The sequence below is a fragment of the Papaver somniferum genome, chromosome 7 (assembly GCF_003573695.1).
Source record: "Papaver somniferum cultivar HN1 chromosome 7, ASM357369v1, whole genome shotgun sequence".
NCBI lineage: Eukaryota > Viridiplantae > Streptophyta > Magnoliopsida > Ranunculales > Papaveraceae > Papaver > Papaver somniferum.
The window spans coordinates 20,724,343-20,868,521 of record NC_039364.1 but is presented as its reverse complement, the minus strand read 5'-3'; the positions used below and the strand labels follow the sequence as shown (position 1 = coordinate 20,868,521).

Sequence of the window (144,179 nt, the reverse complement as noted above, 5' to 3'; positions counted from 1 at the left end):
AAGTAAGGTAATTTTGTAAGTATTAAGAGCACTTCCTATGCTTATTTTCAAACTCAAATTTTTGTTGAGCCACGTGGATCCTCAAACAGGTTTCTCCATTATGATAAAGCAGGGCAAAATGAACAGATTTGATTTTCTAGGGTCCCCACTAGTAATTATTTTTAATATAAAATGCTTTGTAGGATAAAGTTAAAATATAAAATATAATATGTTGGTGAGATAAAATAGGATAAAAGTGAGATCAAATAGGATAAAGTGAGATAAATATTAATAAAATAACAGAAAAATAAACTTCAAAATGAACAAACTCTGAGAGAGTTTTTTTTCTGTAAATAAGGCATTGCATTGAAAGATTAGGACTCTGAAAGAGTCATGGTTACAGAAGAAGTAGAGCCATCTAATATGAGGTTTATGGGACTCCCAATATTAGATTTATCTACTAAGAGTTGTTTTTTACTACAAATAGGTGGGATCATTTCCCATTCAAAAGAGTTTGTTATATTTTTAGCAAATTTGGCTATACTATCAGCCACTTGATTTCCTGATCTAGGCACAAAGACAAAACCCAAAAAGTTGTTGCAAAGATTAGCTAGTCTGTGAGCTTCTTGCATATAAGCTTTAGCTCTCCAAGAAACGTCTGCATTCTGACCATTAATGTAGTTAAAAAGACTTTCAAAATCACCCTCAATACTGAAGTTCTTTATCTGCTTCTTGTTGGCCCAAACTGTTGTTTGCCATACTCCTATAGCTTCTGCTTCTTGTGGGTTGAGACCTGCTGCAAGTCCTGCCTTCCCTCTTTCACAGTCTCCTGATTCATTTCTCATAATAAAAGCATAAGTAGAAGAGAAAGATTCAGAAATCCAAGTAGCATCAACATTAAATTTTAGGCTTCCCATACTAGGTGCTTTCCATTTAAAGTTGGTTTTCTTTTTCTGTGCGGGTCTCAAGGACTTGCCTTTTTTTGTGGACCAAAACTCAAAATGTCTAAGTATTTCTAAGTTTAAAACAGAGTTGTCTTTACTTTTAGCTTCAAAGATTCTATCACATCTCTCCTTCCAAATGAACCACATTTTTGTGAGTAAAGTTTCCAAGGGGATATCTTTCCTAGGGTTTTCAACCAAGTTTTACAAAGATCCAAAGTTGTGTTAGACTGATCTAAGTTCAAAGAAACAGGATTAGGGGAAGAATTCCAAATAGAAGTAGCATAGTGACAGTGAAAGAGAATATGTTCAGTGGTTTCAATATCATTATTACACATAGTACAAAGAAGAGAAATATCTTTAACTTTACCATAAAGTTTAGAATTAGTGGGCAGGGCATCCTGTAAGCATTTCCAAAGAAATATTTTTATTCTCTCAGAGACATTAAGACTCCAAAGAGATTTCCAGAAGGATTCGGGAAGATATAGATTAGTAATATCCACACCGTTTTCGTTTAGCTTTTCATACATTGACTTAACTGTAAATTCTCTTGATTTAGTTAGAGTCCATCTTAATTGGTCTTTCCTAAGGGTATGAGAAGAGTCTCTAAAGAGATGTATTTTCTTAATTTTATTAGTAATGTTACTAGGGAATAAAGAACAGAGAAGAGTACCTTTCCAAGTAGCAGTTTCAGTGTGAATAAGATCAGAAACTTTAACAAGATAATTATTACTAGAATTTTTGAGATGCAGTCTAGTGTGGTTTAATCCAGAAATCCAGTTATCTTCCCAAATATTGATATCTTGGCCATTATCTATTTCCCAAATACTGTTTTTATGCACTAAGTCTAGACCTTGCTTTATGCATTTCCAAGTCCAAGAACTTCTAGACTTAACTTTATTCCTAAAGGGGGATTTACTCCTAAAGTATTTTGGTCCTATAGTTTTGATCCATAAGGCATTAGGTTCTTTTAGTAACCTCCAAACTACTTTTGTAATCGTTGCTAGATTAAATTTTCTTTTTCGGTGCATTCATGTTTGTTCATTCCATAGTGGGAGCAAAATGAACAAACTTTGAATTTGTTCATTCCATAGGAACTGCTCTAACAGTAGTCACATGGAGAGACCTGGATCCCACATATCCATGTTGTGGCCGTGAGAGGCCAGTGCTCAAATCTCATAATCCCAACAACCACACGTTCTTTTTTTCTCAATTGATTTAGGCTTTTATCGCAAAAGGAATAGAACAACAACAAAATCAACCTACATGAAAAAGCTACTCTGACAGATATGTTGGAATGATCATAAAAAGAGCCAGTACTCCAGTTGAAAACTCAAACTGAGGACTGAAGAGGAAAATAGAAATGCCGCTCGAAATTTGCCGAATATTTACAAATTGGAACAAAGATGATATTTTAATGTTTGATTAAACCAATATAATTTAAATCATTGGTAATGCATGATGGATATATCAACCCACGCATTATGCTTGTGAGTATACATCAAAATAAAAATAAAAAAGTGCTTGTGAGTAATACATATGCAGGAAGATCTAATGATAAAAAAAAACCGGATGCATTCCTAAACCGTTTTTCTGTGCTTTGTTCTCTCAATGTGCATATAAATGAGGCTTCTTCATTCGTTTTCTTTATTCATTTCATTAATCTTATCAAAGAAAATAATAGTCACATATCACCTGTGTATATTTTAAACTTCAAATATTCTTGAACTTGAATCTTGCTTTGAAGATACACATAATAATGAGAAACTCACCAACCACAAGGTACTTTGAAAGTTTGAGGATGGATACTCGGAAAGTTATTCTTGTTTTTTTGTCGGTATTCCTATTGAACCCCTAATAGAAATTATCCTGCAGTGTTGTATTCTTGTTTTTTTGTTGGTATTTCTATTGAACCCCTAAGTATTTCTTTATGCAATCAGGGATATGAACTACTCCTCTCATCCCAATTATCCTGCAATGTTGTATTCTATATACTTAATTTTGACCATGTCCTGACTGTTTTCAGCACTATGACTATTAGATGTTCCAATGAAATAAAGGCCTAACCATGTTGATAGAAAACAGTCAAACCCAAATCTCAACGTCCAGTTATTTTATTGCCAAATTATCCTGTTCCCGGGTTAAACTGAAAGACTCGATAAAAGATCGCCAAAATAAAAGGTTCACGTTTGTTAGAAAAATTGCCGAGCTTTTAGAGCAAGGGTTATGGGATTGAGAGTCTCTTTCAAAATGAAAGAGTTCATCAGATTTGATCAAATTAGGTTCTATTATGGGTAGAGAGAAACCCCTTTCATCCAAAACTCAATCACCCTCTCTTTTCCGAAGGAGTGAGCGAAAGTCTTCCCTATACGGGTAACGATTTCCCGTTTGAAATAAATATTGGAAAAACGACACACTGTTAGCCGTTAGGTAATTATAGGAGTTCATACGGCATACTTTCAGCCGTATGAGCTATAATTTCGTTTAAAATTCGGTTACAAATTTGTTTCCCAAAAAAAAGAGGTATTAAGATGTGTTAATATACAACTAAGCCTATTATATAATATTTGTGTGACATTTCCTAACCCTAAACATTTTATATGAGCTAATCGTGTCCATTCATTCCATACTAAACACAACATACGTATACATGAATTAACACAGTAGTATAGCTTGTAAAATCTCATTTAGCAAACGGACAATTTTGTGCCGTGTAGTGAGTGATTTTCCTCTATCCCATGGTGAAATTTTCACTCAATCACATAGTCTTTCGTTGGTTTTGAAAGGGATGGAGTGTTTTACACTCTATCCCATAGTCCTTGTTTTTAGTAGATTTTTATTGTTTTTAAGCTGGGAGAATACAAGCTAAGCTAGCATAAACCAAAGATTATTAGCTAGCGAAAGGTGTGGTGCTGTCAACTGCTTGTGAATTATACTGTGACCGATCGACCTCCAGCACTCTATGACATCTATGCACTCAACATTTCAAAAGATTTGTGGTATTAATTTGATCACACTCGTGCATCAAACACACTGCAGATTTCTCCATGGTATAGTTGTTGACATTCGACCCCTTAGCAGTCAGCACATAATTTTTCATAGACTACATAGGTGTTGCTGTGGAGAGTGCGTTACATGCATACAATTAAATTGGGAATGAATTTGTATTAATAATTAATATGGTAAAGCGATCATGCATGCATGTAGGTGGGCAGATTATTTATCGGTATAGTTGCAGGAAATCCTACAACTACACCCTAATGATAAATAATCTAAGAAACCATGATGAAATACTCAAGATCTTTTATTAAAAACTTAGAACAAATACAAAAGAGATATGAAGAAATCCTAGCTTGGAAAACAAATAATACTCTCTCCCCTAAAATTATATCCTTAGCTCACCAAAAAGATCTCTCCCTTTTACAATGGTGGTTGGTCCCTTATATAGGAGTTTACATAGTGGAAGACAGCTAATAAAACCCCTATTTTCGGATCTGACGTGTGTCAAAGTCGTTTGGACATTTATATTGCCGCACGGATTCTTTGATAACGCATAGATCTTCACACTTTTATTGTGACTTAGTGACATCATCAAATTCGTCATCTTGGATATAAATGTATGTTCGTCTTCGCATAGTGTTTGTACCTTATTAAAATAGCGTACGTGCGTATCACATGAGACTTATAATGGAAACCTAAATCCGGTTTATTATGGAAACCGGTGGGTTTGTTATGGAAACCCACAAGGCTTATTATGCAAGCCTGGGGTTGGTTTATTATGGAAACCGATGGGTTTGTTTTGGAAACCCACAAGGCTTATTATGGAAGCCTGGATTTGGTTTATTATGAAAACCGGTGGGTTTGTTATGGAAACCCACAAGGCTTATTATGGAAGCCTGGATTTGGTTTATTACGGAAACCCATGGGTTAAAAGATCTTAATAAAAGAGGTTAAGATTTTCATGGAATAGTTATTATAGATAATTATTAAATATTGTTTAAGATAAATCCTGATAAAAGATGATATTTATCTTAAGTAGTTATAATTATTATTCAAGATAATAATTATTTGGGATAAGTGAAGATTACGATAAATATTACAATTTATCATGAATCTGGTTGTTATTTGGGATTTATACAGATGAGGGAGGTTATTTGGATAACTATTAAAACCCTAAAGCTATATCTATTTTCTGCCTATATATAGAGGCAAAATCTCAAATCAAAAGGTACAAAATTTTATTCTTTTCACCATAATACACTTGCATAGAACATCCGCTGATTTTAGCATCGGAGTGTTTTTGCAGGTATCCCCACCTCTTTTGATCAATTCTTTGGAGATTTTTCATCAACGGTAGCGATTGGATCAACTTTCCCGCATCTCGAAGATTGTTGGAGTGATCATTTTTGCACCAACATCTTTTGGCGCCGACTAAGGGGATATGAAGAAAAGATCGTGCTCCCCATTTGATAGAAGCCGTTCTCAAACGATTTTCGAAACCAGGGTTTCAAAATCATTGTGAACAAAAAGTTCCTGAGAGTTTCTGAACTTTTTCAGAAAGTTGTAAAAGGTTTCTGAACTCTTTCAAAAGGTTGCAGTAAGTTTCTGAACTCTTTTCAGAAAGTTGCAGAAGATCCAACAAAGTCGCAGGAAGATTCTGAACACTTCCAGAAAGTTGTAGAAGATCCAGAAAAGTCGTAGAAAGTCTCTGAACACTTTCAGAAAGTTGCAGAAGAACCAGAAAGTTGCAGAAAGTGTCTGAACTCTTTCATAAAGTTGCAGAAAGTGTCTGAGCGTTTTCAGAAAGTTGCAGAAGGTGTAAACGTTTTCAGAAAGTTGCGTAAAGATCCAAGAAGTCTCTGAACGTTTTCAGAAAGTTGCAGAAGGTTTCTGAACGTCTTCAGAAAGTTGTGGAAAGATCCAGGAAGTCTCTGAACTCTTTCACAAAGTTGCAGAAAGTTTTTGAACGTTTTTCAGAGTTGTAGAAGATCTGAAAAAGTTGTTGATAGCAAAGTTAATAAAGAAAGAGTAACTTATGAATTCTTCAGGAGCAAATCAACTTGAGATGGACGTTGATGCACCTACCAGAAATCCTTCAGGTCAACATGCCAACAATCGAACTTTAAGGAGCGCTTTCGTCCATACTCATCAAGACGAAAGGGACGAAATGGAAACATCGCTCTCATCAACAGCATCAGCCGCTCGTTCTGTGAGATCCACTCCAAGTCTCAGGGGAAACAATGTTCTCTTACGTAGATCACCTCCCCGGACGATTAGCGAAAACCTCAATCGTCAAAGAGGGACTCAAGGTTAACACCCAAGCATCCAGCAGCTTCGTGAGGAGGACATCGCTAATAAAGGAGTACGGGCTAACCAACAGCCTGCGCAAGCTAACAACCCACCAGCTGCACAAGTTAACAATTCGCGGGTGACTCCTATCGACTTGACGTTACGTGAGCGTTTCCAGGAATTGGAAAGGGAAAACAAGCGACTCAAGGTTGCATTGGAGAAAAGAAAGGAGCTTGAAGAAGAAGCTATTCCACATTCCGAAATTAATAGGTCAAACCGTCGTGCTATCCGAGAACGATACGACCCACGCAGAGGGGACGAAGTCCTTAACGATCGTCGGCTCAGTCAAAATGATGCAAGAAGAAGCGAGGATGTCAGGAACGTTTATCAAAGTCGCGATCACCATGATGACGATTATTATGATCGTTATGTGCAATATGATGATCATTATTACACGGCCGAGCAAGATAGGCGAACCAGATCAAGTCGCAAGAAACATAGACAAAGGGATGATCATATCAATGATGATCACTCGAAGAGGTCTAGACGTGATAAAGACCTTTCTAAAAGGAGAAAGGAGTCTGACAAGAATGAGCGGATTCGCAGAGAAACTGAGGGAGACTCGGTGAGAGGGAAGAACTCAACAAAAGAAGGCTTAGTGAAATGATTGGTGAGCTGTTAGCCCAAAAGCAATCCAAAGATGAAGAGAAACAAATTTTATCAATGAAAAAATCGATGGACTCCCCATTTGTTGAAAAGATAAGGCGCTACCGCCCACCGTCGAATTTAAACCAGCCTCAATTCAAGGAGTTTTCCGACGGACGCAATGGAAATCCAGTGGAGCACGTCCAACGATTTCAAGCCTCAATGAGTTTGTGGATCTTCAGCGACGAGCTACTCTGTGGAACCTTTCCAATGACCTTGACGGGTAAGGCTCTAACTTGGTTCTCACAATTAGAGTCAAATTCAATTAGGAGTTTCAGGATTCTTTCAGATGTGTTTTTTGAAAAATACAAGATTAACCTCGGAATCAAAAAAGAGAGCAGTCATTTATTCCTCTTGCACAGAGAGCCTGGCGAAAGTCTTTTTGATTTTAATAGGAGATTTCGTCAAGAATTTAATGAATTTGGAAAGGTGGACGAGGGATTCGTAATAGAGGCATATAAAAATGCAATGGATTACGATGAGTTTGGAATTTACAACTCGTTAGAAGTTCAACCAGTAAAAAACCTCAAAGAGTTGTATGACAGGGGTGATAGGTACGCCAAAGACAAGAAGGAAAAGAAAGCAAAGTTGTCACGAACAACAAAAAGGTTCGGAACCGAGGGACACGCCACACCACGACAACATTTTCAGGCGATTTTAAAGGGAAAATCACGATGAACCCCGAAATAAGATGGCAATGGAAAAGATACCATAAGCCCAGATCCATCTAGAAAGTGAGGAGCGGATATCATAGATCTAGTTCCTGCTTCACAAGGGGGGTCTTTTCTATTCGAGAATATCTCTTCAGATATTGGGGGCGGCTAAAGTGACGCCTAGCATGCAATCAAAACCAACTTGTTTAAAGAAGTCGAATAACAGAAGACATCTTTTTCAGTATCGTAGCAAGTACTGGGGGCGAATAAGATGGAAAGAACGAACGCCCGAGGAGGTATGTCCTCACTAGTTGTTACATTATAAAAGAGAATTCATAATCACAAATGAGAACTTTTTGCATGTATTTATTAAAGAAATACGTGCAATGTTTTTCTAATAAAGAGGAAGACAAGGGCGAGATATTTTAGTTATCAAAGGTGAAGTATTTTAATTATGAAGGAAATACTTGCAATGTCTTTATATAAAAGAGAAAGACAAATGCGAAGTATTTTGGTTATGAAGGAAATTTTTGCGATGTCTTTCTAGTAAAGAGAAAGGCGAAAACAAAGTATTATAATATAATTAAGCTGAAGCTATAATGGAGCGAAAGGAGCAAAGGAAATTTTTTGAAGAACACATGCGTAGGAAATGCTTGCAATGTTTTTCTAATAAAGAGAAAAACAAAGTGTTTTGCTTATTAAGGAAATGCTCGCAATGTTTTTCTAATAAAGATAAAAACAAAGTGTTTTGCTTATCAAGGAAATAACTGCAATGTCTTTCTAATAAAGAGAAAAATAAAAAGAAAAGCGTTTAGTAAAGGAGGTGGAGCGAAAGAAAGGAAATGTACGATGAAAAGCTAGAGACAGTCAACCCGTAGACCAGATATTGTCGTATATTATTCACGGACACACGAGCATTGAGTCGTCAAGTTCTAGGCCAGTACGGGAACAAGTGGGAAACCAATGTGCCTAGAAAATTACGGGAGCAACCTGCATTCAAGTGAGGTATGTTCTCAAAGTCGAAATTGAATTATTAATTTGATCCTGATAATTTTTTTATTAAAGAGATAAATTGGAGCGTTTTTCTATCAAGAGAAAAACCAAGGAAATGCTTCATTCACCATAAGGGTGGAGATGAGATTAGAGAAGATTTACAAGACCAACACTTAGGTCATATGTTAGCTAATGGAAGAGCAAAAGAACATAACATGCTGATCTGTTTGGTGTTTGGGTAATACTATATGGAGTTTTAAGTACGTTGTTGGTACTTTGAACGTGTTTGGTGATTAAAGAACAATGGCTTATGAGATGATTGAGTACATTTTTGGTGCTTCGAATTATTAAGCCAACTTTGGGGAAAATCCACACAACAAGCTGGCCAAGGCCACGAAAGGTTATCGAATAAACATCATATGACGAATTTGAACAAGCCGCGAAGGTTAGTTCTTCTTTTGATTTTGTTAATCCGCAGAACAAGCTGGCCAAGGCCACGAAGGGTTATCGGATAAACAACATATAGCGAGCCGCGAAGGTTAGTTCTTCTTTTGGTTTTATTAATCCATCAACAAGTTGAGAATTAAGAGGGGGCGATGTTTGTACCTTATTAAAATAGCGTACGTGCGTATCACATGAGGCTTATAATGGAAGCCTAAATCCGGTTTATTATGGAAACCGGTGGGTTTGTTATGGAAACCCACAAGGCTTATTATGGAAGCCTGGGTTTGGTTTATTATGGAAATCGTTGGATTTGTTATGGAAACCCACAAGGCTTATTATGGAAGCCTGGATTTGGTTTATTATAAAAACCGGTGGGTTTTTTATGGAAACCCACAAGGCTTATTATGGAAGCCTGGATTTGGTTTATTACAGAAACCGGTGGGTTTGTTATGGAAACCCACAACTCCATGGGTTAAAAGATCTTAATAAAAGAGGTTAAGATTTTCATGGAATAGTTATTATAGATAATTATTAAATATTATTTAAGATAAATCCTGATAAAAGAGGATATTTATCTTAAGTAGTTATAATTATTATTCAAGATAATAATTATTTGGGATAAGTGAAGATTATGATAAATATTAGAATTTATCATGAATCTGGTTGTTATTTGGGATTTATACAGATGAGGGAGGTTATTTGGATAACTATCAAAACCCTAAAGCTACATCTATTTTCTGCCTATATATATAGGCAAAATCTCAAATCAAAAGGTACTGAATTCTATTTTTTTCACCATAATACACTTGCATAGAACATCCGCTGATTTTAGCATCGGAGTGTTTTTGCAGGTACCCCCACCTCTTTTGATCAATTCTTTGGAGATTTTTCATCAATGGTAGCGATTTTGGATCAACTTTCCCGCATCTCGAAGATTGTTGGAGTGATCATTTTTGTACCAACACATAGCATAAATATATTAATTCGCGTAACTAATAAGTGTGCGGTATTTTGCACCCACATTTTTCCTCTTCTCTTATCGTACATTCAAAGATGGAGCGATGAGAGAAGCTTTAACTTTCTTCTTGCCGCACCTATTCATCTTTTCGTATTCCTTTCAACCGACATTCTTCCGAGTTTTTGGCATGACTATTCCCACATGATGACTTCACCTCTTATCATTCGACACGTCTCTGTAGGATCTGACAATCGTCGCTTCGTATCTATCTCATCCGTAAAAGAGATATCTCGGGAAGAGGAAATATAATCCTTTATATACTCCAGTACGTTCTCTTCTTTATCTTTTTACTCTTCCCCCCCTTGTTTCTTTTCTGTTCTCTACAACTTTTCTTGTTTGCTTGTTCTTCAATTCTTGATTAATCATCATACTCTATTTCGTGTTTTCTTTCTATCTTCTTCTTACTTTTTCTCGGTTGTGAACTCCATTCTTCATCATCATCATTTTTTTGATCATCTTGATCCTGATCATCTTGATTAAATTTATTTCATCTCTCATTCTAAAAATGCCAATTAAACCCGGTTGGAAGAATGTTAAAGAATTCAAGAGATTAAAGGCTGAATTCAAGCATAGAGATTTTACATTATCCATCCCTCCTGGGTCAGAACCTACTTCTTCTCCTGAACCTGAATGGTTTTCGTTTGATCAGTGGAATGATCAGAAAATCATTATTTTGCTCGGGAAACTGCTTGTGGGCCTTCCCATTCCTCTTTACAATCCTCAGATTCCATTATTCTATGAGCTCTTACGTGATGCGAGGTTTTCGTGCGGCATATTCCAACTTAATGGTGATTGCATCAGGAAAATGGTTGAATACGCCCGTCGTGCGGTTGGGTTAGAATCTCTTTATCCAGAAGGTGTAAGGAATCTGAAATATGTACATAAAGAAATCATCCCAACAGAATATACTGTTGAGAATTTCTTCCTCAACTATGAGATTGGTATCATGAAGAATGAATCAACTCGCTGGGGCATTCTTTTGAAGAGAAAGGATGGCCTCGCGGAAGACCAGAGGATCATGCGGGATGTTGACTTCCATGACACCTCCAATAACACCGCGCGAAAATCAAAGGACATTCGTTGGGTAGATGACCCTATCATTTTGGAAGGCTCTTACATCTCTGGAATGGGTGCTGATGGTTCAACTCTTCCACTCCCTGCGAATCTTACCGCCTACAAACCTTGGGAGTTTAAATGGCATGAGGAAAATGATGTGGTGTGTTTATCGTTAACTTTATCTTTCCGCTTATCTTCAATGCTTTCTCTTATTATTCTCTCTGTGTTCAGATTGGTAAACAAAATAAGAAGGATAACAAGAAGGCATCACAGGCGTCAACTTAGCACGACAATGAAGTAAGAGATACTCATTTAATTTTTTAACAATATTGTTGCCTCTGTTTCTTATCTTTCATTGTGTGCGTATGTGGAGACTGGAGATGCCGAGGGTCTCAATGATGATGTTCCTCTCCCTAAAGGAGGTAGCGTTTCTTCAAAAATAAAAGACAAGGGGAAAAATCCTACTTCTAAAAAGAAAAAGTTATCTTCTCAGTTTTCCCAAGTACCAGCTCCCATAATGACGCGCTTCCTCTTTCTGATAATTCCTCATCATCATCTTCTATGGAGCAATTGTCAAGTATCTTTTCCAACTCATTAGCTTATGTTGGTGATACTGGACTAACTCGCATGTGTGATGCGGTTGCTAAGATTTGTGATGCTCCCTCTTTGATTCATGAGTCTTTGCATGGGATTGCCTCTGCTTTAACTCCAAATTTCCAATTCGCGCTTGGGTCTTTGGTAAGCTTTCTTCTTGTGCGTCGGCCTTCGTTAAAGTTTCATATTTCACTCATTTTTTCTCCTTCTACTCGTTGATATAGAGTGCTCGTGTGTCCTATGCGGTCACCAATGATTTTTATAGGAAGATTCGCATCTTGAAACGGAGAATCAGAAAGTCAGTAATGAGCTTTCCACTTATAAGGACAGGGTGGTTTGATCTTCGTGAGATAAAGAATCAACTTGTGGGTATGTATTTTTCACTCCTCCTCATTTTGATATCTTCACATTGTTTTCGTCTTCTTTTAATTGCTTATGTTCGCAGAAATCTACAATTTATCTGATGAAGCATCTAACCTCCCTGATGATGATGAGACTCTTCTTGAGCATCTTAAATCTTCCTTGAACAATTTCCCCAATAATGGATTATATAACATTAGCTTGGATGATCTTCGTTCGAAATATAAAACCCTTAATAGAGAACATAGGTCAATGCTATCTGTGAATAATGGTTTTAAACGCCGCCTCCATGAAAATAAGGAGGATATCAATAGGCTTGAGGCGAGAAAGAACGCACTAATTACAGAAAAGGATCAGGCAATTCTTAAGGGTGCTAAAGCTTTGAAGGAATTTCATGAATTTCAGCTCCAGTTTCAGATGGAGAGGGATCAAGCTATAAGTGAAAAGAATGCCCTTCTCGCCCGTGAAAATGAGATTCTCTCTCGTATTCTTATAGAGAATGATGATGAGTTTAAATGGTCTGCAAGGGTTATTAATAATGCTAGGACTGGTTTAACCACAAATGTTAGTTTAGAAGATGACCATATGACATTGGTTAGGACTATCCTTTCTGAGAAAGAAGGTTGCTTATAATCCTTACCATAGTGTCTCCATTTTGTGTTGCCTTCTGAATTTTGTTTGCATGCGATTTTAACCTTCTTATTTCCTTTTGTAGATACTGAAAAGAAACATCTTAAGGAGATTGAGGATCTGAAAGAGAAGCTTTCCGCCAGAAATGACAAATGTCGCAAACTTAAGAGAAAGTTGGTAGTTACTGTTTCCAACTTGAATAAGGACGCGCTCCGTGTCCGTGATGCGACTGTCAAAGAGAGTGCAGTGGAGATCTGTACTAATCATAATATTCCTGTACCAGATTATGATTTTGCTGAGGTTTCCGCTAATGAAGAGGATTCCGAAATCTCTGATAGTGAAGATGATTATGAAGAATATGAAGTAACTGATGAAGAGAACATCGACTTAGAGGTTGAGAAAGATGGTGAAGACGATATGGGAGGGAAGTAACTGCGCTTTTTATATATCCTCCTCCTCTTCGCGCTTGTGAATTCTTTATCAGTCCCTTGTATTATATTCTTCTTTTCCCTCTCTTGTATACTGGATGCTCCTGGTTTTTGGGATCTTTTCTTTAATGTGTACTCCTTAGCGTTTGAGGCTTTTAATCAAGAATACAAAGCAAAATACCTTTCTTTCTAACTGTTAGAATTAATTCAATGATAATAACATATTGCATAAGTGCATGAGTGTATCATATGAATGCGAATAACATTTCATACTGACATGTGCATTCTCATTCCTGCCTCTCTGTTATTCGCGTTTATGTGATCAATATTTGATGTGTGCGTAACCATTCACAAGCATATATGTGTGTACGATACGATATAATTATGCATGCGCCATTATCCGCATTAACTATATTACGAGTTCTAGATTGTACCTGAATGTTTGTATCTTACCCTTTTATACCTTTTCCTGTGTTTGTAATGATTTCTTCCTCAGTTCTTGCCTCTTTTATTGATTGGCTTTTCCCCTCAATGTTTCCTAAGTTTCTCTTCCTCATTATCATTTTCGCACTTTAACGTTTTCCTTTTCTCCTTGCTCTTGCTTGTTATCATTGTGTGTTAATTTCGCTTCTATTTTATGTTGCATCTTTATAAGTGCTTGTTTCCCTGCAAAATAATGTTAGTTGCATATATTGGTCAATTTGTGTTTGTTATGAGGTCTTATTGATCCTCTCTAAGCAGAGGTCTTATTATTCCTCCCCTTGTTGATAGGTCTTATTTTTCCCCAAGGTATTGTTTTTGGTCGGGAAACAAAATCGCAGGCGTTCTTTACACTTTCATGCAATGACTCATTGATTTTGCCTTATCATCTTTCGTATTATTGCCTCTGCAGGATATATTGTAGCGCCAATACAACAGTCATATACTCTCCCTTGAATCATAGCCCCATGACATTAACGTCTTTTGACACAATTCAGCTCCCTAATGGAGGGTGTCGCTCTTATATATCCCCCCTGACTGCCCCTTCAAGGAAACTTACCCCTACCGGGTTAAGGTGGGCTATTCCCATCCAGTTATGCCGACCATCAACTGTTTTCGTGATCTCGTACGAGATCACACCCTAGTGGGGTTTCTTTGGGGCCGAGTGCATCATAGTCAGGACTTGTCAAGGATGTCCAGGTACGCTCCAGATGCCCCAGGGACCCTTAACTCAACCGTGTACCGTGGCTCCATGATCGAGTTTCTGCACTCCTTATGAGAGAACTTAGTACCTTAATATTTCGACTAAGGAGTCTCTGCTGGATAGGCTTTCGTTTCGCCCCAATTATCCATGACTCAGGTCCCAGAGATGGTATGGATTTCGCCCGAGTCATGCATTCTAGGTTTTCCCCAATTATGACGCGCGTTAGGTCTTATTGTTGCCTCTTGAAAATATGCGAACTAGAGTGCACGCCACAATTGGATGCCTAGCCTCCCTAATTAGAGGTTTTAATTTTTACTGCCCCCTATTGAGGTCTTATTTATGAGGTCCTATTGTTGCCTCGTTTTTCTACTTGTATCTTTTTATGAAATATTCAATTTTGAAGAAGTAACATTTTTCATTATCATTCATATCTTCAATTCATACATTGTTGATTTCTTCATTCTTCATTTATTCACCTACATAATAACTACTACCTAACATAACTCAGATTCTGCAACTTGACATTTCTTATCTACTACTGCTTTGCTGAAATGTTTTTCATTGCCGCATCTCCTAATCACAATACTTCTTCAAGTGTTTTTGGTTCCAAAGCTGATCGAGCATTTCCCCTATGCTTTTTCCATCTTTATCCATCAATTCATACATTCCCATTCCAGCGTCCTTCTTTATAGAATAAGGTTCATCCCAAGCTGATAGGTATAGAGTACACCTCGATTTACTATCTAATGGTTATGCTTTCTTTGCTATTTTTCTTGTAAATTATGCATTTTACGCGTGTTTTGAGTTCTATAGGTACTTTGGAGTCATGCGGACAAAAAGAAGAACAAATCACCCAATTTGAGAAAAAGGGGCAAAGCCGTTTCATTGGCGAACACTATCTGGAGCCCAGTCAAGGTTAAGGGGCAACTCTATTTGGAGGAGCACTAGGCACAGACCAGCTGAGGATAAGGGGTTGTCAATAAGTGGGGTGGTCCCTATCTCTGGGGTGTAATCATCCACCCCAATTATTTCCAACCATAAAATCGAGAGTTTCTTTCTCTCATTCATTAACAATTCCTACCTGAGAGAGAAGAAAAAGCGGTGACTGCTGCTATATGAAATCGAGAAATTGAGGGGAGAAATCAAGGTAAAGAGATGATTCGAGAGAAATGGAAGGAGATTGTGCTGGTAATAGAGAAAATTAGTTCGTAGAAGATGAATCTGGTGGCTGTAATTGTTGAAGATCGACTGTCTGTGGATGGGTTTTGAGTGATTCTTGATGGATGTGGTCGAGATTGGGAAACGCTGTTAACAGAGAGATTGGGTTTGATTTGAAGTTAAACCAGCATAGAAGAGAATGAATGAGTAAACTGGAATTAGGGTTTCAAATGAAAAAACTCAAGGAAAAATAAGGTGTAAGAGATGGGTTTCGTTTGATTGTGATGATTAATGAGAGAATTTGATGAACTCAGAAGCTAGGGTTTGCTGTTGCCATTAAATTACAGTGATGATTCGAGAAGGTGATACAGAGATTTAGTCAAGTCGATTGTGGTTGCAGTTAGTGATATTATAGACAAGAAGGAAGAATGGGTTTGTATTGATTCGTTAAAGCAGTGAAGAAATGTTGTGTTGCTGTCAAATTGCCGAGAAGAACAAGATTGTGTTGTTGTCGATGGAAAAGAAGACGGTGGTGCAGCTCTGCTGCTGAAAATAAATGGGAGTAATTGAGTCATTTTCTGAATGGAAGGATTGTTAGAAATTTTGAATAGAAATTATGTTAGTTATAATTGAAGGGTTGTTTCCAAGAGATATGACCGTCCATGAATGGATTCTTTCCAAGAGGTGTGACTCTCCATGAAAGGAATCTTACAAGATATGTGACTCTTTGCGAAGAGACACTATGTCCTTTCCTGAGAGACACCAATCAAGTATATAAACCCTACTCATCTTTCATTCTAAACACAAGAAAAGCACACACCAAAAATATGATTTTCACTTGCATTCATTATTGTCTAGTATTGAGAGATAAACACCAAATAAAATCAAACACGAAACAAACAACGTTATGGCTGAGTCGCGGACTAGGTCGCTATCTTTAAGACATTTCGCGGCTCTACCCAAGATTGTGCAAGCAGTTCTTCAATGGCGCGTCGTCCCCAGGATAAAACAGTTGAGATTAATCTCTTATACAATCGCTCTTGCACGGTGAGAGGATGTGAAACTTCTACACTTCATTCTTGCTCAGAAAATCATATAGAAAAATAAGAGATGTTCACACACTTATTTTTCTTTCTTTAAAAATCTTTTATTTTGTAAACCGATGTCATAAAAGAAAACTCTCACAACAAAAAGGATTTCAACAACTCTCCAAGTTCTTTTTAACACGAAAACATAAAAGAAAAAACTCTCTCTTCTTATTTTTCCAACCAAAATTCTGATTTATGGTCAAGAGTTTCAAAACAATTAAATGTTCATGAAAATGTTATTATGGTTGAGTTAACACCATTAAAAAGCAAAAAATGAAACTCTCAAAGTTATAATGGTGTAGTTAACACCATTAAAACTAAAAATATGAAATAATCAAATTAATTATAACAAAAATTAATTTCTTTCAATAAAGGCTATAAAAAAAATATTGATTGGGAATAAATTTATGTTTTGAAAATACATTCCCAACAATCCCCCACTTATATTTTTAAAACATTGAGCAAGAACGTACAGAGTTGTGCATAAGCAAAGGTGTCTCGCGATTTGAACCTTTACGTAGTGTTAATAAGCTCTCTTAAAATCTGACCATAGAGTGAACATAAGTCTTGAACTCTAGGAGATAAAAAAGATTACTCAACACACACGACTATACTAGTGTAAAGTCTAAAGGAAGCACATTACGGCCCTGCGCTTGTATCCCAGTTTAATGAATGATCTAGAGAACTGCCCATATTCTCATAGAAAACGGCCACACTTTCACATTCATATAGGTGAGTCTATCAAGAGTACTCCTAAATGTACCCCACTCTAAATAGAGATATAAACATCATTAAGAGTTTAAATTTTTAAAATTAAAAATTAAACTTAACCTTTACTCGTTTCAGGATGTCATGTCGTGGGATGAATTCTTCAAAAGCATGATTCTCGCATCTCCATATCACCTATGACTTCGTATAGTCCCTTTGAACTTATTTATAGGTTGGGTATCCATCATAGATGACTCAATATCAATGGGAATCAACCTCATCCCTAAGATGTATTCACATCTTCTTATCAATCCTTTCGTCAAAGGACTAATGGAAACTCATTTCAGACACTATATAATCCATATTCTCATAAAATTAACTCTTATAGTTGTCGTTACATTCTCAATTAATGAAATAACCGCGGTACTATCACATTGGATTAATATGTCTGTTCCTCTATCTATTAGAGGATCGAATCGCTCCATCCCTTAAAGCATTCAACTGAAAGGATGTCCAATCAGCTTCGCAATATCCTTAAAGGATTGCAGTAACCATTTAGATAGTGTATTTCTAGGCGTATGATGTGTTTGAAACACCTCATAACCTTCTCAATATTTTACCAATTTTCCATGCTAGGATTGGAAAATCTGAATATAAAACCCCCACTATGGAGGCAATATATTACACCCCCACTATAAAAAAATACTTATATATATAGTCAATCACGTAGCAAAGAAGCATACTGAGTTACCATACTCATGTCTAGTGCAATCACACACAATCTCAAAAGCATTAGCACTAAACAAAATGAGTGAAAACTTGTTTACAGTCAGACTATATGTATTTCTGTTTCTTTTAAAAAAATCTATTTTCATTGAAATGAAAATGATCCAAAGAAAGAAAAAAATCATTTCAAAAACATACACCATATTTACTCAAGTCTTTCATGTCAAATAACAAACTAAGCATGTTCTCAATTTCATTTTCATCCTATAAGTTAGAATAAAAATTAAAAAAATCACTTATGCATACAAAACAAAGAGTATTGTGCATTTCACTTTCATCAATTCTGAAATCATTCGAATGAATCAAGTAAACAATTTTTATTTTATAAATTGTTTTAAAGTTGTTTTTCAGAATATAAAGGATAACTTATCTAACTTATATAATTTCTTTTATTGTTGAAACTACACAGTTTTCCATGCTTGGTTTACATAGATTCTCATCCTTAACTTACACAAAAGTATATATTTCTACTTATGACTATAACAAATCATACATTGTAGAAACAACATCAACAAAACAAGCATGTAAGTTATTTAGCGACATGAATACAAGAGTCAACAATTTTCTGTTTGCTTGTCAAAAACAATAGGCTCATAAAATTTTTTTGCCAAACATTTAATAGTTTGAAGAACAAAGTTACTCTTTATAAGAAGTTATTTTCCAGCAACAAAATATTCATGACTAACTTTTAGTCTCACTGTAGTTATGCATTTCTAGGTTCATTCTTAATGAATTACTTGTCACCTTCATTTTTCTAGTTCCTCTGATTTAAATCAACGTTGGTAAATCATAGGGTATGGACCCCCAATATTTTTTGACTCAAACAAGAATTTCAAAACAATATCCAAAGACTCCAAAAAATGTGAAAAACTAATGAACCAATGATCTAGACCCAAAACGTTTTACACAATATAGAGAATAAAAAATTCAACTAATTTTCATGATAATAACATTTTCTAATTCACTAATCAATAGGTCATATTTGATATCAAAACAAGTTACTCTAAGCATCTTTATAAAATTCTATAATATTTTATTTCATCCAAAACCATTGCAAGTTGCGTAAGATTTAGAAGTGTACATGCTTTTATGAGTTAGGTAAGATTACATACATATTACTCACAATTCATCAAGTTTATAAGAAACTATAACATGCTCTCATTCGTTACTAACTCATTCATTTCTTGAAAGCATGACAAAATCTCATATTTCAAATATTCAAAATTCAATTCATGTTATGATAAAATTGTAATATTATATTCAGACATTTTATCCATAACCTATCATTTGTAGTAGTGCAATGATCAATTTCAACAAATTTCTAATATGAATCTTGTTAATAACAAGATAGGCGGAAACTAGAATTCTTTCTCATTTCACAAGTATGAACATTTTTTAATAAAACTGTTCTATCCAAAGTAAACTTTGAGATCGTACCAATATCGTAAATCCTAGTGATGTGAGTATATCTCAACACCACTTTCTTTCAAAATGATTAGGTTCAACTTTTGAACCATAACCTATCAAAACAAACATAGTGTAAAACACGAATATATACCAACTTATCACCGTATCCACAATTCACATTAACTTGGATTGAAAAGCGTTGTTAATAACATTTGATATCCTTACATTTCCGTGTAATAATAGCAAATAAATTCATAATCAATATTATGTTCATTTCTTGGTGAGAGTTGATATTCACATTAGTTTTGACTAGGTTTCTAATTATTTCGGTTTTGAGTTCGTATAAAATTTCACCTCATAAGTTCCAAACTTATATGAGTCACATGTTTATTGTCATACACAATAATTCTCAATATCTTATTTACCTAGTATTTATTCCAAGATTGAACAATCAATTTATTCAATTTAGAATGCCATTATTTGATCAGTACAATAACTACAAATAGTTCATCAAACATACCTCCATTGCTTTTAAAGCTCAATTGGTTATAAACCATTTTCCATTCTTTGCACACCAACAAAGAAATCATCAACCCCATTGCTCCACACATCGATTAATCTCCCTCAATTTTATTTCATTGGAAAATAAAATTTTGCTCAAGTAAATGAATTTTCATCTGTCACAATCATGTACATGTGAGCATTTAAAACCAAAAAATAAGTAAGGTATGCACTTACATAATTACTTAAAAATAAATCAAAATATAGTACTCTTTGTTTCTCTTGAATGTCAAATAAAGATTCAAAATTATATAGTTATAACATCATATATTTATAACTTTCTATCAAGCATTTTATCAAACATATGTGGTGCACTAGTTTGATTGCTAACAATAATATTCCTTTTCATTACCAAAACAAGAGTAAGAATCAAAACATGATTTTTGAAGTAATTTCTTACATCTCTAATCTCTAATCTCAAGTATCATATACGTCTTATATGTTGGAAAAACATACACAACGATTTTAAAATCACTACGTCTCTCAAACTAAAAATCCAAATGGAAAATGTCAAAATGGATTTTGAAGATAAGTTCCTTATCTACAGGTTTCATATTATACACAAATACAAAATATCAACACTAAGATCATAAAAGCGAATTCAACAAGGACTAAATTTCTGCTCGTCAGAAATTTTCAGCAACGTTGTGCAGTTTTCTAAAATACTTTAAAAATAGTTTTAGGACTCCAAAAATTCTGAAATTTCGCATGGATGACCCTCATGATGTATAATATATCAAATTAAAATTTCAAGACCCAATTCGTTTCCATATAGGAGATAAAAATACATCTCTACAACATGTTAAAAAACATTCGTTTCACATCAACAAAATTTTTCTATGTTAGATATTCATGATAAAAATATTATCCATGTTGCAAACCTAGTCCATCAAAATCAGACATAAAATTTAACTCTAGGTATTAGGTTACCTAAAATTTCAAGCATCATTTTCAATTGTCAAAGAAAAATTATACAGATTATAATTCTATAAAATGAGAATAAAACATGATACTTATCGCGTTTAAGCAATTGTTTTCTTTTTAATATCCATGGCAGAATAAAACGTCTTAAAATTGTTGGAACAATTGCCGAATTATGCCTGCACAACAAATAAAATCAAACACGAAACAAACAACGTTATGGCTGAGTCGCAGACTAGGTCGTTATCTTTAAGACGTTTCGCGGCTCTGCCCAAGATTGTGCAAGCAGTTCTTCAATGGCGCGTCGTCCCTAGGATAACATAGCCGAGATTAATCTCTTACACAATCGCTCTTGCACGGTGAGAGGATGTGAAACTTCTACACTTCATTCTTGCTTAGAAACTCATTTAGAAAAATAAGAGATGTTCACACACTTATTTTTCTTTCTCTAAAAATCTTTTCTTTTGTAATCCGAAGTCATAAAAGAAAACTCTCACAACAAAAAGGATTTCAACAACTCTCCAAGTTCTTTTTAACACCAAAACATAAAAAAAAAAACTCTCTCTTCTTATTTTTCCAACCAAAATTCTGATTTATAGTCAAGAGTTTCAAAACAATTAAGTGTTCATGAAAATGTTATCATGTTGAGTTAACACCATTAAAAACCACAAAATAAAACTCTCAAAATTATAATGGTGTAGTTAACACCATTGAAACTAAAAATATGAAACAGTCAAATTAATTATGACAAAAATTAATTTCTTTCAATAAAGGCTATAAAAAAAATATTGATTGAGAATAAATTTATGTTTTAAAAATATATTCCCAACAGTTTGGTTCGCCGTTTCCTTAAGTTTGGAGTGCTTCTACTCGAGGAAGAAAGATCGTTGTATCCTGGGAGACGTTTCGCAAGTAAGAACCCATTAACACCGGAATGGGACGAATTTCGTCTTAAGGACAGAGTATCTAATACTCGACTCGATCTATACATAGGTTCTAGTCTTCTAATCTCTGATTTTCTTTTGTTATATTTTGGTTCTCGCATTAGGGATCAACATCAGCCGCATATAAGGAAAAGATATCCAACAATCTTAAGACGAAACTTTTCTTTTATCTTCTTCTTTTCTTCTGCACGCTGTATGTCTGTACGTATTAGGAGACGGGCAGTTACAATTGGAAAATCTACTGTTTTTTGTTCAAGGAAAAAGACAAGAACAAGTGCTCAACATTTAATGATCCATTCAATAGTGATTACGCATTACTTATTTGATCGGTAGCATTCAGTGGAAACTTGGAATTGAGAACCAAAAGGAAGATTGGAATAATCAAACTAATTGGCGGTTTGGGTTTGGTTTAAAAACCAAAGAGACACAAACCGAACGTTAATGGAGGATAACGTTTCAGTTGCCGCAAAGAATGAAACTACAGAAAACAACCAAGTGTGCGTTACGGTTTCGGAAGTGAATATGATCAGCAATTCCAGCGAGAGGTTTGTCGACACTGGTGCGACATGCCATGTCTGTTCTGATAAGAGTGTATTTTCACATTATCAGAAGAAAAAAACCCATGGAGAAAGTATATTCATGGGAAATTCAGCAATGTCAAGGGTTGAAGGACAAGGAAAAGTGATATTAAAAATGGCATCCGGTAAAGAACTCACACTTAACAATGTGTTTCATGTTCCGGACATCCGTAAAAATTTAATTTCTGGATCCTTGTTGATTAAACATGGTTTCAAACTAGTTTTTGAATCAGATATGTTTGTGCTTTCCAAGAATGAGATATTTGTTGGAAAGGGGTACCTTAATAACGGTTTATTCATGATGAATACGCTGCCTATTGATCGTGAAATCAATGCAGTAAATAACTCTGTCTACGCCGTCGAGTCATTTGATTTATGGCACGAAAGGTTAGGTCATGCTAATTACGATTCTTTAAGAAGATTAATTAACATGAATTTAATGCCTAACTTTCGCATAAATCCAACTCACAAATGTAAAATTTGTGTTGAGGAAAAAATGACGAAAACTCATTTTTCCCATTCAATTGAAAGAACTACGGAACCTCTTGAATTGGTTCATACCGACATCTGTGATTTAAAGATGGTAGAGAGCAGTGGTGGGAAAAAATATTTCATAACCTTCATCGATGACAGTACACGATATTGTCATGTATACATACTAAGAAATAAAGATGAAGCCGTTGTAGCGTTTGAACATTACAAAAACCAAGTTGAGAATCAACTTGATAAGAAGATCAAAATTCTTAGAAGTGACAGAGGTGGAGAATATGAATGTCTACTTATTGAACCATGTTCAAGATATGGCATTATTCATCAAACCACTGCGCCATACTCACCGCAACAAAACGGGATTGCTGAACGGAAAAATAGGACTCTTAAGGAAATGATGAATTCCTTATTGTTGAATTCAGGAGCACCACAAAATTTGTGGGGGGAAGATTTGCTTACGACAAATTATGTCATAAACAAATTATCCCATAAAAGGAAGGATAAAACTCCATACTAATTATGAAAAGGAAGGAAACCTTCCTATAAACACCTTAAAGTGTGGGGGTGTTTGGCTAAAGTGGAAGTGCCACTTCCTAAAAAGGTTAAGATCAGACCTAAAACGATTGATTGCATTTTCTTAGAATATGCAGAAAATAGTTGTGCTTACAGATCCTTAGTGCACAAGTCTGAAATTTCTGATATACATGTGAATACCATTATGGAGTCAAGAAATGCCACACTTTTTGAAAATGTATTTCCATGTAAGAAAATTCAAAATTATGGTTCTACTAAGAGAACTCATGACGATATGGAAAGCACTAATCTTCAAATTAAAGAATCTCGAAGAGGTAAGCGAATAAAATTTTCTAAGTCTTTCGGTTCAGATTTTCTAACATATATGATAGAAAAGGAGCCTCAAACTTTTAAAGAAGCAATGTCTACCCCCGAAGCTCCTTTTTGGAAATAAGCGTCTAATAGTGAAGTTGATTTTATTTTACAGAATCATACATGGGAAATGGTAGATCTTCCACCTGGTTGTAAAGCACTTGGTTCCAAATGAGTTTTCAAAAGAAAAATGAAACCAGACGGAACTATTGACAAGTACAAGGCTAGACTTGTCGTTAAAGGTTATAAACAGAAAGAAGGATTTGATTATTTTGAAACTTATTCTCCTGTTACGAGAATAACATCAATTAGGATGTTAATCGCAATTGCGGCCTTATATAACCTTGAAATCCATCAAATGGATGTGAAAGCCGCTTTCTTGAACGGTGATTTGGATGAAGAAATCTATATGGAACAAGCAGAAGGTTTTTTCATTCCGGGTCAAGAAAATAAAGTTTGCAAGTTGGTGAAATCGCTTTATGGATTAAAGCAAGCACCAAAACAATGGCACGAGAAATTCGACAAAGCCATCTTGTCAAATGGTTTTAGGATTAACGAATGCGACAAGTGTGTATATTCCAAGAATACAGAAAATGGGTATGTAATACTTTGTTTGTACGTGGATGACATGCTAATCATGGGCAGTAGTATTGAAGCCATCAAAACTACTAAGAAAATGTTATCTAGACAATTTGACATGAAAGATTTGGGTGTTGCAGATGTTATTTTGGGAATAAAAATCTATAGAACACCGAGTGGATTAGTAATGACTCAATCCCATTATGTTGAGAAGATTCTTGATAAATTTAACAAGAATGATGACAACATAGCAAAGACTCTTGTTGATTTGACTCTCCATTTCAGGAAAAATACTGGACCGAGTATTAATCAAACGGAATATGCTTGAATCATAGGAAGTCTAATGTACATTAAGAATTGTACACGACCCGATATATCACACTCATTAAATAAATTGAGTAGGTATACTAGTAATCCTGGAAAGGATCATTGGAGGGCCATAACTAGAGTACTTATATATCTAAGGTACACTAAGAATTATGGGTTGCATTATACTAGATATCATGCTGTACTTGAGGGATATACTGATGCCAATTGGATTTCTTCGAGTGAATCAAAATCCACAAGTGGGTACGTATTTACAATTGGTGGTGGAGTCGTGTCTTGATAATCCTCATAACAAAGATGCATAGCCATATCGACTATGGAATATGAATTTATTGCTTTAGATAAAGCGGGGGAGGAAGAAGAATGGCTTCGTAATTTCTTAGAGGATATTCCAATATGGCCAAAACCTGTGCCCGCAATTAATGTACATTGCGATAGTCAATAAGCAATAGGAAGGGCACGAAGTAGCATGTATAACGGAAAGTCTAAGCATATCCGTCGAAGACATGATACGGTGAAACAATTCCTCTCTAATGGAATAATATCGATCGATTATGTAAAGTCTAAAGAAAACCTAGCGGATCCATTTACTAAAGGTTTGACTAAAGAGCAAGTGTATAAATCATCGAGGGGAATGGGTTTAAAATCCTACAATTAAGAGCGACATAATGGTAACCAAACCTAGTTGACTGGAGATCCCAAGATCTAGGTTCAAAAGGGACAACTAAGTTATGTATAACTCGTAGTAAACACTGTGGAGATAAAACTCCATCCTATTCCTATGATGAGACATTGTGTTTCCTGAAATGTGTTAGGATAAGCTATGCTTTTAATGGTGCCTATATCTTGTATTTACAAGTGGGATACTACAGGGTATTCTTAATGGGACATCACCTATGTGAGTGTAGAATTGTGGCCGATTCTATGGAAATTTTATAAGGCTTTAATTTCCTCGAGCACTCGTGAATCCGGGATTTGTTCAGGGCCGAAATGAACACAACCGTAGAACCATATCAGTGAGAAAAGGCATTGTGTGATAACTATTATCTTGGTTTACATTAAAAACTGAACAGTTCAAGACATCGCGTTCACTGGTTAGTGAGTAAATCCGATAGTTATTCACTAAGGAAGGTTCAAAGCCAAAAGCTATCTATCCCCATGCAATGACTTTTCGCTTTGTCTCTCTTTAGTGTTTGCATTTTTAGAAGTTCTATTCAAATGTGGGGGACTGTTAGAAATTTTGAATAGAAATTATGTTAGTTATAATTGAAGGGTTGTTTCCAAGAGATATGACCCTCCATGAATGGATTCTTTCCAAGAGGTGTGACTCTCCATGAAAGGACTCTTACAAGAGATGTGAGTCTTTGCGAAGACACACTATGTCCTTTCCTAAGAGACACCAATCAAGTATATAAACCCCACTCATCTTTCATTCTATACACAAGAAAAGCACACACCAAAAATATGATTTTCACTTGCATTCATTATTGTCTAGTATTGAGATATAAACACCAAGTTTGGTTCACCGTTTCCTTGAGTTTGGAGTGCTTCTACTCGAGGAAGAAATATCGTTGTATCCTGGGAGACGTTTCGCAAGTAAGAACCCATTAGCACCGGACTGGGGCGAATTTCGTCTTAAGGACAGAGTATTTAATACTCGACTCGATCTATACATAGGTTCTAGTCTTCTAATCTCTGATTTTTTTTGTTATTCTTTGGTTCTAGCATTACGGATCAACATCAGCCGCATATAAGGATAATATGTCCAACAAGAATTATGTTGATTGAATGCATTAGATGTATGTTAGGTTCTTAACAGGTATGAAGCAGAGAAAAATGTCCTGAGAATTGTCGTAAAAACAGAGGAAACTCTGTCCATTTCTCTGCTCAGGCGAGTCGACCCGGTGACGGCGATGACCGTTCCAGACGAGTTCGATGACCGATCCATGTGACTCAGTTGAGTAAGACGATTCAGACCAGTCAGATATCTAACTTACTCGGCTGAATCCTCTTATTTGACACATTGACTAGCAGAAGACCGTTAGTCTGACCGTTACCTTTAACAGAATCTTGACGGAATATTCTGTCGTCAACGACAAAACTCAGGGGGGCGGCGGTGATGTTTCAGGCCGGATTTCGGTGATCCCGAGAACTTTTTCAGGCGAACAAAAGTGCAGATATTTGTGAAGAATTCTCTAGACTCATCTAGACTCATGGGTTTGAGGAATTGGGCTTGAATTTGGAAGGAGAAGGTGGAAGAATTTTACAAAGACAAGGATTTGGAATGTGGATTTATTAGCGGAAAAGGAGTCTATTCCTAAGAGGATTGCAAGCAAATTGAAGCCTATAAATAGAGAAGTTATCTAACACACTTCTACACCTCTACACACACAACACTTCTCTTTTCTTTATTCTTTGTGCGAACTCTTTAACATGAGTAGCTAATTTTCTATTGATGGAGGATGAATTCCTACTTCTTGACATGATTTGAGTTTTTATTTTAAAATCTACCTTGAGGTTTTTCACATGATTATCTTTTGTTTTTACTAATAGGAATGTTTATACATTCATGGTTGTTTGATAGATTATTTAGAGTGCACGCTGAATTGATTTGTTAACTCAACCTAAATCTAGTAGAAGTTAGGGAATACATAATCGTTCTCGACACTTTACACAAGTAGAAAACACGAGACCTTGCAGAGGGATTCTGTGGAGCAATTGTGTGTGAAAACAACGCTAGATAGTGAACCATGCGAACCGAGTTTAACTACTAGTACTAAACCTAAATTCATAAATTTTAATGCGTTCGGGGAATTACATCTTGTAAGCGAACCTCAAGGTGGTTCTTTTGAATAGAATCTGATAACTAAGCGGACCTGTTACTCAGTGAAACGAGGAATTTTGGGGTTAGCTAAGTGAACCTGCTATCCTACGATTGGTGATAATCTGTGACTAATAACATGTGGATGAAAAATATAACTTGAATCATTGTTTTGCAACAAAGAAGGAATCCTTGATCTTGTCTCTCTTATTGATTTCAACTTTATCTTTGAATTGCTTTGTTTATTTTCTTTTGCTTTATAAAACAAAACCCCCTTTTTTGTGACAATTAAACAACTAAAACCTCTTGATCCTCGTGGGAACGAACTTAACTACCACCATATTACTTGTTAATTGAGTGGAAAAATATTCACTAATTTGTTGTGGTTATGACACGCATCACAAACATTCTTTTCTTTTCCAATTCCACCTTACTTGTAGTGCGGTAATAGTCGCAGTACTAGTTCTCCTGGTTGGAATTTACCTCGTCTTAATGCGGATGTTGTCGCTTCAGCGTAGATCTGGTTTGCCACATCTTTACTTTTCTATGCATCTTTGCCTCTTATCATCGTTGTTTCAGCATAACTATTATTCATTTCTTCTCTCCTGGTCACTACATCAACCATCAATCTGTCTCTGCGTTTCTCCTCCTTTGCTGCATTTTTCCAGTTTCTTCTATTATTCTCACGTTCTTCACTCTTCTCAACATCAGTTCCATTAAAAACTTTTGCTTCCGCGGTATCTCCTCTGATTACTCCTACTCCTTGGGGTAGTGGAAATTTGATGCACTGATAATATGTAGATGCTACCCCCAGGATATTATACAACTATGGCCTGCCTATCAAGGCATTATATGGAGATTCAACGTCGACGATATAGAAAGTTATTTCAGTGGACATAGTCTTGAGTGGAATCTGCATGGTGACTTCTCCTTTTGGCTTATTAGCTGATCCATTGAACCCGTAGATTTTGTAAGTTGAAGGTATTAGCTCTTCATATTTGCCACCCATGGTCTTGTACGCATAATAAAATAGTATATCTACCGAGCTACCAGAATCAATCAGTATCCTATTTATTGCCCATGCGTCTGTGTCATTTTCTTCTTCTCCTTCCATTTTTGATTTGGGTATAATTTCCAACTTAACCACCAATGGTCTTTCATGTAATTCTCTTCTCCCTGTTACTTCTTCCGCACTGAATGTGATTGGTTTCTTTTGACAATCCTTTAGTTTTGACACCTTTGTCAGGTTGAATATCTCCTTTCCTTCATCATCTCTAGCATAGACACGGCTTAATACATTATCGTGAAAATCCTCAATACTTTTATATGAATGAATGATTGAATTGTAGTATAAGTTTTTTTGCGTTCGCTCCAACTTCTATCACATACATTTTCTTCCCTGCCTCCATTCCTGATGCCTGGCCTTGTGGTGGTGGTGGTAGGTTTTTTGGTTGTGAGGATAAGAAATGATTTAGTTTTCCTTGATCAATCATTTTTAGTATGATTCTTTGAATATTTCGACAGTTATTAGTATTGTGACCGTGGAAGAGATGATACGCACAAAATTCTATACTTCTTCTTCCTGATGGTGGCTCTTGTCCTAGATTTGGTGGTGGAGGTATTTCTTCCATTAAGATTATCGCCTCCCAAATATTATCTACTGTTGTATTCAGGTGCGGCATTTTGATTTCTTCATAAACTCTGTTGTTTCCACCTGGTCCTTGGTTATAATATTTTTTTCGTCCTCCATATCCATCTGCTTGGTTGTCATACCTGGGAATCCTGTTATTACTTGTTTGATTGTTATACTGTCTTTTTCTATATTTTGTTTCATACATTTCTTGATCTCTACTTCTCATTGATGTGATTTGTAGATAGTGGTAAAAGTGGTTCGATTCTCAGACTTGCGAAGGATAAAATATAGACTTAAATTCTAAAACTAAAATAGAAAATAAACTAAAAATTGTTACAAATTCAACCAAAGATGATATCAATATTAAAAGAACACTGAGACTAAGATTCCACTATTTTCCAAGTTCAAAGTGATTTAATCTCAATATTTATATTTATGCAATTTTCTCGTTCAAGTTGATTCTAACTATTGCAACAAGTAGATTCTCAAAATAACAAGTGTAAATCCGAAGCATAGAACATCAAAAACCTAGGTCCAAGTATGCTCTATCAAAAGAAATAACAATTGCTTAACAAAAATCATTCAAACAATTTTCAACCAAGGCAAATAATCATAAAATAATTGCAAATAAATAAATAAAATATAATATACCACTTCTTGTTGGAAAAATAGCTTCCTCTATCGCCTCAGCAATGGAGTTTAGCTCCTCATATTAATCACTTGCTCAAAATATTTGTTTATGGTTCAAAAGTTGATTAAAAGATGAAAAACTATAACACTGATTATTTGCAACGATGTAACGGCGTTGCAAAACAAAGGACTGACTGTTACAAAGAAGTCACTGTAGCAGCATTACAAATTTGAGACGTTGTTCTTATTTGCAACGTTTGTTCTTCAGCAGCAGCAGCAGAAACACGGGTTTTCCTGCAACTTGATCAATTCAGCTCTGTAGTGCTACAAACTCCTCTACGACTGCTCCAATAACTTCGTAACCTTCCCTGGAACTCGAACACACCTTTTATACTGCTCAGAAACCTAAAAATAACGATTAATTCTCTCTTTTTCTTTTCGTGCAAGCCACGACAATAATCTTCTTTGCCAACTTCGTTACGCGTTTCTAAGACTTCCAAATCATCCGAAACTCTTCCTTAGATAAAATCTCACCTTAGGAAACAATATCACGCCTTTAGTCTCCCTGAAATTCCTAAAATAATTCCACACAGTTTCCGTATACAACTCAACCTCTGTTTCCTTTTTCCGGATTATCCAGCCCAATTTGATCGATTCCAGCGCACATATCAAGCTTGTTATGCTCAATCACGTTCAGCCCAACAAATTCCAGCGATTGAATCTCTCTAAAACACCCTAGAAATCCAACCCAAAGTCTGGTATGCAACCTGGTTCTTTTTCCCGCCTTTTTGATTTTTTGAAATGTTGAAGATGACCTCCCCTATCATGTGCTGGTCTCCCTTTAGCAGCTGCCTGGAAATGGATGCCCCTTAGTAATTGGTTACCCCTTATCCATTTGAGGGGTACGAATAGCAAGTGTCCTCCAGGGGTGCCCCGCGCAACTTTTCGAGCAGATTTTTCCAAAAATGTTTATTGGCCAAAAATACCTACACACACACATAAAACACCATAATAGGTACAAAAATGAGCACTATCAATATATAGAATCGAGATAAATTAGACACAAAAATGTGTCTATCAAATACCCCCAAACCTATTATTTGCTAGTTCTCGAGCAAAATAAAATAAAATAAAATCCTAACTCACTGACGCAGGCATCGTCGATTGCATTTAGCGTATGCAATAAGCCTTTAAACCACTAGGTGGTTCTAGTGTCCGAGTTATAGTCTCGGGAGGGCTTACTAGAGGTATACCAACAAAACCTTTATACTCCATACCCTAGCTATCTACGCAGAACCTTGGAAAGCACTAAATAATCTCCTTGGTTGGCATACTTATTGACTACAGGAAGAAATACCCTGATGCGAAATTCCAATTGTTGTACACGAGTTTGCACTCAAGCATACTAAAATTCATATAAAGTGACAGAGCTCTACTCAGATAGTTGCACTATGGACATCAATATTCAGAGTCAAACCAATCACATGGATAGATTAAGAGATGGATATAGAAAAACGTAGATGATTTTGATGTTTACTAAGTGAACGGTGTTTCCCATATCTGTCTGAAGGCCTCCGCCAAAAATGAACCTATCCTAATGGACTGAGATACTAGTCTGATTAATATCAACACAACTGGCATATACAAGGGAACCAGTGATTGATAATCCTAACTCTAGGTCAACACAGCTGGCATATACAAGGGTACCAGTGGTCGACTTTATTGAATTTATTCCTTTTGGTCAAATGGTCTGGTCTCAATTTTTTTTTTCAACTTTTTTTTTTCATGGTATCTCAATCACTCTAATTCACCCTAGCATTGGTAACAACTTGAATCGTGAGCCCCACCAAATCACTTAAAAACATATTTAAAAAGAAAAATAAAAACAGAAGTGAAAAGGACTCAACGAGATATGGTGAAACTATCATGTTATTTCTAACACCTGAGCTCTGTGCTTTTATGAATAGACTCTTCTAGATGTTTCCATCTAATCAGATTGATTCCTCAACTCCTACAACCAAAATGCTTCCATCCACTTAGGTTGGTTAGTGATATCCTTAATATGCATAAATTTCTAGGCTCTGGAGTTTATTTATTAAAACAAAAAGTTTCTACCCCACCCCCAAACTTAAATCTAACATTGTCCTCAATGTTTCGAATAAAATAACAGTACCAAAAATATAAGTAACATGAGGAAATAGTAAAGAGGGAGTTCGGAAAGATAGTACCTGGGTGAAGTGAAACAAAAAACTCACAAATATATTATACAACATACAAATCGCCTCGATGGTCTATCAAGGGTAAACAGGGTCCTCCAGAGGGACCTCCTCAACATCACCTGTAGGAAAAGGCTCTAAAAAGGGCTTCAATCTCTGACCGTTAACCTTTGAAGAACTAGTACCATCTGATGTCTCAATCTCAATAGCGCCATGAGGAAAAACAGTACGGACCACAAAAGGACCGGTCCACCGAGAGCGCAGTTTCCCAGGGAATAGATGCAAACGAGTGTCATACATAAGAACTTTTTGACCTGGAGAAAATGACTTCCGTAAAATATTCTTATCATGCACAAGTTTCATTTTGTTCTTATACTCCTTAGCACTATCGTATGCATCTCTACGAATCTCGTCCAACTCATTGAGCTGGAGCTTTCTGTGAGCTCCTGCCATGTCAAGTGAAAAGTGTAACTGCTTAATAGCCCAATAGGATCTATGCTCTAACTAAACAGGAAAGTGACATGCCTTGCCAAATACTAAACGGTAGGGTGACATTCCAATGGGTGTCTTAAACGCAGTACGGTAAGCCCATAAGGCATCAGTAAGCCTCGACGACCAGTCTTTCCTATTGGAATTAACTGTTTTCTCTAAAATACGCTTAATTTCCCTATTGGAAACCTCTACCTGACCACTAGTCTGTGGGTGATACGGGTAGCTACTTTGTGGGTAATACCATATTGTTTCATTAACAGAGCAAACGGTCTATTACAAAAGTGTGAACCCCTATCACTAATTATAGCTCGCGGTGTACCAAAACGTGTAAGTATATTCTCTTTCAAAAACTAAATTACGACCCTATGGTCATTTGTTTTACACGGAACCGCCTCAACCCACTTAGACACATAGTCTACAACGACAAGTATGTAAAGATAACCCAAAGAATTAGGAAATGGACCCATAAAATCAATGCCCCACACATCAAAGACCTCAATCACTAAAATAGGGTTCAATGGCATCATATTTCTACGGGAAATGGTTCCTAACCTCTGGCAACGATCACAAGAAACACAATGACTATGGGAGTCTTTAAACAATGAAGGCCAGTAAAATCCACACTGTAATATTTTTGTACCAGTCTTCTTAGAACTAAAATGACCCCCACAAGCATGTTCATGACAAAAGGAGAGAATACTGGCTGGTCACTCTCAGGTACACATCTCCTAATAATCTGGTCTGGATAATACTTAAACAAATAAGGATCGTCCCAAAAGAAATGCTTAACCTCGGCTAAAAACCTAGAACGATCTTGTTTACCCCAATGTTGAGGGGTTCGCCAGTAACAAGATAATTCACTATATTTGCATACCAAGGTGATTGGGAAACAGAGAACAATTGTTCATCAGGAAAGCTATCCCTTATAGGAAGGGAATCACTAGGGGAACTAACAACTAACCTGGATAAGTGGTCTGCTACTACATTTTCAGCACCCTTTTTGTCTCTAATGTCTGGAGAAAATTCTTGTAACAATAGGATCCACCTAATCAATCTAGGTTTGGTCCTTCTTAGACAAAAGGTATTTCAAAGCAGCATGATCAGTATAGATTACGATCTTAGAACCTAATAGGTAGGATCTAAACTTATCCAAGGCAAACACGATGGCTACAGTTCCTTCTCGGTAGTTGTATAGTTCAATTGGGCATCATTCAGAGTTTTGCTAGCATAGTAAATCACATGAAGTAATTTGTCTACTCGTTGACCTAACACAACGCCTATAGCATAATCTGAAGCATCACACATAATCTCAAAGGGTAGGTTCCAGTTGGGTGCCTGGACTATGGGAGCGGTAGTGAGTAAATTTTTAAGCTTCTCAAAAGCCTCTAAACAAGCATCATCAAAGACAAACTTAACATCTTTTGCAAGCAAATTGCAAAGAGGTCTAGAAATCAAGCTAAAATCCTTAATGAATCGACGGTAAAAACCTGCATGCCCTAGGAATGACCTAATGTCTTTTACGGTTTTTGGGACCTGTAAAGTCTTAATAAGGTCAACTTTGGCTTTGTCTACCTCTATACCCTTTGAAGAAATGATGTGCCCTAAAACAATTCCTGATTTAACCATGAAATGCATTTTTCCCAATTAAGCACTAAATTCTTTTCCTTACACCTAGTCAACACTAATGTCAAATGATGCAAGCACTCATCAAAAGATGAACCAAACACTGAAAAATCATCCATAAAGACCTCTAAAAACCGTTCTACCATATCAGAAAATATGCTCATCATACAACGCTGAAAAGTCGCAGGGGCATTACACAGCCCGAAAGGCATGCGTCTATACGCGAAGGTACCAAAGGGACAGGTAAAAGTGGTTTTCTCTTGGTCTTCTGGGGCAATAACGATCTGATTATATCCGGAAAAGCCATCTAAAAAGCAATAGAAACTATATCCAGCTAATCTCTCTAGCATTTGGTCGATAAAAGGAAGGGGAAAGTGATCCTTCCTTGTGACCTTGTTCAATTTCCTATAGTCGATACAGACACGCCATCCCGTGGTCACTCGGGTTGGGATTAACTCATTATCCTCATTCTGGACTACAGTGATACCTGATTTCTTGGGAACAACCTGAACGGGGCTGACCCACTTACTGTCTGAAATTGGGTAGATAATACCCGCATCTAACAACTTAAGCACCTCTTTTCGAACTACTTCTTTCATGTTAGGGTTCAGTCGACGTTGCATCTCCCTAAGGTTTGGAGTCTTCCTCTAAATGAATCTGATGCATACAAACGGTAGGACTAATACCCTTAATGTCTGCTATAGACCACCCTAAAGCTTCCTTATTATCTTGAAGTACTTTTACTAGCCTACTTTCCTGATCACTATCCAAGTCGGCAGCAATAATCACAGGTAAAGTCTCAGATGGGCCTAAGAACACATACTTCAGGTTATCTGGTAGTGGTTTGAGGTCCAACTTAGGGGGCTCTTCTAAGGAAGGAACTGAGGTAGTCTCAGAAGCTGGTAATGGTTCGAACCTAGCTTTCCATCTATCAGTGTCTAACACAGGGGTAGAATCTAATAGAGCATTCACTTGTTCAATGGTACTATCATCGTCAAAATCTAAACCAAAATGGGATAGACAACTCTCTAATGGGTCTTCAGACAAGATGTTTGGTAATGACTCCTGAACTAAGGATTCTATCATATTCACCTCTTCAACACATGTGTCATCTAGCTCATAAGGTAGCTTACTGACATTAAAAATGTTCATTTCGATAGTCATATTACCAAAGGATAAATTCATCACACCATTTCGACATTTATGATCGCATTAGACGTAGCTAAGAATGGGCGACCTAAAATCACAGGTATCTGGTTCTCTGGGTCAGGGACAGGTTGGGTATCTAGGACCACGAAATCCACTGGATAAATAAACTTGTCGACCTCAATAAGAACATCCTCGATAACACCTCGAGGAATTTTGACAGACCTATCAGCTAACTGCAGTGTTATCTGAGTAGGTTTCATTTCACCAAGTCCTAGCTGTAAGTACACATGGTACGGCAGTAAGTTCACACTGGCTCCTAAGTCAAGTAAAGCTTTTTCTACCCGGTGTTTACCTATTGTACAAGCAATGGTTGGGGAACCTGGGTCTTTGTACTTTGGAGTGGTAGTGTTCTGAATGATTGAACTTACATGACTAGCTAAAAAGGCTTTCTTATGGACGCTAAGTTTTCGCTTTCGCGTACACATATCCTTAAGGAACTTGGCATAAGCAGGAATTTGCCTAATTGCATCTAATAAAGGAAGGTTTATGGTAACTTGCTTAAAAACCTCCAATATGTCATTAAAGTTCGATTCCTTCTTTGTTGTGCTAATAGCTGGGGAAATGGGGCTCTAGGCACAGAATCAGACCTCTCAGGAACCGAATTGGCATCATCGGAAATTTTATCAGTCCCCTCAGTTAGTGGTCCTGAGGGATGAGATCCTGAGGGGTGAACTACAGTATGTTCACTATCGGGCATGGTTACCTGATTGTCTACTACTCTACCACTCCTAAGGGTTCTAATAGCATTCAATTGATTCGATGGTTTTGCACCTACTTCATGAACTCCTCTAGGTTGGGGTAGTCTGACTAGGGAGCCTTCCGTTATCTCTCTCACTTAAGGTCTTAGCTATTTGGCCGACTTGAAGTTCTAGCTTAGCAAGGCTCTGAGCATTAGTTTGAAAGTTCTGCTTGGTTTCCTGTTGAAAACTAATTTGGCTCTGTGCTAACATATCCTGAGTTTTTGCTAACATCTTAATAGATTCCTCTAAGCTAGTCGTTTTGTTTTCTGGGCCTGATGAATTCTTAGTGTAACCAAAACCTGGGGGAGCATTAGAATTACTAAACTGACCTTGACTCTGGCCCTTAGACCATGAAAGGTTCGGATGGTTTCTCCAACCAGGATTATAGGTTTCTGAATATGGGTCAAACTTCTGACGGTTATCATACCTAGTGTTATTATAGAGAGCATTGGCTTGCTCTTCATTATTCTGGCCTTCCCAAAAAGGCTCCAATCTACCACTAGTGTGACCCACTTCTAAAGCTTCTAACCTTTTCGCTATAGCAGCAATTTTGGCATCTGATTCAAAGCTTCCTTCTACCCTATTAACGTTTCCTCTGCCTAGAAGAATTGTTTTCTGGGGTACCCTATTGCTTTCCCATTGTTGGGTCTTTTCGGCGATTTCATGCAAATATGTCATCGCATCATCAACTGTTTGGTTTTCAAACCCACCTGTACACATCGACTCTACTGTAGTTGTGGTGGGATAATCTAAACCCTCATAAAGGATCTGAACTAACCTAACCTTTTCTAAACCATGATGAGGACATTGGGCTAATAAATCATTGAACCTTTCCAAATACCTATACAAAGATCTCCCTCTTGTTGAAAACGTGCAGATTTGCGTCCTAATAGACGATGTTTTGTGCCTAGGGAAAAACTTGTTCAAAAAGGCAGATGTAAGTTGTTCATATGTTTCAATTGATTCGGAAGCCAAACTATATAGCCACGACTTGGCTTTATCTTTTAAGGAAAAGGGGAATAACCTGAGTTTAAAGCATCATCATCAAGGTTTCTAATTTTCAGGGTACTACAAATTTCCTCAAAGTCCCTAACATGGAAATAGGGGTTTTCATTTTCTTTCCCTAAAAAGATTGGGAGTAACTGTAAGGTTCCAGGATTAAGTTCATAATTTTCTTCAGTTTCAGGTAACTTGATACACGAGGGACGAGTAGTCCTAGTAGGGTTCAACAAAGCTTTCAAAGTTGCCATTTCTGGCGCTATTGGACTATCAGGGATTCTCTCCTCAAATGGACGTTCAAAAACGGAATCTTCACGAATCGGACTTTCTAAATTGAGGTAATCAAGACACTTAGAACTACTAGGTTTCTCTTTAACAAATATACCTAGGGCGTCTCTTTTACGTTCAGGCATGCAACAGAATAAGGTAGGGAATTCTATGCAATCAAAAAACAAGGCTGACTCAACCAAATCAAACCTAAATTTCTAGCAAACAAAAAGCATGATGGCTCCACTTAGATTGTTTGTAGACCAGCTTCTATTCTTTCGAAAAGGAATTCGTTACAATCTGAGCAAACCCCTTTGGAATCAATCCGAGTCAAAGTAAGTTGAATCGAGGCGAGGGAAGCTCAGTGGAGCTTTGATACCCAAGGCCTCACCGGTTACAAGGCGGCGCAGTCACGCATTCAACTCACAGAAATCATCAAGAACTTTGAAATATGCTCAAAAGAGTAACCAATATTTTTTGAACGACTTTCCTATTAAGATCGTTACCTTATAAGTCTCGTTCTAGTCAAAAATTTAGGCTTAGTTCTTGCCCTTTACTAGGAAATTCAAGCAGCCGTTTTCAAGTCCTCGGCATATATGCAAACGAAGTAATACAGTAAACCCGCTGACAGGGGATTCGCGGGTGTTTCGAAAAACTTACCTCTCGTACCAGACGGGCGAAGAACCGCTGAAGTCGACTCGGGCCACGACTCCTATGTCATGTACGAACCCGAGGGGCCGAGGTGATATCGTAATCACCGTCCTTCCCTGCACACAGTTTGTATTTAAACTAACCCTTCCTTAGGGTTTAAAAATAATAATGTCCAAAGTTTAATGTCCAAGTGTCCAAAAAGAAAAGAAGAATTACAAAAATAGCAAACCCTAATACAGTTCTCTCTTTTTTTTTTAATAAAGAAAAATAAACAAAACCCTAAAAATATATATATATATATATCTAAAAAGAAATTGTCTTCTTTTCCGTTCTTTTCGCTTTAATCTTTCGCTCCAAGTCTTTATGCTTTAAGATCCAGTCTTTACGAAATCACCAAACTCCTTGGCTCAATTCTCTTTATGATCCAAAACCTGTAGACAAAAGATAAATACCCAAAAACGTAAAAAAGAACAAAAATAATAAAAACCTAAAAAATAAAAGAAAAATAAGTCTAAAACTCTAAAAGCAAATCCGCGTCGGCGGCGCCAAAAATTGATGTGATTTGTAGATAGTGGTAAAAGTGGTTCTATTCTCAGATTTGCGAAGGATAAAATATAGACTTAAATTCTAAAACTAAAATAGAAAACAAACTAAAAATTGTCACAAACTCAACCAAAGATGATATCAATATTAAAAGAACACTGAGGCTAAGATTCCACTATTTTCCAAGTTCAAAGTGATTTAATCCCGATATTTATATTTATGCAATTTTCTCGTTCAAGTTGATTCTAACTATTGCAACAAGTAGATTCTCAAAATAACAAGTGTAAATCCGAAGCATAGAACATCAAAAACCTAGGTCCAAGTATGCTCTATCAAAAGAAATAACAATTGCTTAACAAAAATCATTCAAACAATTTTCAACCAAGGGAAATAATCATAAAATAATTGCAAATAAATAAATAAAATAAAATATACCACTTCTTGAAGGAAAAATAGCTTCCTCTATCGCCTCAGCAATGGGGTTTAGCTCCTCATATTAATCACTTGCTCAAAATATTTGTTTATGGTTCAAAAGTTGATTAAAAGATGAAAAACTATAACACTGATTATTTGCAACGATGTAACGGCGTTGCAAAACAAAGGACTGACTGTTACAAAGAAGTCACTGTAGCAGCGTTACAAATTTGAGACGTTGTTCTTATTTGCAACGTTTGTTCTTCAGCAGCAGCAGCAGAAACACGGGTTTTCCTGCAACTTGATCAATTCAGCTCTATAGTGCTACAAACTCCTCTGCGACTGCTCCAATAACTTCGTAACCTTCCCTGGAACTCGAACACACCTTTTATACTGCTCAGAAACCTAAAAATAGCGATTAATTCTCTCTTTTTCTTTTCGTGCAAGCCACGACAATAATCTTCTCTGCCAACTTCCTTACGCGTTTCTAAGACTTCCAAATCATCCGAAACTCTTCCTTAGATAGAATCTCATCTTAGGAAACAATATCACGCCTTTAGTCTCCCTGAAATTCCTAAAATAATTTCACACAGTTTCCGTATACAACTCAACCTTTGTTTCCTTTTTCCGGATTATCCAGCCCCATTTGATCGATTCCAGCGCACATACCAAGCCTTTTATGCTCAATCACGTTCATCCTAACAAATTCCAGCGATTCAATCTCTCTAAAACACCCTAGAAATCCAACCCAAAGTCTGGTATGCAACCTGGTTCTTTTTCCCGCCTTTTTGATTTTTTGAAATGTTGAAGATGACCTCCCCCTATCCTGTGCTGGCCTCCTATTAGCAGCTGCCTGGAAATGGATGCCCCTTAGTAATTGGTTACCCCTTATCCATTTGAGGGGTCCGAATAGCAAGTGTCCTCCGGGGGTGCCCTGCGCAACTTTTCGAGCAGATTTTTCCAAAAATGTTTATTGGCCAAAAATACCTACACACACATAAAACACCATAATAAGTAAAAAAATGAGCACTATCAATATATAGAATCGAGATAAATTAGACACAAAAATGTGTCTATCACTCATTCCTACCTGCTTTTGCTTATCCTCCATCACTGTCTTTTCTTGACTCCCTTGGGATATCCTTGCGACCGTATTTGTTGTTCTTGGTAGTAGGCTTTCATTCCCTTCATTGGTATTTGTAACCGCAACTGGATAAGATTCCATGTCTCTTTGCTTTTCTTCAAGAGCAATGTACTCTTCTTGGAACTCGCGCAGCTCTGTCGTAGTAATCGTATCTTCCATTCTGAATATCTGTGTATACAACAAATCTGTTGGAAAGAGTGTGTTAATGAAATCCAAGATGAAATTTCTCTTATCCACCCTTCCAGTCATCTCACTGCACATGGTCCTCCAACGTGTGGTTAGGTTACGCAAGCCTTCATTGGTTCTTCTCCTTAAGCTGAATATCTTTTCAATTCCTGGTCGTAGCATGTTGTTACTGATGTATGCTCCTAAGAATATGCTTTGAAAATGATTGAATGATCTGATTGTTCCCATAGGTAGCCCTTCGAACCTTTATAACGCCTCTCCTGTTTAACTTGCGGGAAAATATTTACATAGGACCACATCGTTATCTTCCCATTTCAATAAAGATATGTTGTACGCCTTTATATGTTGCACTACACATGTGGTTCCATCAAAAACATTAGTAAAGACAGGTAAAGTGCATTTAGATGGAACTACTTCCATTTGTATCTGCCTTGCGAATGGTATTTTTCCTGCTTCTTCTATGACTTCATCCAATTGCCGCCTTCCTTCGTCTCTTTGTGCTGTCATCATCGCTCTTACTTCTGCTAATTCTCTTAAAATTGTTTCGTTCATGATCTGATCTTGTTGCATGGGTCTCTTCAATCTTGCTTGTCTTACTCTGTTGTCATGCCTACTTTGAAGCAGCGCCTCTTGTAGTTCTTGTTCTTCCGCCTCCTCTCTTCTTCGCCTGTGTCTATATCTTTCGTTACTTTTATTTCTTGCATTTCGACGCGCTTCCCTGCGTCTTTCATCTTCTTCTGCCTGGTCGCGTTGATTTCGCAATATTTCTCTGCCTTGTAATATCATCCTTCCCTGTTCTTCATCACTTTCATCCTCCTGATCATAGTATGTGCGGTCATTTTCGCCCTGTTGTGCATGTTGATTGCCCCTATGATCTCCTTGTATGCAATGATACTCACATTCTTGTATGTATCGATCCCCCACCGGTTGGTGTTCCATGCGATTACGATCGCGCCCTTCCTGTATATTATCTCCTACCTGAAAATTCCCAACAGTGTTATCTAGTGGTTGCTCTTGTAAATCATCTCTGCGGTTAGATCTGCTATGTCCTGACGTGCTCCTGCTTGTCCTTGATCTTGAGCTTGCACGTGTTGTCCTTCATGTGGTTTGTGACCTCCGCTCTAGCAATCTGTTATTTTCTTCTCTTAGTTGATCGTTCTGACGCGTCAAATTCGCACTTCTTCTTCTTCTCTTCTCTTTTCCTCAACTAATCTTTGTCGAAGCTCTTCAATCATCATATTCTCCTTGTTTTCTCCTACTAGTCCTTCTTCTCCTGTTCTTTGCTCGTTTTCGTCTGATGTATCTGTATCAGTAGTATGAACACATACCTCATCATAATTCATGCGGTTGTTTTGCTCTTCTACCTGATGGATCTAAATTTGAACCTGTATATTCTGGTTGTTTCTTTCGCCCATCCTTGATGCTTCTACATGTTCGCCTCTCCTTCTTCCTGCAATTCTCCTGCTCCTTCTCACTGGCGTTGCGTTTTCTCCCGTGAACGTTTGTCTCACCATATGCTATTCTGTAACAATATCTTCTCTTGACAAAAGAAAAAGTACTCTATAAAGAACTAATGAAAATTATTTTTCTGAGATGAAAACTTTTGGTTACATTTTTCAGATCTAAACTTCTAAAACACTCAAAGATGGATGATGAAACAATGAAAAACTAGAAATACTTTTACACACTTTTTTTAATGAAAATCACCAACAGGCTGTATCATCCAAGCTGTATTCTAGCGCCAAAATGTAGTTGCAGAAAATCCCACAACTACACCCTAATGATATAATATGGAATAATCTAAGAAACCATGATGAAATACTCAAGATCTTTTGTTAAAAACTTAGAACAAATACAAAAGAGATATGAAGAAACCCTAACTTGGGAAACAAATAACACTCTCTCCCCTAAAATTCTATCCTTAGCTCACCAAAAATATCTCTCCCTTTTACAATGGTGGTTGGTCCCTTATATAGGAGTTTACATAGTGGAAGACAGCTAATAAAGCCCCTATTTTCGAATCTGACGTGCGTCAAAGTCACCCAGACATTTATATTGCCGCACGGATTCTTTGATAACGCATAGATCTTCACACTTTTATCGTGACTTAGTGTCATCATCAAATTCGTCATCTTGGATATAAATGTACGTTCGTCTTCGCATACCGCTAAATATATTAATTTGTGTAACTAATAAGTGTGCTGTATTTTGCACCCACAATCGGGGTTACGGAAGTTGAAACGAATGGGTGCATGACTGCATGGAATTATAAGTGAGGATCAACATCTTGATTAACTAGTGGACATAGTGTTAAACGCTTTAAATTGCAATTCTAACGGATGGAGTATTTAAAAAGAACCAACTTTGCAAGCACATGGGCCTCGACTATAGCATCAATGTTAATTGTGACATAAATTTGAAGCTAATGATGATGAGCTACATGTTAGAATTAGGGCTGAGCAGAAAAACCGTAACCGCGGATTTCATCCGTATCCGTCCGCAAATTTGCGGGTAAAAACCAATCCGCAAGAGATATGGACCGGACACGGGTGCATTTTCAAATCCGCATGCGGTGCGGTTACGGTTGCGGTTGGGCTTTGATAACCGCGGATTACCCGCACCGTAGGAAAATTAGGGAATTTAGTGAAAGTATTAAGGATAATATGGGGAGTTGGAGTTTTATATATAAGGATCTTTATTTTCTAAACCCTAATAGTTTTTTTTTCATTCGAGAGGAACAACTGCGATTCTTCTTCGAACAGATGCGATTCTTCTTCGATTGCGTGTTAGCTTCAGCAATTTCAGTATTAACTTCAGCAATATCTTTATCGATTTGCAGAGAAGTAAGTAACGATTAACTTCAGTTTTGATTCCAGAGAAATTTAGTTTTTGATTTTTTTCCCCCAAATCGATTTCATGTTAGGGGTATCAATTTCTTCTTCATTGGTTCTTCGGTATTAACTTTCAGTGTCTCTTTTATGTTGCACAGATTTAGTTTCAGAAAATGGTGAAGTGAAGAATGGGTTGAAACGAGATTTAGTTGTAGTTGATAAACAAGTGAGTTAATGAAACAAAACCCTTGTATTTACTAATGGGTTGAAAATTCAGTTTTTGTTTACTAATTTTTTGGTTTGAAAATGAATTTTGTTATTTGAATGAAGATATTTCCAAATCCTGAAGTTACTGAATGATTTTTAGCTAAGTTATTTGAATGAATTTTTAGCTAAGTTTGTTGTTTATGCACACATATTTCCAAATCCTGAGCGTGTATTATTAACTGGAATGTGCCCTTATTCTCAGAAGTAGAAAGTTTGGATTATCATAATACACCATGAATTCCAATTTCAATTTCATCTTCTTATCTTACAGGTTTATTATGACAGTCTAGCATCCATTGCTTAACAGGTTTATTTTGAAGCACTCCTAGAAAAAGGACAGTAGAGAAAGGTATGATCATATCCTTTAAACATTAACTCCATTACTCCTTATCTAGCTATCCTAGTGAATCTAGAAAATCTTTTAAGTTGTTGGAATCATATCCTTTAAACATTTGTAGGCAATAGACTTATAAAGAGATTGGGTACTGAACATACCATTGATAGCTGGATTATTTAGATACCTTCTAAGAATATCGATCATGTTCATATTAATTTGAATCTCAGTAATAACAAGCATTGTGTTAGTGTCAAAGGTTGAAGAAATTAGAGTACCCATGAATTAATTTCACATCCTTGTTAGAACGAAAGATGTTATACAAGATTTGTGCATTGAGTTAGCAAGACAAACATTATTGGGTTTACTTTAGTATATAGGTGCAATCTGGGGTGTAAACTTGAAGTAGTTGCTTTGCTGTTCTTTATTGCTTGGTTCAATTCACAGAATACAGTTTCTTTATCATGTAAGAATGTTGTGACATATCTATTCCGTACGCAGTTAAATTTTGAGACAACCATGGACATTAATGTAACTTACGGTTGACCGGTTTTAGAGAATTCTTGGGGAACTAATTTGATGCTTTTTCTATTTTGTTTTGTGATCAGAAATTATTTTAATGTTGATGCCTGATAGTTATAGTGTTAAGGATGTTTGACTGTAACAAATGATAGGTTTCATCAAATTTGTTACTGAACATGCTTAGAGATTGTCAATATTATGCTTAAGTGAAACTGCGCCACATCTATTGCTTGAGAATTGCTTATTTTTGCTCCCCTTAAGATTGCTGCTGTTTGTGACATTGGTTCCTCATTTTACAGATGCGGCAGAAATCTTGCAGGAAATTCCAGACATATCTATCATGGATTGATTAAACTAGTACTCAAATCCAAGGACTCTTTTTTCAGTTTTTGGCATCATAGATTCAGATGGCTTGGCACCAAACTTGTTGCATTTGAATTAGTACTTTTTTGTGTTAACTGTTAACTATCTTCTATCTTTTGTTGCTTTTGAATTACTGAATTAGTACTCTTTTGTGTTAAGAATCGCATGTACTCTCCATTAGAAATTCTAGTTTCTAACTTTCTGTACTTATTTTTTTTTTGATGATTTTTTGAGATTAAACCGCGGTTATCCGCAACCGGCCCGCAAAATCCGCTGATCCGCAGAGGACAAATCCGCGGGTGATTGGGCCGGTCACGGTTCCATTTTCAAAATCCGCAACTTTGACGGTTCGGTTGCGGGTGACCCCTAATCCGCATCCGTCCGTCCGTTGCTCACCCCTAGTTAGAATAAAGCACTGTTAACTAATAAAACCACTATCAAAGCCCAACGGAGAAGATATTGACCATGTAAGACCATAACTATGTAAGACCATATCAGTTGTTTTTGCCAAGTACTAACATCAACATGGCTTTACTCTAGTTTAACGGTAAGAATTCCACGTTGTGGCAATTGAGAGACCAATTATTTTATTTTATTTTTCCAGAGATGCTCCAAAATTAGAAAGTAAAGTAATGCATTCCAAAACCATGTCTAGTTTTGTGCTTTATTCCCATGTTATCACAATTATCTATTTTTTTTTTTTAGAGATGCTTCAAAATTAGCTGTTCCAAACCTGCATTTTTTATGTTGAATTAAAATGATATCATTGGTAATGCATGGAGATACCATTTGTCCACTATTATACTTGTGAGCGGTATACGATAGAAGGAAGAGAAAAAAAAAAAGGTAAAACAATGTATTCCTAAACCATGTTTTGTGCTTTGTTCCCACATTATGCATATAGAAAATGATTTCTTCTTTCACTTTCTCCATTGGACAAAATAATTTTTTATTTTTATTTTCTTCATTCATTTCACTAATGGAAATTATTGGATAGAGCAATCGTCACCCAACGTAGACATGTTAAACTTGAGACATGTCCATACTTGACGTGAGATGGTGGCAGAAACTAAAAATAGGTTTAGGTGATGAAGGAAACTTGAATATTACTTTGAAGATATATATAATAATGAAAAACTATCAGGTAGTTTCAACTATGGATTCCTGGCGCTGAGTCTGGTTTTTTATAAGGGATTTCTAAGATTTTCCTTTTTCTTTTTTGTCTTTGTTTTTATTCTTCTTATCTTGTTTGTATTTTACCTTAACTGGTGCTTTGTGTTATATTTCGCTTTAATTCATGATTGTAAATCTTTTGCGTAATTTTTGCAAGGTTTATTTATTTAGATCAAACTAAGCTTACATTTTTTGGGAAATCAGTGGGTTAAATCTCTCGGTACTTGTACTCTGATTACTTATGGTGGTTTTGATTTAAATTCTATCCCTCCAATAGTTGATAAGAAATACTCCTACTTTATTGTGTGGGCTCCTGATTTAAAAGGTGGTTTTTCAGTGAAGTCTGCCAAAGAGCTGTTGCTTACTAAATCTGCGACTGACCGTGGAGCAAAATAATTTGGAGATAAGTTGTTCATCCTTCTTTAAAATACGAATTTACCTCTGCATAAGCTGCCTCTTGGAGTCTTGGTACATGATGCTTTGAGAAAGAGACACGGCTAATTCTTCAATCGATGTGACGCTGATGTCAAGCCCTTCAAAGCACCTCAATCTTTCAATTCCTCTAGGTAACGCCTTAAGATTGGGACATGAGTGCAATGTCAACCTCTCCAATTCATAGAGACAATAGACAGAATTAGGTATACTTGCGAGTAATATGCACATATAATGAAAAATGAAAAGCAATGCATTGCACATTCCTAAACCATGTTTTCTGGCTTTGTTTCTCTGGGTATGCATATATGATAGTATAAAAGATGGCTTCTTCTTTTATTTTCAGTCATTTCATTAACTTTATCGAACAAAACAAAACAGTAGTTAGAACTTACAAAACTGTAGATGGTGGATTTTTGACAAGGGCTAAAATCGTAAACCCATAACTGTATATGCTCCTGATTCAGCAACCAGACGAGTATTGAGGCTCATGTCTCTTATCGAAAGCGTGAAAGCTCACGCCACGAGAATCTCTGACTGAGAATATTGTCTCTCAGAGTATATGTAGATGTGTAGTCTCTCAACTGAGGCAACGGCATATTTCATGAATACTGAGCAATTTCAGTGGTCACTTTTATATAGAATTGCAAGATTAGACGGCTCCTAGACAGCTTGCCTGCTAGTATAGAGCAATAACGTCTTCAAGATATAACAGTGTTTTCCCTGACTATATAAAAGATATATGACGCTTCAACAAGCTCATATCACTCAATTCCTGAATAATTAATGCTCCTAGACGATCTTACTAGTATAGAGCCATCAATTAATTATTTTTAAATCATTAGATTCGTTAACTGAATCCCTGGAAAATATTCAATCTTTTCATAATATTTCGTTACTTCAATTTATGGTTCTTCTCAGCAAAACTCCATGGGTTAGTAATAAATATTCAACACACGGGCATCTGAGCACTATCGAATAAGCCCCGACCAAAATGGTGCAAGTGTATTCAACAATAATGAGCACCTGAACACACGAATGAGTATTTCAAAATACGACAAGACGATGAACCTATGCAAAATAGAAAAGAAATAATAAAATATTAACCAAGGCGTTGGGGACTGGGCCCGCCGGTTGTCCGGTCGTGCCGTGACCAGTCCCACGCCCAGTTTTATATTTTATCATATTTTTTTTATTCTCCTTGATCTTATGAAAATCCTTTCACTTGAACAAATATCCTTCGTTTTAAGGAAATTCCTCAGTTCAATGGTGTTTCCTTCGCATCAAGGAAATAATATAAAATTGGGAAAAATATCATGGGACCGTGTTTACTAGCTAACCGGCTATGCCTTGATCTTGTCCGGTCCCACGCCTCATGATTCCTCATTATTTTATTATTATTTCCCTAATCTCATGAAAACTCCTTAATTTCATGGTATTTCCTTCAAACCATGAAAAATAATAAAAATTAGGGAAACTCATGGGACCGGGCCCCAGCCGGCCGGTCATGCCCTAGCCGGTCCCACGCGCTCCTTATTTTATTATTATTATTTTTATGTTTCCTTGATCCCATGAAATTCCTTGATTTCATGATATTTCTTTCAAATTATGAAAATTCCTTCAAATCATGGAAATAATACATAAAATTAGGGAAAACTCACGGGACCGGGCCCTAACCGGCCGACCATGCCCAAGCCGGTCCCACACCTTATTTAATTAGTATTTGTTTCCCTCATCTCATGGAAACTCCTTCACTTCAAGGAAACTCCTTGATTTCAACGAAACTCCTTAGTTTCAACAAACTCCTTGATTTCATGGTATTCTCATAAAATCATGAAAAATATAATAAAATTAGGAAAAATGCTATGGGACGGGCTTATTGGCCGTTCGACCATGCCTTGGCCATAGCCTGTCCCACACTTCATGATTCCTTCATTTTATTATTAGTTTCCTTCATCTCATGAAGTTTCCTCAGTTCCAGCAAAAATCTCTGATTTCTTCATATTTTTCCAAATGATTGCTCAAACGCACATCAGAAAATATCAAAATTCTCAGGACTGAGGCACGAACACTTTGGTGACGCGAGCATACTACCTTGACCGACCAAGGTTGGATCTTTGGCTTGCAAGAGGACGGTCCCATGCATTTTCATCATTTTAACCTAATTTGTTCATATTAGGTTCAAACTCTTCCAAACAACTTGGAATTCCATGAAACGATCGTCAGTTGATACCGTTACCACCCAGGGCCGGTTTCATGACCCCTTGGTCGGTCCCTCATCTCTTAACAATTAATTAGGTTTTATCACCTAAGGCTCAGACGAGCATTATTTAATAATAAATGATTAAACCAACATTTAATCATCCTTTCATCAACAAATCAACAAGTCTTCAAGAGACCTTGATATTTGCTCACTTGAGCATCTGGCGCGCTACATGGTCGACCCATGACCCCATGTAGCCGGTCCTTCCTTCACTTTGTGGTTAATTTTCAATAAACCATCAATTGATATAATTAGGGTTTTGAGTCCAAGGTTCATAATTCCAGATTCAAATGCTAATAATTTTACGATGATCTCATGGTCAACATTTTATTAATTATACTTGGTTCAGTTGCCAGAATTTAAATTAATATTTTATTTAGTCATGCTACCAAATAATTCATCAAATGAGCAACATTCGCTCAGATGAGCAATATTTACTCAAACCAAGGAATATTGGTTCAATTATCAATATTCAACAATTCATCGAGCAATATTTGCTCACGTTAACCATCGATGTTTATTCATACATTATACCTCTGTCTCAACAGACATGTTCAATTCATGAGTCTCAGAACATTTTCAAATCATGTTCGACTCAACAATACAAGGACTCATCGTCCCATGAAGTCATGAAGTCAGCAACTAACTAACTAATCACGAGACATCAATCGTGTCACACGGGGGATATTAACTAGGGTTTTGGTCTGGCGATCTACGGCATGTGTGTTCATACACACGATGAGAATGTGAGCAAGTCGTGCAATCAGTTGAAGGAGTTAACAAAGTAGTGGATGAAAAATAGACCAAGTCTCCGCACGTTGAGCAACTGATTTCCATTTCTCCACTCTTTGATTCCATCAACTTTCACACTTCATGGGATCATGATGTTTACAATTCTAGCAATATAAATAAGTCTCTGAATCATGATTGAAAAAGAGGACAATCTTACGTCAAACAGACAACACGAGATCAACAACTCAACGTCTGAGCAATTACTCTCAACAGAGCAAAATTCAATCATTTGGAACTTATCTTATTTTCAGAATACACAACATACCTACAATCTTCGATTACCATTGATCTCACACATTTTTCAGCTTCTCTCCTACAGATCGGTCCATCCTCTCTTGTGACCGTATTTATTCTGGAACGACCATTGTCTTGGTTTAGGACGGAGTACTACAGATTGATCTCTCGAATTCAAAGAAATCGCTTCCTGCAGTGCATATGTGTGAGGTTTAACAGTTCGCTCGATTTAAGGAGCTTCCTCCGCACGGACGTCTCCTCAATTCCGTAAAAACCAGCAATTCGTTTTTCACCTGCTACAGATTAGCGACCAAAGTGGGAGACCATTCTCTCGGTTGCAATCTCACTTCTCACAAATATGGTCGGTCTTAGGTCTGGTTCAGTTACCAACCTGGATTCAACACCCAGTTCTAATATTGCATGCTCTAGTGGTACTGCCAACACCACTCCTCCAGCGCAACCTACCACTACCACTCCTCTGGCGCAACCTGCCACTACCACTCCTCCGGTGCAACCTTTCACTACCACTCCTCCGGCGCAACCTGCCACTACTACCCCTCCAAGCACTGGTTCTCCGGTGATCACCCTTACAAGTGACGACACTGGTACCATCAACAATCCCCTCTTTGGTCGGTCTCCTGAAGAAATCATAGAAAATCCACCTAACATAGGTGATCACATGAAGGTGCAAGAAACTGTTGCCACTAATCAGACTGACATGGCTGCTACTCAGAATGAACTGTTCAACTATCTCAAGACTCTCACATACAAGGTGTCAGAGAAAACTCAGGAGAAAGGAAAATCTAAATAAACATCTTCTGATGCTGATCCCGAGGTCACTCCGATTCACGTAGTAGACGATGAGGAAGTTCCTAAGAATGCATATAATCCACCAGTGAAAGAGCCATCCAGTTTTATCACTCGTGAAGACCTGGAAAGTCTTTTCGAGGATCGTGGAAAAGACAAAACGCCATCTGTACATCGCCACCAACCTCCATACCCCACTGCTATGCAAAGGATTCCTCTTCCAGAAGGTTACACCTCTCCAACCTTCACACTTTATGATGAAACAAGAAATGCTCGAGAATATGTTTCTCGATTTCAGGAAACACTGGATGAACATGAACACAACCATACTGTCCGTCTGAAGGAGTTCTCAAAGTCCCTGAAAGGCATGACATATACCTGGTACAACAACATCGCACCAGGAAGTATCAAAAGTTGGGGAGATATGGTTAATGCTTTCTACAGAAAATATTTCTTCGTTTCAGAGAAAATCACCCTCTCTGATCTCGGAAGGATGTGGAGCAACGAATATCCTAACGATTATGTGAAAAGGTTCAGAGTTCAAGCTTTGGACTGACATGGTCCAAATGTTACAGAGAAACAACTCGTGGACTTGTGCATCAATGGAATGATTCCAGTCTACATAGCCTTATTGGAGAATCTCAGGTTTCAGACGTTGTCAGAACTTCATGAAGCGGCCAAGAGATCAGCAACTACTGCACCTGCTTTATTGGAGAGAGCTAAGACTACAAAAGTTGAAGATCCAAGAGAAACTCGAGGAAGCACACATTTAATCAATAAAAAATACAACCTCCAACTTCCAACCTTCCACAAATTCTGTTGCAGAATGGAGCAAACAAAAAACCGAGCCACGGCGCAAACATACTTCCTCAATTCCTTCAAAGGCGCAAAAGAAGGATAATGCACAAGTTCCTGCTCAACACACAGAAACTGATCCAGAGGCACCTGATTTCCCCTACTCCACTGAAGAAGTTATTGAACTTCTAGATGCCTGGATTCAAGACGGTCCAATCAAACTGCCATATGTCAAGAAAGAACCAACTGAAGAGGCCATGGCAAATCCTCGTTATTGTCGCTTTCATAGGTTCGTCAACCATCCCAAAAGTGATTGTAGAACTTTGAAGCGCATATTCAAAGAAAAGATAGAATCAGGAGAACTCAACTTGGGGACTGAAGGAGTACACAGAGATCCTCTCCCAGTCAGAACCTTCACTGTTTCTGAACCGCCTGTCAAGGAAGCAGTTCAATCCTTAATCGAGCATGTCTGCGAATTGCTGTACTTATCAAAGTCTCAAAGGGTAGATATGTTTGCTGCACTGAATCACATCGTATCAGGGAAGCATTTGTCGATTCAAGAGATATTTCCTGAGCCGCCTTCAACAGACGAAGAAATATACGACTGGGGACTTCTCACCACAGTCCATCTCAAGGGAAACGCGTTCAAACGAGCATTAATTGATGTTGGCACTGCTGTCAACGTTATCCCTCTGAAAACTCCCAGAGCCGCTGGTATCACACGATAAGAAGCCATTCATGCTTCAGTAACAATCACAGATCATGAAGGAACACCCAGAGACGCTTATGGCCACATTACTCTCAAGGTGGACATAAACTCATCTTGGACGGAAACAAAATTTTACATAATCTGAGAAGATCCAGGATATGATATGATTCTTGGACGCACATGGATTCATGATGGAAAGGTAACGCAACACCTTCAATTGAACATTTTTCTGTTGAAGAAACCTCTGATTCGGAAGAAGAAAAAGAAAATATTTCACCGTTCGAGTATCTGGAGGAAGTCAAATCCCTGACAAAGCTAACACAAAAACCTGAAGAAGATGCAAATGCTTTCATCAAAAGGTTTCGTACTCAAGCAAGTCTCATTCCTCCTCATATGTCCATATCATTAGTTTTCAAATATGCTTATTTGATCCGAGGGTTTCACTCCACCAACGACTTAGCCATTGCAAAATGCTATGAGTGGATAATATCGCCTCAACAATATTTCACCAAGTGGCTGGACGCAGAACCTCTCCTAATCGAACACCTCACTAACACAGTCATTGTTGAAATAATGGCCGAGTTCGATAAACAGTATCCCAAATATTCTCCTTTGCACGAATGTCCACATGTGACGCAAAGTTGGAAGACTTCAACAACATGGAATTCTACTGCGCGAGGAATTCCGAATCAGCAGAAGATATTCAAGGCGCGGATGACCAGACTTAACAAATTCAAGGAAGGAGATTTAGTTCTTAAATCAACTAAGCGTGATCTCCATTCTGCAAGGAGCTCCAATCGGGAAGGACCTTTCATGATTGCAATATCTATAACTGGAGGCTACTACAAACTTATCAACACAGATAGCAGGACCATGCCGGTGATCCATGAGAATTGGCTTAAGGCATTTGACGCCTGCAATTATTGGGCGTTTGAGGTACTGGGCGTTTGAGCATTCATGACGTCTGGGTTTTGGCATTTAGGATTTTCCTTCATTGTATTTCAATTTCTCCAAAACGTTTGCAATACTTTCATTCGGTATTTGAATTCAACAATTTATCAAAAATCAGTTTACTTAAATAAAATCTCTATCAAACCCAAAGAAACTTCTCAATCATCTACTTATCCAAAACCAATCAAAACTAAAAATAAAACCTCACATCTCTCAGAAGTTCAGAAGTTCAAGAGATTATGAAAAGTAATCAAAGAAAATCAGCAAAGAAAGATTTTTGCTCCTCTGCATCCTTCAAGACTTGTAAAGCTGCCTTCTCCATGTTCATCTCTTCAGTCATCCTGGCAATTTTTTTCTCCTTATCCATCACAGCATCATTAGAAAAGGGTATGTTATTCTCACATGAGTCCTTAATAGCATTTATCTTCTTACGAAGCCACTTCACGTTGAAGCCAAGTCTCTCAGAATTCTCCAAGTTGAACTCCCAATCAAAGAGTACATCTGGAGTCACAGTATTTCTGTCCCTAGTGCATATATCACTTACAACACGCAAGATAACACTTACTTGCATTGTTAAAGAATAAGCACGCTTTGGGTCTCTAGCAACGATGATGTGACCAAATTTCTTCCATATTTTCTCGTACAAGCCGGCATATCCAATGGGAACACTAAATCCACCAACTAGTTTGTGATATGGGAGTGATGTATCAAATGGAGGATCAAAGACAATACCTGCACTTGGGTATTCATGCACCACTATACGATTCTCAATCATCGGAGCCACTTCTACAGCCATAGCAACAGTTTCTTTAGCTTCTTTAATGCGCGGTTCAGTTTCTTCCGTCACTGAAGCAACAACAATTGAAGTCTCGGTATCTTCAACGACATCAACAACAACTCCCTCATGACTTTGAAGTGCATAGATGCTTGTTCCTTCATCAATAACCTCTGTGTTGCTCAAGCCATCATTATTAGCTCCTTCATTCTCAACTTCGGTATTTATTTATTTTTTACTCAGAAAGGGCAAAGTTTATTGATAGAAACATCATGAAATCCACAAAGCAGTGGAGATAATTAGAAAAGGTTACAAAATGCTGCTGGAGTGAACATCACAAAAGTGAAAAGAAAATAGCCTTAAGCTAACATTACAGGCTTGACAAAAACCAATGCATCTAAGTAATGCCTAACACCCCATTCCAATTGAATAACAAACTGTTAATAGAAATGTTTTCAAAAATCTTTGTACCTAGAGACCAATTGTAAAGAAGGAATTTTACTTGAATCAAAAGATGATTGTAATTCTTATACTTTCCTTGAAACAATCTGTTCTTATGTTTCGGTATTAGACACCTAATAACGAAGATTACATGATATTAGGATCATCCAAGCATGAAACCAAAAGAAATCATAAATTACAGCATACAAGTGGTCTAACATCATCAAATTCATTCATTCTACATGCTAGATGTCTACAAATAACGTGAAAGTCACAAAAACACGTTTTACAACAAGCTCGCCTGAGAAGATTTTACGCTGCCCTGTACAAAACGATGAACTGGGAGTAAATGGTGAATAATCAATGGTTGGGTTGGATACCATTCTCTTCATATGGATGTTACCTACAACATGTATAAATTTCATAGCAATCGGATGAACGAGCAAAAAGATGTGGTCGAAACATTGGACTACATGACAGCTGAAAATTTCCTGAAAGTCTCCTGGATGTTTACTGTTTCGTCAATTTAGACCCCTAAACATGCTCAAAACTTAAAAATATCCTTTACAAAAGCTTGGAAATTTCCTGGGCTTAAAGTTACATATGTGGATCACGAAAATCTGACATCGTATGAAGATTCTACAACATTTTTGCTAAAAGGTTGAGTTCTGAAATTTTTGGTGACGTATTGCGACGAAACATTTCGTATATTCACATGAATTCTCATTCATTCATTCATAAATCAAGAAATTTATGATAATTTGGGTGAAATGCAAGAAAAGTACTCACTTGGGTGGTCTCCGAAGTGTTCAAGGACCCTGGATTGCCCGTATCAACATCAAGAGCACTATTGCTTTCATTCGGTTTTGAATCCTGGCAATTTTCTTTATCACCATTTTTCAGAGGATGAGCGAACATCACCAGCACTCTACATCTCCATGGCGACATCCTCCTGGATATATTGTTAACAATTATTGTTTTATCTATAAAGCATCACGGTTGGTTACTCAAAGAAATACTTACAGGTTCTTCTTCGTCACTCAAGTCAGAAATTGTTTGCCCAGCAGCAGAGAACCGAAGACCGTCAATACTTGATGGAGTAAAATTATGCAACGGAATAACAAATATTGGTTTTCTAATTCTGATAATACAGATGAGAAGGAGTCATAGTAAAAGAAGTACCGACAACTCACCAAAGAAACCACTGGGGACTTTATGGTATTGGGTAACAACTTATAATTTTTGCTTCTGCCTTCTCCGCCATGGATAATCGCTTCAGTCTCTGAGAAGTCTACATGGATTCGGGATCTCACGTTACGACCATCCTGTAGAATTAGATGCAATGATTAGAATACAATTATCATAATTCCATGAAGGTTATACAAAATACATACCTGAGAACATCTCGGGGATAATTTTCGCTTATCACCAGAGAGATGCTTCAATCTTGGTCGAGTAGAAATCATCCCAGCAGAAGGAGGTTCTTTCGCCTGAGGCTGACCAATCATCACAAAGTCATGTAACCGCTCAAGTTGCTGATCCCAAAATTCTACATAACCTGGAGTTACGTATGCAATTATCTCAGAGCAAGGGAACCAGTATTCACTTCCTTCCACATGCGTACGGTGTAAATGGGTCCTAAGTTTCTCGACCGATGGTTTCCTCCTTCGGAAAGTTGGAACACACTGATCCATACCCATTTGCCGAGCCGCACTGTCAATGTTATATTCCTCCACCGAAAGTTCTCCATATATCGCTGACAACAAGTGACCAGGGGTGCAACTCAACATTAAACATCTCTCGCCATCACTCAGACCTTCACCAGATTCTAAAGCCATACTCTTTCCAGTATTGAAAGTGGTCAGCTGGGAAATATAAGGAGGAGTCGACACCCATGGGCGAAAGTCGAACTCAAATTCATCATCTAACGCATCAATGAGACGAACCTTAATTTGTGGTTGCTTCGTAGACCAGCGCATGATTCTGGCATTATTCTTCTCAGAGAAAATATGTCGGGCATCAGCATTTAGTCCTTGCAAGACAGTGCGTGGAATAGGTGCATAATTCTTAAAATTCTCCCACATCAAGGCTTGAAGAAACATTGTGTTGGCATAACATTCGATCTTCATAAAGCCATTCGATACATTGGAGTTTATAATCAAGGAATCTAAGTTAGAGTACAAAGAACCCAAGAATAGGCTACCTATTGGAAGTTGCTCACCTTGAGCCATTTTGATAGCAAAGGGGACCACGAAAGGCTTCAACAAATTACCACTATCTTCGAATACGTCTCTAAACAACCATAAACACAAGAAAGCAGCAATGGGTAACATACCGCCGATGGAACTATCAGAAACCTCGTCTTTTAGCCACCAGTGTGTTAACCAGTGAGCGTAACAACCTTTGCTGCCGGATGCCTTATTAATTTCCTCCATTGCAGCGGTCAAGATATTGGAAATTGCGGTCTCCTCAGCTGAAAGACTTTCAGGGAGATTGCCCGTGACTGGGAGATGCAACAAGGAAATAACATCCTCCAAGGTGATGGTAAATTCTCTCCATATACATATGAAGGTATGGGTTGGAATGCACCAACGGGCAAGTAGAGCCACAATACCTCGCACATCATGAAAAATGAACAAGTCTCCAGATGTTTGAATGGCCCTTGTTACTTGTGCTCGATCGAGCATAGCCCTGACGTGGGGGAAACCCAACATATGTCTTTCCCATCCAGAGAATTTTTCTAAAGGTCGACGAGAAAGCTTGAACTTTATGATCGATGCAAGGAAAAGTCCTCGTTCAAGAAAAAATCGAATCGCTGCCTTAGGAGTCACCAACTTTTTCTGAGAAACACTTCTGGGATTTATCGGAAGACGATAAGCTGGGGATCTGAGATGTTTTTCGGTTTCCTGAACCTCAAAAAACACATCATCTATATTCAGGACATTCTTGATTCCAGGTGTTTCATCTTCCTCCTCGCCAACAGAAGTCTCATCCATACATGTATCATCCCTGGAGGCATCATTGTCTACATATGTATCATCTCTTGAAGCATCATTAGCTTGGGAATCAGACATCTTTGCGGAGTAGCTGTAAAATTCACATAACATTCTACTTCAGTACATCATCCAAATACAAACTTCGACAAGATGATGGAATCATGCAAATATCAAAATGCTCAACTAGCATCTACCAAAATGGTAATTCTCAACTCTTACCTTTTACGATTCCACTAACAGTAGTGACTATAATATGAGAGTTAACACCTCAAAATCTGCTCGTTTCTTCGAATCTACAAAAGACGGGCAAAACTCAGATTTTTATAAAGTCGTGAGCATTTCCACTATGCGAACATTCACCATAGAATCGTGAAAACCAAAAAAATATTTCATCATAAATAATTTTTTACTTTTAAACACAATTCAAAATTCAAGTTTTGATTTTTTAAATATATATATTCATATATAATATATGAGTAAAACGTGATTACTCACGTAAATAAGAAAAAAAGCATTTTGACATGAGCAAGGCTCACGTAAATAAAATTTGCGGATATTCCACGGTCTCAAAAGAAATCCATGAATAGGCCATGGTTTTATAAAAAAAAAAAACTTTTTCCTTCGTACTGTCGTCTGTCTTTGAAACGAGGGTTTATTTCGGTTTTATGAGAAATCCATGTCTTTTCAAAATAAAGTTTGATTTCCATGAAAACTCATAAACAAAATTTTGTCACTGGACACAAGGGTTTTTCAACAAAACTAATGATCGAACGAACGTACATTTTCAAAAACAAGGGTTTTTCAACAAAACTCACACTCATATATGCACATGTATATAATTTTAGCACGATCAAGACATGAACAACTCATGAAACTCATGAACTTCAGCACACACAAAAAATACCTGATCGGTGGCCGGAATATGGCCGGACGGCGACGATCGGCGACGGTCGGCGGCAAGTTTCGGCGAAAACTTTTCCTCCTGTTGCTGACGTGAAGGAGATGAAGAGGTTATGAAGGTGGTGGCCGGTTGTTGTAGGTGAAATAAAAAAAAATTAAATTCCTTTTATATTAAATTTTATTTCCAAAACCTAATCTCACAAGGATTTTCTTATTGAGCCCAGCCCGTGAATCCTAAAACGACCAAGGTCCCACCATTAAAATTAGCGGTTCAACACCAATTCATGATCATTAAGCGATGCTCTATCATACCACTGGAATCTTCGTTCAAGTCGAATTTGCTAGGACTATCAAAATCCGGTAAGGTCTTATCTTATGACTAAATTCAATTGCTTACATTGTTTATAACCGGAAAATCACCATTCAGTGCTGACTGAGGAACATAACTGTTCCTCACTAAGCAGGGGACTTAATGTAGATGGTGGATTTTTGACAAGGGCTAAAATCGTAAACCCATAACTGTATATGCTCCTGATTCAGCAATCAGACGAGTATTGAGGCTCATGTCTCTTATCGAAAGCGTGAAAGATCACGCCACGATAATCTCTGACTGAGAATACTGTCTCTCAGAATATATGTAGATGTGTAGTCTCCCAACTGAGACAACGGCATATCTCATGAATACTGAGCAATTTCAGTGATCACTTTTATATAGAATTGCAACATTAGACGGCTCCTAGATAGCTTGCCTGCTAGTATAGAGCAATAACGTCTTCAAGATGTAACAATGTTTTCCCTGACTATATAAAAGATATATGACGCTTCAACAAGCTCATATAACTCAATTCCTGAATAATTAATGCTCCTAGACGATCGTACTGGTATAGAGCCATCAATTAATTATTCTTAAATCATTAGATTCGTTAACTGAATCCCTAGAAAATATTTAATGTTTTCATAATATTTCTTTACTTCAATTTATGGTTCTTCTCAGCAGAACTCCATGGGTTAGTAATAAATATTCAACACACGGGAATTTGAGCACTATCGAATAAGCCCCGGCCAAAATGGTGCAAGTGTTTTCAACAATAATGAGCACCTGAACACACGAATAAGTATTTCAAATACGACGAGACGATGAACCTATGCAAAATAGGAAAGAAAATAATAAATAATAAAATATCAACCAAGGCGCTGGGGACTGGGCCCACCGGCCGGCCGGTCGTGCCGTGACCAGTCCAACGCCCAGTTTTATATTTTACCATATTTTTGTTATTCTCCTTGATCTTATGAAAATCCTTTCACTTGAACAAATATCCTTCGTTTTAAGGAAATTCCTCAGTTTCATGGTGTTTCCTTTGCATCAAGGAAATAATATAAAATTGGGAAAATATGATGGGACCGTGTTTACTAGCCAACCGACTATGCCTTGATCCTGGACGGTCCCACACCTCATGATTCCTCATTATTTTATTATTATTTCCTTAATCTCATGAAAACTCCTTAATTTCATGGTATTATCTTCAAACCATGAAAAATAATAAAAATTAGGGAAACTCGTGGGACCGGGCCCCAACCGGCCGGTCATGCCCTAACCGGTCCCACACGCCCCTTATTTTATTATTATTATTTTTATGTTTCCTTGATCCCATGGAATTCCTTGATTTCATGATATTTCCTTCAAATTATGAAAATTCCTTCAAATCATGGAAATAATACATAAAATTAGGGAAAACTCACGGGACCGGGCCCTAGCCGGCCGACCATGCCCAATCCGGTCCCACTCTCTTATTTCATTATTATTTGTTTTCCTCATCTCATGGAAACTCCTTCACTTCAAGGAAACTCCTTGATTTCAACGTAACTCCTTAGTTTCAACAAACTCCTTGATTTCATGGTATTCTCATAAAATCATGAAAAATATAATAAAATTAGGAAAAATGCTACGGGACGGGCTTATTGGCCGGCCGGCCATGCCTTGGCCATATCCGGTCCCACACTTCATGATTTCTTCATTTTATTATTATTTTCCTTCATCTCATGAAGTTTCCTCAGTTCCAGCAAAAATCTCTGATTTCTTCATATTTTTCCAAATGATTGCTCAAACGCACATCAGAAAATATCGAAATTCTCGGGACTGAGGCACGAACACTTTGGTGACGCGATCATACCACCTTGACCGAACAAGGTTGGCTCTTTCGCTTGCAAGAGGCCGGTCCCATGTATTTTCATCATTTTAACCTAATTTGTTCATATTAGGTTCAAACTCTTCCAAACAACTTGGAATTCCATGAAACGATCGTCAGTCGATCCTCTGACCACCCAGGGACGGTTTCATGACCCCTTGGTCGGTCCCTCATCTCTTCACAATTAATTAGGTTTTATCACCTAAGGCTCAGACGAGCATTATTTAATAATAAATGATTAAACCAACATTTAATCATCCTTTCATCAACAAATGAACAAGTCTTCAAGAGACCTTGGTATTTGCTCACTTGAACATCTGGGCGCTACATGGTCGACCCATGACCCCATGTAGCCGGTCCTTCCTTCACTTCGTGGTTAATTTTCAATAAACCATCAATTGATCAAATTAGGGTTTTGAGTCCAAGGTTCATAATTCCAGATTCAAACGCTAATAATTTTACGATGATCTCATGGTCAACATTTTATTAATTATACTTGGTTCAGTTGCCACAATTTAAATTAATATTTTATTTGGTCATGCTACCAATAATTCATCAAATGAGCAACGTTCGCTCAGATGAGCAATATTTGCTCAAACCAAGGAATATTGGTTCAACTATCAATATTCAACAATTCATCGAGCAATATTTGCTCACGTTAACTATCGACGTTTATTCATACATTATACCTATGTATCAACAGAAATGTTCAATTCATGAGTCTCAGAACATTTTCAAATCATGTTCGACTCAACAGTACAAGGACTCATCGTCCCATGAAGTCATAAAGTCAGAAACTCACTAACTAATCACGAGACATCAATCGTGTCACATGGGGGATATTAACTAGGGTTTTGGTCTGGCGGTCTATGGCACGTGTTTTCATACACACGATGAGAATGTGAGCAAGTCGTGCAATCAGTTGAAGGAGTTAACAAAGTAAAAATCGACCAAGTCTCTGCACGTTGAGCAACTGGTTTTAACACGATTTCCATTTCTCCACTCTTTGATTCCATCAACTGTCACACTTCATGGGATCATGGTGTTTACAATTATAGCAATATAAATAAGTCTTTGAATCATGATTGAAAAAGAGGACAATCTTACGTCAAACAGACAACACGAGATCAACAACTCAACGTCTGAGCAATTACTCTCAACATAGCAAAATTCAATCATTCGGAACTTATCTCATTTTTAGAATACACAACCCACCTACAATCTTCGATTACCATTGATCTCACACATTTTTCAGCTTCCCTCTTACAAATCGACCCATCCTCTCTTGTGGGCGAATTTACTATGGAATGGCCATTGTCTTGGTTTAGGCCGGAGTACTACATATTGATCTCTCGAATTCAAAGCACTCCCTTATTGCAGTGCATCTATATGAGGTTTAACAGTTCGCTCGGTTCAAGGAGTTTCCTCCGCACGGTCGTCTCCTCAATTCCGTAAAAACCAGCAATTCGTTTTGCCCCTTCTACAAAAACATACTTTGATGTGATCAATGTTGGTTCCTAAAAAACTATTTATTTTCCTCTTTTAGAGACGGAGGGAGTAATATATTTTGGTTTGAAAACTACAAATTTTTTAATTGCAGTTCAATAAAGCAAGTAAAACTTGGTATACATTACATAGAAAGGTTGGATACGCTAAGTGAAAAAGCGGGGTCTAACAACACCACCCAATATTTTGCTTAGCAATCTGTATGGACTAACTCCGAAATACTTTGCTAGAGAATAAACTAGACAGTCAGACTCAATCTAGATAACAGTATCTCAAGGAGTTAATATCTCTCTCTTGATTTGATTTTTACTCAAGCTAAAAACAATAGCGAGTCTTTATCAAATACAAGGAATAACTTGGACGGTACCAAAGACCAATGTCCAAGTGTTAATCAATGAAATCAACAACCACAAGGTCGGATCTCTAATCGATTAAACTTTAACGCACAACCTGTATTATTTCAATTATAAAGATAAACAATATAATGCGGAAAATGAAATAACACAGAAACCAGAAATTTTGTTAACGAGGAAACCGCAAATGCAGAAAAATCTCGGGACCTAGTCCATATTTAATACACAATGTATTAAGCCGCTACAGACACTAGCCTACTCCAAGCTAACTTCGGACTGGAATATAGTTGAACCCCAACCAGTCTCCCACTAATTCAAGGTACAGTTGTACTCCTACGCCTCTGATCCCAGCAGGATACTGCGCACTTGATTCCCTTAGCTGATCTCACCCACAACCAAGAGTTGCTGCAACCCAAAATCGTAGACTTGATAAAAAAAAAACAAATCTGTCTCACACATAAAAGTCTACCAAAGGATAAATCTGTCTCCCACAAAAAAAACCCTAGGTTTTTGTTCCGTCTTAAGATATGAAATCAAGGTGAATAGGAACCAATTGATAATCCGGTCTTATATTCCTGAAGAACAGCCTAGATTAATCAATCACCTCTCAACCGTCTTACTTGAATACACAAGAGGACGTCGAGGAATCACAAACAGTGAGACGAAGATATTTGTGACTTCTTTATCTTGCCTATCGGAGAACTCTCACGATCTCAAGCCAATCAAAGATTGTATTCGTACGATAGAAGATGCAAGATCAGATCACACAACTACGATAAAGGTAGTATCGGTCTGCCTTCACAATCCCAATGAAGTCTTTAAGTCATTAACCTGGTTTTAGAGAAGAAAATCAAAGATTAGAGGAGAATCGACTCTAGCGAGCGCACTAGTATCACACAGACGTGTGGGGATTAGTTTTTCCCAAGGCTAGATGTCTCCTATATATAGTCTTCAAATCAGGGTTTTGCCTTAGTTACAAAGCAATCAATATTCACAGTTAGATAAAAACCTGATTTAGATTCAAGCTAATATTTCTCAACCGTTAGATCGAAAACTTAGATTGTCACACACACTTGAGATATACGTTTACTGGGTTTGTGAGAACCGTGCCCAAACGTGTACGTGTATGTTGGTTCAACATAGTAACCTAAAAGGTCAACCATATGAGCATTTCATATTAACCTTGTTCTTCTTCACCATAACTAGTTCAATTAACTCAAATGAACTAGTTAGAGAGTTGTTCAATTTCTATGAGATCTTATGTAACTACACAAGACACAATTGAAACAAACATGATTCGATTCGATTGGATCGGCTCATGAACTTTATAGCCATGATAGACACATTTATATGTCTAATATGTCTCAATTGTATGTATTGTTAGTACTCGATTTTCTATTTATTTTGTTATTTTATGTCTTTATAGGTATTTTTAGAGAAATAAGCTCTTGCGGCAAAAATTGGCTCAAAAAGTGGTGTTTTACACCCTAGGATAAAGTACTAAAGACACTCTAGAAATGCGCCGGAAGAACCCCAGAAATGTCTCGGAGGAACCCCAGAAAAATTACTGTTTCAGCCCCAAAAAAAACTATTTCCGCCCCAATTGCTAAAGGGACCCCAGGAATGGATTAGGGGGAGGTCACTTTCTTCCCAGAATTCGAAAATATTTTTGGCGGGAAAATTATTTCATACACTGGCAGATTTTACGGGCATGATTTGAAAGGGTTATGAGTAGACTAAAGAGCTGAAATTCAAGGGATAGACTCCTTATGGGTATATGAATATATTTTTGAGTGTTGGAATGGCCTGAGTTGGGCCCAATCGCCGGATATTTTTCACAACAGTTAAAAAAGGAAAATAGGGTTTCAAGTTGATTTATGAAAATTAAAGGAGACTAAAGGCAAGAAAAATAATTCTGAGGATTCATATACATATTTAGAAGATATTGGAATGATCGAAACATCTCAGAAACGCGTGGAGAAAGAAAATATAGAAATTATTGCCCGTGGAAAATATTTGTGTTCAATGAAGATTATATGGAGTTATGACGAGATTCAATGCGTGATATGGGTATAAATAGTCTATTAGGGTGATGTAGAAGCGGTGTAGAGAGTTGGGAGGAGAATAGAGGAAGCTGCAGGGGAAGAATCACAAATTCTCTCTGCTGTTGCTGCTGTTCGTGATGAAGATGAAGAACATGAAGAACGGACCTGCACCAGCAGTCGTTTATCAACAGTGAAACAGACTCACAGCCGTGGGTCGTAGGTGTGGGTCTTAGAGCTACAGTAACAATAGCACTTCTTCTTTGTCGTTCATTTTGGACGCTTTCTGTGGGTCGCACATTCACTGCTTTATTATTTCATCTCCATTTTCATCCTTGTAAACACCCTTTGAGCAATAAATAAATATTTTGAGCGTGTTTTTATCATGATGAGCTAAACCCAACACTGGGACGACGGAGGAGGTCGAATTTCATCCATGTGGTAATTTCATTAATTCTTTTATTTACTTTTTGCACTAATTTTAATTGAATTAAGATTTTAAATTAATTACTTGTGATTTCATTTGATGGAGTATGCTTAGTCCTAGGGATTTTTGATATGCCATGCTTAAGAAATACAAGTAATAGTTTATAAAATCTATCTTGGTAATAAACTAGAGTTAATATTTGTTTTGTTTTGAACTATAATCGCCTAGAATTAAATTCTGAACCACTTGAAAATGAAAAATGGCCGAATCTTTAGTCCCAGTTTCTCGCACCATGGTTAATATTTTTATTGTATATATTTATCTTTTTTATTAAGTTTAAAAAATTATCCTTCACAAGTCCGAGAGTTTGAACCTCATTACTACAACCCCATAAAAAACATAATCATTTTGGCGCCGCCGACGCGGATTTGTGCTTAGGTAGAATTTTTAGGTTTTTATTATTTTTTGTTTACTATTATTTGTTCCTTTTTACGTTTCTTTTTGTGTCTTTGATTTACAGGTTCGAAGTGGAATACTAAGGACTTGGGAACAAAAATCTTAAAGCTAAAAGCTAAAAGCTAAAAGAGAAGAAAAAAAAAAGACATATTTTTTTTTTTTTAGGATTTGAAAATAGGCTTTATTTTTCATAATTTTTGTAATTTTTGGACTTTTTATTTGGACTTTATTCTGGACAATTGGACTTTATTCTGTTTTTTAACCCTACGGAAGGGTATTAATAAAAAAAAAAATTTTTATATAAACTGTGTGCAGGGAAGGACGACGATTACTATATCATCTCGGCCCCTCGGGTTCGTACATGACATAGGAGTCGTGGCCCGAGTCGACTTCAACGGTTCATCCCCCGTCTGGTACGGGAGGTAAGTCCATCGAAACACTCGCGAATCTCCTGTCAGCGGGTTTACTGTATTTCTTAAGGTGATTCATTGATTGAGGACGAATTTAGACTGTTTTTAAATTCCTAGTAAAGGGCAAGGCCTGGCCAATACAAGATAAGGGTTCGGATTTCATCACCGCTCCCTTCTTGCCCGCCTTAGGAAAACGAAACCTAACGCGAACCCAAGATTTAAAATTTGGAATAGAACGAGACCGATAGGGTAACGAGCTTAATAGGAAACTCGTTCGAAAAATATTGGTTGCTCTTTAAGCACACTTCAAAGTTCATGATGGTTTCTGTGAGTTTAATGCATGATTGCGCCGCCTTCTAATGCGGTGAGGCCTTGGGTATCAAATCTCTACTAATCTTTCCTCGCCTCGATTCAACTTACATTAGATCGGATTGATTCCAGAGGGGTTTGCTCAAATTGCAACGAATTCCCTTTCGAAAGATAGAAGCTGGTCTAGAAACAATCTAAGTGGAGCCATCATGCTTTTTGTTTGCTAGATTTTATAGGTTTGATTTAGTCGAGTCAGCCTAGTTTGTGATTGTGTAGAATTCCCTTGCAATTAAGAATGTCGAACTGGTATGATAGAAGCCAATACAATGAGTATCGACCTGAATTTGAATATGGACATCATCCTTTTTATGACCATGTTGGGAATAGTGGCTGGGAACGCCATCTTTTGGAAGGATATGGGCCATTCCCTGGTGATCCCAATTACTATCCATGCATCAGTCTTACGAGCAAGAAGATTATAGTACGAGTTCTTCGTCTCTAGAGGATACAATCAAACTATTGAAAAGTAGTAGTTTTTATGATCCCTCAGTTCCTATTCCTCCTTTAGAAGAGTCCCTCAGGAAGTTAGCTGAGTCGAGGCGTAAGTTAGCTGAGATGAATAGTATAATTATAGACGAAAGAACTACAATAATGAGTGAACCTTCTTTAGAAGACCACCTCAAGCGGATAGCTGAGACGAACGAAATAATTGCTCGAAATTACTTGAATTGCCAATATAGTGTATCCAATAATACCCTTGAGAATGAAGATAGTTATTCACATAATCAAGATAACGAGGTTATAATTGGTAACACTACTTGTTTTGATGAGGTTCGACCTTTTTCATGTTATTATAATGAGGATTGTGATGAGGATAGTATTGATGAAGAATCTGAAATATGTAGGCATAGTGATCAGGAGTCTAGTAATCCAATTGAGCTGTATAGTGATTATATTATTTCTAATTCAAATCCAAATAATTTTTATGATTATTCACCTATTCAAAAGGACGAGGATTTGATTAGGGATACCACCGTTTTAGACGATGTAGATTTTCCTTTTGATTACGAAGCCGATAGTGATTTAGAGGAACGGGTTCATTTCGAAAATACTGTTTTAGAGTCTAGCGACTTAGAAACAATAGTCTTGGAAGAAGAAGATAGACCCGTAGAGATGAGTAAAGATGCACTACCTGATAATAACTTAGAAGAATCTCTTGAATATTTTAAGGACTCTGAAGATACGGAAATTCAAGAAATAATTAGAGGTCTATCTAGAGACACTGAAAACTCTAAGTTTGGGGGTGATTATCACTTCCCTAGTGCCTTACCTTTAACTCTCAGAAAGTCCCCACACTTAGGACTTGATAATCAAGCTGCTATTCATATTTCTGAGAATCCAGCTTTTCACGAAAGGACTAAACATATTGAACTAGATTGTTATTTCGTCCGTGAAAAACTACTTTCTGGCCTCATCAAGCCTACTTATATGTCATCAGCATTACAATTAGCTGATCTTTTCACAAAACCACTGGGAGTGGATCATTTTCGCCGACTTACAAGCAAGTTGGGTCTTCGTTCAGATAATCCTCAGGCTCCAACTTGGGAGGAGGGGGGGGGTATTAGACGTACATATCTTACACACTTGGAGTGTGCGGACACAACACACGACACCAGAACATAAAGGCAAGTCTTAGTCCGTTGGTACATACATGTTGTATTCTGTTGTAGAGTCCTAGTCCTTTGTTGTAACTAAGTCATATCTTCCTAGTCTTCTGTTGTAAATTGCCCTATAAAAACTCGTACGTCGTTGTCAGATTCAATTGATTTCTTCTCATGTAAACTGTATAAATACTTAATGAAAGATAACTAGTCTACACAGTTGTGAGACAGTAAAAACCCATAACCTAGAATCTTTGACTAGGTAGACGAATTCAATGCATCAAAATGGGCACAAAACCATGAGGTAAATATAATCATATTCCTCAACCATGAAGAAATAGAAAACTGGAATATAATGTACAAGGACTTGTACCGATATTAAGACCCACGGGGCTGAGCTTAATCTCACTTGGAAACCCCACTAACACTAGTGTGCCGTTCGTTTTGATAAGTGACATGTATGGATCGAATGGGTGATCTCCTGCTACAGAATCAATAATGAAGTCAAGTGATTTTGCACAGTCCTGCAATGAAAAAAGCTTATTATAATGAAGTGAATAATGGAAGAAAAAGCTTAGTATAATGAAGTGAATAATGGAAGAAAAAGCACTTCCAAACCAGAAAGTGTATAATATAATCCAACTTTTGGTATTACCTTCATTTGTTGTTGGTTGGATGATATCACAAACTTATCTGCTTTAAGGAGATTCAAGGCTTCCTCTTTCTTAGACATACTTGTGCTAAGAGCAAATCTTATGGTGGAATCCAACCTATTTCAAGTGTGGAAAATTCATGGAATGCCAAGTCTAGTGGCTTTCAAGTTGGGGTTTTCCACACAAAATCCAAACAGGGTTTCATGGTTTGGTGGAAGGGTCTGCGGAATCCATCTGAACGCCAATAAGAATAGCGTTGAACGCCAATAAAATTGGCACAGTAGAAGATAAGAAACGCCAATATGACTGGCGCTGAACGCTAATCAAAATAGCGTAAGTCAAGCGCTACAAAGAATGACGTTCAACGCTATTAACAACAGCGTTCTAGTAGCGCCATTAACAATAGCGTTAAGCGCTATTCACAATAGCGTTACGTGTTATTTATTTTTCTTACACTCTTCTCACATCACTCATGCTTCTTTACCTATAAATTGAAAATAAAAAAGCTTTAAAAGTACAAAACAAAATTTATAAATTTGAAATTGAATATTTAAATTAGCTAATTTCCATTTCATAGATTAAGTTACATGGATTAAGAAAACTAAAAGAGACATTGCATGGATTGAAATAACTAATATTTAGAATTCAACATGATCCGATTTTCATTTTCAAGCTTCATCATTTCTCAAAGTTCACTTCATCATCGGTAAGATCACGATATTTAATTTCCGAAAGCGGGATGGTTCTTAAGAATTTGGTACACATGATCATATGCGAAATCTTTGTTATTAAGTTGAGAATAAAGAGTTTTAGCATGTGCCTCGTACAAAATAAATAAACATAATCTTGTTGTAGGGCCTATAGCCCATAGATGAGCGGCCCAACTAGGTAATTAGGGTTTTCCCATGGTTGTATATAAAGCATACTTCAGCTATGTAATATGGCTGCTGCCTATCAATAGAATCCCTCTTGCCGTCTCTCATATACTTGGTCTTCTCTCTGTTTTTCCCTGAAAGACGTTATCATGCACGAGCTCTTCCCTGTTAATTTTCTTTTTGCCAATCAGCTCGAGGGTGATCTCTTGAATTTTGATTCTTGGTTATGTTCATTGTCGTCAAATCAACAATCACGACGGCAGATCTCCATATTTGTCACTTTGTTTTTGAATCTGGAGAATCGATAAATTTTGTTGTGAATAGAAAAAGCTATTGCTGATCGGCACCTCAAGGAAAAGCTACAGTTCTTATCAAATTGTTAAAATAAAGAAGATCAATTTTTATTGGTTCATTAATCAATCACTCGCACAAACATCAAGGTATACCTAAGTCTTTCATATTTTTTTTAATTCATTCTTTTCTCTGTAACGGAAGAAAAAAAATATAGGGTGCCTTCATGTATGTATATGATTGATTGCATTTGTGTCTGCCATGCTTTGATTTTATTTATTTTTGATCATTTGGTGCCTTCTATTTGACTATGGTTTCATCATTGCTATTTAAAAATTAACTTTCTATCAAATGCTTTTATTGTAAATATATTATTATATTTTAATCTATGATTGATTGTGACGTAGAACTATTGTATTCTATGTGTAAAAGAAAATTATTATATTATTTATTTAGTTTATATATATATATTTCTTTTTCTACCCGGATGATTTTTGTCTTATTTTTGAAAAATAAAAATAGAATACTGATTCGTCTTTAGTACCATGCAAAAATCGATGAAGTGGGTGTCAGTTGATGTTTGTAATTTGTAACGTAGTAAGGATTTTATTTACATTTACTAGTATTATGTCTGTAACGTAAAAGTTAAATGCACATTTTGACAGATTTTAAAAAGTAATAATATGAGAAATGCTTTTTTTTTAGTTTTGGTAGTACTTTTGAAACGCATGAAATCTGTTATATTTGTTTATAGATGCTTTTTAAATCTTTTAATTTGGATTATATTGCCAATAACGATCTTTTATGTCTTTGGTTCTCTGTTGTCAACCAATATGCCATGAAGAGTAACATATATACTTTTGATAAATAATATAAACTTTTTTGTCTGTTTGTGACATGTATATGTGGGGTCTCCATCCCTGGGCCTGTCAATATTTGTCCGATATCCGGTATCCGTTTCCGAGTATTCGAGATCCTATAGGATTTTATCCGTTTTATCGGATATCGGATATCAGATCGGATATTTTATCGGATATTTCTTCCTTAACATATCGAAAACGGATTAGACCCCATCCGAAATGTTAATATCCGATATCCGATAGTATATGAACTTATTTGTAATTTATCCTAATTTCGAGTCTAGTATCGGATATTATCGGATATTGTCGGATAAATATCCGATAAGTGTCAATTATGAAAATGTTTTACAAAGGTTTTTAAGCTTTTTTGTTATAACCGGATATTATCGGATATTTATCGGATATCCGACAGATTAGTCTATCGGAATCGATATCTGATTTTGATATCCTATAGGATATTATCGGATATCGAATATCCGGTAGTGCTTAACATGTCGGATATCGGATTTCTAAATATCCGACGGATATTCTACCATTGACATGCCTATCCATCCCTTCCCGTGTTCACAATTTGGGAATATGTGGAGGGAATCTTTATTCCTCACGATGTTGTCTGTTCACGATGAATTGAAAAAAAATCTCGCATCCTGCCCGTTCCAATCCAGCCTGGTCTAGCCTGTTCTGGCACTGTATCTTGTTCTGATCCGGTTTTGGGTCGTACGCGACTAAAGTGGTTCTGATTTTGTGTATGTACAACGGGAACTAAAATGTGAGGTATGTAACTAATGTTAATGTGCGTTTTAATATTGAATGTTTGTTGGGCTTATTTATTTATTTTAAGAAATGCCTAGTTCTGTTTCCTTTTTTTTTATTAAGATAAGTCCATAAGCGGTCAATTTAAATTATGATTGCTGATCTCGATCATTAAGAATTTTGGTCTTAATGCTATCTTGTTCTCTTGAATATGATATTGGCTATAGTTGAATGGTGTCTTTTGTACAATTGGTTGTACCAACTTGATTCAAATGTATGTATTTGAGGTTTAGAAGTACTTGAACACCATTATTGCATATTTGATATTTTCTCCCCAAATTTGAATGTTCCGTGGAATGTAATCCACTTGCTCGACTATTAATCTGTAGTAGTTTCAAAGATACGTTCAAATAAATCACATGTATTCCAATTTTTGTGAAAAACTCACAAAAGGCGATATGAGTCAGAAAATTTCAATTTCTCTACTTCATCCATGATACTAACGAACTAGTATATATTGAAGTATAATAACAAGAGAACTATCTTTAGTAATATATTCAACCTAAAGTATGTGGTTGACATCTATAGTGAGATTCTCTTGGCATGTTGAGATAATGAATATTCTCAAATCAAGCTAAATGTAGCAAAATTGAAAATGAAAAGAACCCTGAAGTAATGAGGGTTAGACGTAATGACTCATATAAAGCATGTGAAGAGGGACATATATATCATGAGGCGAAGATGTATTTTCCCCAATAGTAATGACACCAAAGTACAAGTATCAGCTGAATATGGGATGAAGCTAAGATGTAATTATAACTCCCATCATAGATGGAAGAGTTGGAAATGCACCTGGTTATAGGGGTTGATATATACAATGTAATGTGTGTATCATAGTAGCAACCAATTTTCACATCAACTTTAATGGCAACAAGAAATTTGCCGGGCTAATTGACTATCTTATTCAGTTGAACTAGATCCAATATATGCACCTATGGAATGAAAACACGAGACATACATTCTCTAAAGGACTTGAGATATATTGGGTGAAACGTAATATATATTCATTCTAAAGTACTTGAGTTGACTCCCACTTTTATTACGTAATAAGGCCACACCACTTATTAAAACTCTCAAGACCCAAGTGTCGAACTCATAATTTTTTTTATTCCACTAGCTTAAGAAATTTAAACTAGTTGTTGAACTATTTCCTTATAATGTGACTACAAGGATTGGATCATCGAGCGCAACGCTGCTCAAAAACATAAAACAAAGACGTCACAAAATCTCTATATGTACCGAGAGATAATCACACCTTGTTAAATTCCAAAGAAACCCACGCAAATGGATATCATGTGGAACCTGACTGTGATGATAATGCAATTGATTGCATCTTGTATAGTCACTAATGTATTTGGAAGTAAACATACTTTAAAGAGACTAATGAGTCAATTTAGTGAAATGTAAATCACTATAGTATTAATTTGGATTATTGAATCCATATTGACTCCGACGATGAAATGTTGGAAATTGACTCATACAGACTTTGACATAATCATAAAGGCACTTTGGTTGTGACATGATGTTTCGTTTTGCAAGGACTCATACGTATATCGTTGTGTTTGAGTGGATGAGACAACGGAAAAAAGATTTACAGAATGCAAAGTAATGCCATATCTCTCAATAAGTGTTTTCTAAAGTACCAAATGCACAACCCTCTCCTCCCTCCCATTATTCTTTTAAGTAAGAGAGCATATCACTCATTTTACAAAGTTTTCAGTAAAACAGGATCGAGACTATCCTAAGATGCAAATGGTAAACAATCCATGTTACAAAGATAACAAGGTGAAATTTAGAAAAATATTCATGCAGAATGCGGACCATTAAAGTGACTTATGGCTCTGGTGAATGTTTTGAAATTTTAGACTAGTTATAGTTCCCAAGAAATTTGCATTTAAAAACTCCTAGCACATATTACACAATTCAAAGTGCAAAGGCTCACCACCCTTATTAATTCTAGAGAATTTACATCAAAAGGACTTGATGAATATTGCATGTTTAATAGGATCAATATAGATCATCTTATACCCAATGGTCTCGCAGAGGCTACCATCAAAGGTTACAGATGGTGCCTAAGGAATAGGTTATGTGTACCAACCTATCTTTTATTGCTTTGGGGATATGCAATATTACACGCATCTTACTTAATTCGTTTTTAGGATCCAATATTAGTCAACACTTTATGCGTACCAGTTGATAACTGGATTTAATCCTGACATTCGTGTTTTTACGCATTTTTGGTTGCACTATATATGTGCCATTACGACTCCACATCGTACTATGATGGGTCTTCAAAACTGTTAAGTAGTTATGTTCTTCAAAACTGTTAAGTAGTTATGTTGTAAATGAGTTCCCAACAATTATCCGCATTTTAAAACTTTTGGAAGGAGATCTCTTACCGCTAGGTTTGCGGGTTATCACTTTAAAGAGATAGTCTTCCCGTCGTTAGGGGGAGATAAGAAAAAGTATTTTCTAAGGGAACGACAGGAATTGTCGTGGTGTGTTCCCACTGTGTCTCATATTGATTATTGTACTCCACAAATGTAAATGTGAAGTGATAAAGAATATTTGATTTTTAGAATGTACATTGATGTTGCTAAAGTGATGAGATCACACATACCAGCTGCAAACCTACCTGCAAAGTTACAAATCCTCAATACGGGATATACACCATAGAATAAGGTTTTGCAACTACACTTAGTGGAAGTGTAGTTGAGGTCGTGGCTCCATAAAGGAAGTTGGAGTAACCACTTGGTTCGATCAATCCTCACCAAGAAAGGAAGTAGGTGAGTAAGGCACAACTTATTTAGATCATCTGAAATCATCTCATAAGATTGTCTCTGAATATGTCCATGAATCAAACTGGAGGACGCTCCGAAGTTTCAAACGATTCAAGAGAACAATGAAATCCTGACGGATTATGAGAATGCATATGAGTCAATGGAAGGATCATGCGTGCACAATGATGATATAATCCATAAATAATTGCTCTAGAAGTAGAGCACAATGAGATCGAACCATGTTTTATTTTGATTAATTTCAAATAAATAGCATATTTGGCCTACGCAATCCAGGTAGAACTTAGTTCTTTGACAAATATACAGGTATTTGGTGTGGTAGTGCTAACCAACCTAGTGTAAATCCTGTGGGACATATGTGATTATTGTCACAAAGTGTAGTGAGAAGAATGAGGTCTTAAAGTATAGAGAATCACCTTGTGGCGCGAGGTTTCTCACAAACCCCTGGATCGCTTACTCTTTTGAACATCATAATGTTCAGTTAATTAGTTTGCTTGGTAGTTTCAAAAGAACTTGAAACATAGTAGATGTGGTTATATCTCTGGAGATTTAGACTCAAAGATATTTGAAAAAGTGCATGATGGCATTTTGCTTCCCAAGTCGAATGACTCTAAACCATGGAGTGTGTTTGCAGTTACACTGGGACATTCACTTATTGATTTAAACAATCAGGCGGATGTGGTATACCCATCTAAGTGACTATGTGATTGGGAAGGGATAAACAAGTAAGGCTTCGTGCCATGCGTATTAAATAAATTCCTGATTCAGAATTATAGCTATCTATGTCGACGGTATGGACATGATAAGTACTCTTAATGGAATAAGAGATCTTACAAACTATTTAAAATATGAATTTGAGATGAAAATCCTAGGAAATCTCGATCTTATCTATGTTCTATACTAGAAGACCGAGATTTTGGTATATTATTCCACCAGTTTGCATATGTCCATTGTCAGGCAATTTAACAAGGATGTACATGCTGCTAGCACTCCCATGATTAGTCAAGTTTCAAATGTACATAAATGACCAATTCGTCCAAAGGAAGATGACGAAGTTGGGTCGGGAGATGAACTTTCCTTATCTAAGTATAATAGATGCATTATTGTACTTAGCATAATGTACTCGACCAAATGTTACATCCTCAATGAACTTGTTAGCTAGATAGAACTCAGTGCCAACGCAACGCCATTGGAATGGTATAGTGAAGGTAATCATGTGCTTAAAAGTAACCATTGAAATAAATTTGTTTATCCATGATGAAGACATAAAAAGGAATGCTAACGAAAGTGCAATCCAAAGGCTGTTGATTATAAAGGAACAATAACTCTTCTCCAACGAAAGTAATCAGGGGGAGATACGGTAGATTATTTTCTAGGTCACTACCGATATTCGGTTTCGAATAGTAAATGACTAAAGGAATAGTCTGGAACAACTCTGAAAGTAATCAGGGGGAGATGCCGACATCAGGGGGAGGATCCAAGGATATGATGTCGACATAATTTACTTCGAAATTGAAGCTGTGTTGTACTCTTTTTCCCTTCGATCGAGAATAGTTTTTCCCAAAAGGTTTTGTTACTTGACAAGGTTTTTAGCGAGACAATACTAAAAGCATCAAGTATATCTGAATCAAAGAAATGAAACACGATAGTCTGTTAAGTAACGTAACTTCCAGAATCAACAACATGGTTCTATAAACATCCAAGTCACCAAAGTAAAGTGTGATAAACTCCTTTTGACTGCATTAGACTAATGAAAATTGTCTGACATCAGGGGGAGCATCTAATGGTGTGTTGAACTCTTTTCCTTGACCGAGGTTACTTTTTCCCACAGGGTTTTGTTGCTTGGCAAGGTTTTTAATGAGACAACAACAAACACCGGGAAGTAATTTCAAACTAAGGCTATTGTCTTTCCCACAAGTATTTTCTGCCTAAGGAGTTGTGAAGCAACTAATCAACTTCAACGGAACAAAGTGATCATCTGCAACATATCACCTTTACTTACATCCGTCACGTTGTACTCTTTTCCCTTCGTCAAGATTTTATCCCACCGGGTTTTCCTTGTCAAGGTTTTAATGAGGCAACATATTCGAGTCCAACTATGTTCTAAGTTTTCTTAATATTGTAATCGTTTTTCTTTAGTTCAGGTTTTGTCCCTCTGGGTTTCCCTGATGACGTTTTAACAAGGCAATTAACTTAGACTCATCGATCTGTGAAGATCGTATTGCATGTGATGAACTACATGTAAAGTAAGAGACAACATGTGACGTACTACATGTAAAGAGTTGTACCAAGGTTTTATCCCATTGGCTTTTTCCTTGTCAAAGTTTTAATGAGGCAATTGATTTCGGCACAAGTCATCAAGGAGAGGACGACATTTGAAGAATTATATTCGAAGCACTATATGTGAAGCACTGCGTATGAAGTTATATTGGACCGCACAAGGGGGAGTGTTGTAGGGCCTATGGCACATAGATGTGCGGACCAACTAGGTAGTTAGGGTTTTCCCATGGTTGTACATAAAACATACTCTGCTATGTAATATGGTTGTTGCCTATCAATAGAATCCCTCTTGCCGTCTCTCATATTCTTGGTCTTTTCTCTCTTTTTCCCTCAAAGAAATCTCTCATATTTAGAAAATTATTTATTTAAAATATGTAGATAATTGAAAATATGAGGTTCCATTGAATAACACTTACAACTTCTTCTAACGTCCATCCTCCCCTGGGCATATTTGCATAAATTGAATGTATAATACCCATGTAAACTTTGGTTTGCTTTTTTATCACCGCCCACCTATTTTCAATACTTTGCCTTGTTCTTCCGTTTTCATTACCACCCTCTTCTACAAAGGCTTGAAACATCCTTTCCCAATAGTTGTTGACTCCTTGATTTTGTCCAACAATCGGTTGGAGACTAATTCTCACCCAAGCTCTTGTAATTGCCAAATCTTCATTTGTAGTGTATGCCATACTTGAACTTAATCGAGAAAAGGTTCGAAATTAAAAATAAAAATCAGTAGAGATAGGAAGCAAAGAAAATCTTGAGATTTTGGGATGGTTTGATTTGTGTTCAAGAAGCCAATTTATAGAACAATTTTAATTTCAAAAATCTGACCATTGGAACACTATTCATATCAGCATTAAGTGTCATTCTTAATGGCGTTTTTTCTGAGTCGTTGATTAGAAGGAGCCGTTGAGAACCCCAATGGTCCAGAATGAAACGCTATTGAGAATAGCTTTCAGCGCCATTCTTATTGGCACCTAACGCCAATTTTAATAGCGCTCATCACAAAAACATCCAGGAGCCACTCGACTTCCCCTTTCCTATTCTTAGTTTTTTCTCTACTCTCTCATTTTTTTCCTCTTGAACAAACTAGTTTTTTGGTTTCGTATATTGAATCAAATCAAATAAAAAGGAAGATAAAATTGAAAGACATTGAAACTTGATTGATACTAAAAATACTTCAACTACATTGATTCCACTATATCAAATTGAAAAAAAAAACGACACAATTGAAGCTACATAGTTCCATAAGCTACATGGTTTCATATATTGAAATGACGAACATTGCTAGTGCTAGGATAACCACAGTTTGCACCAAGTTTTCTAGGAGGATAACCATGTTTTTCCAAAATCCAATTTTGTTTATCCAACATAAATTGCTGCTTCCATTCCGGCAAGGTCTCAACCTCCACATCCAACACTTCGAGTTCATGTTTCTCCAAAGCTAAATCCACGAATTTCTTGTTTGTCTCTGCAATAGCTAATAAATATTCTTCTTGACCATCCAATCTTTCCATCTTCTTTGCATTCTCTTCACTAAAATGTTTCAAAATACAGTCGGTTCCGTCGTTGATGGCCGATAGCTCCGAAGCTTCCCTTTGTTGAGCCCTTTTGCCCGGTGGTCGACGAGCCATCTTGGGTCGCTTCTTGCCGGAGTACTACTTTTTGAAGCATTAACACTAGGAGCCTCCGATTCATCTTCCTCATTTTGGGTACAATCAAATTCTTCGGGATTGAATCCGGGAACATGGGCTTTGAAAAGTCGGTACACCTCTTCATTTCTAAAAGGTTTTCCCTTGTTAACCTTACTATATTCCAATATAGATTTTCTCTCCTACAAAAAACAAACAAAAACCCAAGTTAGAAATCCTTCAATAAAAACTCTTGGAAATTCAGGTGAAGCTTGTGAGACGTTGTCATACTTATACCGTGATGGATATATTGCGGGGACCTGATTCACAAGAAATGTCGGATCTTGAGTACTTGCAGCTCCAACTTCATCTCTGTTTTCTTGACGATATATTTCTAGGAGCAAAAATCTAATAGATTGTTGCTTCCACCACCACACATACATGCTCTGATCAACATGCTTATAGTCTTGTCCTTCAACCACATTAATAGGATCATGGGGGTTAGCAAGGTCTTCCAAACGTTCACGTGGACTTCTTGGAATTGTTATAAATCCCCTTGTTTGCCTTAAAAACCGTTCACCAAGATACATGATACTAGTATCGCTTTCCGGATTATAGAAAGCCACTCTTTTCTTGGAGATTTCACGAGCATGCACTATATCAGGATGATCTCTATACCTACTAGTAGACCGTGATTGCCATTCCGTTCCAACAATTGTCCTCAACTCAATTTGTTGGCGAGTTGTATTAAGAGAGTGTTTGGAAGTACCCCTTTGAAACTTCACTAGACTATCTTTCTTAAATATCATGATTGCAGGCCATACATCAGTCGGTACACCTTCTTTGAGAAAAGGCGTCAAAGTATGAAAATATATGTAAAACCAATATTCTAAAACCATCGCCATTCCACCCATGTTTTTTCCACCTCTAGCAACCGCACTCATGCTACTATACAAGTGACTAAAACAAGCCGAACCCCAATCATAATTACCAATCGCATTCAAATCACGCAAGGAAGCGATCCAACCTTTGCTTGCTCTTGTAGTGGTACGTGCCAATAAAATTTTTGAAATCACCCATAATAAGAAGTATCGAGTCAGAATCTCCCAATTTTCATCATTAATTGGATTGTCCTTGATATAGTTTGCGAGGCAACTAATAGGAAAATCAGGTGACTGCTTTGTAGTGTGCATACCCATGCATAGGTCTAAAGTAGGTATCCTCTAGTTGTTGATTTTCTCTACTTTTCCATCTACTTGTAGCGGCATGTTCCAATCTTCTACGACCATTTCCAATAGGAATTCCGGATAAGTGAACAAAATCTAAAGGGGTGAAACCAATTTCAAAGTTTGGGAAATGAAACGAATTGGTGATATACCACCACCTCTCTATGATTGCATAAGATAGTTGTTGATCAGCTCTCTTAATTCTATTTCAAAAAATCTAGCAAGCCCGGAATTTTGAAGAACTTGACTAGCTCTTTCATGAACCACCACACGATTTTATAAATCTTGAAGGTCTTCTAGATTACTTTTAAACGTGATATCATATTGTGTATCAAGTGGGTCTATACTTGTAGCAATATGTTTCTCATCCCACTCATTTGAACTCAACGTCATAAACACATCCATATCCCAAATCTATACAAAATCATCAAATAAAAACAATATAGTCACACAATGCACTTAAATTGTTTACATAATGTAACTAAAACATGTTAATTCATTATCTCATGGCAATTTCACAATGTTCATCATCTAAAACCCTAAATTACACAATGTTCATCATCTAAAACCCTAAATTACATGTCAAATTTGTCATTGTTAGAATCAAAATTGTTATCATTCATCATACAATCGAGTATCATGCATACAATCAACAATAATATCATCTAAAGCCCTAACATTTCATCAAACCATAAAATAAACTCAAATTATAATTCAACTAACCTCTCTTTGGATTCTCAATCAAATTGAGAAATTGAAGTATGCTTAGATTCCTTAAGACGCAAAGAACAAACCCTTTGAAGCAATTTTATTGATTTGAAGCATGCTTTGAGAATTAAACAAGGGGGGTTTTAGGTTTTGGTTTTTCTTTTTTTCACTCGAGTAGAAGATGAAGTGGGGAAGAAGAAGAAGGGTCAATGGTTTTACTGGATAAAAGAATCAAAAAGCGCTATTAACAATAGCGTTACCTAAGCGCTATTCACAATAGCTTTTGGCGCTATTAAGAATAACGTTTTGACCGTTGACTTGGGTCAAGCGCTATTCTTAATAGCATTTTTTTTGCGCTGTTATCATTAGCGTTCTACGCTATTCTTATTAGCGTTTCTTGTATTCCACCATTACACTTGCGCTTCCATCCACAATTCCAAGTGCTGAGTTGGCGTGGAAGATGGAAGATGGATGGATTCTACCATAAGACTTGCTCTAAGAACTGTCACGTTTTATCCAAAAGCCTTACCGAACTTGACAGCCATATGACCAAGACCACCTAGTCCAATATACACCAAGGGATTTTCCAGGTTGATTCATCTTATGGCGAATCATTGGTGAGTAAACTATAATTCCAGCACATAATAACGGTGCCGCTGAAGATAAAGGATAGTTGTCGGGAATTTTGTAGCAGTACGTGTTCTTTAACGATCGCCATGAATATAAGTGACGAAGAAAACTATATATTATACTACAGAAATGTTAAGAGCGCGCGCACAGAAACAACAGTGTCATTAAACTTGCCTTTCATGAACAACAATATAACTAGAGTATCCTCCTTTTGTGATTGTCCCATCCACATCAACACCATTGAAGGTATACACTTTACCCTCTGAGCAATGATTTTCAAACCCATCATCACAATACTCACAATTTCAACACGTACTTAAAATCGTTCCTACACCAGCATGATCACCAACTTTGAATCGATGGTTGTTGGGTCCAACCTCTGTTACAATTTGATGAGAAGCCGAAGCTTACAATGAAAAGAAATTGAAATTGATAACTTCAAAAATGATAAATAATCAACCAATTTAGTTTCTTCTACCCTTTGAATAAAGGAAGAACCTAAAAATGGAGATTCTTCTCAAATAACTTACAATTTCTACCCAATTAAATTGGAAACTATAAGATTATGAGAGGCATTTAGTTGATATTCTAAAATTAGATGATCTAATTCCCTCTCTCGTCCTCACACAATATTCTAAAACTCCAAAAACTCCTCCTTTAACCTTATCTCTTCTACTTTATATTAGCACCAAGGGCATACTTGGCATATTCAAAGTAATTTTAGGATGGATTATAAATGGTGCTTCAATATCGATATGGGACATCCATAATACATCACAATTCCAGCAATCTCATGCCTATTAGAAGATATCAATGTAACAAACGGCAATAAATTCAAAACGGATAATTAAAGGACATACCCAGGTACCACTGGATATTGAGAATCTCCATGTTTATTCTTTGTCCATATAACATCAGCATATATAACAAACTCCACAGTGTGTAATTTTAATTGAAATATCATCAGCTCCAACTATCCTGCAGTATAAATCAGTGAAACAAGATAATTGTCATTTTTGCCACCAACTTGCATTGGCGATAGAGATACACCATAATAAACAGTAACAAGCTGCACAACACCTTCTTTTTAGTATTGGTATATAGAAAGAGAACTATATACTGTACTGTATGTGATATATAAAGCTTGAAGCAAGAAATTACAAGAATCAAATCCAAGGAAACGAAACATATACCTGCGGTTGAATTTGTAAGGAGATAGAAGACCAGTTGGATCTCTTGCTGCCCATCCTAAGCAGTTACACTCCTCAGTATTCATTATGGGAAGGCACAACAAAACCAAGCTGCTAGATAATAACCTTTTAGAGATATAATGAGTAAGAGAGAGATCCAGAATCAGCCTGCAGGGTGCGTAGTCAACGATTCATTACAGTTCCAACCTACACCGAAAAAGTACAAACTTTGAGGTGTGGGAGTAGGGGTGCACATATCTTACCCATACCCGCCAATCTTACCCTACTCGTCAGTTTTTTAACCGTATCCTACCCTATCCATTATTTGGCGGGTAGGGTGGCGGATAAAGATTTTCTTAACCGCCAGTAAACGGGTAGGGTGGCGGGTATAGTCCATATCCTACCCATCCTACCTAGGGGTGCACATACCCTACTCATACCCGTCAACCCTATTCTACCCGCCGTTTTTTTAACCGTATCCTACCCTATCCATTATTTGACGGGTAGGGTGGTGGGTAAAGATTTTCTTAACCGCCAATAAACGGGTAGGGTGGCGGGTATAGGTCATATCCTACCCACCCTACCCGTTGTGCAGCCCTAATTGGGAGTCAGACTACCTACGTACTTTTCATTTGGTTGGTGGTAAACACATGGCACCAATGAAGGCTAATAAGGGACGGTAACATCTGGTTAGTAATGATTCTGAACACCTCAGCCTCATGTACGCATGACGTAGGCCCAGGATGGCGGTAGATTTGAACAAAGTCCAGACTCCAGATAAGACTTTTTCATCTTTGTACACAAATGAGTGGTTAAGAAATTCAGATGTAGATACTAACCAAGTAAAGGGTGCGCGTGAATAATTATATTGAGTTGATCCTTTTGAGTTTTATGCATAAAAGAGAGCTTGGTCGAGTGGCTCTGGTCCGGAAGGGCATTGTAGGATCGAGCAAGAGAGAGGAGAGCACACGCGCAAACAAATAAACGATTACATTGATAATCAGTTCTGGTGTACATTAACTCATGGCTTAACAACCTATTTATAGTCTCACAAACTTGATGATCACTCAAAGTACTTACCTAATAAAATCAAATTCTAAATAAAGCACACTTCTAGAAACACAAAGAAACTCTAAACATAGTAAAACTCTAAAACAAACAACCAACACAACTTTCTCTTCTAGTTAACCCGAACTTCCAAATATCGCACAGTGTGTCAACAGCGTGTGTTGATCCAACTTGACTGCGTCAACTGCAGCAGTTGATCCATTCGGACTGGATCAACATATGATGTTGATCCACAAACCAAATCCATATCTTGGTTTAACTTCCAAGATCCTCCCTTAAACCAAGATATCATTCAACGATAATTCTGTAACCCTTTTCTTCCATTGATAAACGTTTGCACGTCCATGTCTTTTATCATTTTCCATTCCTCTTCTTCCATTGATAATCGTTATCACGTTCTTGTCTTTTCTCATACCAGAATTTCGTCATCATTATCAAACTCAATTCACAAACCAATCTTCTTCACATCAATCATCAAACCACTCACTTCACATTCTTCTTCATCACAGCGGAACACAAACCTTAACAAGCTAGAAACACCTCATTGTCCTCTATACAACTTGCTAACCAAACACAAAACCAAATTCCACCCTGGAATTTCTTCACTTCTCTAGCCAAATCCCCAATGGGATTGCTTCACTTCTCACGATCACAACCTTGTGACGTATCTTCTATTCACGCTTTCATCACCACATGGTGATTAACTTATCTTTTCTTCACATTCTTCCCTTGTTCCAGTCACGTTATTGTTGCGAAACCTTCACACTTCTTTGTTCTTCAAGATTCTCTCACAATCTTTTTCTTTTTTATGCTTCTGCCACAAGAAATAACTAATACAAAGTCTGCCACACTTTGTAAGACTTCCAAGTTTCTGCCACAAACTCTTCAATCTCCATGTTTGAGTTTAATACGATACCATCCTCCCTTAAGCTCAAACTTAACCATCCAATCATTCCTTGTCATTCTAAGCTTCTGAATTCGATCACCTTAATCAAACTGTATTAGTCCTGACTGCAATACCAACTTTGATCCATCAAACTGTACCAGCCCTCCTGACTGCAATACCAGCTTTGATCCTCTATCAAACTGTACCAATCATTTGACTACAATACCAACTTTGATCCTTTCGTCTTTTTCAAATGCATGACTTAACCCTTCGAATCAACCACTTACCCAAAAACTTCTTACCTCAACAAAAATCAAATCTGCTATCTGCAACGTCTATGACAGAACACATCACACGTTTTTATTGTCATATGCTGTCACAAACTGTGACCATTCTTTTGTCACGCTTCTGTTAATCTGTTACAACTCCACTGTAACAACTTCTTCTGCAACAACTCTTTTGTAACAATTCTTCTGTCACACTTATGTAACAATTAGTTTCTGTGATTGTTCTTTGTAACACATCACATACTGTAACAAACCTTCAATAACACTTTTTTTTACGGCAACATAATCTACTTCATCTCTCCGTCAATGGAAGCAGCAGTGAAACCATCTTCTGTTTCCTAAACTTGAACAACGACAAACATCACAGATCAAGATTTTCTCCATTAACAACTTCTCTTCCATCGAGTTTTTTTTTTCCGTCACCAGCTCCAACTCTTTCTCAGTCATCATCACGAACCTTCTCTGCAATATCAATGGAAAACAACGACGCCATATCTGCCATCACCTGTTCTTATCAAACCCTAATTCAGCCATGCACCCTTGAATTTCATCTTAACCAAACTATCTGAGCTGCAGGTTCTTCTTGTAGCAACATGCGAACCTTGGCCTCCTAAAACTCCAGCACACCCACGAAACCTAGAGCAGCAGTATCAGCATCCTCGACCTTCATCAAACCTCTCACCTTTTTTTTTTTGCTGAAGTTCTCCTCCATCTATCATCTTCATCGTGCTAGCAGCAACCAACGATCAACAACAACAACTATCTCACGACAATAGCTCAGCAGTTTTAACAAAACTGAAACACCACCGTAACTCTTCCCTGAACTTCGGAAATTAACCACTCGAACCTCAGCAACAGTCACCACCAGATCGCGACAATAACAATCAGATTCATCTTCATGCGATAACCCTAACCCTAGGCAATAAGTCAGGCAACGAACCATCAATCTTTTCCATCTTCTTTCAGATACATACACAGCCACCAGTGTCATCACTTGCTTGCAATAATATCTTCAAACCTGGTTTGATTCCTTCTCTGTTAGGATTCGAGACCAAAACGATAAAAAAAAGATAGAAATCCTTTGAATTGGGGATTAGCCAAGGATTTAAGCAAAGCTTATTAATTATATTGATTTGATTGATATCATAAACCCTAGAACAAACTATGAATTTATATAGAAAACCTAGATTGAATTCTAAGCAAATAACAAATAAGGAAACACATACTCATTCCTAAAATAACTAATATTCCTAATCGGTGTTGGTATCCCAACATTCTCCAACACCGTCATCAACTTCCAGTAATATCAGCAAGCCAATAACTTTCTCGTTCATTCACAGCTTCATAATGGCAGTACTAGCTCGACAATCACAGTAACAAACGAACCCTACAACTCGAACAGATTTCTTCACGGAAGCAATCATCTTATTTGTTTGCACCGAACCCTGCCCAAACTTCAAACTCAGCTCAAGATTAAGCCTTAATCTTTGTTCTTCTTCACATAAACTTTTATTATCAACACAACTTTGCGCAGCAACTTCTCTTTCTTTAACGAAGACAATTCTCTAACTCTTTTTCCTTCTCCTCTCCCTTCCTCTCACCTTGCTCTGATACCAAATGTAGGATCGAGCAAGAGAGAGGAGAGCACACGCGGAAGCATATAAACGATTACATTGATAATCAGTTTTGGTGTACATTAACTCATGGCTTAACAACCTACTTATAGTCTCACAAACTTGATGATCACTCAAAGTATTTACCTAATAAAATCAAACTCTAAATAAAGCACACTTCTAGAAACACAAAGAAACTCTGAACATAGTAAAACTCTAAAACAAGCAACCGACACAACTTTCTCTTCTATTTAACCCGAACTTCCAAATATCGCACAGTGTGTCAACAACGTGTGTTGATCCAACTTGACTGCGTCAACTGCAGCAGTTGATCCATTCGGACTGGATCAACATCATATGTTGATCCACGAACCAAATCCATATCTTGGTTTAACTTCCAACAGGCATGCTCGTGGTTACAATCCCACAGATCTTTCCCGGTAAAGCAACAAAACTTTTTCTTTCTTTCTTTTTTCCAATAAACTAATGCAACAAACTTCATTTTTATTTCCCGATAAAGTAATGCACACAAATCTGCCCATTTAAGAAACCATATTCCAGTCTCACGAAAACATAGGATTACTGGTAAAAGTTCAAAAGGAACTCAAATTATTATAATGCAACACTTGCAACATCCGGACCCTAAAACATTAAGCACTTGGTAAATCACAGAGTGAGGACTGAGGAAGAAAATAGAGATGCAGATGCTGCTTCAAAATTAGCTGAATATGTACAGAAATGGATCAAAGACGCCATTTTAATGTTTAATTAAACGGAAATTGGGTCAATTGTCCAAATATGTTTAAAACATGGTTCAAATGGACGAGTAAAAACTAGTATGGGTGAAATGGACACCAAAAAAATAGTAAGAATGAAACTGGATTCATCCTGACTTAAACTTAAAAAATACCGAGGATGAAACTGGATGCATTCTGATGTAAATTAAAAATAAGAAAAAATATTTTTAAATGGGTAGGATGAAATTGTTTACATCCGGACTATTTTTACATTCTCGTCCATTTAAGCAGTATCAAATTTTACATGTCTTTTTCATCCAAGAATTATTGATTTTGGTCTATTTAACCAATTTTGTGTTAATTAAACCAATATTATTCAAGTCATTGGTAATGCATGATGGAGATATAAACCCACGCATTATGCTTGTGAGTAATATACGCATGAATGTCTAATGAAAAAAAAACGATGTATTCTAAAACGCTTTTCCCATGCTTTGTTTTCAGTCAGTGTGTATATAAAGAGGCTTCTTCATTTGTTTTATTCATTCATTTCATAAATGTTATCAAACAAAACCTTCTTCATTTGTTTTATTCATTCATTTCATAAATGTTATCAAACAAAACAATAATCACGCAACGTGTGTATATATGTTAAACCTCAAATATTTTCGTACTTGACATGAGATGGTGGCGAAAACTAAAAACTAGAAACATGTTCGTGTGACGATTTGAAGTTGAATCTTACTTTGAAGATACGCATAATAGTGAAGAACTCGCTAACCAAGAGGTACTTCGAAAGTAGGAAGTATGGATTGCCTAGAAATTATTCTTGTTATTCCGGATTCTCCATACTTAATTTTGTCCATGTCTGACTGTTTTTGTCAACAGTATGACCATTGGTCAAACAAATTAAATGTTCACTGAAATAAAGGCGTAAGTTGTAACTATATATTGATTGATAGAAAATCTTCAAACCCAAATATTGACGTCCGGTTATTTTATTGTCGAATTATCATGCTCCCGAGTTGATCCAAGAAGGATCCATAAAAAAAATCACAAAATTGCCAAAATAAAAATCAGGTTTGCCTGAAAATTTGCGAGTTTAAGTAGAATATAACCTTGCATATACCACAAAGCATTAGCAAGCAAAAGCGTGGTGCTGTCAACTGTTTGTGTGACCGATCAACCCCGGGTACTCTATGGCATTGGCATCTAATATTTGATCACTCGTGCATCAAACACACTGCAGATTTCTCCATGGTATAATTGGTGACGTTTAACCTCCATGACAACTTTATCATACTGCACTTTCCTAATTTGCTCAATTTTCTCTCTTACAAGTTCTCCATGGTAGGCTAAAAATTAGTTCATTTTAAAGAAATTTTCCAGCGTACTAATTTCATATACTTCATAATAATCAGAAATCCCTTTCGATATGATTTGATCTAACGAAACTTTTCCTTTTAGCATCTTTTTTCCTATAAATTTATGCACATACTGCCATTTAAGAAACCATATTCCAATCACACCAAAACGGAACGGAGGTTACTAGTAAAAGTTCAAAAAGAACTCAAATTATTATAATGCAACATTAGCAACATCCAGATACTACAGTCTAAACATAACATAAAGTAAATAGTAAATAAGATAGTGGTTTGATTAATCAGGGTTTCAAATCGTTCTTCACGAGAGGAACCATAGAAGGAGGTGATGGTGGGGCTGGTACAACATCGGCAGTGGCATCGCAATATCCTCGAAGTATATTACCTTCCGCTTCAGTGAACCCCAGTGACCCAAGCATAGCAGGCCAACAGCTGTGCTGGATTATATGAATTGCTTGACAGCAATTCCGACCTAAATGCGTTTCACCATTGAGGAAGAATAGGATAACCTCACCAGTACATGCTTGAAGCTCCATTAATGAGTCCCAACATTCAGAATATGACCCATCTGATTGCAAACGAGCAGCTAAGGATATGGGCGTCGCGATCTGAACATTCGACAAAGGTCTTCCTAGTACACCAGTAGTACCAATCTTGTTGGAATCCATTGTGCTCAGAGTTATTGCAATCAACATTGTATATAGCAGCTTTGAAGAAGATGAATAAGCTGCAGCCATAGTCTGCGTGTTCTTGAGAGAGACAGAGAGAAGAGGGCGTAGAGAGATTGTAATGAAGGAATGAGTGGGTTTGGAACTATTTATAGATTATAGAGGTCTAGACTCTAAGCTGTGGAGAGTGCCGAGTGCGTTACATGCATGAACTTAATTTGGGAATGAATTTGTTAATGAACAACATGATAATGAGATCATGGATATAATTTGCATAGATGAGCGCGTTGTTTATCAGGGGTTACGGAAGTTGAAACGAATGGGTGTGAAATTATAAGTGAAGATCAACATCGTCATTAAAGCTGACACAGTGTTAAATGGTTTAAACAGTAATTCTAAATGTTCATCAAAAAAAAAAAAAAAAAATCATCTAACGGATGTACTTAAGTTCAACTATGAAGTAGAAGATGAAAAGAATCAGTCTTGCAAGCATGGGCCTTGACTCCTTGACTGTATTTTGTCTAGACTACTACTTTCTAACCCACATTATTTTGTAGCTTTAATGTATGAAAATGGAATTTTTGCAAGCATTGGCAGCAATGTTAATTGTAGCATACAACTAGTAAATACGAGCACATGCAGAAATATTCGTTTTGTCAAAGTCCAAGGGGAAAAAAAAGGAGGCACTGCAGGCGCAGGTGATGGACTGCGTAGTTGAGGATTACTTTCTGTTGTAAGCAACACAGATGTGGCTGTAGTTTAGTGGTAAGAATTCCACGTTGTGGCCGTGGAGACCTGGGCTCGAATCCCAGCAGCCACACATTTCTTTTTAATTTTTTCTTCACAAATTTTGGGACTTCATCACATGAAAGGCAATGCTCTGGTGCAGTCCAAGTAGCTTAGCTCTTTCCTGCGGTTTAATATGGAAAGAAAATTTGGCACGATTAACTCCAACTTTGATGAAGAGAAGATTCGAAAACCTTTTTTGCCAATTGATTTGCAGCCTGGTTACCGTCTCTTAGTGTGTAGATAAATTCTAAAAAATTATCACAGCCAGATAAAAGAAGCATAGCTTCTTTGAGAATCGATTCATTCTGCCATATATCCTACACAATTTTCGTACTTGACGTGAGATGGTGGCGAAAGCTAAAAATAGGTTGTTGTGAATAAATAAACAACAATACTGATTTGAAGATATACAGTACATAATAATAAAAAACTAGGAGATATTATTATAATATTTTCTTGTTTTACAATGAAAAGTGCCTCATGACACTTCTTCCTCCATACCACTCCCTTTAAACAGGTCTAAAACTCTTCGTACTTGAGTGTTGGCCATGTTCGACTGTGTTGTCTACGCCTATGAACAATCCAAATGTAAGTTAATTGAGTAATGGAATTTATGTTGAAACTATATGTTCAATGAATCAGAATTCCAACAAGAAATTTGGAAGAAAATCTTCAAACCCAAATGTTAGAGCCCAGTTGTTATGGCCTTTTCTTTAGCTTAACCTAGAAGGCTCTGCAAACAATTGCGAAACTTGAAGGTGCTGGTTTCCCGAAAAACTGCCGAGCTATAATTAGATTTTTCTTGAATACCTAGCATCGACCATAGAGTATTAGCTGCTTTGAAAAAAGAACAACAAAGAAACAAAGTATTAACTGGCAAAAGGCACGGTGCTATCAACCCTTGCACCCATTGGTATATGCACTCAAATTTCAAAAGATGTCTTTGTTGATCACTCGTGCGTCAAATACGCTGCAGATAATTGCTTTTAAATCGAACCAACATTTAACTACCTTCGATTACAGTATACACTCAACTGAGTGAATACTACTCCCTCCGTTCCATTTTAATAGACTGGTTTCTATAAATAAATGTTTCAAGAAAAATAGGTTGGTTTCCTAATTGGGAATGTCAATTGTTACTTTAATTTTTTGGGATCACTTTTTTCTTAATTTCTTTTGATGACAAGTGTCATGTGGACCATTTCATTTTACTTCTTTTGATGACAAGTGTCATTGGGACCATTTCACTTCATTTCTTTTATTGACAAGTGCCATGAGGACCACTTTCAATGATTAGCTCTTTTAATTTCCTTAAATTTCTCTAAAAACAAAACCAGTCTATTAAAAAGGAACAGAGGGAGTAGTAATCACTGTGATGAATAATGAGGAAATAATGAAATTGTCGTGCATCACAACTTTCAAACCCCGAAAAGGTGAAGCTCATCACGGCCTAAATATCACAAAATCCAAAACCCAACTTTTTATAAAATAAAACATCCGAGCAGATCCTATGTTGATTTACAAGTCATTCGGAAATAAAAATTGAAGGAAAAGGTACAAAAGGACACTCGAATTGATCAATGATTTGTTGAAATAAATGATATCAAGTTGAATGCATAAACTTGTGTTATTGTATAGTAGTAGACAACTACGACGACGATTTTTACGTTTTTGTGTGGGAAGAACACGAAATGAACCTGGTATTGCAGTACTCTATATTTTAACATTCATGTGGGGCATGTACGTGTATGCTATCATATTGATGAGAGCAGTTCTTATGACAATCGCCAAACTCGAACTTTTGTTGAGCCACGTAGATAAACAAACATGTTTCTCCACTATGGTAAATCAGAGTAAAATAAACAGATTTAGTTTTCTAGGGTCATCTATCATTATTTTTGAATATAAAATATTTTTTAGAATAAAGTTAAAATATAAAATAATACATTTGGTGAGAGAAAAAAATAATAAAGTGAGATAAAATAGGATAAAGGGAGTAAAAAAGTAGTAAAATATTTTTTGGGAATCAGGAATTGCAGTTGGAGGAAGAGTCGCGGGCGTTTGAGGAAGAGACGCCAACGTTTTTCTTCAACCGCGCGTTGCTGCCACGATTGCCCGTCCTTCCCTCAAGCGCGCGCTGGGTTGTCCATCTCGATGTTCAAATCAACAGATTTGTTGATTTGAACATCCATTTTTCATATTTGATCATTTCATAGTGGGAGCAAAATGAACAAACTCCAAATTTGTTCATTCCATAGGAACTGCTCTGAGTATTACACACGAAAATATAATGCAACAAAAAAAATGCATTCACCATTCCTAAGCCTTGTTTGTGCCTAGCTAGCGAATAGTTACTTTTTGTATACATAAACGACGGGTTATGAGGTATCAGATTCCGTGGGCTTTCTATTTTCTTAGCTAGTAAAACTCTAGCCAGTAGCTACACATAACGTACATACGTTGAATTTAAAAAATTTCATACTTACTGTGAGATGGTGGCGAAAACTAAAATTAGTTTTCAAGTGATTATATTTACTCAGAAAATGATTCCGAGAGGTACCCAATTGATTGTGTATTCTTTAGTTACTTCCCGAAAAGACTTCGGCATGGGTATTCCTTGATCAACTTCGGTAACAAGAGGATATCACTGGTGTATTTAGAGCGAGAGAAATTGCAAAAATAAATCAATAAAAAAGTATAATTTTTTTTAATAAGAAAGATACTAGTAATTTTGTTAAGCTAAAAAGGCTTACAGACATGTGTCTTTTTGTAGACGTAATTCTAGCCAAGAAGGGATTGCCTCAATCCATTCTCATCAATATTTGAGTTTCTTGCATATTTTGTTATTGAGTCTGCCACATGATTAATGTCTCTATGGACATGGGTTCTTAAAAAAGTATCAAAATATTGTAAAAACAACACCAATTTAAGGGGTTTTTGGCGGGGTGAATAGAATAGCGCTTGTAGATGAAATGGTCAGATGTGGCCTTGCCACAAAAATTAGGTGGTTTAAACATTAGGAGAACTGAATTTTGAAACCAAGCACTCCTTGTAAAACCTCATCGGAGAATGATTGACCAACATGATGCTCCTCGGGCTAGAATTCTTAGAGGCTAAGTATTTTGATGACAAAGATCCTTTGATTAATGTTATGCCAGTATGGATCTTGAATTTTGATGGAATCTGTATAGGTATTAGATATTATTAGGAAAAACTATGTTATGGAAAATAATAGTACTGGTGAGTCCATTCAGGAAGACTCATTTGGACGCGAATGAACAGTTAGAGTGGGACATGTTAATGAGGGACCTGAGGTCAATTCTTGAGTTGATAGAAGACGAAGATGAAGTCGATCTTCTGCAAAACTTTAGCACCAAAATATGCTTTCAACTGTTGTCAGAAGAAGCACAAAATTGCAATTTTGCTAGTTACCTTTAGAGAAAAGAGATACCAAACAGGGTAAGTTTTATTCTGTTGGCATTCCTCCTAGGGTCATGTTGTGACACAAGAATTAATGTTGCCACTGAAGAATGTCATCTCTGCAATTTAGAAAATGAGATTGCAGACCACTTAACCTTGCATTGTACTTACTCCTTCTCACTGTGAGACTACTTTATTAAGGCATTGTATATATTATGGCCTCTGCCAGGGACGGTGCTTAAACTCTTTGATGCTTAGGAAGGTAACGTTCTAACTAGAAGATGCAAGAGGGTTTGGAGTATCATCCATTATGCCATCATTTGGAATTATAGAAGGAAAAAATAATGGGTATTTGGTTCTAGAGCTAAAAGCATGGAGGAGGTCACAATATTGGTTAAACAAAGTGTTGTTTTTTGGAGTTGTGAACTGGATACCTGTAAGTATATTCCCTCTAGTAAGATATTTCATAATTGGGAGATGTTCGTTTGTACCTTGACCTTTGCACTTTTTCCTCTTCAATATAAGCTTTCTTTTTTCAAAAGAAAAATATTTTTTGTTCTCTTGCACTCTAGGTTTTTTCTTTTTTTCTATTTATTGGAGGTTTAAGTCATATGGAAATTTTTTATTATCAATAAAAAAAAAAGATTTATTATTAGCGTGTTTTTTTCTTTTTTTTAGTTTGTCTTTTATCTTTCTATTTTATCTCTGTACTTGTCATTTACTATATATAAATAAGGGTAGATCCGTTGACATGGTTATATTGACATAATCAGTTGACATGGTTATAGTTTTTTACTGATCCCAACCGGTAATGAATTTGAAGCTAATTTTTTGGCGACATGTTCTTCTTATAAATCTCTACATTCCAGCCAAAAATGAGAGCATTCCGAGATGTATAAAACCACCATGTACGATTTTGAATATTAACCGTTGGAGATTAACGGTTGAAATTAAAATTTGTGGATGATGAAGTTTCGTATTTCGGAATATGCTCATTTTTGGTAGGAATGTAGAGTTTTACACGAGGAACATGTCACCAAAAAATTATTTTCAAATTCATTGCCGGTTGGGATGAGTAGAAAAAAATGACGCCAAAATGTGAAGATTATGTCAATATAACCATGCCAACCGATCACACCCCTATAAATAAAACTTTCTTTTCCAATCAAAAAATTAAAATAAATTTTTCTTTTGAACTTCTGCGTCCGGCAAATACTAAGAATTTATCACGAAATATTTACCTACTTCATTCCCTACACAAGTGAAGGCAATTGGGAAATGTCGTATTTCCTTGGCATTTTTCCCGACAAGCGTTGTTGTCTTTTCCCGGGTATGCGGAAAAGAAGGGTGGAACCCCTTTCACACAGTGCTTGCTCTTAGAGGCTGTTTTCAGTAGTTTCTGACAACAACAAAGTAAAAAAAATGGTATTTACAATCCACACAGTAGGTTCAAGCAGTCAAAAGCTGTTTTAAAAAGATTTGCACAAAAAAATCATGCAGCATAAGCATAACTCCATGCTTAAAGTGAACTGGATCTAAGTTGTTGCCAATAACTATTGTATGTTCATCAAATCCCATGAATCAAAACATCCAAAAGCCAAACAAAAACCGTTTCTGCCTAGGTGGCAAGCATAAGTCAAAAAAGTCAGCTCCCACGTTAAAAAAAAACATCCAAACAGCCCCCATTATAGCTCGAAAAACCTCAATTAGGCCTCTTGGTATATCCGAACTCCGTCGGATCCCATAAGCGAAAACTACAGTGAGACCCATTCTCACACATTTTTCTACTGAAAAACCCACCAACAGAAAACTGAAGGCGCGCACCCATTTTTTGGGGAAAAATTATTCTCAAACCCATAATTATGAAATTTTGTTTTCTCTCTTCGTTCTTCTTATCTTCTTCTTCTTCTGTTCTTACTCCGCCGAATTCAGTTCATAGAATTGAGTTAAATCTTGTGAGCTGTTCTTAGGAAGCTTGTTAAATTGATTAGTTGGAGACGAAGGTGATGGTGTTGTGTTTGTTTGAGTTCCAGGAGAAGAAGAAGATGATGTTGATGTTTGTGATGAATCTCTCAAGGTTTGATTTCATGAACTTATTATCTCAAGGTTTTTATATCTCATACTTTTCTTGTGATTTGACGAGTTTTTTTTTGTTTTTAGCTTTCTAGATCTGGGAACTTCGGTTCCAGATATCACACAAAATTCAACGGAAACAGTCGATCTGGTGTTGTGTTTGATTGAAGAAGATGTTAGAAGGCATGAGAACGAATGGGTACTTCATTGACGGAATTTAACAGCAACAACAATGGATTTGTGGTGATGATTGGACGCATCATGTCGGCTGAATTGATTTGTTGTGCTATGAATTTGAGGATTAGTGGCCGGAATTTTGAAGGATCGGGAAATTGGTGTTGTAGATATAAATGAAGATAGTAGCAGGTAATGATTGCATAGTATTTGAGATGGGTTCTGTAATATAATGGCGTTATGGGAAATTTCAATTGAGTCAGTGGTGTTGGTTGGGATTCCGGCCAATTGCTTCAATTGTTCTTGACAAGAGCGATTGAAATGGGGGTTTTTGGTTTGTATTGAACTGGAGTTTCCAGATCCAGTTCAAGGCTGCCGACGATGGTGGGAATAGTTTGTGTTGGCTGCAATCGATGGCAGCGACTTTTCATTTTTGCAACTTGTTTACTGAAGCACGTAGAAAGATTTGTGCTAGCAAAGGGATCAGAAAGAGCTAGATCTTATGTAATTCCAATAATATTGCACAAATTCAAGTTCCGTCACCAATAGTTTTGCTGTACCAGGTTTGCCTTGGACTTCTGTGAATCTTTGGGAATGGTTAGCACAGGGTTGAGTTTGAGAACAACACGAAATTATTGGTGTGAGTAACATATACAGTTTTGGGTTATATTGTGACCGGAAAATATTAAATTTTCTATAATTATGGTTGTTGTCATGATTGAGCTACGAACAAATGGATGAATGGATCATTAAAGTGAGTTAGGAATGGTGGTGTTGATGTTATGCAACAACTATTCAGTCGAGAAACTGTCTGCATAACATGTTATGCATTCGTGAAAATGGATGCATAACCTGTTATGCATCTACAAAATTTGTTGCATAACTTGTTATGCAGTCCAGAAAACCTGCATAACCTGTTATGCAGGTTTAATTGCAGATGATGGTGTAAATACATGAAAGAAGATGATGGTGTAAATACATGATTTTGACCAAGAGCCCCCGAATAACTGAAAGATAATGGTTTGCGTGGGAGTTAATGAAACATGAAAGAAGATGATGATGTGGTTATGACTGCATAACATGTCATTCAGTCGAGAAACTGTCTGCATAACATGTTATGCATTCGTGAAAATGGATGCATAACCTGTTATGCATCTACAAAATTTGTTGCATAACTTGTTATGCAGTCCAGAAAACCTGCATAACCTGTTATGCGTCCGAAAATATGGCTACATAATGCATTATGCATCGAGAAAATAGATGCATAACCTGATATGCATCCGTAAATATGGATGCATACTGCATTATGCATCAATTTTTTATATGTACGGCTAAAATCAACCAAAACAATGGTTACATAACTTGTTATAGATGCATAATTTGTTATGCAGTCGAGAAAATGATTGCATAATTCGTTATGCGTCTGCATAATGCGTTATGCATCCTTTTTGGTGGCTGCATAATGGTTATGTATCAAGTTTTCGAAAATTTTGCCTAAAACGGTGATCACCTCCGATTTTTTCATGAAAAACAAAAATTTGATATTGTTGTTTGTACTCGTTGCGTAGCTCTCTTTAAAAGATTTCCATCCATATAAAATTTGTAAATTTCTAAGGTGCGGATTTTTAGATATGTTATGTCCAAGTTGAGTTGCCAATTATACCCCTAATACATCACTCAGTCATGGAGATGCATAATCCGTCATGCAGAAGTTTTTAATAATTTCATATAATTATGGGTGTCGGAAATAATTATGGGTGCCACAGTACCCAAAATTAATTGTGTACCTGAAAATGAGAATATTTTTTTTTTTTTTTGGATTTCCCCTTAATTTCCCCATCCCATAATGTTTTTCAAAATCAATTTTGAAATTCTAAACATAGTAAGAAACTAGTATAAATACATGATCCTTGGACACTCAAAACCTAAGTACTAAAAACATCTCTTTGACACAGAAACAGAGTAAAGTTGCAGAGCCAAGTGCGAAAATGTCGAAAGGCAAAACCCTAGCTTATCAAAATCGCGATGAAGATGAAGACGATGAAGAAGAGGAGTACGATGAAGAAGTAGAAGAACTGGAGGAGGAGGATGAGGAAGAAGATGAGGAGTTTGATGTAGAGGCTTATGAATCAAGAGGTTATAGTAAAAGTGGTAAAGGGGGCGGCGGCGGAAAAAGTAATGGCGGTGGGAAAAGTCGTGGTGGTGGTGGTTCGAGTAAAAAACGAAGGCGGTATGATGATGATGATGATGATGATGATGACGATGATGAGGAGGATGGGAAAAATTCGAGACACAAAAAGAGAGTTAGGGACGCTTTCTTTGATGATCAAGCAGAGGTTGATGATGAGGATGAATATGAATCAACAGATGGAGAAGAAGATGAAGGTAAGATAGGAAAAAAAAAAACTTTTGCTAGGTTTAGGTTTTGCATAATGTTCAATTTCAATTCATTGTCTTTTAAATTGGGGATTGTGGTGATGCCTCTCAATCAATTTTAGCAGTTTTAGGGTTTCTGGTCACTTTGAGGGATAGATTTTAGTAGAATTTTGAACTGGAATTAGTGGAACTTTGTTTTGAGCGTAAATTCGTATGCAAGTTCTAAGAAATTGTAGACTCTCTCCTAAGAATTGCTATATCTTTAACTAGTACTCAGGGTATTGTTTATATGGATGATGGGTTGTGAACAATTTGGTTGCAGGTGAACCATTTATAGATCATAGTGATGAAATACCTCAAGAAAGAGGTGTTGGCAGAAGGATGGAACACCCTCATTGGTTAGACAGAGGGGATGAGGAAATTGATGTCGCGGAATGTGAGAGAATAGTTCAAGAGTGGTACCAACGCTACGAAGATAATTCCGGAGATTATGCTGAAGATACCAATGATGTCGAACAACAAGCACTTCTGCCATCAGTTAAGGATCCCAAGTTGTGGATAGTGAAATGTGCGGTAAGAACTGTATATTTTTTTCTATGTTTGTGTTGCTTCATCTTCTGCCTGATAGTATTTGCCTAACGATGTTGTGTTTTCCCCAACTAGATTGGTCGTGAGCGAGAGGCAGCGTTTTGCCTCATGCAAAAGTGTATTGATCAAGGTCATGGGATGAATATAAAATCTGCTATTGCTCTCGATTATCTCAAGAATTATGTATACATTGAGGCTGATAAGGAGGCCCATGTTAAAGAGGTATACAATATTGCACACTCTTGCAGGTTGTGTTCTTCTGTGAAATTTGGATTGCTACTGATTGTGTTTCTTTGACAGGCTTGCAAAGGTCTCAAAATGTTGAATTCTACAAAAGTAATGCTTGTTCCGATTAAAGAAATGAGTGACGTGCTTACAGTAAAAGGCAAAACCATGGATATCGTAAAAGATATGTGGGTACGAGTGAAAATTGGGATATATAAAGGGGATCTTGCAAAGGTACTCCTCCTAGGCCACTTTTCATGGTTTACTTTGTCTTGATCTTCTATCTAACCTCCTGACTTGTTTTTCATCAGGTCGTTAATGTGTTAGATATGCGTCAAAGGGTTATGGTCAAGCTAGTTCCAAGGGTTGATTTACAAGCCATTGCTGATAAATTGGTATGTTAACATTTATCTTTTAATTGATTGCCAAAAATAAGCCACAGGAAGGCTCTTGATAATATGTCTGTGCATCTCATAGGCAGTAACCCATGTTCGTGTTTGTGGATATGTTTGTCCTTGTGGGAAAACATATTGTCAATTTTTAGGCACGCAGACCTTTTAGGATCTTCAGTGCTACAAGCATTTTTTTTTCTTTACGAGAACTAATATAACCAGACCACCAGTGGACTTATCATATGTGGGACTGAAATTAGATATATTCATCAACCTACTTTTAACTTGTTGATTTATAGAATTCTCTGCTTTGAGCTAGGAGATTGTAGATGTGATGCCTCGCGAGCATTTTCAATCATTTCTTTACCTATTCTTCCAGCCTTACCTCGACCCTCTGTTCCCAATATGTTTTTTGACGAATTACTTCCTTACTTGGGGTCCTGTTTGTCAGTTTATTGTCCTTGCTACATATTTTTGTCTCCATTGCTATTCTATTTGACAACTTGGAGAATGTCTGTTTGGTTATCGTTATTCAATTTTTACTTACAATTCAGGAAGGTAGAAGAGTCACGAAGAAAGCAATTGTCCCCACTCCACGTCTCATAAACATAGATGAAGCGAGGTAATATCTATATTTCATCAGTTGAGAGGGTGTCTCAATTTCACGTGCTTTGGACTTGTTTATTATTTTATCACGTAGAGCTTACTTGTTTGTTCTGACTGTAGGAAGCTTAATATACCAGTAGACACCAGAAGGGGACGAAGCACTAGAATGCACTTCGATGTGTTTGATGGGAAGATGTTTAGCGAAGGTTTCCTATATAAAACACTATCCATGAAATCAATAAGTTATCAGAATATTCAACCATCTTTTGATGAGCTTCAGAAGTTTTCTGAGCCTGGACAAGGAGTTGGGGGGATTATGTCCATGTCCACTTCAGTTGCAAATGGGAGAAAATGCCCCTTCATGAAGGGTGATGCTGTTATTGTTGTCAATGGAGATCTGATGAATCTGATGGGATGGGTTGAAAAAGTTGATGAAGATAATGTCCATATCAGACCAAAACGGAAGGACTTGCATGTAAACACTTATCCCTGTTTATTCTATTTGTTTATCTGCATGAAAAAAGTTAGTGAGAAACGTCTAGCTTTTTTAAATATATCCATGTTCTGCAGACAACAGTTACTGTGAATGGAAAATATGTTAGCAAATATTTCAAGCCTGGGGATCATGTGAAGGTTGTCTCTGGTGCTCATGAAGGTGCAACCGGTATGGTTATTACGGTTAACAGTAATGTACTCGTCATCATATCTGATGCTACTAAGGAAAATGTAAGTGATATCTCCCTGAACTTTTCAACAGACAAATAATTGACGTTGAGGACTAGAAACAGTCTGAACACTTATAGATTGATAATAAACGCGTTGTTTGTATTTAGATCCGTGTCTTTGCTGACCACGTCGTGGACAGCTCTGAAGTAACTTCTGGAGTTGCCAGAATTGGGGATTATGAGCTTCACGACCTTGTCATGCTTGAGTAAGCAAATGTTAACTCTTGATACTGCAGTTTTTATCAACATTGCCGTAGTACAGCTCTTACTGTTCTGCGTCATTATATTCTTATACGTGTATCATGATTTGGTGCAGTAACATGAGTTTTGGGGTAATTATACCGTTAGAGAGTGAAGCCCTCCACATACTGAAGGGAGATCCAGATAGACCTGAGGTTGTACTAGTGAAGTTGAGGGAGATCAAATACAAGATTGAGAGGAAGAATACTGCTCAAGATCGATGGAAAAATACCGTGTCTGTTAAAGATGTTGTGAAGATTCTCATGGGTCCTTGCAAAGTAAGTTCTTTAAGTATAATTCTTCTAAAAATTTCTTATGTGAGCTTGAAGGATTCCCTTGCTTCATTGCTGTACTAACTATCTTTATTGTTATTATTAGGGGAAACAAGGTCCTGTTGAACATATACTGAAAGGAATATTGTTCATAAAAGACCGTCATCACATGGAGCATGCTGGTTATATTTGTGCAAAAGCACAGTCTTGTATAGTAATGGGCGGCTCTCACTCCAAGGTAAGATCTTCATTAGCTTCGTACAGGTATATGTCTTGATACATTTAGCATATGGTATATAAATACAAGGTTATTTAATTTTCCACTCCCTCTTGCTGTAATGAAATTTCTGCAAGTTTTCTGTTAATTGCGATCTTACTTGCATAACTGCGTTTACAGGTTGTTTCCCCTCCCCTTAGATATGGAGCTTCTAGAGACTTGGCTCATATTCCCCCTTCACCAAGAAGATGTCCTAGAGGAGGACCTCCATTTAACTGTATGTTTCTGATATTTTAGTGGTTGTGTTATTATGTACTGAAATTTGATATTTGGCCTTTGATTCTCTTTCATACCTTCTAGGGCTATTTATTTGTCATGTTTGTTAGAAATCTGTTACTTGTTTTCTGATAAAAAGAAATTCCTCAACTGTCTTCGTAAACTATGATGCAGCTGGAGGAAGACATACAGGTGGACGAGGGCATGATTCATTTGTTGGCAGTACCATTAAAATTCGTGTTGGTAACTACAAGGGATGCCGTGGTCGTGTTGTAAGTGTTAATGGCCAATTAGTTCGAGTTGAACTGGAATCTCAGATGAAAACTTTTACAGGCAAGTATTCCCCGACAGGAGATTTTAAGTCATTTTTTACGGTGGTTATGTTTTCTTCAGTTTGTTTAAATATCATCTCCTGGTACACATGCAGTTAACCGTAACGAGGTCTCTGATAACATGGCTGTTTCTACGTCATTCTGGTAATGATTGATTATTATATCTTGTTTGCTTTCTTTGTTTCGTTTACATTTTTTGTTTGTTTATTATAAAACTTAGTAACTGGCTTTGTCAAAATCTGTTCATTTGTGGTTCAGTGAAACACCTCAGCGTGGTATTGGAAGTGAAACACCCATGCATCGAGCACAAACTCCACTGCGCCCATGTATGACTCCATCAAGAGATCAAGGAGGAGGTATGCTCACTTTCCTACTTTGATTGTTTGTACTGTTTTGGAATTTAGAAATTATTTCCAATACATGAAGAATTTACTTTTTTGGTGAATATCTCTACAGAAACACAGATACAAATCGGTATCCGGACCCCCATGCGTGATCAAGCTTGGGATCCTTATGCTGCTCCCACTCCAGCAAGGTACAATGATTATAAGATTTTTTTTCGAGTTTAAAGTGGTTGAAGTCAATCATACCAGTGCATTATTTGTCTTTGGGGTTTTAAAATGAATCATTCGCAATTGTCAATAAAAAATATACTGAAGTGTTAGTCATTTTAAGAATTTGATCCCATTTTCTTTAACATAACCCATGACTTGACTATTGATCCTTTGATCGTATCAGGGATAGCTGGGAAGACGGAAATCCTGGTTCATGGGAAACTCCTCTTGCACGTTCAAATGAAGCCTCAGTATCAGCATCACCGAACACAGATTCGGGTTGGGGCAGCTGTGGTGAAAAAAATCCTGGCTCATGGGGAACTCCTCTTGCACGTTCAAATGAAGCCTCAGTATCAGCATCACCGAACACAGATTCGAGTTGGGGCAGTTGGGGTGAAAAAAATCCTGGCTCATGGGGAACTCCTCTTGCACGTTCAAATGAAGCCTCAGTATCAGCATCACCAAACACAGATTCGGGTTGGGGCACCTGGGGTGAAAAAAATCCTGGCTCATGGGGAACCACTCCACAAGCCCAGGTCAGAAATCTCCCCTTGTCCTAACCTTGTATGCATGCTTCGTAGTGATTTTTTCATTTGATATATAACCCAATTGTCTTGCGGGTTCATTTCTCAGCAGGGAACTCCTCTTTCACGTTCAAATAAAGCCCCAGTGTCAGCATCTCCGACCACAGGGTCAGGTTGGGGAAGCTGGGGCAATCAAAATCCTGGCTCAAAAGGAACCAGTCCAAAATGTCAGGTAAGAAATCCCTCCCTCCCTCTCCGTATCTGCTTCATATTGATTTTCTTTTTCTTTTATATTTAACCAAATTGTTCTCCATATGGTTACCTCTCAGCGGGTAAGTCCTCTTGCACGTCCAAATGAATCACCGCCACCAGCAATAACCACAGGTTCAGGTTGGGGCAGTTGGTAGATAGAGTGAAACTGTTTAAACCCCAGTGGAAATAAAGCAGGGATGTCATGTGTTAGTAGCAGACCAGCAGTTCAGTAAATTACTCTTAGTTTTTATTTAATCTTAAGGGCAACAACTCATTTTAATGTGACCGAATGAGGTCATATGTGAAGATGCAGCAGGCTAAATCAGTTTTTGTATAGTCACTACATTTCTTTTGGACCAAATATTTAGCAAAGCTACAGGTCATGTTCTCGACACCACGCCCTTTGACAATGTAAGTTGAGTTTTTGTGGACTGAATGTCACATTTTTGTACAGAGTTCTACTCTTTTACAGCACCTGAAGTTCTGAAATTAAATTTAACAAGGCAGGTCTGAGCCATTTTATGGGCTAGTGACTTTTACTAGAAAAATGTGACATGCTAAGTTTGAAAAATGATACTATCAATTACAAGTATACAGCTAGAATCAATACAGACAAATTCTATTAGGGAGAAAATGAATGTGGACAGAAAAATAATACATACACAAATACAACAAATAGAATCAATGAAATGAAAAATGGAATGGGAAATCAAGAGTACATATTTTGCGAATAAAGAAGGGTGTTTAATTAAGCATCCCTGTCTGCTTTGCACTCGATAGGCATCTTGGGGAACCTGACTCTATCAGTACAGTAGTTGTAGATTGTGAATTTCCTACGAACCCACATGAGCCTCCTATATTGAGCAGCATCAAGGTCTCGATACTTCTGCTGATCCCACCACATCTTCCCTTTTGTTGCACAGAATTTGGCATTCACTGATGTTGCACAACCGTCAATGTGGAATCCCTTGTAGGAAGCTATAAAAGGTGCTTTGGACCAATCAGTCTTTTCGAGTCCACCCCTGGTTGCCCAATCTTCGCCGTTCCATAAACTCGAGTACAACTTCATGGGTTGGTTAAAAGGATATTTCACTCCTAGTTTTTGATTGTTCTTGAAAATTCTGATTGGGATATCATCCACGAAGAATCTGCATTGTGCACATAAATTTACATTTGGATAAATCGAATGTTAGTAAAAATTAAACTGATCACATAACTTGACACGGATGGGGTGTATTAATTGGAGAATCATCCAACACCTACGTGATGTGATAATCGTTCCAGAGGACAGAATAGGTGTGGTAGGCGGCGGTTGGGTCGAACCAGAGGTTGATCCGCTGCTCCCTGTTACCGCTACCACCTGTGAAGACATTCGTCTGCAAAATGTAGGGTTGCCCTGTCCTGTTCCCTAAGAACTCAAAGTCTACCTCGTCATGTTCATTATTGTTTGAAGATAGCTGCATTCATTCATTAATTAAGTTTGTTGTCAGTATATACTAATATCTTAGCAGAAGCATTAAAATGACAGGCTATCGTATATGTGGAGGCACAAGAAACTTATGCAAACGAATGACTTACAAAAAATGCAGTTACAGTACCAGCCGAGTCCCCTGCTACCAGCTTTATGTGCATGTGGAAGTATCCAAACAAATAAGATTCTTTTGAATGAAACCCAGCACCTGCATTTGATTTACACGAATGCATTTCTGTCACAAGACGCCGGATGGCAAAAAAGAAGAAGTAGTACTGGATGGGTAACAGATATATAAGCTAGTAGTGTATATATACATACCCGTCCAGTTATCAAGGTGAAGCTGAATATCTTTCCCACCATTGAAATACTTGATGTGATCAGGGGACCATGTAGGCATATAGTTCTTTGAGAATGGCACATTCATTGCCTTCGGTGGTGTAGCACCCATTGACATCCCAATTACAGAGAAACAACAGACCAGAAGTAGACACATTTGTAGACGTCTAGTACACTTCATATTATACGACAAGTCGGCCATTTCCAGCCTCGGGGGGTAAATAAACTCTTTTGAGAACCAGTTATCTGAACAGAGAATAAGAAATTTGGTATGGTATAAGAATGAGAAAGAGACAGAGAGTTATGATTGTGGATGAAAAGTGTCGTGGAATGCAAATGATTTTATAGGCATATTATGAATTTCTCTAAGTGGACTTCATTCAATTATTATCTTATAATTCTCTACAAATTATTGCTAGTAATTTACTAATATCTTTATCAATCATCATCCAACAGATAATCTCCTTCCTGGAACCACCACATTAGAAGCATTGCTGCCTCATAAACGTCGATTAACCTATGAAAAATAATACAGTCATTTTGCAAAATGGTCTTATATTAATGATGCTTCAGAGTTTCTGTCAGAATGCTGTTAATCTTGAGTAGATTACATGTCAACAAATGACAATAATGCCTAAATGAAAAACATAATAGGTGTGTCAATTTGGTAGAAAGGAAGGCCTATTGAGGCGTGTATTGTATATGAATAACAATCATTTTGGTTGGCTGGAGGCAATGTTGTTTTTTAATTGAAAAACTATCCTCCCCGCGTATCCATTTTTTTATCTTTCTCGAATCAATACCATGACATGGTTGGTAGGCTCACCAATAACGCGTGGTTTGCGGATTCATCTATTCAGCCCCATATGCATGCATATGTCGCCACTCTATACCCAGGTAGGTGTCACAGGTTTAAACTACCCAAATGCAACAGTTAATTTTGACAATGGCACAATTTCTTCACTTCTTGACTAAACCTTTGTTTAGCCCATGCTAAATAGAGGTTCTGCATACAATCATTCAAGCTATCAAATCAGTATTCACAATCCGCTTGATGCATAAAACAATAAGTCAAACAAAGAGATAAATGCATCAACAGAACTTAGTTTTAATCTTGGCCGAAGCTTTATTATTATTGTAAACTTAGGGTTACACAAACTCCGTTTGTTTCGGACACCCAATCCACCACAAGATCAGGATTTTATAGCATTATTAAAGCTATACACAAATAACTGACTAGCAGTTACAATTCACTTTATACAAGACGGTTGGACAACCATGCCAACTTCCTTAACTTCTTTCCTAAAGCCTTAGAGGTAGTTCCTAGCCTGATAGAAAGCATAAAGCTAATACTAACTCGTGTAACCAACTTCGTAACCGTCAAGGCCTTGTACCTGACACATGCCATGATTGCGTAAACCAGCCAAAGTAGGTTATTATTGTTGTGCATCGTTCCCCCAATGATGCAAGTATGCTAATGAAAGTCTTGTTTGCATCCCTGCATGCCTCATGCACATAAGTTATGTGTCAAAGTCTGTTGGCACCTAATAATGCTACTCTCGCATCTTTGGACATGTCCAAACCTTGTTTGGGCCATGCCTTGGCCTAATCTGCGATACCGAATGCGCCATGCGTTTTTAGGCTGGCCAACTTGCAGATAATGCGTCATCTCGGCGATTTATTATTAGGACGCTTGAGTGACCGGTCGTAGTAGGTATGTGTGTAATTGTGGCAAAACCAATTTACATAATTACATGGTCGGGCTGAGAGCTGAGAATTTCATGTTGGAGAAAATGAGTTTATTATGTTATGATGGTGATCTTGGTGGGAATGGAACTTATTACCAAGGGGTCATTAAGTGCACAAGCTCAATTTCACTTTTTGTGAATGAAACTTTTAGTCTCACATACGAAAAATCAAAGAAGTTGTCTTTCTATATTAATAGGATTTTTGGATCTAAGAGTGGTCATTATGGACAATAAACTCACCATTTTGTGAGGGAGAAGTGAAAATGCGGGGTACCAAAATACACCACCAATTTTTTATTGCGCAACCTGTATGGACTAAACTCAAATATACAACTCCGAGAGTTACAACTTAATGAATCTCGATCAAGAATTATATGAAGAGTTTATATCTCTTACTCTCACAACCAATATGTATTCAGAATAAGTCCGCGAACCTGATTATACAGTGAGAGTTCTCGAACGATTCCAAAGATCAATATCCAAGATTAATCAAGTTGTGTCCAACAATTACGATAGACGTATCTAATTTGATTGATTTACATACAACCTGTGATATTTAAGCTATAAAGATAAACAATATAATGCGAAAAAATAAATAATACTGACATTAGAAATTTTGTTAACGAGAAAACTGTTAGAGCATTGCTCGGTCGAACTCACAAGTGTTTCTATCTCAAGCTTGTTGTCAAATTTAGTTGATCAAAACTATATCTAGATTTCTAGTCTACATTTATTAAGTCTCGGGTAAGGATATAAGTGTGTAGTTGAGTAACAGATATCACTACATTCAACCGTTTGAATGCGATGATCATCCAAAGCTTTTGGAGAACTTTATCAACAAAAGGTAAGTGAAGACTGAACCACCTATTACTCAAGTTTTTACCTTTCTATCTATGAGGCAATGTCGCATGACTAAAAAATTTGAGTCAAGTTTATCTTGATTAATTATTCTCGAAATATGTTGATTAAGCTTAAGAACATTTGTTCATACTTGATGAATTTGGTTAAAAACAATATATCGTTTATGACCAAAATTATGATTCAAGATTATCATTTGAACATAATCTGGAACAATGATAGGTGTCATTGATGTTATTCGGGAATGTTTCAAATTGATTATTCGAGAGATATAAAACTACTGTAAATCTGGATACATGACAGTATGCACACCAGTTCACATACTGGAAAAACCGTTATCGGTCCGGAGCCGCGGTACATGTAACAAGTACACGTACGGACGTATCTATAGCTTGGCACGACTTTTGGGTACGCATACCCGGTGTGAAAACTTAAAAAGTTATGTGACTCGTGAATTCAGGATGATACAATACTCGGTATGCAAACCGGAAAATTTTTGTGACTCGTGAACTCAGGTTGGTACGCATACCCAGTATGCAAACCACAAAAGTTATCTGAACTCCTGAACTCTTTTTTTTTGTCTTAAGGGTTTCCAAACACGGTACACGTACCATGAAAAAATAATTCACGAACCGGATGTAAGTACACATACTTACCCTATCGAATATTTTTAGATTCATCAGAATTACTTCTATGAGATAACCGACATTTGAAAATCTCTGTAAAACAACACATCTAGAAATATTTGATCACATTAACCATGATTGTGACTCAAGATTAAAGTTTTAAAGATTTATATGAAAATGGTTAAGCTTAATTATAGTTCGTCCGGCTAATTTCGGCTAACCTTTCATGAACAAGTCATTTTACACGGTTCGATTATGGTTCATCCTAACCAGACTGTATACTTTATTTTTTTAATCTCAAATCAAAGATTCATCTAATGGTAGATATTGATTGCTAGATTCCAAATCTACCTTAGCTTAAATCTAAAGCAACCTTTGTTTTGATAGTCTATATAAGGAGAACCTCAACCAACTGGGATCTTTTTAGGTTTAGCGACTAAAAAGACTTCGCCTAGGGATTCGTGAAGCCATGTCCAACTATGTTTATCTTGATAAATCGTATACCCTGATCTTGCTAATGATTTGTTGACCCATTAGCTCCAACAGGCGAGATAGATAGAAATCGCAAAGTTCTTCGTCTCACGGTTTAAGATTCCACAGGTAAATTCCTCAAGAACGATTCTTTGTTGAAATTGGAGTAGGAATTACTTGTGAGGTGAATAATAACCTAGGATGCTCATCAGGAATTGTAAGTACCCGATTTTGAGGTTTGCTAGACTTTGTCTATTGCAATTGATTTCCTATCTCGCCTTGATCTTTCATCAAAACGGAAATCACATATAGTCTGATCTGTGGGAGGAAAATTAGTTTAAATTCTTCAATTGATTTGAAGAAACTCATAGGCTTTAACTGTCGTCAGCTAAATAAATCAATTAATTGCGCGAAGTCTTGCGAGAATCAAGAGGCATAAGGTACGCGAATGTAAATGAATCACTGTGACGGTAGATTCAATCTCAACTATATTCCAGTCCGAAGTTTTGATAGTAGGCTAGAGTCTGTATTGGTTAATACACATTACACCAAATTCCTGGAATAGTAACAAAAATTCGTAAAGGCTTACTGGCCGTTACGAAATTCTCGTTACAAATGGCAGTTATGAAAAAGTTGTAACAGGCTGCAGCCGTTACGAAATTTCTAATAACTCGTAACAGAGGTCAGCCGTTCGTAATTTTTTTCTAGGCGTGCCAGCCACACGCTTCATCACACCTAGGTCGTAACACCTGGAATTTGTGTGTTTGCCATTCACACGCGTACTACTGTGTTTCCACCCAAGATGAGTAACACTAGATGATATTTCCTCTCATGCGTGATTTTGGTATACCCTAATGAAACCAAATCGAATTTCTCATTTTTCAATTTTAGGTCTTCATCATCTATATTAGTATTTATGATTCATTTTTCGATTTTAGTTTGTTTGTCGGAGTTCGAACTTGGAAAAACTGATCTTCACTCCCAGTTAATCGTGAGAAAGCATTTGTTCTAGTTTGTTTTTAGGTATCTATTTTAGGTTTTGATTTTGATTTATTTTCAGCTAGATTTAAGTATTTGTTTTAGGGTTTCAAAATAATAATTGATTTAGGGTTTCTTGTTCAATCGATTATGAGATTTGGGTTTCTGATTTAGGAATTTTATTCAGATTTGTTTTCAGATGCAGATGGGAATGAAGTTGATAAGGTGATTGAGAAGCTAAAAGAGGTTGGGATTGCTTCTGGTAGTGTTGATGGTGTTGTTCTAACTACTTCTAAGGTAATTTTGATATTTTTTGGTTTTTTCGTTTGTTTTTGTGATTGATTGGAAAGTTAGGGTTTTTGAGGTTGAGGTTGTACTTTGCTGCGATGAACTGGAGTTGAAGGAGATACTGAGATAATTGTTATTGGTAGTTGAAGAAAGAATGTTTGAGCTAATGGGTTGTCATGGTTGTTTGCAGTTGAGGTTAAGAAGTAGAGGGAGTGGTCAGTTTTGTGTGTATGATGCAGTTGGATGACTGCTCCCAAGTGAATCTAACGACTATAAATCTACTAACATTTTCGCTTTGGTTTTACATTTTTTGACATGTTCTCAGCCATAGTAGTATCTTTCAGTTTAACCTAGTTCGTTCCTTTGATGAATAAGTTCTACGTCATAAGCTTTGTAATATCCGAATAGTTGTACATACTGAAATTTGATTGGTGGTTTTAGGAGGAAACAACTGAAGAACTTAGGAGGAAGAAGAAGAGAAGGTTTGTCATTGTTTCCTCAGTTCCATCTAAATTAGTGTTTACCAAATGTTGCTGCATTGAATTGATTCTGATGTTTTTTGATAGGCCGAGGAAAGAATTGAAGAGGTTGCCGAAATTTCTTTTTTCTTTCCTGCAAATGAGAAAGATTGTGTTTGATATCGTCGAGACTAGCACTGGATCAGCAGCTGGACCAATCATCTCCCATGCAGGCAAACAAATACTAGACATAGTACCTGGAGAGGTCCTCTTAGATTCTTTCAGTGCTTACAGCAAGTAAAACACTAACTTACACATATATTCAGAAAATACAATATTATTAATTAACGTTCAGGAAATCATTCAAGTATTTATCTTTAATACAGGCTAGGTTATGGATGCAGCTGAAGTTGCCGAAAAACAAGCTCTTTCTGCTTCATCCAAAACTGCAACCAAAATGGCTTGCGATAGATGAGGATGCTCAAAAGAATCTAAACATATAATTGATTGATTTTACTGGTGATGTTTGCGATCTTACTTGTTTGTGCATTTTCTTTGCATAGGGAAAATTGGTTTAATGTACATCATGCCTATCTTTGCTTACCCGTAGTTTATATGTTCTTTCGACAATTGCAGGCACTTACAGAAGAAATGTTTTTTTCTAATCTTAAGGAAAGCAGCTGAGGCGAACAAAGATAACCTATCCACTCTAAGGGTATGGTTAGTTATAGAATATGTTCATGTTGTTTGTAACACACAGAATTTGTATTCCCTTAGGACATAGGAATGAACTTATAATGATTTAAGTGAGAATGAAACTGAACTTACGAAATTTCAATGTATTCCCTTAAAAAAAAAAACTCGCTACTTAGAAAAAGTTTAGTTTTTTTTTTATATGAATTTGATATGAATGTGATATGAATTGATTGAAAAATTATTGTTGAATATGGATGATGATGAATTGAAAAGTGTATGCAGGATATTTAGAATTCCGGCTTGGTTCCGACAGAAAATGAACTGCCAGTAATATTGACCTGGTCAAAATTGGTCGATATTAACTAATTTTGACCATGTCAATGTTGACTGGCAGTAACCTTTTTGCTGTTGCAAAAAAAATCGTAAAAGCTCTAAGTTGTTTCAAGTTGCCACGTAGTAACAGCTACGGCACGTTACTAAGGTGCCACGCAGTAACGGCTCGCACATGTTACGACCCTGTAATTATGAAAAATTCATAACGGCTCCCACCTATTACCACATGTCAAATCATAACGTCTTGTCCCTGTTATACTAACGTCGTCACAACCCAAAATTCGTAACGGCTCCATTGTCATTACGAAATATTTGTAATACTCCCTTTTGAAACAGGTAATGGCTGTTACAACCGATTCATAACGGTTCAGTTCTATTTCTAATCCCAGAATTTGGTGTAGTGACAGTTTGGTGTTCACATGTGGAAAAGGTCCAAGGGTTTTCCTGCATTTGCGGTTTCTGAAAATGTGGGGTACCGAAATTTGTGGTCCCGAGGTTTTTCTGCATTTGGAATTTCATCTACCAACCTGAGTTCACGATTCACAAAACTTTTCCGGTTTTCATACGGCCGGGTATGTGTACCATCCCGAGTTCATGAGTCATATAAATTTTTGGCTTTGCATACCGGGTATGTGTACCCGAAAATCGTTGTCGAACTATAGCTACGTCCGTACGTGTATTGGGTACATGTACTGCGGCACCGGACCTATAACGGTTTTTTCAATATGTGAACTGGTACGCATACTGTCCTGTATCCAGATTTACAGTAGTTTTATATCTCTCTAATCATCAATTTGAAATATTCTCAAATAACATCAATGACACATATCATTGTTCCAGGCTATTTTCAAATGATAATCTTGAATCATAATTTAGGTCATAAACAATAAATTGTTTTTAACCAAATTCATCAAGTATACACAAATTTTCTTAAGCTTAGTCAACATATTTCGAGAATAATTAATCAAGATAAACTTGATTTGAATTTTTTATTTTTGTGCGTGTAAAGTCTTATTTAGTCGTGCGACATTGTCTCATAGATAGAAATGTGAAAACTTGAGTAATAGGTGGTTCACTCTTCACTTACCTTTTGTTGATGAAGTTCTCCAAAAGCTTCGTTTGATCATCCCCTTCAAACGGTAGAACGCAGTGATGTTTGATACTCAACTACACACTTCCCCTCTAATCCGAATAAATGTAGACTAGAAATCAAGATATAGTTTTGATCAACTAAATTTGAAAACAAGCTTGAGATATTAACACTTGTGAGTTCGACCGAGCAATGCTCTAACAAGAAGATCTAATTGCAATGGGCTAGTTAGTCCAACCACACATTTCATACACACGTTGTGCCGCCACTATTTGAAATATTTTATAAATGAATTTAATATCAAAATAAATTTTGTCTTGGTGCGGGAACCAGGCGGTATATATTTTGCTTAACCAAAAACTTTCTCATGTAATGATGGCTGGTTTTCGATTGATTTAAATTTTTGCCAGTTTTAACTTTATTTCCTCACATCATGCAATTGATTTGATTTTTTGTCCTTTTTATTATTTATGTCCATCAATTTCCTTTACTGCATCCTCTTAGATTTCTACCGATACAAGAAATTCAATTTTTTTATTCCAAAATGTGTTTAAAAGCGGCTACTGTCCCATGTTTTTTCATTTATCCTCATTTTATTTTGGCTTTGTAATTAATTACTTCTGTACTTTTGAGTTCGTATGACTAGACAAATATTATAGTGCTATCCAATATCTATATCGAGTGGTTTTATCATAGACAGAACTTTACTGTAAGTATGAGCACTGTTAGAGCATTTCTCGGTTGAACTCACAAGTGTTGCTATATCAATCTTGTTGTCAAATTTAGTTGATCAAAACTATATCTTGATTTCTAGTCTACTTAAGTCAAGTTTTCGGGTTTAGGATTAGAAGTTTGTAGTTTAGTATCAGAAACCACCGAACACCCTTGAAGATTAAAGATTGGAGATCAAACGAAGACATAAACGAGGACTTCATCAACAAAGGTAAGTGGTTACTGATTTCATTTGGATTCTTGTTCAATTCCACTTATCTAATCTATCGAAATAAATGTTCACTCTAAGGAAAAATTCATGTGACAGTAAGTGGATATTTATGTGGACATACTCGAGGTTATTTGAGGGAAAACAACATTTATTACTGGAAAGGTTCTCATGTTGTAGTGAACGATCTTAAAAATTCAACGAGCCAAGAATCAGTAAATTCCGAGTTATAACAAAGAAGTTATGAGTGATTTATTAAAGGAGTGATTTATTTAAGCAACAGTTATAAGTGTTGTTATAACTATTGCAGTTCGTTAGTAGGAAACAAGCCATAAACTGTTTGTAACGGTTCACGGACTTAAGCGCAAATACGTGACTAGAAGACTATTTTAGTCAAGTTTTTGATGTTTCCTCATCTAAGCAAGATGGACATTCTTCCAAACACAATCAATTGTCATATTAAAGTATTTGTGATATTTTAGAATTCCTTCCTAAGTTAAATTGTGATTTATTCACAAAAATACAATAGATGTTAAAGTAATTATTTATGCAAGAGTTGTAACTTAGGAAAGACTCCCAAATTTATGAGAGTCTTGAAAAAGCAAAATAACTCAAACTTGCTTTGGATTCAGGATACCTTAGCTTAGCTTTCAATCTAACTTGTTAACTATAAATTAACGGTTCGTGAATGCTAAAAAATTTAACCCTTGGAAAATTGGTGTAAGATTCATAGGTTTCAATGTCTTCTGTTCTTCGTGAAAAAGAGTGAGATAAAAATCTTTGCATTGGGATCGCAAAGCCGAGTTGGCAATAATCTTTTTGATAGTTACGGAACTTGTAATCTAGGTTTTCAACCCCTTGTCTATTCTAAGGTTCTCCTCTTCTGATATAAGACCATTCAAGAGTTGTTGATCATAAACCCTAGGTTTTGATAGATTTCGCTTCACGATCATATACCGATACTAGTTGGTCAAAATCGGAACTAGAAAGAAAACTTCAATTAAGGTATCTCATAAATTCTTTAGAAGTTTTAACAAGATATCTCTAGATTTATTCTAGTTGTTGTTGTTGTAGAAATTAGGTTTCTCTTCCAATTTTTGAGGAGTATAATATTCCCTAATCTACAAATTCATTTTGGTATCTTTACTTTTATCTGGTAGATATTCGAAACAAACACAAGATTTCCAAAACCTTGGTTCACACCTAAAGGGAAATCAAAACCGGTGTTTTGTGGATTTAAAACCCAAAAACAGTGTTCACTTGGGATGAAGCAACTCTTAGGCTGTAAAGGACGTCGTCTAAAGGAATCAAGTGCGTCGAATACGGCGTGGTTCAAAATACGTAAAGAGCGCAGCCATAACTGAATCGCTGTGAGGGTGGGTTCGGTCTGAACTACATTCCAATCCGAAGTTCATTGGTAATAGGATAGTGTCTATAGTGGCTTAATAAAGAGCGGTGTTCAAATTGGACTAAGTCCCGAGGTTTTTCTGCAGGTGCAGTTTTCCTCATTAACATATTTTCTCTGTGTCTATCTTTACATTTATTTTCCGCATTATATTTTTTTTGATACGATTAAAAGTAATTGCAAGTGATTCAATAAACAACCTAAATAATTTTTAACTAAAACTGTGTTGAACCTACAAGACTTGCTCTTGGAGTTCGTATCATGAAATATAGATTACAAGATTTACTCTTGTTGGAATTAGGTTCATGTACCGTTACTGTACTGGGTTATCTTATAAATTTATTTTTGAGATCGTCCAAGAATTCATGTTTACAATCAGGTTCATGTATCTTTTTGTACAAGAATAATAAACCATATATACATATTGTCGAAGGGTCATTAAGTTGGTCTACTTCCAATTGTATTAGGTTTTTGTCTCATAGCTCCGAACGAAAAAGTTGATGGCGTATTTTGGTACCCTGCATTTTCATGCAATATTGAAGTGTACTAGTGAACTATTGTGTTAAGAAAAACTTAATGATCAAGTGACTCTCTCTTCAACGTGCTTTGCAAATCAATGATTTATTTGAGTTTTTTCAGCAATTCAGTTAATATTATTTTTTTCCAGCATTATATCATTGCAGAACCAACATTTGATGCCTCGAAGGAAAATTTTAAAATGTTTTCTTATACATTTTAGTTAAAAGAAAAATTCATTAATTACTTGTATGCATGTTGGGGCTAATGGTTAACCACTACATAAGCCTAGGTCGCATATACCACCAACACTGATCACAGGTTCAAGTTAGGGCAGTTGGTAGAGGTAATTAGAGTGAAGCTGTCGGAACCACAGTGTAAATAAAGTAAGGATGGCATATATTAGTAGCAGAGCAGCAGTTTAGTAAATTATTCTAGTGTTTATTTTAATTTTAGACAACAATTCATTCTAATTTGATCGAACGAGTTCATATGTATAGAGGCAAGTTGAATCAATTTCTGTATACTCACTATGTACAAAAGTTAAACACTCAAAAGCTAAATATATGTGTATCGGGATCTCTCTTGTCATTAGCCATGAAAGATAAACACTTTGAAAGTCAGGAAGTCCTAAGAATGAATGCTCAACATAAGAACTAATTCATAGATTTAAAAACGTATTATAGAAGGTGTCGAAAACATGCAAAAGTATCGCAAATGAAAAGTGGGAAGTGGCCATAAAATGTGAGAAGATAGATGAATATGTATGACAAGGATACTCAAACCATGCAATCCCCTTCTGATCTGAATTCGGTAATCAATTTTTCAAAAAATTTGGAGAGTTGGTCGGGAACTGATATCCTGTCTCTATGGTTTACTCCAGAAGATCAAGCAACTATCCATGTTACTCCCTTCAATCTTCAAGAAGAGGAAACTATAGTACGGAGTTTGAATGACAAGGGGGAGTTCAATGTCAAATATATGCATAACAAGAAATTTCAAGACAAATACAAAGATGACACCCCTACTACTACTTGGAAAGATATATGAAAACTTACACCTCTATTACTACTTGGAAAGATATATGAAAACTTGATAGTATTTCCCCGGAGTATTCATATGTAAATGCGCTCATGGTATTCTCCCCAAAAATGCCAATATTGTAAGCATTCTCAACTATATTGATCTCATCCGCAATCTGTGCAAAAGTGTCGAAGAAGACGCATGCCACACCCAGATGTTTTGTCCTTATGCTTCCTTAACTTGTTTGGTCTCATTTATTTGGTGGGGACCATCAATTATTTGGAAGGTCAATCTAGTTCTTTTCTGGAATGGCTCAACATATGGTTCGTTCAAATGAACCCTCTTAAAATTGGGGTTCCTATGTATGCCATTACTCGATGGTTCATCTGGAAAGCCAACTGTGACTTGATATTGAAGGAAAATCTACCCAACAGCTGAGAGTATTTCCAACAACATCAGACAACACTTTTAATTGTTTGAAAGAGTCATGCATAATCATAATCATAATCACAATTTCAACAATTTCTACTATCAAAGGAATAATCAGGTTAGCCCGGAAAGGATTACCAGGGATCATATGGAGAAATTTGGCATAACCATCATTACCATAAGCTCCATGGACTCTATTTCAGACATGGAACGCAAGGATAATCTTATCCCTTGTGCTAACTTTATCTTTATATATCGCCATGTATTTCTCAGGAAACTGCATAAGGGCAAGGAGCTTCACCGATTATGTTTGTAGCAGAAATCGAGCAAGAAGGAAAGGGCTAACAATTTTCTTGCTGAAAATGGTACAACCTTGAAGAAAATAAAGGAAGTCCGAGGAAGATTCAACCTGGGTTCCATCAAATGGATGATGAAAGTCTTAAAGAAGTTACTTTTATGCTAGGTAATATGGTCAAGGTTCAACGGAACTAGAACTTTGTGAAACCTTCGTCGGAAGAGTCCAAATCCGGTTGACTTATTTTAAAATTTACATCAATAATCATGCTAATATGATGCATGCAAATACCATGACCCATGAGACTAGTCTTGGCTTTCTAGGAACCCAAATTCTGTTATTGAGTAATTGTCTCGGCAGTTATCTCGGTTTCTATATAAAAAATAAAAGTATAGTCATTACATTTCTTTTGGACCAAACATTTTAGCAAGGCTTTTGGTCATTTATTTTAGACGTAAGCTCTTGATACCACGCCCTTTGACGCTGTAAGCTAAGTTTTTGTTGATTGAATGATATAGATATCGTTTTTTTTTGTCGGTATATCAAACATCTTATAGATGAAAAATCAGAATACATGGAATATGATCTTGACACCCGATCGAAAAGGAAAAATGGACGCCAGAAAAGTTACCTATACAAACAAGAACTCCAAAACAAACAGAGCTCAAGCTTTTCAACTCAACACAAAATAACATACAAACCAAGAAAAAATACACAAACAAGAACTCCAAAACAAACGGAGCTCAAGTTGCTCAACTCAGCACAAAAGAACATACAGACCAAGAAAAAACGTCAACTACAAGAACGAGCAAATATCACGACCTATGGTGGTTAAACAATTTTATACAGAGTTCTACTCTTTCACTTTCAAAATATCTGAAGTTCACTTAAATATAACTAGGCATGTGTGAGCTATATTGCGTTCTAATGAATTTTTAATTCAAGCCAGTCTACGATTCTCTTCAGGATTCCCTTACAAGCTCTATGGTTGCTCAGAGCAAGTCTTATGATGGAATCAGGCCCGGCCTTGAGATTTCGCTGCCCCGAAGCGAAGGAAAAATTGTTGCCCCATCCTGAAATCCCTCATGTTGTTACCAGTAATCCAGACAAGTATTTTACACATATCAAGCAACAATTTTAGATTTTTACGTACATGTATACATCAAGTTGCAAATTTTTGCTGGAAAACCTGAATATATATATATACTTCTCAAGTAACAAAAAATGGTTTATAAAGCATTGTAATAGCACTTCCTGTCTCATCTTCTTCAAAAGTGCTTGTGCTCCACATCATGCCACATAATACACAGCCTCATAGCAATGGATTGAAAATCGTCACAGTATTCACTATATTTGAACTTGATATTGTATTGCAGCAGTGAACATATGCAACGCCATTTTAGTTCTCAAACACTTCAAACAAAAATTAGCATCAGCAGCATCACTAACGGAATGAAAGACATTAACGTGGTTAAGGCTGTATGCAGCATAACTTGAATTGATCATCCAGTCAACTCGAAGAAGTCCCCATTTAGAAGCAATCTATAATCCTCTCTTCATTCCCATTGGTATGACCATCTTTGGAAGCTCCACAGAAAGCACCTATTGGTTTTTTTTGGATCTATTCAGTATGTAAATATATATTCTGAAATTCATAAGCTTCAATTCACTCATCGTGAAGAGGCGGTGTTGTTAGAGCGTTGTAGGGCAGGAAATTGGACGTAAGTAGTTTTCCAGAGAGAACGATGTTAGATATATATTGACCAATAAACCATTAAAGTAACTTTTTATTTATAGTATGACCCTTCTTCTTTTAGGAATACGTCCTCCACTTTATCCTTTGTCACGTTACAGACTTTCATTTTCTTTTGTAAGATAAGAACCCCCAGATAGAAAAGCTTTTTTTGCTGCCCCTGTTTGGTGTTGCCCCGAAGTCAACCTTCGTTGACCTTGTCTCGGGGCCGGCACTGGGTGGAATCCAACCTATTCCAAACTTAAAAAGTGTAGAATGTCAAGTCTAATAAATTCCAAACTGGTGTCATCAACACTTTTTCCAAGCCATGTTCCATGGTTCATGGAATGGTTTATAGAATCCAAATAAACGTTACCCTAAATAACGTACTAAAAAACGAAAAACGCTATTCTGAATAGCACTAACAAATGTTATTCATAATAACATTTTTGTCTTTTAGCATAAGTCAAAGACAGAAAAGTCACTATTAATTTCAACCATACAAATATTGTAGTCAAATACTATTGACCGAGTTAAGTGCTATTCTTTTTAGCGTTAAACGCTATTTATTTTTTTAGCATTTTTATGATCTGGGGGTAATCTGTTGGCGAGGGAAATCAAAATGTGATGTGTAATCAATTAATTACACAAAGATACAATACGTGCAAATTAATATTAGGGAGAGAATGAATGTGGCAGAAAAATAATAAATACACAAATACAAGTAGAATCGATGAAATGACAAATGGAATGGGAAATCAAGAGTACAAGTAAAGAAGGATGTTTAATTAAGCATCCTTGTCTGCTTTGCACTCGATAGGCATTTTGGGGAACCTGACCTTATCAGTACAGTAGTTGTAGATTGTGAATTTCTTGCGAACCCACATGAGCCTCCTATATTGAGCAGCATCAAGATCTTGATACTTCTTCTGATCCCACCACCTCTTCCCTTGTGTTGCACAGAATTTGGCATTCACTGATGCTGCACATGCGTCAATGTGGAATCCTTTGTAGGAAGCTACAAAAGGTGCTTTGGACCAATCAGTCTTTTCGAGCCCACCCCTGGTTGCCCAGTCTTCGCCGTTCCATAAACTCGAGTACAACTTCATGGGTTGGTTGAAAGGATATTTCACTCCTAGTTTTTTATTGTTTTTGAAAATTCTGATTGGGATATCATCCACGAAGAATCTGCACATAAATTTACATTTGGATTAATCGACGGTTAGTTAAAATTAAACTGATCACATAACTTGACATAATTGGAGAATCATCCAACACCTACGTGATGTGATAATCGTTCCAGAGGACTGAATAGGTGTGGTAGGCCTTGGTTGGGTCGAACCAGAGGTTGATCCGCTGCTCCCTGTTACCGCTACCACCTGTGAAGACATTCGTCTGCAAAATGTAGGGTTGCCCTGTCCTGTTCCCTAAAAACTCAAAGTCTACCTCGTCATGTTCATTATTGTTTGAAGATAGCTGCATTCATTCATTAATTAAGTTTTTTGTCAGTATATACTAATATCTTAGCAGAAGCAGAAGTGGACTCACACGAAATTCATGCAAACGAATGACTCACAAAAAATGCAGTCACAGTACCAGCCGAGTCCCCTGCTACCAGCTTTATGTGCATGTGGAAGTATCCAAACAAATAAGACTCTTTTGAGTGAAACCCGGCACCTGCATTTGATTTACATGAATGCATTAGAGAGCTTGTTCATCTGTAACAAGACGCCGGATGGCAAAAAACAAGACGTAGTACTGGAATGGGTAACAGATATATGAGCTAGTAGTATTTACGTACCTGTCCAGTTATCAAGGTGAAGCTGAATCTCTTTGCCACCATTGAAATACTTGATGTGATCAGGTGACCATGTAGGCATATAGTTCTTTGAGAATGGCACATTCATTGCCTTCGGTGGTGTAGCACCCATTGACATCCCAATTACAGACAAACAACAGACCAGAAGTAGACACATTTGTAGACGTCTACTACACTTCATATTATACGACAAGTCGGCCATTTCCAGACTTGTTCGGCTAATGAACTGTTTCAAGAACCAGTTATCTGAAGAGAGAATAAGAAATTTGGAATGGTAGTAGAATGAGAAAGAGACAGATATGAGATTGTGGATGAAAAGTGTCGTGGAATGCAAATGGTTTTATAGGCATATTATGAATTTCTCAAAGTGGACTTCATTCAATTATTATCTTATAATTCTCTACAAATTATTGCTAGTAATTTACTAATATCCTGATTAATCATCATTCAACAGATGGTCTCCTTCCTGGAACCACATTAGAAGCATTTCTACCTCACGATGATTCGACAAACCAAAACTGAGATTTGACTATCTGTTAATTGTAAAATGTTCTTAATCTTGAGAAGATTACATGTCAACGAAACATAATAATTTCTGAATGAAAAACATAATAGGGTGTGTCAGTTTGGTTTGGAATGAAAACCATTTCTAATTGATCAATAGATCAATTCTCAAGTTTGAATGGAAGGCACATGGAGGTGTATTGTTTTATGAATAACAATTAGTTCGGCTGGCACGGTAAACTAATCCCACCGCGTATCCGCTATTTAATTTATGAATCAATGCAATGGGCCATTGGGCATGGTTGGTAGGATTCGCGAATAACGCGTAGCTGCTACTGAGCACACATATGCATGCATATCGCCAATCTGGACCCAGGTAGGTGTTCATGTAATTGTGCGCAAAAATGATATTTATGTGTGTATATGTACTCAAGTGGAAGTATATTTTACATACATCACTAGAATTGGTTACACATAATAGCAATATTCAGAGATTGCAAGTTTTGAGTTCTATGAATAAGAGTAAGACTAGTTAAAACAAAAGATACTGGTTCGATTCTTAAGATAGTGTTTTCATTTGTGTTTTGCAAGTCTTCATAATGAGTAATGTTGAATCTTCCTTTGATAGCCTGGGTGTATAGAGACGGAAATCTTATCAGAATTTCTTTGGATTCATCTTGGACTTCAATGTTCATGTGTTGCTGCTCCTTATTCCTGTTGAAAGCTAGATTTGCACCTCTTGTTGCTCCCCATTCTCCCAAATGGCCTGAGTGTCCTCTGCTATCAATGATGTTTCCTGCCCATATTACTTCACCCCCACCTTAACAACTATGGTTATGAAGGGATATCTATGGGCCATTGCATCCGGATACAAGGAAGGATTTTTGGCATGATTTCTCCATAATCTTTCCCAGCGTCAACACTTCTTGGATATCGATAGGGGATTTTAATGAAGTTATGAATCAGCCGGGGAATAAAGGAGCTAGACAGGTAACTTAAACAAACTCAATTTTTCCCTAATATGATAGATGAAATGAGATTCACAGATTTGTGATTTAGAGGCGACATATTTATCTGCACAAACAATCAGCAAGGGCATGATATCATCATTGAAAGATTAGATCGAGTTACTGCCACACAGCACTAGCGAACTGCCAATACACATACAGGGGTTACTCATCTGTCACGAATCGTATCAGAGCCATCAACTGGCAAGGGAACAAGAATTACAAATTTGAGCATTTATGGCTTATCCATCCGCAACTGCAACAGGTGGTCGATTCAGCATTGATCCAACATCATGATATAAAACCTACATTGGACCTCCAACTAAATCTCATGTTAATAGCAAAATTCTGACTGTGCGGAACAAAGAAAGTTTCGTCCATCTTCCTACAGTGATCAAGAAATCTAAGACTCAAATAGAAATGGCACGACACCAATGAGCTACCTAAATTAGAAGTGACTTGATGTGCTGGCTATTCCAAGAAAAACTGCTCGGAAGTTATCACATGACCCTGCTTCAGTGCCATGCAACTTACTGGCAACAAAACTCCAGAATCCAATGGATGCAATATGGGTGATCGTAACACCACTTTCTTTCACACCAATGCAACACTATATTGAAGCTGCAACAACATACAACAACTCCAAGATTAACAAAATAACTAGATTATTGATAAGGTTGCCATAGTCACGCTCGTGATTGATCACTTCACTGATCAATATAAGGCACCAAATATACAGTGATTGATGAAAGCTAATTTGTATCAATAGCTCCGATCTAGGTTAACGTCCTGATAATGTACTATACTCACAGAAAAAGTAACCCCCAAAGGAATCAAGCAAGCTCTCTTTTCCACCGGCTCTGAGTGTGCTCCACGTACGGAAGGATACATTAGTAAGTTTTTCAAAATTTTGGGAAACAAATCATTTACAGCTGATAGAGATGGTTCATAGTTTTTTCAATTCCCTCAATATTCACCCAATCATGAATCACACAAACCTGACATTAATACCAAAGGTAGATCATCCATCTAGACCATCACAATTCAGACCTATATGGCTCTGTAATGCCACTTATAAATCTAAAGTTCTGGTTAACCACATACGACCTCTTCTCGCTTTCTTGATAATCTCACATGAAGGTGCATTTGTACTTCAAAGGTCTATGCATGATGACACAACAATCGCTGGAGATAATTTTCATCATATCAAATCATCAACCCTCACCAAAGACCCTAAAATTGCACTTAAATTGGATATATATTCAAAAATACTATGATAGCTTAGATTTGAGTTTTTTTAGATAAGATTTTGACAAGTTAGGTTTCCCGCCAGTTTTTGTAGAATCATTATGTTGTGCATTTCAACAATCACATAATTGATCAACATCAACACGCACCGCATGGATACATCACTCCAACTAGAGGAATAAGGAAAGGAGATCCTCTTTCGTCCTATATGTTTATTATTTGTGCAGATATTCTCTCGACAAACCTGGGAAATCTAGAGGACCATAAAATTGTATAAGGGTTGTAAATCCCATAGAAAGCTCCGCCGGTTTTACACCTGATATATGAAGACGATCTTTTGATAACATATAAAGCCTCAACCGAAAGCACTAATCATCTCAAATGACGGTTCCAAGTGTACAATACCTTAGAAGGTCAACGAATTAACATATCGAAATCCATCACTATCTATCACCAAGTATCGATCTGCAGCAAGTGGATGCACTTCATCAGGCTTTCAGCAAGTCAACAACATCAACCCCACACCCCACCCGGCCTATCTACCTGGGATTCCAGTTCAAGTGGATCATAACCTCTCGTCACATCTTTGAGCCCCCTGCTTGAATGGTTGGCGCAAGGCTAGATGATGAAATACCTAACTCCAACAGGGAGGTTAACACTCATAAACTCATATGTCACCCTTACTTCCAAGCACCTTATGCAAACACAACTTCTCCCTATCCACATGCATAAATAAATAGATCGAATCACTAGGAATTTTTTATGGGACATGATTCTTACGTCAGAAAACTACACCCCTTAAGCTGGGATAAACTAATTAAATCCAAAACCGAAGGAGGGTTAGGCTTCCAAAGCAACAGTGAGCATAACAAATCACTTCTAACAAAACGAGTTTGGAGCATTCACAAGAAACCTAATTCTATTTATGACCCTATGCAATGAGAAGTATCTTAAACAATAACTCATTCTTGAAGACATCCCAAACAAAAGATGATTGTTCAACCGAACCAGTTCACCAGGTTGAGTTAGAACTAGGACACATCGACTCTTTATCCTTCCACGCGTATAAATTATATCAAAAAACATTAAAACATAATTGTTCAACCAAGTGAGCTAGTCAGGATGAGTTGGAACAAGGACCCATCTTCCCGGTTAAAAGAAAATGGTCGTTTAACGAATTAGATCTCTAAGCTGAGTTGGAACGTGTCAGAAAAGTGATTGTTCACACGAATCAACACTATCAAGAGGGGAAGTTGTGCGCTTATATGTGAAGCCAGTCTAATGCGTTTCCTTTTATTTAAGTAGCAGCACAACCCCAGTCCTACCCCGGGATATTGAAATTAACTAAAAAGAAAAATTAACTTTCGACTCTCGGACCAATTGTGCACGACAATAAAATATCACAATTTATAAAAAGGGGTATGAAATCTTTGAGGATGGATATCAATCCAGAAATCCAATAATCATGATTATTTTGTTTTATATGGATTGGTATCGTCGTACAGAAATTTAGTATCCTCTTTATAAATCTTGGAGTAGATGATTGGTGTCCATTTCACATTTCACAGTCTAAATGCAAGTATAACTGTTATTTTTTTTATAAACGGAAATATATTAAGAACTAAGGAGCAGAAAGTACATTGTTTTGGTTACATAACTTAAAGAACCGCTGATCTTTTCTAGACTTATCCTAATATCTAAAATTTAAATTAAGCCATGTGTAACTAATTAGAATCTTAGCTAACTTATCCGCATACTTATTACAAGTTATTTTTATATAATATAGAAACAAGAATTAGCAAGAAAATGGTTGAAAATTAAAGCTTGTTGAAGAATAGATTTAGATCTCCACCCAACAGTAAAATTATCCTTATTTTTCATACTACTAGTGACATTCTGGTTGGCATTAAGGAATACTATTCATTCATCATTGTATCCTTGCATCCATCTGACTGCTTCTCTGCAGGCCCTGGACTCCGCTTCTTCAGAGCTTGTGCACCAGCCTGTTCCTCCTGCAATATCCATAATACTACCAGTGTTAGTAGTTTTAACAATCCCATAAGCAAATACATTAGTTTTATTATGGAAAGCTGCATCAAAAAAGATATAGTGCTGATCTGTAACATCATTTAAACTTCCATAACAACAATTAGGATGAGGAGTGTCGCAACTTCTGGGACTGGAGTTATTTCCCTGATTATAGCATTTGTTATTGATAGAGTAAGGGATATCCTTTTTTTTATAAACTCGATTAGATCAATCGGGTTAACTTTTGCCGAGCCAAAAACCACCCTGCACCTGAATTTCCAAATATACCATAAAATATAAGCAATTTGATCTCTATTATTCGAATCCTTTAACCAATTCAATACCCAATCTTTAAATCTCAAGTTTGAAGCAGCATAGAAAATATTTGTGAGAGAGAGACCCCTCCACAAAGCTTCAGAAAAAACACAAACTGTAAAAAGATGATCTAAATTTTCTTTAGCATTACATAAAGGACAATTGATATTCATGTATGCGTTTTTACCTAAGATTTCTCTTACTGAAAGACAACCAACCCTAGGCATAATACTTAGTTTCAATATCCCTGCCCATTAAACATTCATGTTATTATGTTTTATGTTACAAAGATAGTTATAGGCTGATCTAATTGAGACTGAGCCATCTCTTATACCTATAAATCTCCTCTTGTCTTTTATTTCTATGTTCTTACAGGGATCAAGCATATTTATTTCTTTAACATTATCATCTTCAAAAAGACTATTTATCAAATTAACGATTCCATCTACCATTAACATCAAGCAATTCATAAACTTTTTTAACAACTTGTGTGTTGTTATTATTTCTAGGTTTTGGACTCTTTCCATTTGGAAACCATCTATCATTCCAGACTTCAATATCTCTTCCATTTCCTAACTCTCAGCAATGGTTTTCCCTGAATATATGTCAAGACCTTTACAAATACTAGTCCAAACCCAAAATTTTATTTTCTTCTTCTTATAAAAAAGAGGTTCATTTTTAGGGGAAAATTGTGCTTAAGAATGATACACCATAGCTTATCAGGATTTTCTAAGAGACACCAAGCTAATCTGGTCAGTAAAGCTAGATTAAATTATAAGGATTTTTGATACCCAATCCACCATTTGCTTTACTAATACACATATAATTCCAATCATTTAAATAGATACCTCTATTACATTTCTATTTTTTTCCACCAAAAATCTCTTTGGAGAGCATCCAGCTTATCTAAGATTTTTTTAGGAATGAGAAAGCACATCATTTGATACACAGACATGGATGTAGTGACGGAAATAATAAGAGTTATACTACCTGCTTGTGATAAACATTTAGCCTTCCAACCTTGTATTTTACTGTAAACTTTGTCTAACATGTTCTGATAATTAAAACTCTTAGCTCTATTAAAAAATAAAGGAGTGACTAGGTAAGAATTATTTTTTGTTATTCTACCTACTCTAAGGATTTTGGCTAACAATTTGCAGTGTTTATTTAAACTCCAGATTTTTGATAATTTGTAACTTGTTCTGAAGAGTCACTAAAAGTCTTTAAAATATCTAAAAGATTTCTAGCTTGAACAATATTGGCAGAAGTGAATAAAAAAGAATCATCTGCAAAGAAAAGATGAAAAACAAAAGGACAATCCTTTGTTACCCTAATCCCATGAGTTTTTCCATTCATTTCAGCATGACGCGGAAGCTTTGAAAGAGCTTCCATGCAAATAATAAAAAATATATGGAGACATTGGGTCTCCCTGCCTAATGCCTCTGGATGGGTAAAATGTTTCCCCTGGGGAACAATTAACCAGAACAGAGTATGAAATAGAAGAAATAGAATTTGAAACAAGCTCACAGAAATCATCTAAAAAACCAAACTGTTTAAAGACTAAAATAATGAAGTCCCATCCAAGCCTATCAAAGACCTTAGAAAGGTCCAATTTTAACACCATGGAGAATTTTTCCTCTTACTGGTTTTCATAGTATGTAGGCAGAAAGTATAACTGTTAAGAAATAGAAGTATAACTCTTTAAGTTTTGATGCGGGACTAACATTCTTTCGGATTTCCATGCATATGCTTATGAAAGGAGCTAAAGAATACACAAAATTGGTTTAAAAGATCAAAACCAACCATTCCTGTGTGAAATAGATTTGTAGGATTTGATACTGTTTAAATATCCAAAAATATCTAAAATACTTTTCTAATTTCCAAAGTGTTACAGGGCTTACGGCTCATGGATGTGCGGTCCAACTAGATTCCTAGGATTGTATATAAAGGAAAATATGTAATGCTTCTACTCTAATCTCTTAATAAGATTGTTCTTATCCTTCCTCTTATCTTTCTCGTTTTCATCTATAATTCTTCTAAAGCATGTTATCAGTCACGATGCTTTAACCGAGCAGCCGATTTTATTTTTATTTTATTTATTTTTTCTTGATCAACTGCACGCCTAGGGAACACGAGCTCAGCCGCGGCAAAGAGATTTTTTTTTTTCTGATTATCATTTCTTCAGTGAATACCACTCCGGGAAGTTTCGTTGGGGTGGTCTCAATACCTACTTTCCCCTTTTATTTTTCTCAATCATACGATCTGTATGTTTGAAGGTATACCCAAAACCCTCTTTATATTTGTCTTTTCTGTTCGTAGCACATGATTTGGTGAGAGCTATTTGCCATCGATATTTCCTACATTACATGTACATCAGTGATTTCCTTTTACTCGATTCCCTGATTTTATGATGCCTATGGCTTTCATAGATTTGTTATTTTCTTGTATTTTGGTTCCTTTGTTCTATCCATGATCGATACACATACTTATATGCTATAATCATCATCAAATGTTAGATTTTTATTTTACGGGCAATATGTATGTGAGTTTTTGTTCTAATTTTTTTGAATACGTTACTCTGGTTCATTAAAATAAAAATCTAATAATAATAAATAAAATATGTTACTATAATACTTGGTGATGTGTGGTCCAATATGTATACTTAAAAAAATTGATTGCTTAATGTGAACACACAAATCACGAAGGCATCCGAGTGTTCACAACCAATCATCGTAATCTAGAGAGATTTGTGATGATGATATCCTAGTGTTGATTCCTTGGCTCAAAACCTTCGGGTTTATCATAGCCTCATCTAACAACTCCATGCGAGGCGTTTGCGCACGGGATATAGGTAAAAACAGAGAAAGCAAAACGTATAAGTAAAGATCCATGGGGTTAGACAAATATAAAGTGCTGAAATGTAAACAAGACCGAGGTTTACGTGGTTCAGCACTAAGGCCTACGTCCACGGGGTTTGTTGTTTCACTATATTCTTCACGGTTACAAGAGTAGTCGAATGACTTTTGGGTTTACATGTTTTTCTCTTCTAAAGGATTAACTTACACTTGCAATCTCTCTCTCCTTCCCTTCCTGATTTTTCCGATCCCCCTTCCTCTTGGTGGAGAGGGGGTATTTATAGGGTTAGAGTGTGGGACCCATCTCTGAAGGCCGTTGGAACATTATCTTCTAGTGTCTTGTGTCCATCACGCAGAGGTCTGCGTTTGCCACTTGATCGACACGTATACTGCTCAGAGTGTTTAATGAAGGTGGTTGAGATGCCTGCTCATGTCAGACAAGTGTCTTCTTCCCCTGTCACGTTCGTGTCAGCTAACTTTCTCTCCACCGTTGATCTTAGCTTCTTTTGGGATGAGATAAAGTAACTCCTTGGGGATTATTTGGTGTTCCGTAGTGCATCGTATTTTGATGTCCTGGCCTGCATGCTTTCCACGTATTTTTCTATATACACGTGTATGATGGTGAGATATATGTATACACAATTTTCCCTTTTTCTTCGGGCTTGAATGTTTAATGGGTGCATTGAAGAAAACAGTTGTTGCATATTCTTCTATCTCTCCTAATAACTTTTACTAGATACTTGGGCACGTCTTTTATTTGTGCATTAACTGCTCATGTAACGGGCACGTTTCCCATTCCTCCATTAATTTCCTTCTCTTTCTTTCGGGTATATTAAGGAGAGAAAGAAAATTAATTTCATTCTTCCTAAACATTCTCTCGATTTTAATTCTTCGTTCTTCAGCCCTTAAATTCTCTGTCAGTCTTCATTCTTCAGCCTTTAAATTCTCTGGAAGTCTTCATTCTTCCGCACTTAAATTCTCTGTCAGTCTTCATTCTTCAGCCCTTAAATTCTTTCCACTGAGCATTAATCACGCTTGCCTCCTCTTTATTTCTGATTTGTTCTTTCTGCTGCTGTTTTTACTGGTAAGTTTTTCTTTTCTTTGTTTTCATGGTTTTACGCTTTGTTGATTTGTAAATTTTCTGTTACTGTTGTTCCTTGTTTGTGATGAAGAACTTCTTTCAATGCTTGCATGCTATTTTGCCCCTGTTCTTCGTCTTAAATCAAGGAAGCCATTGTTAGGGTAGGGATTTTATGGAATTTCGATCACGTATGCTAATTTTAGGGTTTCTGCGTTGTCGTGTGTAGATTTCTATTTATGTGGTTTTTTGATCGTTGGTAATGTCCTCGAGTTTGTTTTTGACTTGTTTATGATTAATCTTTTCGCAGCCATGTCTGACCGTCCGCGGCTTCCTTATCAGACTCTTGGTTCTGGTCTATCGAGATCTCCTCCGCGTAGAGAGTCTCAAGATGATGTTCGTAGAAGTCGAGTTTCTTCTGGGGCGAAGGCCTCATCTTCTAGGGAAGAAGTTCCTTTGACAAATCTTTCTGGGGCTCGAAAAGTCTTTGATCGCGCGGTGTCTCGTCCTCGTGATGATGTTAGGAGTACGCAGACACCGACTCGTGCTGTCGCTTTTGATGTTCCTCCTCTACGTTTTCTAGTGCCCGAGCATCCTCTGCTGCCCCCTCCTACAACTTCTTTTAAAGGGAAGAGTACAAAAGGTTGTGTTCCGAGGGCTGAATCTTCAAAAAATCCTTCTTTGAAGAGAAAGGCTTCCGAGGCGTTCATTGGTTTAACCGGTCCCGCCGAGGAGGATGAGGCTGCCCCATTGATACACAGCGTTTCGGTCAGCAAGAAAAAAGTAACGTTCAAGCATATTGATCTCGAGATTTTCAAGGAAAAGCATGAGCTTCAAGCCTTCGAGGTTCGTTTCTATGCCCCTGAGGATGATATTACTTATGAGCTTATCTCAAAGTATGAGTTCGATGAATTTCATTTGTTGACCACGGTTGGTGCGTTCGAAGCTGGTCTTATGCTGCCGTTGTACAAGTCAGGTGATTCCTTCTACTATGATGTTCTTTCTACTCGTGAAGGCTCTTCCACCAATACTCACAGCCGTTCTGTATCGCAACTATCGGGGAATTATCTCCGCGCCCTGAAGGAATGCTATCTGCGGAGTAAGGGGGAGACGACAATGACTTGTTACGTTCCCAATCCCGCGGAGAAGGAATGGTATACTCCTGAGAATTTCAATAACTCCTTTCGTGATTATGTTAACAGTAGGAACCGTAAGCCGTGGAGTGTCAGCCTCTGGAATCTCGCTGCTCCTCGGGGCGAAATTCGTTTGTTAAATGAGGTCAGCGATACCAAGCTGAAGTATGTTCCCGGCACGGAGGGGTCTAGTCAGCGGAAACTTTTCCCGGCCCGCTAGAGGATCAAGCGCGACCATGACTACGAGTGGCACGCTACCGTTATCGAAGTGGTTGGTCCATGGGCGTACGGTTGGATCCCTGGTCCCCGCGGTTGGCGTCCTACTGAGAGTAGCAAGCCGCGTGAATCTCCTCCTGCTCGTTATGGAGATTTCTGTCCCTGGCGTTTAAACTCGCAGGTATGAATTTTCCTTATGCCCTTGACGTTGTTGAGGGAGACGAGGAGGAAGGTTCCGGTGCTATACTTCCACTGAGGAGTACCTCGACTGCTCAGGTACGCGGATTCTAGCTGCGCTTCTTCTTCTTTAGAAATTCAACTGTTCGGGAAAAATAATTCTTTTTGTGGTGTGGGTTTTCAGGTGTCGAAGAAGAAAAAGATTAAGCCGAAGCAGTCTTCTACCATTGTGATGGGTGAGGCTGAGGCCCATGAAGAAGTTACAAGTCCAGTGAACGAAGAGTTTGTTGAGGACGAGGAGATTACAGATGGAGAGGAACGTACTGATACTTCCCCTCTCAACGTCGAAGAAGAGGTCTGTGTGGGTCAAGATGGTGATGAAGGGGGAAAAAACGCCGTGTTAGCTGATGACGGTGTTATTGGTGATATTTCCGTCCCTGTTGGGGATGCCACGGATACTCTCCCCACCCTTTCTCAAGAGTTTTCTTTTGATCGGCTGTATTCTACAGGGGAGTTTATGGATGATGCCCTCGATTTTCCTGAGGACTTCTCTCTACTGTCCCCCAATGATGATTCGGATGTCCTCGGGGGTGCTAGTAATGGAGACGCTGCTGTTCAAGATGGTGGTGCGGAGGAGCATGGTGCGCATGTGGGTGTCGACATTTGTGCTGATGGGGCCGTGTCAGAAAAGGGGAAGTCGGTGATTGATTCGCCTGCTGCGGATCCCCCTCATTTGCCGACATCTGAGGGTGAGGACGCCATAATGGATTGGCTTAAGGAAAAGAATCTGCTATTTGTCCCTCATCTCGCCCCTGTTGTTGTTGGTGAAAAGGATTCTGACGCGTATACCCGTCGTATGATGGAAATGTCTTCCAAGGCGCGGGTGTCTGAGGCCTGGGGAAGAAATTTGAGTGTTCCCGAAGCTACCCTTGTGTCGGAGCCTCCTACTTCCGTTGCAGATATGATGGCCATAGCCGACGGGTATCAATATGGCTTTCCTCAGCAGCGTGTCTTAGAGGTAAATTTTCGTACGTACTTCTACGTGACGATCCTATTCTTCGGTGAAATAATGTTTTTCGTTTTGATGTGTAGATGATGAGGAGTGAGCATTGTAACCACGTTCTGTATCAGTTCTTCAAAGCGAAATCTCTGAAGCTCGAGGCTAAGCTTCGTCACAGAGAAAAGGAATTATCTGCGGCTGAGGTGGAAATAGAAGAGCTGAAGAAAAGCCTCAAGGAGAAAGAAAAGCTGGGTGAAGCGGAGGCTAGTCTTCGTTCAGAGCTTGTTGTTGTTCGCGCTGAGTTAGAGCAAACTCGCGGCCAAGTTTCAGCTTTCACAGGTTTGGTTCTTTTTTTTCTTTTTTTCCCTCGCAGTGTGTCGTCATTCCTCTATTTCTTAGTTGTTTTGTCTGAGTCTCCCCACCCTATCTCCAGTGGGTGGTGTCCCCGAGCTGATATGGCTTTGAAACGAAAGGGCACGGCAGAAATCTCGTATTAAAGAACTTGTTCAGAAAATTAAAAGTGAAGCCAAGAAATGGGATGCTCGGGCTGAGGTATGGCGCGCAAGGCATGTTCAGATGGTCGGCATGCAAAATATGTATAACCATGACCGTGCTTTATTTAATGGTACGCTTCTGTGGACACGTGATAGTCTACGGGAATCCCGTGAGCGTACTTCTTTGTTGGAGTCTAGGATACAACTTCTGGAAGAGGAATTACAAGAGGCTCGATCCCTCCCTTTTCCAGGAGTTGAGGATAGTGCGCGGTGTCTTATCAGAGAAAGAGACAATGCCCGTGCCGAAGCCCATGCTCTAAGCAAGGCCCTTGCCGCGTCCCGCGTTGAAGTAGCTCGTCAGGATGAGTCTGAGAGGAATCTTGAAGTGTGTATGTACAGATTGAGCAAGGGGGTATCAGAGATAAACAAAGAAGTTGACCACCTTCGTCACATGGATTCGATGAAGCAGGTAGAATTAGATGCCAGTCAATTTACTCTCACAAACCTTCAGCTAGATTATAAGAAATTATCCGCGGAATATGATCATCTTGATGAAGCGCGAGATGCAGTTGTTAATGAGTATGAAGAGGCTTCGGCTTGTGTCGAAGGTATAACCCTATTCCATCGAGTTTGATTGTGTCTTTTCTGTGCTAACTCCCTGGTATTGTCTTTTTCAGAACTCGAGGGACAACTTCGCGTTGCTAATGAAAAAATTGAAAAGGCTCAATCTTCCTTAGCGCAGCAGGAAGAACAAACTAAGCATTTTAAGAGTTTGGCGACATCCCGCGAAGAGGCCGTCGGTGCTGCTTCTAAAGAAGTGAGTCGTCTGTCTTCATTGTTATCCCAAGCCCAACAACGGACGATAGTTATTAAGCACAAGGCTCGGTGTCAATTGGCTGAGGAGACGAACAAGATGCTAGAGAAGATAGAACTTGGCCCAAAGAACGAGCATGGTCTTGTGAAGAATTATCTGCATCGTCCAGTTCCTGCTTCCTTGCCTGGCTCCTCGGGACCCTCATCTGGTGGGAGCGTCCCTTCAAGTCTTCGGAACGATCCTGCTGATGGGGCGACATCATCTAGGTAGAGACCGCTGCATTTTGTAGAGACCGCAGCGTCATTATCCCTCCACTTTTTGTAATTATGTAAAAAGAATATTTTTTTCTAGTATCATATAAAAGGAATATTTTTTGACGTGTACTCTTCCTTGAATTGGCCCTTCACTTTTTGTAATCGTCCTTTATGAAATGGATCCTTTTCTTGATATACCTGCAATGTTGGTTTGTTTTTATTTTATGCATTGTGATGAAAGACTCTAAAAATAAAAAAAGGATTTTAAGTGTTTGGGTGCGATCCCGAAGGGAGGTACCTTCGTGATCGGCTTGAGAACTATCTCCCCGCTGGCGAACCCTTGGCCAGAGGATTCCCAGACGGTGGGGGCCGAGGCAACGTTCTAGGATATGGGGTTAAAAAATTTACATACACCCATTCCGTCGACCCGTTGCCTTAAGATTGGTTGGGTATTTCTTTCTGCTGGGTTCCTTCCCCATGGTCTTACACTTATGGACACTGACGGGGGAGCCCTGAGAGATTGTAGATTAACTACTTTCCCCAATATTGTCGATAGGTTTAGTGGATACATAGAAAGCTTGTTTGATTGATAGGTTGAGGCCTGCAATTCCTCGCCCAGAGATAGAAACATGTAGAGTGTTCACACTCGCTTCTTCTTATGGTACCCTTCACGCAGTTGCAAGGCTGCGTTGCACCTATGGGAAGTATGGTTTGAGCCACTTAGCATTCCAAGGATGTCGGAGGACTTCGCCTTTCAGATTACGAAGGTAGTAGGAACCACCTCCAGCAATATCATTTATTATAAAAGGTCCTCCCCACGTAGGTGCTAACTTTCCCCATCTATTCTCTCGTTGATATTGTGGGATTGTTCTTAACACATACTGCCCTTCTACAAAATTCCGAAGCTTTACCTTTTTGTTGTACTCCCTTGCAAGTCTTCGCTGGTAATTTTCCATCTTCTGTAATGCTGCTTCTCTTCTTTCTTCTAGGTCGTCTAATCTCTCTAACATCATGTCTGTTGTGAGATTTTTCTCCCACGCTTCGGTCTTTGTGGTTGGCATGAGTATCTCTGTAGGGATGACTGCTTCAGCTCCATAAGTGAGAAGAAACGGGGATTCCCCAGTGGCGGATCTTCGCGTTGTCCTGTATGCCCATAACACATTGTGCAGCTGTTCACACCTTCTCCTTTTATGCTCGTCTAATTGTTTTTTGAGTATAAGGGCGAGGGTCTTATTGGTAGCTTCCGCTTGCCCGTTTCTTTGAGGGTATATGGGGGTGGACTTGTTCTTTCTTATCTTGAAAGTATCGAAGAGCATGTCTATATTTTTCCCCTGTAATTGTTTACCATTATCAGATACAATTTCGGCGGGTATACCGAATCTGCAAATGATGTTCTGGAATATGAAAGTAAATACATCCACGTTTCTGATCCTGGCCAAGGCCTTAGCCTTCACCCATTTACTGAAGTAGTCCGTGACTATTATCAAAAATCGTCTTTTCCCTGATCCTTCGATGAAAGGTCCGACGATGTCTACGCCCCATTTTGAAAATGGCCACGGGCTATCGACGGAGTTTAACATTGTTGCCGGCGTGTGGATATTTTTGGCGAAGCGCTGACATTCTTCACACCGTCGGGACATCCTCGCGGCGTCCTGTATCATTGTCGGCCAGTAATATCCTTGCGTTTTTGCTTTGTCAGCTAGTGATCTCATGCCGCTATGATTCCCCGCGTCACCATAATGGATATCTTTTAGAATTCGATGCCCCTCTTTCCGGGACAAGCAACGTAGTAATGGTCCAAGGAAGGATTTCTTGTACAGGACCCCATCCCGAAGATCATATCTTCCTACTTTGGAGAGTATCTTCCTAGCTTGTTTCTGATCCGCAGGTAAACTTCTCTTTTCGAGAAAGGCATGGATCATCACTCTCCAGTCATCTTCGTTGCTGAAGTCTTCGTCTTGATTTGCTCTTGACAGGATATCTTCTTCGTCAAAGTCGTTATGGATGTCTTCTCCTACCTGGTCTTCGATATTTTCTTCCACTGTATCTTGATTGGTAGCGAAGGAGAATTGAGATGCAATCGAAGGCTCGTATACCCTTGCTATTTTAATAGTTTCGACGTTTTTATCCCTCAGCATGGATGATATATATGCTAGGGAATCCGCGTGCCTGAGGTCCCTTCTGCATAAGTGCCGGAACTTAATGTTCGGGATTTGCGATGCCAATGTTTGGACCAAGGCCATGTAAGCTGAGAGGGTGTCATCGTACACATTATACTCGATCCCTATTTGCCGTATGACAAGCTGCGAATCACTTGTCAGCCTTACATCGGTTACCCCCATCTCTATTATTATACAGAGGGCATGTATGACAGCTTCGTATTCAACGATGTTGTTGGTATGCTCTTTGAATTCTAACCTAAGTTCCTGTATAATCCTTTCTCCGGTTGGGGTGATAATGACAATGCATATTCCTGCTCCTTCCTTATTTTTGGATCCGTCGACGAAGACTTCCCATTGTATTTGACTCGCAGGTTCGAGGATATCCATTGGATTCTTGTTTTCTTCCTCGGCTTATGGTATTCCCTTAATCTCTTCGTCGTTGTCAAGGGGGAGGTCTGCTAAGAAATCCGCCAGAACTTGGGACTTCCGAGAATGTTGAATTTCATGAATGATGTTGAATTGGTCCAGATGGGTGTTCCATTTGGCTATTCGGCCCACTTTTCCCGTGCTTTTGAGGACTGCTTCCAATGGTGCTTTGCATGGGACCCTGACGAGGTGAGTTAGGAAGTAGGTTCTCAGTTTTTGAGTAGCCCACACCAATGCGAGGATGAGCTGTTCAATCTTAGTATAGTTCCTTTCCGCAGAATTGAGGGTCTTGCTGACGTAATAGATAGGTTGTTCTATCTTTGTATTGGTTTTGACCAATACTGCGCTGACTGCGTCTTCTGTTGCTGCTATGTACAGTGCCAAAACCTCGTCAGGATCTGGCTTCTGCAGGATCGGGATTGAGGCTAGGTGTTCTTTGATTTTTTGGAATGCTTCCTCGCATTCAACGGTCCATTAGAACCTGCTCCCTTTTTTGAGAATATTGAAGAAATGTTTGCATTTGTCCGAGGACCGGGCATTAAATCTGCCCAACGCTGCTATGGATCCATTGAGTTTCTGTACTTCCTTTAAATTCTTTGGGGACGACATCTATACTATGGCTTGAATCTTTGCTGGGTATACCTCGATGCCCCTTTTTGTTACCAGATACCCGAGGAATTTCCCCGAGGTGACACCGAAAGTACATTTCTCCGGATTCACTTTCATGTGATGTTTTCTCATTGCTTCGAAGATATTCCTCAGATCCTGGTGGTGATCTTTACGCAGCTTGCTTTTGACGAGCATGTCGTCAACGTAGACTTCTAAGGTTCCTCCAATCCATGGCTTGAAGATAGCATCGACCATCCTTTGGTATGTTGCCCCTGCGTTTCGAAGTCCGAAGGGCATTCTAGTGTAGTAATAAAGGCCATGTGGGGTGTAGAACGCTGTGTGTGGCTGATCTTCTTCTGCCAGGGCCACTTGGTTGTAGCCAGAATGTCCATCCATGAATGACAGTTCTTCATATCCTTCTACTGCTTCTACCAGCTGGTCTATGCTCAACAGGGGATAGCTGTCCTTTGGACATGCCTTGTTGAGATTAGTAAAGTCGATGCATATTCTAACCCCTCCATTTTTCTTAGGAACAATGACCATGTTGGAGATCCAGGTAGGATACTTGACTTCCTTGATAAATCCTGCGTCTAGTAGTTTCCTAAGTTCTGTTTCTACTGCCTCATGATACTCTGGAGCTACTTTTCGTATTTTCTTCCTGAACGGGGGCATGCCCGGTTTGATGCGTAGCTCGTGTTGGATTACTTTTGGGTCAATCCCCGGCATATCTCCTAGCTTCCAGGCGAACACATCCGCGTATTCCTTAAGTAATTTGGTTAAAGAATCTTCCCTTCCTTCGTCCATTATGGTCCCTATTTTGATCATCTTCGGGTTTTCTTCCGTTCCTATGTTGATTTCTTTTACGGGCTCCACTGGTGTGAATACAGGCTTCGGATTTCCGAGGACTGGGACGTTCTTTAATTGCTATTTAGCGTGTTTCTGTTCTTCGCTGGTTGTTGAAGTACTTGTCTCTGTGCTTAGGACATTATCATCTTTCGTCAAGCCCTTCCCTGTAGTTTCCTTGAGGAACAGGTCTATGGCCTTCTCTTTCGCGGTTTCTTTATTTTTTACTCTTCGGATTTTTCGCTGCTCTTCTTGCTCGTTGTTGATATGATCCTGAGTGGCCTGGCACTCTCTCGTAGTGACCCGATCTCCCTTGATTTCCATTACTCCCTCAGGTGTTGGAAATCTGAGATATTGGTGGTATGTTGCCGCAACTCCTTTGAGTTTATGTATCCATTTTCGTCCAATAATAGCGTTGTAGGGGGGAGGGGTGTCCACCACACTGAATCGGGTTTCTAGTTTCATGGGCCCTGTGTTAACCTGCAACACGATGTCTCCCAAGGGCTTCGTGGCTGCTCCATTGAATCCGTAGATGGTGTAATAAGAGGTCATTAACTGTTCATCATGGAGATTCATCCGTTTGAATGCATCGTAAAATAGGACGTTTACGGAGCTTCCCCCGTCTATGAGGATCTTTTTGAGGTTACATCCAGCTACTGGTAGCGTTAGGACCAAGGGATCGTTATGGTCTTCCATATCTTCTTCGATATCCTCGGCACCGAAGATGATAGGAGATTCCATCCATTCTTCGTGCTCGTCCACCACTATCCCATCGACCATATACAATTCGCAGCGGTCTTCGAATTGCTTCCGTAACCTCTTTCCTATCTGCGCTGTAAGTGAGGGCCCTGTGGCTTCGGAACACGAGATGGTGTTGATTGTTCGGTTTTCTTCCGGAAGTTGGACTGGTTTGGTTCGCTTGGATCTATCCTCGGTAACATCCTTTCGTACGTAATGTTTGAGCTCTCCCGCATCAATTAATTTTTGGATCATTATTTTAAGGTTCTTGCACTTTTCGGTCTGGTGTCCGTTGAAACAATGATATTCACAGTAATATTTGGACTTCTCGGATCTCGGGGGCTGCTTTCCCTTAGACCATGGCCACTCCAGTTTTTCCCTCCCTTTGATCTCTCGTAGGATACGAGCATAGCTAGCATTGAGTTTCGTATAAACTTGATCTTCGAATTTTCGGTCACCTGTTCTTTGTTCATCCCTTCGTTCCTTCCTATCTTCGTGAGGTCTCTCCACTGAGCAACTCCTTTTGGGCCCATTAGTTTGTTCCGCTGAATTGGTGCGGTGAGATCTCTGCGGATATGCCCTCGGGTTTTCCTGTTGAATTTCTTCAAGTCGAGCGTGTTTTTCGATAATTATTCGAAGATCTCCCTCTGTCTTAGGCACGCTTCCATGAATTTCAACAAATAGGGGACTCATTCGGTCTAATCCCCATTTGTAGCAATTGATGCTTACCACTGGGTCCACGCTCCCTATTGCTTGGCAGATCTTGTGCCATCTGTTTGTGTACTCCCTCGTGGTTTCCTTGTAGCCAATCGCTAGTAAAAGAGCTTATCCATTCCGGTGTTTACAGTCTTGTTGTACATGTATGTTCTTAAGAATTTCTCTGCGAGTTGGTCGTATGAGTGGATGGAGTTTGGTGGCAGATTATCAAACCATGATAATGTCGATCCCTTCAGGCTTGACGGGAAGTATCTGCAGAGTACGGCGTCGTTCTGACCCCATCTAGCTAAGACACGGTTGTAGTACTGAATATGTGCAGCAGGGTCACTGGATCCATCATAGCATTCGAACGTTGGGACAGGGCATTTCAGTGGAATAGGGGTGTTGGCCAAGCGATGAGTTAAGGGCGTCGAGTTAGCTTCTCTCATGACCTCTTCTAACCTCCCCCCGCCTTGTCTATTTTTTAATTGCCTGATCTCGGCCATCATCTCATCTCGTAGCTCTTCCATCGCGCAGTGGTGCCCTAAGTTCTTCTGCTCGTTACTGTCTGACTCTCCGTCGTCATAATCCAGGTCGGATACGCTACTTCCCCTAGTCGCGTCTCCATTAGCCGCTATGACGACTCTACAGTCTCGGTTTGGCTCTGGTGCTTTGGAATTTGCTTCATCAAGTTGTTGGCTGGTCTTCGTGCTTAGAGCAATCCGCTCCTTTAAATCTTGATTTTCTCTGGCCAACAGGGCTACAGCATCTGCGTAAACCTGCTGGCTCTTCTTCAGTTCCTCAAGCTCAGCCATCAGTCGATGTGATTGGTTGGACCCCTGGTTGGGAGTCCCAGCGCGTGCCACTACGGCCATGGTGCCGCCTTCCTCTACGGTCTGCACTAAAGGTGGCAGAGGTTCAGCTTCGGTTGCTGGCATTTCCAAATAGGGGTGAGTGCCCCTCTGCGGTGCTAGAGCCGCCGGTATGGTTTGATTTTGATCATTTGTTGGTGGCATTCCAAAAGTTGGAAGGTGCACGGGTTGGAATGTTCTGGATTCATCCACCCTTTCTCTTGGTTGATGAAGTTGATTCATAGCGCAAGTTTTGCTAGCCTCTGCAGCCTTCGGGACTACCGCAGCCGCACCGTACTTTGTCGCCACTGCTCTGAGAGCCGCTGCTGCAACTGAATTAGCGTTCATAGGTGAAGTGATTTCCGCAGTATCTTGCCTTTGACTGGTCATTTTAGCTTTGTCTCCTTTATGCTTGCTTCGGGTGATGACTGGGGTTGTCCTGGGTGTTTCCTTTGACAAAGCTTTGGATTTTCCTGCTTCCTGCGTCTTTTCCATCACGGGTCCTTTTGTCGACAATGAAATCTTGCAGAAACTCGCCTTCTTTACTCACAATACGTTCTTTCTGCATAAGGAATTTCAAACAACGAAAAACGGGAATATCCGCGTGAATCAGGTTAGTTGGCGAAATATCTTCTTCCAGGAGAGGATTAATACATACGAGTTACAATACACGGCTTAAAGTTTTATTAAAAGAGATCCTTTTAAAAATGCAAGTAGATCCTTTTTTTTTAAAAACTACGAAAACCCCCCTAAGAGACGGGTTCGCACGAGATCTAAAGAAAAACGTAAATCCACGGATCAAAACAATAAATCTTATCGAAGATAATAGGTGGGTTTTTGAATATAATAAAGTTAACAAATGATCTATACGGTCCGAGCTGATAAATCAGAGCAATCATATGCCAATTTAAAATGAAATCACAGGACAAGATAAATCTTTTACCGGGACGAAGTCCCTGTTTCTAGCGCCAAATTGTGAACACACAAATCACGAAGGCATCCGAGTGTTCACAACCAATCATCGTAATCTAGAGAGATTTGTGATGATGATATCCTAGTGTTGATTCCTTGGCTCAAAACCTTCGGATTTATCATAGCCTCATCTAACAACTCCATGCGAGGCGTTTGCGCACGGGATATAGGTAAAAACAGAGAAAGCAAAACGTATAAGTAAAGATCCATGGGGTTAGACAAATATAAAGTGCTGAAATGTAAACAAGACCGAGGTTTACGTGGTTCAGCACTAAGGCCTACGTCCACGGGGTTTGTTGTTTCACTATATTCTTCACGGTTATAAGAGTAGTCAAATGACTTTTGGGTTTACATGTTTTTCTCTTCTAAAGGATTAACTTACACTTGCAATCTCTCTCTCCTTCCCTTCCTGATTTTTCCGATCCCCCTTCCTCTTGGTGGAGAGGGGGTATTTATAGGGTTAGAGTGTGGGACCCATCTCTGAAGGCCGTTGGAACCTTATCTTCTAGTGTCTTGTGTCCATCACGCAGAGGTCTGCGTTTGCCACTTGATCACGCAGAGACATCCTCGCTCGTTCCACGGGTTGATCGACACGTATACTGCTCAGAGTGTTTAATGAAGGTGGTTGAGATGCCTGCTCGTGTCAGACAAGTGTCTTCTGCCCCTGTCACGTTCGTGTCAGCTAACTTTCTCTCCACCGTTGATCTTAGCTTCTTTTGGGATGAGATAAAGTAACTCCTTAAGGTTTATTTGGTGTTCCGTAGTGCATCGTATTTTGATGTCCTGACCTGCATGCTTTCCACGTATTTTTCTATATACACGTGTCTGATGGTGAGATATATGTATACACACTTAATTTGAACATGATTCGTCTGTTTTGCTTGTTGTTACTTGGTAAGACATGTTTATATGTATTCTTTATATCCATCGATTTATAACCATTACTCCTGCATTGCATAGTTCGTCAGTTTGTGCTACACATCTATATATTAATTTATGGAATGATGCGACTTGGTGTCACGTGCTGGTGATTAATTTAATAAGCATATTAAAAGGAAAAGTTTAACCATCTTTCATGGACAGTTTTGAGTGGGTGTTTAGTTTTGGTATGTTATGGGTATATTTAGAATCCTCATGTATGTTATTAGATTGACGATGTTGATTTGATTTTAATTCCCCTCGGACCAACTGATCGTCGGTGATTTTTCTTATGTTGCATTGCCGAGGAGAATGATGCTGATTGCTGGCCTGGGCAGCCTAAGAGTCGGGCAGATACAGAAAATTACAGAAAATGCCGGGTCCGGGCGGTGTCCTGTTCCGATCCGTCAATACGATTGTTTCATGTCCTGATCCCCAGTTTTAGCTGTCTTATTCCGGACTATATGTGACCAGAGACGTTCTGATTTTGTGCATATACACCGGGAACCAACCAATATACGAGGTATCTCACTAATGTAATGTAGATTTTTACATTGAATACCTGCTGGCCTTATTTATTTATTTTTTTAGAACATGTCTAGTTCTGTTTTTTTTTCTTAAGATAAGTCCATAAACGACCAAATTTAAATTATGAGTGCTGATCTCGATCATTAAGTATGTTGGTCTAAATAATATTTTGTTCTCTTGAATATGATATTGGCTATGGTTGAACGATGTTTATATTTTGTTCAATTGGTTGTACCAACTCGATTTCAATGTATGTATTCATTTGGGGTTTAGAAGTACTTGGACCATGATTGTGCACTTGATATTTTCTTCCCATAATTTGAATGTTCCGTGAAATGTTATCCATTTGCTCGACTATTAATTTGTCAGTAGTTTCAAAAATACGTTTAAATAAAATCACATATATTCAAATTTTTGTGGAAGAACTCACAAAAGATGATATGACTCAGAAAATTTCCATTTCTCTACTTCATCCATGATACTAACAAACCAGTATATGTTGAAGTATGACAACAAGAGAACTATCGTTAATGATATATTCAACCTAACGTAAGTGGTTGACATGTATTGTGAGATTCTCTTGGCCTGTTGAGATAAAGAAATTTCTCAAATTAAGCTAAATGTAGCAAAATTGAAAATGGAAAGAACCTCGAAGTAATGAGGGTCAGACGTACCGACTCATATACATCATGTGAAAAAGGACATATATATATATATATATATATATCATGGAAAAAGAAGAAGAAAATGTATTTTTTTCCCACAGCAGTAATGCCACCAAAGTATAGGTATCAATTGAACATGGGATGAAGCTAAGATGTAATTCTAGCTCTTATCAAAGGGTTGGGAATGAATCTTCTTACCGGTATTGGTACAAGCAATGTAATGCGGGTACCATAGTAGCAACCAATTTCCATAGGAAGGTCATAATTTAGACATCAACTTTAATGACAAGAAGAACTTTGCCTGGCCAATTGAATATTTAATTGAATTAGATCCAATATCTGCGCTTATGGAATGAAAAGTACACCATTCCCAAGAAACATAAATTCTCTAAAGAACTTGAGATATATCTGGATGAAACGTAACATACATTCACTATAAAGTAATTGAGTTGAATCTCACTTTTGTTACTAATAAGGCCACACCACTTATTTAATATCTCAAGACTCCATGTGTAACAGATAGTGGTTTCCCTCCCACTAGCTTAAGGAATTTAAACTAGTTGTTGAACTATTTCCTTATAATGTGACTACGAGGATTGGATCACCGAGAGCAGCACTGATCAAAATTTGTTTTCAAGATAGAACAAAGACATCACAATTAAAATCTCTACATGTACCGAGAGATAATCACACCTTGTTATATTCTAAAGAAATCCATGCAATGGATATCATGTGGAACCTCACAGTGATGAGAATGTAATTGATTGCATCTCTTATAGTCTCCAATATATTTGGAAGGAAATATATCTTAGAGAAACTAATGAGTCAATCTAGTGAAATGTAAATCACTATAGTATTTGGATTATTAAATCCATATTGACTACAACGATGAGATGTTGGGAATTGACTCATACAGGCTTTGACACGTACATCATTGTGTTTGAGTGGACGAGATAATGGGAAAAAGATTGACACAATGCGAAGTGATGACATATCTCTCAATAAGTGTTTCCTAAAGTACTAGATGCACAGCCCCCCTTCCCATTGTGCTTTTAGGTAAGAAATCATATCACTCATTTTTACAAAGTCTTCAGTAAAATAGGATCGAGACCATCCTAAGATGCAAATGGTAAAATTTACATATTACAAAGAAAACAAGGTGAAATTCAGAAAAATATTCATGCAAAATGCGGACCGTTAAAGTGACTTATGGCTCTGGTGAATGTTTTGACATTTTGAACTAGTTATAGTTCCCACGAATTTTTGCGTTTGGAAAACTACTAACACATATTATACATATAAGGGCTCACCACTCCTTGAAAATGCTAGCTAGTGCGCATCAAAAGGACTTGATGGTTATTTCATGTTTAATAGGATCAATGTAGAGCATCATATACCCCATGGTCTCGTAAAGGCTATCATCAAAGGTTACAGATGGTTCCTAAGGTATGCTTATGCGTACAAACCTACCTTTAACTGCTTGGGGAATATGCAATATTACACGCATCGTCACTTATTCGTTTGAGACCCACAATTGGTCAACCATTCTTTGCGTACCAGTTGGTAACTGGATATAAGCCTGATATTTTGTTGTTCTTACGCAATTTTGGTTGCACTATATATGTGCCATTACGAATCCACGTCGTACTATGGGTCTTCAAAACTTTTAAGTAGTTATGTTGGAAATGAGTTCCCAACAATTATCAGCATTTTAAAACCTTTGGCAGGAGATCTCTTACTGCTAGATTTGATGGTTATCACTTTAATGAGACAGTCTTCCCGTCGTTAGGGGGAGATAATAAAAGGTATTTTCTAAGGGAACGACAGGAATTGTCGTGGTGTGTTCCCACTGTGTCTCATATTGATTCTTGTACTCCACAAATGTAAATGTGAAGTGACAAAGAATAATCAATTTTCAGAATGTACACTGATGTCGTTAAAGTGATTAGATCACACATACCAGTTGTAAACCTACCTGCAAGGTTACAAATCCTCAATAAGGGATATACACCATAGACTAAGGTGTTGCAACTACACTCACTGGAAGTGTGGTTGAGGACGTGGCTCCATAAAGAAAGTTGGAGAGGCCAATTGGTTCGATCAATCCTCACCTAGAAAGGAAGTAGGTGAGTAAGGCAAAACTTATTTTTATCATCAGAAATCATCTCATAATATTGTTTCTGAATATGTCCATGAATCAAATTGGAGGACGCTCCGAAGTTTTAAATGATTCCAGAGAACAATGAAATCCTGACGGATTATGAGAATGCACATGAGTCAATGGAAGGATCA

General features: G+C 37.5%; 8 protein-coding genes, 1 non-coding gene and 1 pseudogene across 11 annotated transcripts; 5 read left to right on the top strand and 5 right to left on the bottom strand.

Moving 5' to 3' along the window:
- Window positions 1–353: 353 nt before the first annotated feature.
- On the bottom strand, window positions 354–1,070 carry LOC113294311. Its single transcript, XM_026542705.1, has one exon. The coding sequence runs from the start codon at window positions 1,068–1,070 to the stop codon at window positions 354–356; it is 717 nt and encodes a 238-aa protein (XP_026398490.1).
- A 4,885-nt stretch (window positions 1,071–5,955) lies between these two features.
- LOC113294309 (nuclear speckle splicing regulatory protein 1-like) lies at window positions 5,956–6,876 on the top strand. Its single transcript, XM_026542704.1, has 2 exons — window positions 5,956–6,129; window positions 6,250–6,876. The coding sequence occupies exons 1-2, from the start codon at window positions 5,956–5,958 to the stop codon at window positions 6,874–6,876; spliced, it is 801 nt and encodes a 266-aa protein (XP_026398489.1).
- LOC113294308 lies at window positions 6,873–7,592 on the top strand. The gene has a single exon (XM_026542703.1). The coding sequence runs from the start codon at window positions 6,873–6,875 to the stop codon at window positions 7,590–7,592; it is 720 nt and encodes a 239-aa protein (XP_026398488.1).
- Window positions 7,593–67,530: 59,938 nt separating this feature from the next.
- LOC113294307 lies at window positions 67,531–81,251 on the bottom strand (annotated as a pseudogene).
- A 6,161-nt stretch (window positions 81,252–87,412) lies between these two features.
- Window positions 87,413–87,902, bottom strand: LOC113293530 (egg cell-secreted protein 1.4-like). Its single transcript, XM_026542144.1, has one exon. The coding sequence runs from the start codon at window positions 87,873–87,875 to the stop codon at window positions 87,420–87,422; it is 456 nt and encodes a 151-aa protein (XP_026397929.1). The 5' UTR covers window positions 87,876–87,902; the 3' UTR covers window positions 87,413–87,419.
- A 652-nt stretch (window positions 87,903–88,554) lies between these two features.
- TRNAH-GUG lies at window positions 88,555–88,626 on the top strand. The gene has a single exon. It is a non-coding gene; the product is annotated as a tRNA-His (tRNA).
- Window positions 88,627–96,168: 7,542 nt separating this feature from the next.
- LOC113296641 (putative transcription elongation factor SPT5 homolog 1) lies at window positions 96,169–102,381 on the top strand. Of its 2 annotated transcripts, none has more exons than XM_026544943.1 (19): window positions 96,169–96,647; window positions 96,961–97,211; window positions 97,302–97,448; window positions 97,527–97,685; window positions 97,763–97,846; window positions 98,398–98,465; window positions 98,570–98,924; window positions 99,020–99,175; window positions 99,283–99,380; window positions 99,491–99,692; window positions 99,793–99,924; window positions 100,084–100,180; window positions 100,354–100,512; window positions 100,607–100,655; window positions 100,770–100,867; window positions 100,968–101,046; window positions 101,250–101,601; window positions 101,702–101,821; window positions 101,919–102,381. In XM_026544943.1, the coding sequence occupies exons 1-19, from the start codon at window positions 96,251–96,253 to the stop codon at window positions 101,994–101,996; spliced, it is 3,081 nt and encodes a 1,026-aa protein (XP_026400728.1). In that variant the 5' UTR covers window positions 96,169–96,250; the 3' UTR covers window positions 101,997–102,381. The 2 variants fall into 2 exon arrangements, with proteins under 2 accessions (XP_026400728.1, XP_026400727.1); XM_026544942.1 differs by having other exon boundaries at window positions 101,699–101,821.
- A 58-nt stretch (window positions 102,382–102,439) lies between these two features.
- Window positions 102,440–103,936, bottom strand: LOC113296642 (probable xyloglucan endotransglucosylase/hydrolase protein 5). Its single transcript, XM_026544944.1, has 4 exons — window positions 103,634–103,936; window positions 103,420–103,520; window positions 103,105–103,298; window positions 102,440–102,989 (listed from the first exon to the last, which is right to left on the bottom strand). Exons 1-4 carry the CDS (start codon window positions 103,851–103,853, stop codon window positions 102,590–102,592), a joined length of 915 nt encoding a protein of 304 aa, XP_026400729.1. The 5' UTR covers window positions 103,854–103,936; the 3' UTR covers window positions 102,440–102,589.
- A 4,238-nt stretch (window positions 103,937–108,174) lies between these two features.
- On the top strand, window positions 108,175–109,937 carry LOC113296643. Of its 2 annotated transcripts, none has more exons than XM_026544946.1 (6): window positions 108,175–108,198; window positions 108,520–108,629; window positions 109,062–109,102; window positions 109,187–109,375; window positions 109,465–109,597; window positions 109,715–109,937. In XM_026544946.1, exons 1-5 carry the CDS (start codon window positions 108,186–108,188, stop codon window positions 109,484–109,486), a joined length of 375 nt encoding a protein of 124 aa, XP_026400731.1. In that variant the 5' UTR covers window positions 108,175–108,185; the 3' UTR covers window positions 109,487–109,597; window positions 109,715–109,937. The 2 variants fall into 2 exon arrangements, 1 of the variants encoding a protein (XP_026400731.1); XR_003333093.1 differs by lacking the exon at window positions 108,175–108,198 and adding an exon at window positions 108,220–108,377.
- Window positions 109,938–118,180: 8,243 nt separating this feature from the next.
- On the bottom strand, window positions 118,181–119,648 carry LOC113300573 (probable xyloglucan endotransglucosylase/hydrolase protein 5). Its single transcript, XM_026549776.1, has 4 exons — window positions 119,339–119,648; window positions 119,114–119,214; window positions 118,820–119,013; window positions 118,181–118,725 (listed from the first exon to the last, which is right to left on the bottom strand). The coding sequence occupies exons 1-4, from the start codon at window positions 119,556–119,558 to the stop codon at window positions 118,326–118,328; spliced, it is 915 nt and encodes a 304-aa protein (XP_026405561.1). The 5' UTR covers window positions 119,559–119,648; the 3' UTR covers window positions 118,181–118,325.
- Between the last annotated feature and the right edge of the window lie 24,531 nt (window positions 119,649–144,179).

Coding starts and splice junctions, on each gene's coding strand:
- LOC113294311 (XM_026542705.1), bottom strand. CDS start 1,070: ATGTGGTTCATTTGGAAGGAGAGATGTGATAGAATCTTTGAAGCTAAA.
- LOC113293530 (XM_026542144.1), bottom strand. CDS start 87,875: ATGGCTGCAGCTTATTCATCTTCTTCAAAGCTGCTATATACAATGTTG.
- LOC113294309 (XM_026542704.1), top strand. CDS start 5,956: ATGAATTCTTCAGGAGCAAATCAACTTGAGATGGACGTTGATGCACCT. Junction 6,130..6,249: donor CAGCATCAGCCGCTCGTTCT/GTGAGATCCACT, acceptor CCAAGCATCCAG/CAGCTTCGTGAGGAGGACAT.
- LOC113300573 (XM_026549776.1), bottom strand. CDS start 119,558: ATGGCCGACTTGTCGTATAATATGAAGTGTAGTAGACGTCTACAAATG. Junction 119,215..119,338: donor TCACCTTGATAACTGGACAG/GTACGTAAATAC, acceptor AATCAAATGCAG/GTGCCGGGTTTCACTCAAAA. Junction 118,726..118,819: donor TGGAACGATTATCACATCAC/GTAGGTGTTGGA, acceptor ATTTATGTGCAG/ATTCTTCGTGGATGATATCC.
- LOC113296643 (XM_026544946.1), top strand. Junction 108,630..109,061: donor TTGTTCTAACTACTTCTAAG/GTAATTTTGATA, acceptor TGGTGGTTTTAG/GAGGAAACAACTGAAGAACT. Junction 109,376..109,464: donor TCTTTCAGTGCTTACAGCAA/GTAAAACACTAA, acceptor TCTTTAATACAG/GCTAGGTTATGGATGCAGCT.
- LOC113296641 (XM_026544942.1), top strand. CDS start 96,251: ATGTCGAAAGGCAAAACCCTAGCTTATCAAAATCGCGATGAAGATGAA. Junction 97,212..97,301: donor TGTGGATAGTGAAATGTGCG/GTAAGAACTGTA, acceptor TTCCCCAACTAG/ATTGGTCGTGAGCGAGAGGC. Junction 101,822..101,918: donor GAACCAGTCCAAAATGTCAG/GTAAGAAATCCC, acceptor GTTACCTCTCAG/CGGGTAAGTCCTCTTGCACG.
- LOC113294308 (XM_026542703.1), top strand. CDS start 6,873: ATGATTGGTGAGCTGTTAGCCCAAAAGCAATCCAAAGATGAAGAGAAA.
- LOC113296642 (XM_026544944.1), bottom strand. CDS start 103,853: ATGGCCGACTTGTCGTATAATATGAAGTGTACTAGACGTCTACAAATG. Junction 103,521..103,633: donor TCACCTTGATAACTGGACGG/GTATGTATATAT, acceptor AATCAAATGCAG/GTGCTGGGTTTCATTCAAAA. Junction 103,299..103,419: donor GTACTGTAACTGCATTTTTT/GTAAGTCATTCG, acceptor GAATGAATGCAG/CTATCTTCAAACAATAATGA.